At 45.2% G+C, this 144,179-nt stretch overlaps 2 protein-coding genes across 6 annotated transcripts; one reads left to right on the forward strand and one right to left on the reverse strand.

Annotated features, from left to right (window-relative positions):
* Positions 1 to 6,407: 6,407 nt before the first annotated feature.
* RGMA (repulsive guidance molecule BMP co-receptor a) lies at positions 6,408 to 38,713 on the forward strand. 2 transcript variants are annotated; one of them, XM_053364419.1, is made up of 4 exons: positions 6,408 to 6,608; positions 16,339 to 16,454; positions 35,950 to 36,461; positions 37,519 to 38,713. In XM_053364419.1, the coding sequence occupies exons 1-4, from the start codon at positions 6,595 to 6,597 to the stop codon at positions 38,227 to 38,229; spliced, it is 1,353 nt and encodes a 450-aa protein (XP_053220394.1). In that variant the 5' UTR covers positions 6,408 to 6,594; the 3' UTR covers positions 38,230 to 38,713. The 2 variants fall into 2 exon arrangements, with proteins under 2 accessions (XP_053220394.1, XP_053220395.1); XM_053364420.1 differs by lacking the exon at positions 16,339 to 16,454.
* A 7,883-nt stretch (positions 38,714 to 46,596) lies between these two features.
* CHD2 (chromodomain helicase DNA binding protein 2) lies at positions 46,597 to 111,885 on the reverse strand. Of its 4 annotated transcripts, XM_053365710.1 has the most exons (39): positions 111,130 to 111,885; positions 110,647 to 110,785; positions 94,256 to 94,475; positions 92,987 to 93,073; positions 86,540 to 86,601; positions 84,076 to 84,201; positions 83,302 to 83,451; positions 81,474 to 81,607; positions 80,541 to 80,766; positions 78,968 to 79,068; positions 78,659 to 78,703; positions 78,345 to 78,520; positions 77,566 to 77,690; positions 76,098 to 76,314; positions 74,979 to 75,068; positions 73,581 to 73,771; positions 72,547 to 72,735; positions 71,305 to 71,467; positions 70,062 to 70,214; positions 68,844 to 68,915; positions 67,933 to 68,082; positions 66,586 to 66,734; positions 66,343 to 66,439; positions 62,790 to 62,882; positions 62,090 to 62,263; positions 60,356 to 60,531; positions 59,917 to 59,958; positions 58,742 to 58,881; positions 58,466 to 58,604; positions 57,463 to 57,613; positions 56,362 to 56,484; positions 55,741 to 55,869; positions 54,226 to 54,366; positions 53,877 to 54,011; positions 53,191 to 53,369; positions 51,736 to 51,835; positions 50,045 to 50,258; positions 48,748 to 48,997; positions 46,597 to 47,511 (listed from the first exon to the last, which is right to left on the reverse strand). In XM_053365710.1, exons 2-39 carry the CDS (start codon positions 110,706 to 110,708, stop codon positions 47,178 to 47,180), a joined length of 5,505 nt encoding a protein of 1,834 aa, XP_053221685.1. In that variant the 5' UTR covers positions 110,709 to 110,785; positions 111,130 to 111,885; the 3' UTR covers positions 46,597 to 47,177. The 4 variants fall into 4 exon arrangements, with proteins under 4 accessions (XP_053221685.1, XP_053221688.1, XP_053221686.1 ...); XM_053365713.1 differs by lacking the exon at positions 92,987 to 93,073; XM_053365711.1 differs by lacking the exon at positions 78,659 to 78,703.
* Positions 111,886 to 144,179: the final 32,294 nt, after the last annotated feature.

The raw sequence follows: 144,179 nt of genomic DNA on the forward strand, positions 1-144,179 counted from the left end.
AGTCTGCCATGCCCTCTGGGGTGTTTAGATTTGCACTATTAATTCACATCTGTTTTCCAATTGGCACCTAACACATACTTGGTATTATGTTTTATTCGAAGCCTAGCTGCAGAGATAGGGGTGGGTGGGTGGGTAGGTGTAACACTTCCTCTTTCCACAATTATTATATTTAAAAAAAATCCAAACACAATCTAAGCTGTTACCACCCAAGTCTCCTTTTGGAGAAGCAGCTGCATCATTAGAGTATATGACAAGATCTAGGAATGTTGCAGTTAATTAGCGGCTGGCCACACAAATCTGCCAAGTGTTGCCATTACTATTTAGCTCTCTTAAAACAGCACCATGTTGATAATAGGATCTGAGGTTTTTCTTCATTAATCCGCTGGTTTCTAGGGCTGAAACATTCCCAGTCTTTCATCAGTACAGTTCATTAACAGCCAAAACAAAACAAAAGGATGGGGAGAGGGATCATTAAGAACTGACCTATGGTGATGAAAGTTGCCTAATGCAGGATTGGTCAGGGTTATTGATCAAAGGAAGATGGTTGGTTGCTGAAGTTGGTTGCCAGTTCCCAATTCCATATTTGCTTCAAACCAAACATTCGGTTGGATGTGTTTCAGTGCTGTCTATGAGACAATATTCTTCTGGCAATGTGGATGTAGAGATGGATCTTCATCCTTCATTCCCAATGAGCTTAGGCAATGTTCAGGGATGACGGAGTTGTATTCCAAAAACATGTAGGGACCCAAAGTTGAATAATATGGCTCGAGATGCTGGTTATGTGGGCAATAGCCATGGGGTGAGCACCACTCAATGTGTTCTGGGACCTTTAAACATCACACCTGCACAGCTGGACAAACATAGGAAGATCCCTCCTGTTGCAGTGATTTAATAATTAAAGGGTACCTCGTCTGCTAAGTGAAGAGGTATAGGATTGAACTCTTGATAACCTTGTCCACACTAAATGGTCTGATGCATCTTCGTGGGGCTAGGCTCCACATTCAGTTCATATTAACTTGATTTAATACATAGGACATTTACTCACCTGAGAATGGGAGGAGGCAGATTGCCAGAGAACCTGCTAGGAGAATATTAAATCTGTCTTTCTTATTCATTTTAACTTATCACTTAGGTTGCATTCTCCTTTGCCTTTTGAGAGGTTGCAAAATGGGTCCTCCAGACATTCTCTTTGGTTGTGAATTCATGATCATTTGTGCTCATGATGGTACTGGGGTGGTTAACATAAAAGCATAAGATAAGCCCTGCTGGACCAGTGGTTCATCAAGTCCAATGTCCTGTTCTTACTGTGGTCAACCAGATGTGAATGGGAAGCCCAAAAGAAGAACCTGTGATTTTCTACAAGTGATTCAGAGGTACAAGGGTCACTCATTAAAGATTTTCTCCTGACCCACTTCCGGTTATCGTAGGAGGATGAAATTGCACATGTATAATGATACATCTCTCCATAGGTAATGTGGTAATTTGTAGCCCTGAACTCCTAACAGTTTCTCTGCTACAGGTGCTAACATGGAGTAACATCAGATAATGGAACCAGTTGATTGCAGGTTCCTGTACTTGAAAGGGCACACACAACGGGAGATATTCAGTGAAATGAAAGGGACTTATGGGGGGGTGCCCCATTGTATGACATAGTCAAACACTGGCATCGTCAGTTCAAGTGTGGTTGAATTACTAATTACTCAGGATGAAACATGGGTCCATCATTATGACCTAGAGACTAAATCCCAGTCCAAACAATGGGAGCACTTTGCCTCACCACCTTCAAAGTAGGCATGTACCAGCAGACAAGGTCATGCTCACAGTCTTTTGGGACCAGCACAGAGTAGTGATGATGGATTTCTTGGCAAAGGGTACCACAATTACTGGGACATACTATGCTTCACTGTTGCAGAAATTGCAGAAGGCCATCAAAATCGAGAGGTGTGGTATGCTGACCAAAGGTGTCCACCTCCTGCAGGATAATGCCCCGGTTCACAACTCGCATGTTGCTCAGAGGGAAGCATGGTCCTGTGGCTATGAAATCCTTCCTCACCCCCCTTATTCTCCCAACCTCGTACCATCAGACTTCTGCCTCTTTCCAACCATGAAGTTATTTTTGAAAGGCAAGCTTTTTCCAGACGATGAAATGCTGATTTCTGAGGTCAAGTTGTGGCTTCTGACGCAACCTGCCGACTTTTACAGAGGAGGTCTCCACAGCTGTATAAAGTGATGGGAGAAGTGTTTGACTCTTGCTGGTAGTTATGTGGAGAAGGACTAATAACTGTGCCCAGTTTTGTTTGTCTCAGTCCACGGGAAGTACATCAGGGGAAATCTTTAATGAACGCCCATCATATACCGGCCATACATGATCCCGCTTTCAATACCCTTTGTGCCTGCAAAAGTTTCAGAGTTGACATTGTGTTTCATTTCCAATCAGTGCTTGTCCTGTAACTTCCTGCCGAAACCCCGAAACATTTTATGCCACAAATGTGTTGCTTTATTATTATTTTTATCCCACTTTTGTTGCACTATAAAAGTAAACAGAGTGAGCTCCCATTGCTCTGTCCCAGCTCCTGCCAACCTAGTAATTCGAAAGCATGCCAGTATTGCACTATAGCACAAGAGTGCCCCTCCATATCATGTTGATACGCAATCATGTTGGGGAAGCACTACTAATCAAGTGGAATGATGGTTGGGAATAAACCCATGACTAATGTACAATGACATGTGAGAGGCTTCATAGATGCAGCAGTTTATCCCATTTCCTGTTAATTTCTGCATTATATTTGAGCTTTCATGTGACGTAAAAGCCAGTTTGGCATTCTAGCCGAGTATCAGAGAAACTTAGTGCTCATATCCATGTGAATCAGTTCCATATATAATCCACTTGCAACCCATTAACCCAGAAAATCACGGGAGTAAAGTAATGAAATCTGGGGTGGCATACCAGCACACGGTGCTTCCCTGCCTTTTTGATGCCTGACTCATGAGGAAACAGAAGCATGCATTTGCAGAAAAGGTGGGGGAACAGGGGAGTTTGTTGTTGAGTCACACCTTGCCCCACTGGTGTGAATGAAATTTAGCATAACCTGATGGTATCTCAGTCAAAAAGCTGTTCAGAACAGGTACTGCAGTGTGAAAAGAACATTGGAAAATGTGACAAAAGCACTAGCATTATAATCAGGAAAACTAATCAAGATTTGCCACATCTGAATACACCCAGAGAAAACACCAGTCTGGAGAGGCCAGAAAGCTCTCTCTCTCTTTTCTCTTTTAAGGATTGAATCAACTGGGGGGGGGGAATCTTATGTGAGAAAACAGGCGCTCCCAGTATCTTCTCCCTCCCACCCCGCCTCCCCCAAAATAATTCAGTTGTGTGGCTTGGCTTGCTTAAGGTTTTAGTTTCCTGCACTGAGAAAGACAGAAAAACGACATGTCTGAACACGTTCAATCTATGTGCTTTAACTAGTGAGTTGTTTGCAATATGTGCATACCTAATCACAATGAGAGCATGTGGGATCATTCATAGCGCTTGCCAAAAAGAACCCTTGTTGGGTGTCTATAGATAAGGGTGTGTACTGACTGCCTTTATGTGGCCCTGCCTGGGGGAAAGGCAAGATATAAATAAATATAGCAATAGCAATCAAGTGTGTTTGCCTCCACGCTTTCAGAATATTAGCACAGGTTAAGTAAACTATCTGTTGTTAGAAACAGATTGGCTTTTATTGACTTGAAAGTGAAGGAAACCCCTTACAATCTTGGTCTCTCTCTCTCTGGGCATGTCCCATTGGGGTCTTACAATTGTAAATGGGTTGTTAAGATATCAAAAACAGGTCGCTGGCAGCAGGACTTTTGTTTTCCTTCGTGGAATTCCCCCCCCCAAAAAAACCCCAGTAAATTAAGATTAAATTTGGGGAAGGTGGTTGATGCCAACAATGCTAAATGGCTTGGGTCCAAGTTATCTGAAAGATACTATCTCTCTAGATGAATCTGCCCAGGTGCTAGAATCCTCTGATGAGCACCTTTTCTCATTCCCATCAACATCAGAAGCAAGGCAAGAAGGAGCCTCTTCTGTGGCTGCTCCCATGTGGTTGAATTCCCCCCCAAAAAAAAAAAAAAAAAAACAAGGTCAAACTGCCTCCCTCTCTGTTATCCTTCTGCTGGCAGGTTAAGACCTTCCTCTTCAGAAAGGCCTTTGAAAACTAAGGTGCAGATGATGCTGATCACTGGATTACTGTCAGGGCCAGGGCCAGCCCACCCATGCGGCAAAGTGGTAGATCTTTATAAGGGCCAGCCCACGCATGAGGCAAAGTGAGGCAGCAGATCTCAGTGGTGAACTTTCTCCACCACCACCACCCCTTGTTCCTGATTTAGATCTCCCCTCACCCCTTCTTCCTGGCAGGGAGGGGGACACTATTTTGGGGTCTACCTCAGGTGCCAAAATGTTTTGGGCAGGGCAGACTATATTTTAATTGCTGGCACTAAATGTGTTCTGATGTTTTTAAAATTATCGTTGTTAACCAGTTTGCTCTTATTCCTTTGTATCTTATAATGCTGTTTTTCAATGTTGTAAATTGCCTTGAACCCCAATGTGAGAGAAAAGTGGGATATAAATAAGCAGGCCAATAGGGCAGAGTCCTCCATGGGAGGTATGGGAGCTTAGGCGGGCATAGGGGGCCAACCAGGTGGCACTTTGAGCTCTGTCCTCCAACGTCTTGCTGCTACTCCCTGCCTGGCAAGAGCGCTTAGATCCATAGCTAGAACGCATAGACAAAACTGCTTGGACCTGAGCTTTCTAGATGCGGGACAAGAAGAATTGTGCACAAGACTTGAGTGGGGAGAGCTTGCAGTCAAAGGAGCCAACTCCTAGGGGCCGAGGTCCCTTCAGCCCCCCCATAAAATATTTGAGGGGGCTGGGACCCCCCCAAGTTGATGGGTAAAGGGACCCCTGACCATTAGGTCCAGTTGTGACCGACTCTGGGGTTGCGGCGCTCATCTCGCTTTATTGGCCGAGGGAGCCAGTGTACAGCTTCTGGGTCATGTGGGCAGCATGACTAAGCCGCTTCTGGCGAACCAGAGCAGCACACGGAAATGCTGTTTACCTTCCCGCCGGAGCGGTACCTATTTATCTACTTGCACTTTGACATGCTTTCGAACTGCTAGGTTGGCAGGAGCAGGGACCGAACAACGGGAGCTCACCCCGTCGCAAGGATTCGAACTGCCGACCTTCTGATCGGCAAGTCCTAGGCTCTGTGGTTTAACCCACAGTGCAACCCGCATCCCTTTTTGTTGATGTGTATTGCCATTCAAATGGTGTGCATGCACTGCATCCTGTGACTGATTATGCAGGGTGGGGCTTACCTGCCCCTGCCCCAATATTTTATTCCTGTTGGCACCTCAGCTTGCCGGCTTCCTAGCAGGGCATTTGGTCAGCCGGGATGCTCGTCGAAATGGACCATTGGCCAGATCTTTCCTATCTCCTTATGTATGCACGGGTGAGAGGGATCTCCATTTTCAACCTGTGAAATGTGGAGGTTGGGCGCTCTCTCCTCAGAGAGCAATAAAGACCCCCTGCATCTGGATCAGGCCAGGGGCCTGACGAGTTCAGCCAACTAGGCACCCCAACTGGAAATAGGGACCTGAGCGCAACAACAGCACTCTGCAATTCCCAGCATCCTGATCCTACATACATTTGTGGGTGTGGAACACAGCCGTAGTGACTAGTACAGTGGTACCTCGGGTTAAGTACTTAATTCATTCCGGAGGCCCGTTCTCAACCTGAAGCACCACTTTAGCTAATGGGGCCTCCTGCTGCTGCCACGCCGCTGGAGCACAATTTCTGTTCTCATCCTGAAGCAAAGTTCTTAACCCGTGGTACTATTTCTGGGTTAGCGGAGTCTGTAACCTGAAGCGTCTGTAACCCGAGATACCACTGTATTTCTGGGTTAGCAGAGTCTGTAACCTGAAGCGTATGTAACCCGAGGTACCACTGTACTAGCCACTGTTAGCCTTATCCCCCAATGGAGTCACCACATCCTCTTCTAAAGCCATCTAAGTTGGTGGCCGTGGCCCCACTCCCCACCTTTCTCTCCCTTGCCCTGCCTGCAGCCCCCCTGCCCTCCCCAACCTCCCCTCTGCTGCCTGTTCTGCAAATAGCTCGCCTCCTCACCCTAACCCACGGAGAGCCACAAGAGAGGCGCATCTTCCTCGCTTGCTTGCTTGCTTGCTTGCCTGCCTGCCTACCTAATCTGGGCTCCCAGCCTCAGCGAGTGATCTGCATTGAGAATCGCTCTGCGATTCCCTCTCTCCTCTCTCTCTTTTTTTGCAGAGAGATGCAGCTGGTGCAACAACAGAAGATGCCAGACCTCCTTGCTGGCTCCTGCGGTTGCTAAAGGGGTGGGGTGGGGTGAAGAGGGGCACCGCGTAGCAATCTCTACAGGAAAGAGAGGGGCGCAGCAGGTTCTGCAGAGGAGGAGGGGCTCGCTCTCGCGTGGACCATCCTGCACATCTGCCCCCTCCCTCTCCAGGTCTCGTGCATCCGAGGGGCGTTTGCAGCTGGCTCCAGCCCTCTCCTCCCTTCCAGGTGCAAGGCTCATGCAGCGGCTAAGGTAAGCGGCGGTGGGTGGGTGAGAATGATGGGCGTGCGGGAGGGGGGACTGGGGAATTTCCGGCATGCAAGGTCTAATGGGGGGTATGAAGGGAAAACAAAACAAAAAAAGAGGTAATGTCCTCTTTGCACCTTTCCTATTTGCGTCTCTCTCTACACCCCAAGGAAAATTCCCCTTTCCGTTGCTTCCTGCTTCTCATGCTGAATTGCATACTTTCCGTTTTTCCAACTCCCTTTTCGACACTTGATCTCTCCGATGCAAAGCCTCCTCCCTCTCCCCTAATCCGATTTGCACGCGGAACCTGTTGAGGATCACTCTGGTGTTTGCATTCCGCTGGAATTGAGTTTCACTCTCTTTTTTTAATATAGTCAGTTTTTTGCAGTGATATGAACAGATGTGTCTGGGACTAGGTCCCGTTGCATGCAATAGGACCTGCTTCTGAGTAGACGTAGGATTGCGCAGTTAGCTGGGCATCTTCCTTGTTGGAGCTGATCCACACTTACCTTTTGCCTCGCTCTCTCCGGGCACAGATCCGCGATTTAAAACTCCGTATCCCATCCCTCCCCCTTTTTTTGCTCCCATTCCTTGCTCCTAAGGAAATGTCAGCACAGCGATTCGAATTGAAGCGTAATTCCTGTTCAAAATACCTTTTTCCCTATTTCCCCCTGCCCTCTGCCATTTCCAAATTTAGTCATGCTGGAGCCTGCATGCAAACTATGCAACTCTCTTTTCCTAAGAAAAGAGAAGAAAAAGACAGGTATTCCTCCCTTTCCCCCACCAGCTCAGATATCTTCCTTGATCTTCCACTCTCTATTCCCGCCACCTAAATTGACGCTGCCTGTGTTCCTATACTAAATGCATCTCTCTCACATACCTCTCAAATCTTCCATCCTACTCCTATTTCCAAACAAATCTGCCCCATTGACACTGATGACATTTTACTGCAGGCATGTGTTTTAGGGCACGCTAGACATGCATTGCTCCACTGCCATTTTCCATGCGCCGGGTACCAAATGAGTCCTGAGTGACTGTGCAATCACCGATTTAGAATTTTAAATAGATTCCCCTCTGGATTTGCCCTTTGGGGGTGGGAAGGTGGATCTCACAAGTGGTGTTTAAAAACAACAACATGTTGCCATTGATTCATCTGCAATAATACCTATTTGTACAATATTAAGTCCACCTCCCAAAGTATTATTCCCCTTTCCCTCTTTAATACTCGCTTGCTACGCTGAAAGTGTGAGATTTAGGGGAGCAATAGGGGAGAATTGCTCTCTGCTTCCAAACCAGAGGTATTCCAGAGGTTGTTGAAGTCCCATTCTCTCCAGCCAGCATGGCCATGGTCAGGGCTGATGGGAGTTGTAGTCCAACCACATCTGGAGGGCCCCAAATTGGGGACGGCGGACATTCTAAAACTTGCAGGCCTGTGCAACTTACTCATCAAACTCAATAGTATAAAGGTAAAGGGACCCCTGACCATTAGGTCCAGTCGTGGCCGACTCTGGGGTTGCGGCACTCATCTCGCTTTACTAGCCGAGGGAGCCAGCGTACAGCTTCCGGGTCATGTGGCCAGCATGACTAAGCCACTTCTGGCGAACCAGAGCAGCGCACGGAAACGCCATTTACCTTCCCACTGGAGTGGTACCTATTTATCTACTTGCACCTTGACGTGCTTTCGAACTGCTAGGTTGGCAGGAGCAGGGACCGAGCAACGGGGGTTTGAACCACCGACCTTCTGATCAGGAAGTCCTAGGCTCTGTGGTTTAACCCACAGCGCCACCCACGTCCCTTCTCAATAGTATAGGGCAGTACAGTATATAAATTCAATTAATAATAATAATAATAATAGGATTGTCTTGCAATTCAACATGCACATGGCTGCAGTTGCAAAGATTGGTCCATAGGAGTCAACTCCTAGGGGTCTTCAGCCCCTCAAATAAAATATTTGAGGGGGCCGCCCCCTCAAAGTTGATGGCCATTGCCGTTCAAATGGTGTGTGCGCACCACATCATGTGATTGATTATGTGGGACTGGGCTTACCTCCCCCCAAAATATTTTATTCAAGTTGGCACCCCTTCACCCCTTGAGTGGAACAGCTGCCCCTGCAGGAAAGACTTGCCCCCCCTCACAAATTCACAGTGGGCTGCCCTTATAGCAGGGATAGGGTATCTTCTGGTATTGTGGGACTCCAACTCCCATCCACTCCACCAAGCATAGCCACAGGTCAAGGATGATGTTGTAGTCCAGCAACATCTGGTGAGCCACCCCTGCTCCATTGGGACAAACCACAATGTCACAGCCGTGGGGCAAGCATTTGAATTCTCTGGGTCTCTTAACCAGACAAGATGTTGCGCAAAGCAGGGGGAGATTGGGATGAAACAGAGGGGGGCAAATCCAGAAATTAGGTTGGTGTTGTAGCCATGAGGTTAGTTTGGAGCCTTGGGGGGGGGGTTGCAGGCTGGAAAAGGCTTTCCCAGGTGCAACAGAATTGTAGAGTTGGAAGGGACCCCAAGGGTCATCTAGTCCAACCCTCTGCAATGCCAGAATCTCAACTGAAGTATCCATGATAGACTGTTATCTAATGCCTGCTTAAAAACTTCCAAGGAAGGACTGTCCACAACCTCACAAGGAAGACCTTTCCACTGTTCAACGGCTCTTACTGTCAGAAAGTTTTTCTGTATGCTTAGTCAGAAACTCCTTTCTTGTAACTTGAAGCCATTTGTTTGAGTCCTACCCTCCAGAGCAGGAAAAAACAAGTTTGTTTCCTCTTCCATGTGACCACTTTCCCCAAACTAGTGGCAGAGAGGGGGAAAGATATATTGAGGGATCAGGTTAAATGTCCACCTAGCCTAGCCATCTGCTTCCAACAAAGGACAGCTGTGTGCCTCTGATGCAGCCTAGGATGGCATTAGCCTGTTTTGCTGTTGCATCACACTGTTGACTTATGTTAAGCTTGCGGTGCACTGTGACCCAAAAATCCTTTTACATGTGCTGCTAGTAAGCCAGATGTCCCCCATCTTATATTGTGCATCTGGTTAGTCTGGCTTAAGTGCAGAACCTTACATTTGTCCCTATTGAAATTCATTTTGTTAGCTTAGGCCCAGTTCTCCAATCTGTTAAAGTCATTTTGAATTATGATTCTGTCTTCTGCAGCATTAGTTACCCTTCTCAGTTTGGTGTCATCTGCAAATCTGATGAGCATCCCCTCAACTCCTTCATCCAAATCATTCATAAAGACGTTGAACAACAATGGGCCCAGGAGAGAACCCTGAGGCACCCCACTGGTCACTTTTTCCCAGGATAACAAGGAACCATTAATGAATACTCTTTGGGGCACCTGGTGTCATCCAGATGTTTTCTGACTGAGCCTCAGCCAATTAGGCCAATGGTCGGGGATGATGGGAACTGTAGTCCAGGGTTTCCCAAACTTGGGACTACCACTCCCATCATCCCTCACTAGCAGGACCAGTGGTCAGGGATGATGGGAATTGTAGTCCAAAACAGCCAGCAACCCAAGTTTTGGAAATCCCGACTGCAGTCTTAACAACATTTGGAGAGCCACAGGTTACCTGCCCCTGCAGGAAAGACTTGCCCCCCCAAATATGGTTGTGCTTTCACATTAAAAGAAGCAGCAACATATCAAAATATATAGAAATATGTACATTTACAAATGGCACTGGGCAGGAGGCAGAATATAGTTACTGTCAGGTTCATTGTTCCTGATTTATATGACTAATTGTAAGGGGGGGTGTTAAATGCAGTGCAAAGTTAAACAGCATGATGGACAGTCCCAGGTGACGGACGGGTGGAAATCAGATGAGTAAAGCTCAATTTCCCTGACAGTTATTAACTGATAAATGCATGCTAGCTGCCCGCTGGTTGCAGGAAGTCCAGATGTCAAATAGGGTTGCCAACTTATGGAGGGCAGGCAGCCTGATGTGCTTTTCTGCCATTAATGGCAACCTGATGAGCAGAAGCTAGCAGCTCTTTACAAATATGTGCAGATCAAGCATTAAGGATAGTATAAGATGGATAGCTCAGTTGGTTAGAGCATGGTGCTGATAATGCCAAGGTTGTAGGTTTGATCCCTGTATGGGACAACTGCATATTCCTGCATTGCAAGGGGGTTGGACTAGATGATCGTTAGGGTCCCTTCCAACTCTACAATTGTATAATTCTATGGGCCACAACCAAAGATCCACCTAGAGTAGCTTTCCAATCTGTTGTCCTCCATTCAAAACATCTGGAGGGCACCTGGTTGGTGAACATTATGGTTCCAACAATGATCTGCTGAAGCTCACAAACAGTACATGGAGGTGAAGAATGAACACATTGACTACCTCCTGCACCTGGTACTTAAAAGATATAGTGCACCTATCTATGGAGGTTCAGTGTAGCTGTCACAGGTAATTGGAGCTGATATAACCATCACACACTCTATCGTTAGTGGTATTTAATAAGAATTCACAGGGAGACATTTAATAAGAAGTCACAAAGGCAGTGATCTCCCCTCTCCTTTTATAGCAATATTTATTAGTTTCTTAAATAAATCTGCATTATTTTGTGCTTGCAAAGGTTTGTGTCTGGGAGAGTATGACGTTCTTGCTTGTGTTACTCAGGCAAGAGATGAAAGTTTGGTGTTGTTTAGATGTGATTCTTGATTGCTGCCTGTAGGAGTAATTGCATTGCAATTGCTTCGAGGTGGAATCAATTTCCCCAAATTGAGATTTTAATGGGAAGCTCACAAACGGCTGTTATGTCATGTGGTTTAAGGAGGCTTAGGGTTGCATTTATTCAAGGCGCAGGTCTTTTTCTTGCCCCCAACCCCCACCCCCACAAGCAGACCAGGGAGAGCAGTGCCATCTACTGGGAACCAATGAACCTCAAACTGTATTTAAGCTTAGGAAGAAAGCAACCACTTGTAATTTTAAAACAGTGAACAAGCCACATAATTGATTTGACTTCTCTTCAAATGTAGTCAACATGCTGGTGCTTTTTTTGTGGGGTGAGGACTGTGTTTGACCAGAAGTCACATCAACTCTTTGTTCAGAAAAAAAATACAAACCAGACAAACCAGTGTCTGATGGGGACCTGGGAAGCCCGGGTTCAAATCTCCAGCCAGCCATGAAACTCACTGGGTGACCTTTGGCCAATCACTGTTTCTTAGCCTAACCTACCTCACAGGGTGGTTGTGAGGATAAAATTGAAGACCATGTATATTTCCTTAAGCTCCTTGGAAGGGACATGGGGTATCAATGTAATGATGAATACAACCAGCTTTTTGTTAGACCGTGGCTAACTCGATAATCTTTGGCATTCATTTAAAGAAGGGATGGCGAACTGTGGCCTTCCAGATGTTGTTCTGCTCTAAATTTCCTCAGCCACAACCAGCATGGCCAATGGTGAGGGATGGAAGCAGCTGGAGTCCAAGAACTTAGGGAATGAGGCAGGTTCTCCACCTCTGAGTTAAAGCAACTTTGCATTAGATTGCCAGCTTCTTACTGGACCTGGGTTCCTGTGCTGTTACCAGCAGCTAAGCATGAATGAATTAGCCAGTGGCGGTGCTTATCTCTACGTCGTGAAAAAGTTCGCTGGTTGATTTCAGCAAATCAAAGCTGACGCTAAAGGCACGGGAGCAGGCCAGGCTGCATTTTTTCTAGTCAGTTGAGAACCATAAATTTTATTTTGTGAACCGCCCTGAGATCTTCTGATGCAGATCAAATAAATAAATAAGAATTCTGAATGAGAGTTCCAACTTCCAGACCTCGTTGCCTCAACACCCAGATCCTAAATACACTTTGGTTATAGTGTCAAGCTCTGCGTGTCTTAATGGAGCATGCAGGCCTTTGAGTTGCCGTTTAAAATCTTTGGAGAAGAAGAAGAAGAGTTTGGATTTGACATCCCGCTTTATCACTACCCTAAGGAGTCTCAAAGCACACTGAATGTTTGTCCCATGAAATTATCCTGCCTTTCCTCTTTGTGAGAGAGCCTTTGCCATTTTTCTGGGGGAGTTTTGGGAAACCCCGAAACTGGAATCTGACCATTTGGCCCTGGAGAGCAGCGTTCATTTCTCATCATTACACTCATATGATTGATTCTGTAAGAAGAGGCTTTTTCAACTGCCACATTTTAAATCTTTGGGTTTTCTGGGTTGTTTTACAGCTGAAAAATCCTCTAGGTTTGTAACACAGTGGGATACATTTTCTTCATAGCCTCCCCTTCCGGTTCCACGCACCAATGATGCCCAGTTGTTTATTAGAGGTTTGCTGAGATGTGAAATGTGTAAAAATGGGAGGGTATTGTTTAGGACTGGCTCTGAGGGGGGAATGGTAGAGAGGGGGGTGCACGGCAGACTGCTCCCTACAGAGAACAAAATATACAGAGGGAGAGTCCCAGCCAACCCTCTGATGAACGGTTTAGAATAAAGCCTGCGATGTGTGAAGTTTATATCTCGTTTTGTAACGGCGGGTCTCCCGCAGGAGGCAAGTGCAGTGCCCGCCGCCAAGCTGTGTTGACAAGGAAGGCTTTGTTCTGTTGCAAATATCTCTCTGCCCTGTCAGGGAGGAGGTTGGTGAAGGGGCCACTGTCCCTCGGCTACTGGCCAGGACGGCATGCTCTGCCTCTACAATCAGCATAACATTATTTGCCTGGGAGTAGCAGGAGGGGAGAGTCGCTGTTGCTTGCTGCTTGCTGTTGTTCTGCTTGCTGCCTTCCCAAAGGCATTGCTGGACTAGATGGGCCTAGATCCAGCAGGCTCTCCTCCTGCCCTTTTATGTGTGGTTGGGTCTTGCTGAGGAGGTGTGGGCAAGGAAAGGCTTAAGATCATAAAAGGAGCCTGTTATGTACTGAGTTGAATAGGATCCAAATTGTAGCAGTCTGATTGGTCATAGAACAATAGGATTCAGAATGCAGCAGTCTGATTGGTCCGCAGGAGTCACCCAATCCAACTCCAAGTGGAAATGAATCCGCAACCTGATTGGCCTACAGGAGAAACCCGGAATTAGCCAATCACGTATTGTGTAAATAATGTATATAAAGCAGACAGTTAGGGGAAACATCCCCATTCCTCATTACTATGAGCTGAATAAAGAGCATGAAATCCACACTCGACTCCGAGTATATTTCAGAGCCCTAATGGATCAGGCCAATGGTCCATCTAACCCAAAGTTGGGTTTCCAGCTGATTTTCGACTACAGTTCCCATCATCCCTGACCACTGGTCCTGCTAGCTAGGGATGATGGGAGTTGTAGTCTGACAACAGCTGGAGACCCAAGTTTGATGTAGCCAGACGTGGTGTCCTTGCAGTGGCCAGTCAGGTAGAAGCCTATGGGAAGCCTCCAAGCAGAACCTGAGAGCAACAGCAAGTCTCCCCCTGGTGATTCCCACCAACTGATATTCAGAGGCATACTGCCTTCAAACACACAGGGTTATGGCCTAGCCATTGTGGCTAGTAGCCACTGGCAGCCTTATCCTCCATGAGCTTGTCTAACCCTCTTTGTAAAGGCATTGTTGCCCCAAGAGTTGCCGGTCTGTATCTTGTGCCACATTAAAAGGTAAAGGTAAAGGGACCCCTGACCATTAAGTCCAGTCACAGATGACTCTGAGGTTGCTGCGCTCATCGCGCTCTAGTGGCTGAGGGAGCCGGTGTTTTGTCCACAAACAGCTTCCGGGTCATGTGGCCAGCATGACTAGCTGCTTCTGGCGAACCAGAGCAGCGCACGGAAACGCCATTTACCTTCCCACCGGAGTGGTACCTATTTATCTACTTGCACTTTGACGTGCTTTCGAACTGCTAGGTGGGCAGGAGCAGGGACCAAACAACGGGAGCTCACCCTGTCACGGTGATTCCAACTGCCGACCTTCTGATTGGCAAACCCTAGGCTCTGTGGTTTAGACCACAGTGCCACCCACATCTGTGCCACATTAATAACACTCAATTACTGTGATTTTAAAAAGCATGGCAATACTTGGCATGGCAATCCATGGCAAAACAGTAGGGAAGGCTATGGTTGGGTGACCTGGATCCGCCAGCTTGGCTTGCTATCCAGGCACAGGCTGTTGATGGACAACTGCACAGCCCCCTTCACTCTTCATTATTCCTTATCTATAAACGGGCCTTGGGCAGACAACGCCTTCAGATAGAAGACTCCTCTGACAGCCTTTCAAACAGAGGACTGCCCTCTGTAAAACAGGCCACATGGCCCCCCGGCTGTTAATGACACCTTGACCCTTGCATTTGTTTTCCAACACAAGGATGATAAAAGTAAGGTGTCGGTGCCAAAACTTTCTTCTGCCCCATTTTTAATGGCATTAGGCTGTTATGATCCACCCAGTTGAGGCAATGCACCCTCCCGAATATCCAGTGCTGAGAATAAACTCCTAGAGATGACTGACACTTCCGTGCCCTGCCTTAAGAGTTTCTCAGAGGCACACAGCTGTCCTCTGTTGGAAGCAGAGGGCTGGGTGGACATTCAGTCTGATCCCCCAATATCTCTTTTCTCCATGTTGACATATTAACATGTCCCCTCTCAGCAAGTAGTTTGACTGAAGCAGACTTCTGGGGAAAGCAGACTTCTGGCAAATCTTGCAGCCAGCTCTTCCCTCTTGGTCCTGGGTGTGTGTGCTGGCGATGCTGATGAAACCAAACAGCCAGGGCCAGATTTGGCTCGGAGGCCTCTGCACAGGAACCTAGGAAGCTGCCTTCTACTCAGCCCAGCTCTGGGGGAAACCTTTGACCCTCCAGATGTCATCAAACTACAACTCCCCATCACCCCTGACCATTAGCCATGCTTGCTAGAGCTGATGGGAGTTGTAGTTTAGCAATACCAAAGGTTTCCCCACTGGTGACTTAGTCCAGCTAGGTCAATGCCATCTACACTGACTGGCAGCTGCTCTCCAGGGCTTCAGGCTGGGGGCATTCCTAGGTCTACCTGGAGATGCCAGGGATGGAATCTGGGACCTTCTGCATGCAAAGCAGATGCTCTCCCTATCTGCTGCAACCCCATGCCAATTAATCTGCCTTGGCCTGAATCAGGCCATTGGTCTATCTAGCTCAGTACTGGCAGCACAGACTGGCAGCAGATCTCCAGCCAGGGGCCACTCGCAGCCCTACCCAGATAGACGCTGGGGATCCAACCTGAGACCTTCTGCATGCAAAGCAGATGCTCTACCCCTGCTGCGCCACAGCCCTTCCCCAGAGCTGCCCTCCTTCTCCTCTTGCTTCCTTTGGAAGGGGTGTTGGAGAGAGAGGCGGGGGGGGGGAGCCTTCTCTGTCTCTAGATGGAGTGCTGGAATCCAGCTGTAACACATCTCTCCTCTCTCCCAACCCCCCTTCTTCACGTTGGCTCTGTAACCGGATACGTGCCTTGACTACGCGGGCGGGACCAGGCCTCTGAGTGGCCAGGCCCTGCCAGCAAGGAGCAAGACTTTACGCATTGGAAGGGAGCGCGCGGTGATTGATGGCTGGGGCTGTTTTCCAGGGAGAACGAGGCGGGTGGAATTCGGTGCGCGCTGCTCACTTCTTGCCCGGGCGCTTGGAGTTCCCCGCTCAGAGCCAGGCTCCGGTTTCCCCCTCCTCTCTGTGTCCTGCTGGTGCTGGTGTTTTATTTTTTATTTTCCCCTCCATGCCTCCTCTCCTGTTCAGTTGAGTTCTTTCCCCGCTCCTCCCTCCTTCTTACCTTTCTCTTTCTTTTTCCCTCTCTCCTTTTGCAAACCAAAACTCTTCTTCTAGGGAGAGGCTAGTGGTTAGAGCTGAAGCTGGATGGATGGGTATGGGGAAAGGGGCAAGCGGCCAAGCCCTTGGACTGATCCAGACCCTCTTTCTCTCTCTCTGCGTCTTCCCAACAGGTAAGGAGCACCGGCTCCCCCGCTTTTTTCTGTTTTGCTTTAAAAAAAAAATCTTTGTGGGGGGGGGAACCAGCTTTCCAAGAACTGCCTTTTGGGTTTCTCTCCCACCCTCCCTCAAGCCCCCAATCTGTGGGCCTCCCATTTGCTCTCATTTCACAGCACTTAGCCACATGTTGGAAAACCTGGTGGTGTTCAGGCACCCAGCCTGAATCGATCAGAGGCACACCAGACCCACCTCTTTGCAAATTTCTTTTGCTTCGCATCGGTTAGCCTAGAGACTTTCATCCGCCTCATCAAGATGCCTTTTTTGCTCAGCATAACTGAGAAGGCAGATGGATCGGGGGGAGGGTTGTAGCTGGGCTTCAGAGCTAACAAAAGGCACCGAGAAAGTTTCCCCGTCCCATAGGTTCTCCGTCCCCAGAGTATTTTACTTGAGTGCCCATGTGAGAATTGCGCGTCTCTGCGACAGAGAAGCAGAAGGGGATCCCTGACTACTACCTTACTCTTCCGTTAAAGGCTTTAGCGATGGCTGTGAGATCGAGAGAAAGCATTTGTACTCCTCATGAGTGAAAGATAAAAAAACACACCATTTGGCACCTTGTTTCTTATGTTTGTTTGTTTTGCAAATGTTGACTTATAGACTTTTAAAAGCCAGAGGGATGGTGAGAAGGATATTTTCAGGTGATTTTGGTTGGGAAAGTTCTTGAACCAAATGTTTACATGTGCATGTCTGGAATATATGTGTGTACCTAAATCTGATGGTGTTGTTCAGCTGTGTTATACCTGTGATGTAGAATAAACCAGATCCAAGACTGGGGTCCCAGATAGGCAAGGAATGAACCTCTTGACACATTTTTCTTCCTCTCTTTCTTTCTGGGACATGTTGGCAGATGCATTGATCTTGCTCAAACCTGCCACTTGTTGCTAAGTTGGAAACCTTTGCTGAATGCAAATATCTACTCAATATTTCAAAGCAAGAAAAAAAGAGGGGGGGCTGCCCGCTTTGAGGGGGATACACTGGCAGGTTTTTTATCGCCTCTTTATTATTATTGACCTGTAGCCTGACTTATTTGCTGTTGCAAATTTGCTTGTTTTCTCTAGTAGCCAGAGTTAAGCTTTTCTCTGCTAACATTTGGGTCTACCTCCTTCGCTCCCCTCCTCTCCATCGTCCCCCCCTTTTTTTAATCCCATGGTTTGTTTTTACGGTGTCAGAAAAAGGAGCGGGTTTTCAGAATCACAGCTGAAAACGCCATCTGTTTCCAATGAATCCCCCTATTGGCTTTTCCACCGTGTTTCTGCCGGATTCTTGCTTGCAAATTCCTTCAAGCTATGAAAGCTTGTTTTTGTTGGGGGAGGGGAAAGTAACTTCACACAGGGAGAGTTGTTCCCTTCCAAAAACTCTCCAGTTTCTTTACCTCGAAGGTTCTCCCCCCCCCTTTTCGTTGAGGCAAGTGGTGGGGGGCGCAGAGAGCAGAAGGAATTATTAATTGCTCTAGGGCTTGGAGCTCCTGATATAACTGCCATTTGTGCGTATATTGATTTATTGCAAAACTCTTCTTTGCAAAGTGTGAAGTGATTGGATGGGGGGGAGGGAAGTATCCTTTAAAACACACACACACAAGCAACACCCTGACTATTTGGTGTTTGTCTTGGTTGACCATGTAGCAAAAAAATCTCTCCTCTTTCTCCCCCCACCCCACTTCAAATCCATTCCAAGCCTTCACACACTGAAGCAATTCCGATGAAATGCTTTGGAAAAACTGGAGAGAGCTGGGTTCCGCAGCCTTGGAATTGCCTTTCCAAGTGTGTGCACAAGCCAGCCCTCCCCTTCATGCAGATTTGCTGGGAAGGTGCTATCTGATCTGAGATATTATTGAATTCTTTCCCTGAGAAACGTGCTGGAGCCGGAGATCACCTTGCAAGAAGGAACTTGATCTTCGATCTGGGATGTGCAGCAGATTGTGTGCGATTCGTTATTATTCACCCCTGCGGCAATTAAGCTGTATTAATCACGATTGGCTCTGGGGCCTCCCTTTGTCAGTAGTCTGTGTTGGTTGGGAGTTGGGGTGGGAATGACGACTAGGGGGTTTGTGTTACCCTACAAGGATGGTGTAGGATTCAGTTGTCTTGCTCCTAGTGACTGACACATAGACACAGCTTCTTAATACAGTAGTTCTGAAATAGTACATTGCAAAATTGCACTGGTTTCAGAAGAGAATTAGCCAAATTCATGGGGGGAAAGGCTTCTAGCCGTCATGGCTATGTTCTAACCATGTAATTGGGACCGTTGCTGTTGCAAACTGAGTCCTTCTTGCAGTCTTCTCTTTGGGGTGTCTGGCTGGCCACTGTAAGAACAGGACTAGATGGGCTGCCCGCCTGACCCAGCAGCCAGACTCTCCTTATATTCCTAGCTGACAGAGTGTTGTGCTCGGCAGTGGCTGGTCTGGGTTCAAATCCTGATCAGTTAGAAGTTCACTTAAGTAGCCAGGCTCCACTCCTAGCTTGGGAACAGCTGTTTAGTGGGGGAAGTTTTATGCAGGCCTTCCTTTTGGTGAAAACGGCCTCTGCTGTGCTTCCCTTCTCAGAAGATATAAAAGGAGAAAGGAAAGTGGGGAGTGTTGTTGGCCCAGTTCTGTCACATCTCTGAAAGGTTGAGAGTGGAGAACTGGCCCTGTTCTGCTCCTGCTTTGAGAGCACATCAGAAAGAAGAAAGCTTTTAAACACACACACACACAGAGAGAGAGAGAGAGAGAGAGAGAGAGAGAGAGAGAGAGAGACAGAGAGATTTTCTTGGTGACTCTAAAATCATTTCTCAAAGGAGTCTGTTGGGCACAACAAAGAATTGTAAAGCACTTTTGTGAGGCATTCATGCCATATATTTAAAGAACTATGATAACACTTAATGGTTTCCAACACACCTCAAAGAATTATGGGAGTTGGAGTTTGCTAAGGGTGCTAAGAGTTGTTAGAAAGTTGCTATTCCTCTCATAGAGCTACAATTTTTAGAGCAGTTTTTACAGGAATGGTAGTTCTTTGAGGGGGAATAGGGACCTCCTGACAACTCTCTGCACTCTTAAGCTACAGCTCCCAGAATTCTTTGAGGGAAGCCATGGTTGTTTAAAGTAGCACCACAATGTTTATAATGCATGTTGTGAATATGGGCATAGTTTTCTTTAAAAAATTGTAAATTATAGCAAAAAAGGAAAACTTTTGCATAAAAGAAATAACAAGAAAACAAAGTGCCAAAATCATATGTAATATAAGATCCGGCAGAAGACAAAACAATTACAATGTTTTCTGTGCAACCTGGCACTTCCTTAAACTAAGGAGTTCACATACAGACTTGCCAAATGGAAAAAAAATGAAGGAACGAAGAGTTAACAACATTATTTCCCTTCGTTCCCAATTAGTAGTTCAACAGAAACGTACCTGAACATATTTTCACAAAATTCACCCCTTGCAATAAGCAGGCGAGGCCATATGGCTGCAGACTTCTTTATTGGTAGATAAAAGAAAAAGTCATGTCCTATGACCAAAAAAAAACTCACAAACCAAACACCAGTCTCTTACAGCTCTGGCTACTTTCAACTTTGGGGTAGAAGTTTTCTAGAAGAGCAGTTTGCCAGACTTTTGAATAGTGGTAATCTAAGTTATCTGAATCAAATTTCTTCCAGGGTTTTGCCACAGTTCCTCTTGCTGACGTTAACAGGTGTGAAATGGGTTCTTTATTCTTTAGGTCCCTGTCCACATCTATATGTGTGGTGTGAATGTGGCCATACTGAGCCCTTCTGCTTCCAAGTACTCTCCTGATGATTTGAGACTGCTGGGCTGAGGATGATGGGAGGACAGCAGGTTGGGGGAGGCTGGTCCATAGAGTGTCAGCGGTGGCCTTGATGGATCTGCAATCTGACTTGGCCAGCGCATGACGCACAGCCCTTATTTGTTGATTGATTTTTGTTGATTGATTTAAACATTTACAAATCATACTTTCCTGTACAATACCACAAGGCAGTTATGCAGACACAGTATTTCAATAAAAATGTCAGACGTTTCTGTGAGACCTGACTGGCGCACACTCTCCAATTCTCCAAGGCCTGTTTGAATAATACACATGACTCACAGATTGCATGGGGGTTATATTCTGGGTACTGTGCATAAAAGCTGAAATCACTTATAGCCAGAACAACACCAGAACTTCTATCCCGTCCCCCGCCCCGGCGCAACCATCCCTAGCTTTCCCATGCAAAGTGAACAGCTTTTAAGCTTTCTGCTGTGTGTGTGTGTGTTGAATTTGTGTGATTTCAGCTGGCCGCCCACCAAATGCGTAAACCTGAAATTGTGCTTGTTAAATGCATGTAAGTTGCGAGTTACCTGTCTTTAGAAGATGTCTAAAAGCGAGCAGGGATGGCTCCTTCCAAACTTGTATTGGTAAGGAGTTCCACAAGGCAGTACAGTGGTGCCTCGCAAGACGAAATTAATTCGTTCCGCGAGTTGTGTCGTCTAGCGATTTTTTCGTCTTGCGGAGTGCGGATTCGCTGGGTATTAACGGCTTTAAGAAAAAGGAAGCAAACTCGCAAGACGTTTTCGTCTTGCAAAGCAAGCCCATAGGGAAAATCGTCTTGCGAAGCAACGCAAAAAACGAAAAACCCTTTCGTCTTGCGCGTTTTTCGTCTTGCGAGGCATTCGTCTTGCGAGGTACCACTGTACTTGCCACACTATAAACTTCGGGTGAACTACTGGGCCCAGTTCAAGGTGTTAGTGGTGTCATAGAAAGCCCTATATAGTTTGGGATCCAAGTACCTAAAAGAGCACCTTCTTCAATATCAGCCCTGTGACTGGCAGGTCATGTTGGTGATGCCACCACTAGGGGCTGTAAAGTTGGCGCTGACCTGTGGCAGGGCCTTTTTGGTGGTGGTTCCCTGGTTGCGGAATGCCCTCCCTTCTAAGTTGCACCTGTCTCCATCATTAGTTACTTTCAGAAGGAATTTGAAAATGTTCCTGTTTACCCAGGTGGCTGAAGAATACCGTTCTTGGCAACCCTAAGATTGGATGAAATAATGTTTTTAACTGGCTTCAGAATGTTTCGAATCGTAACTGCTCTTAGATGTCATTGTTTTTGGAAGGTTTAAGCTGTTTTTGAAGGGTTTTGTTTATAAATCGTGTATCCGTTTGCCGTCCGGGGCTCCTTTGGGAGGAAGGGCAAGATATATATCCAAGGAATAAGAAATAAAGAATTTACCACTGGAAGTGCCCCATCAGAAGACCTCAGCGGTGGAGGTGAAGGATAAGAAACCAGGCAATCATTAGGGTGCTTTGAGCCTGTGCTGTTTAGAGCTTTGTGAATTAACAAAAGAATATTGAGCCTGGCCTGGCAGCAAAACTGCAACACCCATGCAGCGTAAACCTTTTCGCAGTGACGTGATCCTGGGGAGGTCTTCATCCTTGAGTATGGGGGGGGGGTGTGCATAAATATGTCACTGAGACTGGAATTACTGGCCTGGAGGACGGACAGGTTGTGGAGGAGAGGTGGCATTAACCGGGAGAGCATCTGTTGCCTTGGATGAGCTGCGTGGGCAGGGTTTTGGGAAGGGAGACGTAGGAGCCAAAAACCACAGGAGGGTGCTGCAAAATTGGGGTTGTGGTACATGAAGGCGAGAGGCTGGAAGCGGGACTGAGGCCCTGGCGCAGCTCGCTTGGCTTGGAGGAGCTGGATTTGCTCTCACTCGTCAGCTTAATGAGCGCCGGGCCCCGGCTCCTTTCACTGGGACTCAGATTTGCTCGTAAAATAGTTTTAAAGGCTCTGCAACCTGCAATTGTCAAATATCGTAATTAAGAATGGAAATCCCGTAACAGTGCCATTTTAAAAAAAAAAATGATAATAAAAAAGAACAACCCAGCCTAGAGTAAATGTTAGCACAGCTTTGCATCCATTTTGAACAGAAAAGGACAGAAGAGAACTATAGACCATGGGTAGGCAAACTAAGGCCCGGGGGCCGGATGCGGCCCAATCGCCTTCTAAATCTGGCCCACGGACAGTCCAGGAATCAGCATGTTTTTACATGAGTAGAATGTGCCCTTTTATTTAAAATGCATCTCTGGGTTATTTTGTGGGGCCTGCCTGGTGTTTTTACATGAGTAGAATGTGTGCTTTTAATTAAAAAGTATCTCTGGGTTATTTGGGGGACATAGGAATTAGTTCATTTCCCCCCCAAAAATATAGTCTGCCCCCCACAAAGGTCTGAGGGACAGTGGATCTGCCCTCTGCTGAAAAAGTTTGCTGACCCCTGCTAGACGGTCCTTGGCATCTCCGTGTCGGACTGGAAGAGACCCCTTGCATGAATCCTTGGCATGCTGCTGCCAGTCAGTGTAGACAGTACTGAGCTAGATGGACCAACGATCTGACTCGGTAGAAGCCAGCTTCCTATGATCACATTCGGGAAGGTACTGTCCGTTTAACCAGGGCTTCCACAGGGCGTGTTGGTGTCATTGCGGTGGAATTGAATTCCAAGGCAGATGTGTTTTCTTGGGTGACGTCACAGGGTTGTTAGCACAGAAAGTGCTAGTTGGCTACTCTTATAGAGCAGTGGCAAGCAACTTTTATGTCCCCGAGGGCCAAATGCAGTAGTGGTTGGGAAGTCAGGGGCCGCTTGCCAGAGGGCTACGTAACTACAAAGGCTCATTCGCATGTATGCATCCACATGTACACACACGTGTGATTGCGATGGGGAGGAAGTTGTGTGTGGGACTGACTCTCTCCTCACAACCACAAGCATGGGAGCTATACAGTGGTACCTCGGGTTACAGGCGCTTCAGGTTACAGACTCCACTAACCCAGAAATAGTACCTTGGGTTAAGAACCTTGCTTCAGGATGAGAACAGAAATCGTGCTCTGGTGGCAGTGGGAGGCCCCATTAGCTAAAGTTAGCTTTCAGGTTAAGAAAGTTTCAATTTAAGAACGGACCTCCAGAACGAATTAAGTTCTTAACCCGAGGTACTACTGTATAGGGATGTAGGGAGTCGGACAATTGGTTCAGCAGCTCTCCAGGGTTTCAAGCAAGGTTCTCTCCCAGCCCTCCCTGGAGATGGTGGGGATTGAACCTGAGACCTTCTGCTTGCAAGGCAGATGCTCTACCACTGAGCTATGGCCCTTCTGTACTGCCAGGCAGTAAAATTTGATGGGGGTAATTTGGCAGTGGGAAGTGAACCTCAGGATTGCACAGGTGGAATATGCCAAAGGACCTCCCTACCTGATCTGTCTCCTACTGTTTCTAGCCTTTTTGAAAGCTTGCAAGCCAGAGCAGATAGCCGAGGGCTAGTGCCTCGAGTAACAGAGCTTCTATTTAACAATCGCTGCTAGTAATAATAGCGATAAGGGCTGCCATGCTGAATGAGATCAAAGGAAAAGTGACAGCTTTATATTCTTGCCTTGCAGGGGGTTGGACTGGATGATCCTCAGGGTCCCTTCCAACTCTACAATTCTATGATCCTATCATACCTGATGCCCACTGTGGTTTCCAACAAAAAAGCCAGGTAGATGACAGCGACAAAGTTGTGCATAAAGACATCCATAATAGCCTTCCTTGTCCCTTGTCCCTTGTTAACCGCTAGTTCACACTTATTTGATGTGTTTACTTATCATTTACAGTTGTACCTCGGGTTAAGAACTTAATTCGTTCTGGAGGTCCGTTCTTAACCTGAAACTGTTCTTAACCTGAAGCACCACTTTAGCTAATGGGGCCTCCTGCTGCCGCTGCGCGGCCGGAGCATGATTTCTGTTCTCATCCTGAAGCAAAGTTCTTAACCCGAGATACTATTTCTGGGTTAGCGGAGTCTGTAACCTGAAGCGTATGTAACCTGAAGCGTATGTAACCTGAAGCGTATGTAACCCGAGGTACCACTGTATACCCCAACCTTCAAATTACAGTTATGCTCCCAGAGCAGCTAACAGAGCAGTATGAAATAACAATAATAATTTATTGTTATTTAACAACAACAACAAAAACCAAACAAAAACAAACAAACAAATAACGTACAATGATGATGGTGATTTATTCACTTTGTTACCCACCCTTTGCCGTAAGGTCCCAATGTGGGTTACGGCAATTTAAGATGCAATACTGAAGCAGTCTAAAACAAAGGTCTAAAGCAAGTTGTGGTTCACAATTAGTTCTTTATTCATGTGGTCCACAGTGTGTGTGTGTGTGTGTGTGTGTGTGTCTGTAAAAACCAGAATTAAAAAGCATACAGTATCTAACACAGCACATAACAGTTGCTACAACAGGCATGCAAATTATTAAGTGGTCCACCAAGAACCTCCGTGATTTTCGAGTGGTCCGTAGTTTGAAAGCCGCTGAGCTAAAACCAACCACAGTCCCAGGAACAGGGTGCATCGAAACTAACACTGCAATACAGCAATCCTGGTACAGTTGGATGCATTCTGACTTAACACAGCCAACAAAGAAAACTAAACTAAACTAAAGCAACAACAGCCCATTCAAATGGATGACAAAATCAAATTGCTCTTAAGAGTTAAAAAATAATTAAATGCTTACGTTAGCTGTTCTTATAAGCCTGGGAAAACGGAAGTGTTTTTTGCCTGGCTCCTCAGTTAGGTGTGGAGGAGCTTACATTTCTCCGCCTGAGGGCTGTATTGTCCTCTGGGGCAATCTTGGGAGGGGGGGGCACGTGCCAGCGGTGGGTGGGGCCACAAATATGAATCTTACCTTTGTACAGTAGGGCTATTTTCCGCACATGCTCACACACCCCTCATCTGGGCAAGCGTGGGGCATTATCAGGGTTCAAGGGCGCATTCCAGTTCCTCACCACTAACCTAAAGTGATAGCAAGGAAGTCTTCTTGGGGAGAGCACTTCCAAGGCATGGAGTCACCACGAAAAATGTTCTGCTTCTGTCCCAGAGAAATGGCTCCTTCTGGGCAGTGTGCTCTCTGATGTGGCGTAAGGGTGGGTGCAAAGATATAGTGTAAGAAACCCAGGGCTGCCAGCAAAACGGGGGTCCTGGGTCAAGGTCCTCCACCCCAACAGATTATGCATGGTGAGGGCAGGGGGAAGTGTATACCGTATTTTTTGCTCTATAAGACTCACTTTTTCCCTCCTAAAAAGTAAGGGGAAATGTGTGTGCATCTTATGGAGCGAATGCAGGCTGCACAGCTATCCCAGAAGCCAAAACAGCAAGAAGGATTGCTGCTTTCACTGTGTAGTGATCCCTCTTGCTGTTCTGGCTTCTGAGATTCAGAATTTTTTTTTTCATGTTTTCCTCCTCCAAAAACTTGTGGTCTGGTGCGTCTTATAGAGCGAAAAATACGGTAAATAAATTCAGGGTGGAGAAAAGGAAGGACTTCATTATATTACTTATGGAAGTGACTGCCAGGAGTTTTGATGATGGCCACTGGCTGAGATGACTTTGGTAGGGGATTCTCAAATGCAGGGAAAAGACTTGACCTATCAGTGACTATTAGGCAAACCTCCAGTTTCAGATGCAGTATACCCCTGGAAACCACATGGAAGAGGATCTTTGTCTTCATCTGTTTTTAGGCTTCATAGAAGCACCCAAGCCCTCTTCAATGCGTGTTGCTTGTGTGTGTTTATATCCCACATTTTCATAAAGGCACAGCAAGGTGGTAAGCAACATGCAGGATTATAATAAAATCAGTTAAACATCAATAAAACACCAGTGAACACTGTTTAGTTGAAAAGAAAGGAAACAAAGCACTGTGAAGGCCTGTCTAAATAATAAAGTTTTCAGAAGACATCTAAAAGAAGGCAGGGAGAAGCTGCTGAGGGTCTGCACAGGGCAGTGCTTGCCACAATAAAAACTCACTCCCAAGGTCAACCAAACCTCAGGGGCCTCATGGGTATCTCCAGAAGTTATCCTAGATATCCTACAATCATAGAGTTCGAAGTGACCCTGAGGATCAAGTCCAATGTCCTGCAAGGCAGGAATATGCAGTTGTCCCATATGGGGATCAAACCTGCAACCTTGGCGTTATCAGCACCACAGTCTATCCAAGTGAGCTATCCAGTGCCCCATTGGAGAGTCTCAGTGATCAAGGTGGAGCTTGAAGGATCAGATGGTCTTTAAGGTACTTTGGGCCCAAGTTGTCAAGGCCTTTGTGAATGAACCCAAGAACTGGCCTGGTAGCAAATAGGCAAGCAGTGCAGCAGAGGAGTTACGTGACTGCCAGTATCCTGCTCCTGTGAGCGGCCTGGTCACTTTCATTCTGTCCTAGCTGCAGCTTCATCCCCAGACAATGTGGGTTACAGCCATCAAGTCTTGAGGTTACCAGTGCATGGAGCACTGTGGTCTGGCTTGTTGTGGTCCAGTGTGTTAAGCCAGCCTGCAAGGGGTGACTGGGTGGAGAAGCTCACTTGCTCTGCCTCAGCAACCCCAGTTGCCATTCTCACTGTTCTCCGCCAATTGGAGAGCGGCAGTCTGAAGGATGGAGCCTTCTCTGCCAGGGGAACATGAACCTCCGCAGGTACAGGAGGCAAGCAGGCAGAGCTAGTGCGCTTGTTCCCAGAACTACAACTCTGCACACCAACAGAATGCCTCAGGAGTGAGGATGGCCCTGGGTGGCTGGGTAGATAGGTTCAACTGCCAAATCAAAACCCCAGTCCACATAAAACTGAAACGCAGCTATCCTTGGAAATTTCTGCTTCTCTAAATGTTGCAATGCCACTTTCAAGCGAAAAAAGGAGGTACAAAAAAGCACATGTTGTGGGAAGGTGTGCATGGGAGAATATGCATGTTTGTGAAAATACCATGCATTATATTAGAGAATCGTAGAGTCTTAAAATCACAGAATCATAGAGTTGGAAGGGATCGCATCGAGTCCAACTCCCTGCAATGCAGGAATCTTTGCCCAACGAATGCACTATAAAAATGCACGATATTAGGTGCGAAAAAATGTGTGCATTGGGAATGCAGAGGGAAACATATGCCTTTTCATTCGGAAAAAAATATGTTACAAACTGATGAAGAAGAGGTGAACGGGAAAAATGAGAAAGTGAGAGAAACCAACATGGACAGATTTTCCCCTCCCTATTGAGAAGGGCTTTGTGTGAGAACAGGACTCTGGGCGATGCTGGATGATCTGATCTGATGTAGTAACAGCTGCCTGGCTTGCTGTCCTCCTACTCACAGCTTCCCTGTCAGTGATAGCCACAGATAAGAAGACGAGACAAGCCTTGCAGGATCAGGCCAATGACCCATCTAGCTCAGCATCCTGTTCTCCCGCTGGCTGACCTGATACCTGTGGTTAAGCCCACGGACAACCGCCCTCTGCCCACCTGAGATTCCAAGCAACCAGCATTCGGAGGCAATAACGCCTCCAACTGTGGAGGTAGAACGTAGCCATCTTGACTAATAGGTGGTGTCAGGAGAGGAGGAGAAGGGAAGGGCTATGAGAGGAACAGGGGGACAGAGAGGGGACCCAGACATGGTCCTAGACGCAAGCTTTGGATGTGCACTTGAAAGGAAAACCATCTTCAAATCAAGGTTGTAAATCGCCAGTTGCTGTGGCTATTTAAGAATCAGCTCTGAAGGGATCCAGTTCTCCTTCTTTCTTGGTCACAGCATCTGGGCAGGTGTGACGATCGGCTAAAAACTGCGGCCTAGTAACTTGCGTAGGTTATTGGCATGGATATTTGGCTGATGAATGCTGCTGACACATTCTCTTAACACATGAAGCCCTCCTTAAAAGTGCACTTTTTCCCACACCAACCTCTCCGCTTCCAGATGAGCTCTTGCTTAGACAACTAGATCTTGCAATAATACTTCAGCACTTCTGAAAGATGTTCCAGTGAGTTTCTAAGGGAGTGGGGACAGGAAGGCAGTTTTGCAGAGCGGGGACATCAGCAGAAACCCATTTCCTGCAAACGATTTGCCTCTCGATTTTGCTGAGAAGCCCAAGTTGTTGTGCTGTGCCAGACACCCATTTTTATTCTTCTTTTTTAATCTTCAGCTCTTGATCCTTTATACCCCACCCTTCACTGGAATCAACACCTCCGCCTGAGAATGCTGCAATGTTTTGGCAGTGATCTGTTGTATGCATTTGTTTTTGTTGAGAGTTATGTGCCTGGGGCTCTTTTCCTGTACTCCTTTGGGATTGCATGTGTGCAAGGCAGAGCAAACGTGTGTGTGTGTGTGTGTGCGCGCGCGCGCATTGAGTTGAGCTGAACAATCCAAAAGCATGAGTTCCCACAATGAAGCATCTTCCTGCCAATAATTTCATGGTGGAGGCAAGCTGAAGCCTCTTGAAGACCCTGGAGCTGGAGTGAAATATGCAGGTGTTATTTATATGCAAAATCTCCGCCATAATGCAATATTGTTTACTGCAAGAATCCAATAGAGTCTGCACCGTTTGTCTACACATGGAGGCGCCCAGAGTAGAGAACAGTTTTTTTATTTAAAAAAATCGTTTTATTTTAACTTGCATCCCACCTGATTTTCAGAAGAAACTCGAGGCGTCTAACAAATCCAGACATCATAACAAAATTAAAATATATATTGCAATCCCTGCTTCCAAACCCTGTCATAACATCAAAGAATCAACTTTAAAAAACAAAGCCAAAACTATAGTAGCAATTCTATAAAGGGCAATCAGGATTAAAACATAGGAACAGAAAATGAAAAACCTTTACCTTTATTAGTTGCCTAAAATACTATATTGGTGGGTCCTCCTGATATACCTGAGTTGGCACAGGGTAGGCACTACTGTGAGAAAAAAGGGGTCTTACTGTGAAAGGTTTTGCCATCACAGCAGCTGTTTCTCCTGGTTTTGCCAACCTGGTGCCCTCCAGATGTTTTGGACTAGAGCTCCGATCAGCCCCAGGCAGCACATAAACCAATCTTTGCCAGGCCTGGGGCATTTCCAAGTGGCCTTTTTATCTGCTCTGATTTGTTTTTGGTGGAGAATAGAAAACAATGGCTGTATAGCAAGCACGCATCCTGATTTGTTTGCACAGAGATTAGATGACATTGCATCAGTAAAGGTGTTGCCCCACACTTTCTGGTAACTTTCCTTATCGCAAAAAAAATCCAGTCTTTGGAGGGAAGCAAATTCATTGTGCAAGACCTCCCATTCAGCTGTAATTGTGCAACCTGACGTTGCTGGTATGTGATTGAATCTTGCCTGAAAATTGGGACTGTCTTGAAGTGCCCCTTGTTGCTTTCTAGCTGCTAAGGGAAGATTGTGGGGGGGGGGACCCTCTTTTAAAATGTTTTACTATATCAGCCATGGGCATGGTGGTGCCATTCAGGCCTGTAATGTAAAAAAGGGAAAAATCATTTTTTCAAGCTCAGGTTTATGATTTCACTTCCTATAAACACTCCTTTTCCAAAGGCTTTGAAGTTTATCTTTTGCAGTTTTTTGGGGGGGGAGGTATTCCTCCCTGCCTATGAGGGTGCCTTGCTTTGATTGTTGGCTCTCTGTTTATGCCAGGGTTTCGCAAACTTGAATCTTCAAGCTTTGGACTCCAGCTTCAAACTTTGGACTGCAACTCCCATCATCCCTAGCAAGCAGGAACAGTGGTCAGGGATGATAGGAATTGTAGTCCCAAAACAGAGTGAGGAAAAGTTGGAAGTGAGATGCTGTGTTCTAGAGGAACCATGTTCTGGTCCTTAGGAACCAAATCCCAGGGGCCATGGGGGCTTCGGCCCCCACAATAAAGTATTTGAGGGGGCTGGGCCTTTGGGGGTGAAGTCAGACTGTTTGAAGGTTACAGCGCCTGCTGCGGTTGTGGAGACCGATGCAGGAGAGACATGTTTAGTTTCAGCTGGGGCAGACGAAGGCGTCCAGTTGTGCTGCTACAGATGCACTACGGTGTTTCTTCTCTCTGCACTCCTCCCCACCATCATTCCTTCTCTGGTCATTGCTGTGGATACACAACCTGACTATCTCTCTTGTCTGCAACCACAGGGTGAGGTTGATGTTGCCAACCTTCTTCTCAAATTTGCATACTGTTTAACGGGCCTGATCCCTGAAGCTGGCTCCCCGTAGAGCACATCCTTGCAGAACATCTCTTTAGTTTTTAAAGGAATTAAAAAAAATCTAACTAACTTGGGTTTAAGTGAGGAAGGATATTCAGCTCCTTAGAGCGCAGGTGAGGCACTCTCTGTAGCCAGGTCTTGAGACTTTCCTCAGACTATATTCCTTACCAGCCCTCTGCCCACTTTCGCTTCTGGTCCATGATGCCCAGTTGTCCACATGGGAATGTGTCACTCAGGCTGGGAAAACCAGCCCCGCTGTAAGAGGAAAGGCAGGAAGGATGCAAATGGCAAGAACATTGTGGAATCCCAGCCCTAAAATCTTCCAGGTGCCCCCCTGCCTCCGAAAAAGATTCTTTCCTCTCTGCACCCTGCAACCTCTGCTCCATTACACAATAAAAATTGCCATGTAAGGAATGTTGGCTCTCTTTTCACCCCCTCCGCTACTTTCACGCCTCTCCCTCTGCTCTTGAAATCTGACCCGATTCCTTTGCACGTGGTGGTAACTTTATTGGCCTGTATTGGAGTCCTCCTTTTCTTTTTCACCCAAAAGATTTCGCAGATTTCATTGTCTCTCTTCCTTCAGCCAACCCCTTAGCTAGGGTCTCTGGGGGTCTTCCCACCCTTCCCCCAGTCTCTTTCCCCCCTTCAAATCAGTTTTATGGGACCCTTTCCCCCTGCTCCCTGATTTTTTGTCATGCAAACAAGCCTGTGATAATCGCCCTATTCTTTGGCAAAGGTCTTCAGCTCAATGATTAGCAGTTCAAAGGCTCAGAAGCTTAATGGCCTGTCAGGGCCAGCCCACAAACCCCATTCATTCCTGCTCTGGTCATTGGCAGGACCGACCTGCCTCCTGTGGGTCCCTTTCAGCCCTTCCATGCCTATGGAGGGGCGCTGTTCAAAGCAGGCATCAATCACGCCTCCACCAGGACAGGAGGGCTGGGGCAAGGGAGGCTCCGGGCAACAGTGGATAAAGTGCCTAGAGAAGAGGTTGTCTCCCTCTCATATAATACGCAGCAGTTGGAACAGCTCAGTTGGTAGAGCATGAGGCTCTTAACCACAGGGTTGTGAGTTTGAGCCCCATCTTGGGCAAAAGGTTCCTGCACTGCAGGGAGTTGGACTAGATCAGGCACCCCCAACCTTTGGCCCTCCAGATGTTTTGGACTACAATTCCCATCATCCCTGACCACTGGTCCTATTAGCTGGGGATCATGGGAGTTGTAGGCCAAAACATCTGGAGGGCCACAGGTTGGGAATGCCTGGACTAGATGACTCTTGGGCTCCCTTTCAATTCTATGAATTCTTTAGGGGAAGCCATGGCTGCTTAAAAGGGGTAGTGCTTTAAATGTATGGTGTGGATGGCCTGATGTTCTCTGCCTTTTGTATGCCTTGCATCCTGTTCTCACAGCCTCTGGCATAACCTGGGTGCAACAGCCCATCTCCCCACTTGTGATTCTCAGCAACTGGTATTCACACCCCCAAACTTGGAAAAATATATGCCAGCCTTGGAGCTGATGTATGTATTTTGGACCAATTACAGTGGTACCTTGGGTTAAGTACTTAATTCGTTCCGGAGGTCTGTACTTAACCTAAAACTGTTCTTAACCTGAAGCACCACTTTAGCTAATGGGGCCTCCGGCTGTCGCTGCGCCGCCGGAGCCCGATTTCTGTTCTTATCCTGAAGCAAAGTTCTTAACCTGAAGCACTATTTCTGGGTTAGCGGAGTATGTAACCTGAAGCGTATGTAACCTGAAGCGTATGTAACCTGAAGCGTATGTAACCCGAGCTACCACTGTAATGCATTACGGCAGATACTGTCATAGACTAAAGTTCACTTCATTGGCAGATTAGCACATGGGTTTATCTTGCACAGGGCAAGCAGTGAGGTTAGAGCAGTGATGGCCAAACTTGGCCCTCCAGCTGTTTTGGGACTACAACTCCCATCATCCTGTTAGCAAGGGATGATGGGAGTTGTAGTCCCAAAACAGCTGGTGGGCCAAGTTTGGCAATCACTGGGTTAGAAGGCAATGAAATGCAAGAGAAATATGCAGGCTACCATGCTAAAGCTTAGAGCTGCCTTCCCCAGCCTGCTGCACGTCAGATGTTTTGGACTACAACTCCCCCAAGCATCAGGCAGCATAGTTCCATCGGCAGAGCATGAGACCCTTAATCTCAGGGTTGTGGGTTCAAGCGGGTTTTTGCATTGCGGGGGGTTGGAGTAGATGATCCTTACGGTCCCTTCCAACTCTACAATTATGTGATTCTATCTGTGGGGCACCAGCTTGGGGAAGCCTATCTTCGATGTGTGTAATGGTTACGTGGCCATTTGAAAAGCAAACACAAACATCCCGGGATTAAAGCCTGCAGCAACATCCTGCATTTATTTATCCTCTGTGCCCGTGCGGACTCAGACCGTGCACACAGCCAGATAATACTGGATTTGCTTTTGCTCAGACTGTGGCACAGGGCAGCCTCTCGTTTGGCTCACCCACCGCCTGCCCCCCACTGCACCCCCAAGTCCTGTGGTTCAGTTTTTCCTTCTCCCTGAGCCTTTGGAGCCAGCGAGGCCTGCTCCTGTGCTAAGTCATCCGCGGCCGAAACGCAGATGTATTGTGAGTCGATGGAAAATGGATTATGTGAAATTGAACAAACAGGGTTTTCTTGGCCTCGGATCAAATCCGTTTGTCCAGAGCTGCGCCAAAGCTGCTGGCTGTACGGAGCGTGTTGCCCTGAGGGTGGGTGGAGAGGAGGGGAGGAGATGGAGTTACAGCTAGCAGGCATTAGCCCTGCCCAGATTCCAGATGGGAGACTGGGGGAGCGGTGGGAAGACAAGGAAGACAGGATCCCCACAATCTAGACTGCACCGATTCACTAGCCAGAGATGGCTGTGCTCTGCCTTCACAGCCAGAGACAGTACAGTGGTACCTCGGGTTACAGATGCTTCAGGTTACAGACTCTGCTAACCCAGAAATAGTACCTCTGGTTAAGAACTTTGCTTCAGGATGAGAACAGAAATCGCACGGCGGCAGTGGGAGGCCCCATTAGCTAAAGTGGTACCTCAGGTTAAGAACACTTTCAGGTTAAGAACGGACCCCCGGGACTAAGTTCCTAACCCGAGGTACCACTGTAAATGCTTCTGAATATCAGTTGCTGGAAGCCACAGGCAGGGAGAGTCCTCTGGTCCTGCTTGTGCGGTTCCCACAGGCATCTGATTGGCCACAGTGAGAACAGGATGCTACACTAGATGGGCCATTGGCCTGATCCAGCAGGTTCTTGACTCAGAGCAATTGGGGGCAGCTGCAGTGGCCAGTGTTAGAAACTCAGATATTTAAGCCAGGCACCAAATAGCTCCTTCAACCAAGGTTACAGTCACCCAAACTGAACGTCTAGTTGCCATTTTGGGGCAAGGCTGCCCCAAAGTCTTGTTTTTCAATCACGACTGTGATTGATTCTGTTCAGATGGCAGCGTTGAGCTAGGTTAAGAAAGTTGAGAATGTAAAAGAAGAAAAGTCACTTGATCCAGGGACAGTCCACATCTATATAGGCCTATTCCTACCTCTTTCTTAATGGTGACGTGGACCATTCATAAAATGTAATAATATTTTTCACAACTGTGAACAGGGCAGTAGGCTGGGTTACGTGAAGGCATGTGACAACAGTTCACTATAATGTTGTTCACTGATCCTACTCAGGCTGCACAGAAAAAGCATTTGGGTTCCTGAAATTCATTCTGACTGTGCAGATAAAATACAACTGATAGAATTCCACAGGATGTGGTTTTCATGATCCCCAGGCATTCATCTCTAGATGGTGGAGATGTCAGGCATCAAGAGGATAAGGGAATGGTTTGTGTAGACTCCCAAGGGTCAGCCTGGGAGGAGGTAGTTACGTCACAAGGCTGAGGTTCCTGACTCCTACAGTAATCCTTACAACTGTAAGCTGATTGGGGCAGGGACCTCCCCTCTTATACTATGTATGTCCTACACAGGTCCTTAAATTCTGCTGCAAGGATGATTGAGATAATGTGAGCTGTGTGCTTTGTACACCTACAATCCTGCCCAGCTGGGGATTTCAGAGCAGAGAATTCTGGATTTGCACGTCAGGCTCTCGGCTAAGATGAATATCGCCACCTCTCACACCACTATCCAGCCTGGATTTCCCTTGTGGTATTGTGGGGTGTCAGCATAGTTGCTGTAATAGATTTCTCCTCTGCTATTTTGTGCTACTCGTTCCACATGTCTCCCTCACACACACACACACACACACACAGAGCAAATTGAGGGATCTTGACTTCTCTGCACTAGCGGGCCAAGGGGGTTGAGTCATGCTGGTGTTTTGCAATCTGAAGGCATTGGCACTGAGCAGAGGTGCTGAAGGCGGCCCTTTGTCAACCAATTAGGGTGGCCAACCAGCTGCAGCAGAGGTTGAGTGGCCCAGCGATGCTCAACTCTCAGTAAAAGCCTTTATCTCCTTCAAGCAGGAGAGAGGAGATGAGTGAGGAGGGGCTGCTTCCAGCTCTCAGATCAGGTGCATTAATGAGAGTTCGTTCAGGGGGGGGCAGGGGGGGTTTGATGACACAGACCCGTGCAATATCCTGGAGAACCACTGCTGGTCAATGTAGACACAGAACTGAACTAGCTGGACCAATGACCTGATTCAGTATTTTAGACAGCTCCTGACGCTCCAGGGAGAAGGTTCTCTTGTTGAGGAAAGAGCACACAGGACTGACTCCTGGAATTTATACCAGGCTTGGCCAATCAGGCAGCTTCATGCTGCCTGTCAGTCACAGGAGAAGATGCCGCTATTCCCTTCTACAGCTGAAGGGGCTGCTTCTAAGATGACCGGCTTATTGAGTCTTCATCCTGGTTCGTAGGGAGATTAGATGACATTGGCTGTTCAGTGAGCACACATTCTGATCTGCTTGTGGAGAGGTTAGACAACTTTGCATCAAAGCAAGGGTCACCCCACACTTTTCCAATGCATTGTCCCATTGCTTTTCGGAGCATTCCCTTGTCACTGTCCAATAAGCAAAAAGTGTGTGTGGTGTGTGTGTGTGTGTGTGTGTGTTTAAAGTGGATTTGTTGTGTTAGGTTGATGCAAGTGCTTCAATTCACTTTAAAAGCACGAACCTAAAGTTCTAGTCTGCGTTTGATTCTGTCCTGCAAAATAGTGACAGTCTGAGAGGTTGGGGGAAAGTATGGCTTTTGCATTTGTTCTTTTTCCTCTCTCTCTCTCTCTCTAATACACACACGTCTTATTGAAAGTTTATGTATGACACCTGGCTTTGGAAATTTGGCCTTATATGGAGTCGTGTATGTGAAACAACACATCAAGCTGTTTTCCCCAGAATTTAAAACTACATAAAACCTTTAGGAAAACATCTCCCCCTACCGGCCTCGAACAGTTTCTTCTCTCTCTTTCCCCTGCCTAAAACTTCTCAAAATCTCTCTGTATTTTAAAGGTTTCTGCCTTGTTTCCTTTCCCCCACAGTGACGTCTCAGTGCAAAATCATGAAGTGCAATTCTGAGTTCTTGGCGGCCACGTCGGGGCCCCACCACGTGGGGGCAGAGGACACCCCCGAGTTCTGCACGGCCCTCCGAGCCTACGCTCACTGCACTCACCGCACCGCCCGCACCTGCCGCGGAGACCTGGCTTACCACTCCGCCGTCCACGGCATCGACGACCTGATGGCCCAGCACAACTGCTCCAAAGACGGCCCCACTTCCCAGCCGCGGGTCCGCCCTCTGCCGCGAGGCGACAGCCAGGAGCGCTCAGACAGCCCGGAAATCTGCCATTATGAGAAGAGCTTCCACAAACACTCTCCTCCTCCCAACTATACGCACTGTGGGCTGTTTGGAGACCCCCACCTGAGGACTTTTTCTGACAGTTTCCAGACTTGCATAGTCCAAGGGGCATGGCCGCTCATAAACAACAACTACCTGAATGTGCAGGTCACCAACACACCTGTCTTACCTGGTTCCACGGCGACAGCTACTAGCAAGGTAAAGGCATGACCTATTCAGTGCCTGTTATTTCAAGATGACGATGCCTCACAGCAGCTTTGCTGAGAATTCCCACTTCTGTGTCTCACATAGCTGAATAAAGTAGGCACATCTCTAGGTCCACATTCACGCCGTATGTTTGAAATTTCCCCAGGTGCATTTTGCAATTGGCATGGTCCAAAAGAGCTTATTTCTTGCATTGATATCCCACCTTTTTCTCCAAGGAGTACATGGTTTACCCCCTCCCCAATTAATACCTACAACAGCCCTATGAGATAGGTTAAAAGGCTGTGACTGACCCAAGGTCACCCAGTGAGTGGGGGTTTGAACCCTGATCTCCCAGGTCCTAGTCAGACACTCTAACCACTACACTACACTGCCTTCCTAGAGTATTTCTGCTATGCGGCAGCTCTATAAATTAAGTAGGTAAAAAATACAGGGAAAGCAAAATGACACTTAGAGAAGGATCCAAAATATTTCCCTTGAATTTGATTTATTCTAGATTGTTGTATTCAATGTTTTAATATATTGTAAACCACTTGGAGATTATTTTTTTCAAACATAAAGCAGATTAGAAATGAAATGAATAATAATAGTAATTTTTTTAAAATTCCACAGGGGAAAAAATGCTTCCATTGTTCAACCTAGATTTAAGGTGCCATTTGGCGATTAGGTTATGTATCTGAGTTTCTAACGCTGGTCACACCATGTATTTAAAGCACTGGGATATCACGTTATCCCTGCAAGGGATTCTGGGAGCTGTGGTTTGTTAAGGGTGCTGAGAGCTGTTCTCTCCCCTCCCCTGCCGAGCTACAATTCCTAGAGAGGATTAACAATCAATCCCCTTTCCCTAGGGAGTTCTGGGACTACAGGTCCCATCATCCCCAGCCATTGGCCATGCTGGCTGGGACTGGGGGGCAAGTTAGCCACCCCTCCACTGAAGGGACAGAAGTGTATGAGTGGCTATGGTTGGATCAATGAGCTCTTACCAATCTCTGTAACTCTCCCTTTTCATACCATCTCTCTCCCCACCCTCCAACCTTTCTTCCCTATTTAGCTCACCATAATTTTCAAGAGCTTCCAAGAATGCGTGGAGCAGAAAGTCTACCAGGCCGAAACGGATGAACTCCCGGCGGCCTTTGCCGATGGCTCCAAGAACGGTGGCGACAAGCATGGCGCCAACAGCCTGAAGATCACTGAGAAGGTGTCCGGCCAACACATTGAGATCCAGGCCAAGTATATTGGCACTACCATTGTGGTGAGGCAGGTGGGCCGCTACCTCACCTTTGCTGTGAGGATGCCCGAAGAGGTGGTGAAAGCGGTTGAAGACGGAGACAACCAGGGCCTCTACCTCTGTCTCTGGGGTTGCCCGCTTAACCAGCAGATAGACTTCCAGGCCTTCCGTTCGACCGCGCAGACCACAGAGAACCGGGCTCGCCAGAAAGGGGCAAGCTCTCCGTCTCCGCCAGAGCATTTCACCTATGAGACAGCCACAGCAAAGTGCCGGGAGAAGCTTCCGGTGGAGGACTTATACTTCCAGTCCTGTGTCTTCGACCTCTTGACGACGGGCGACGTCAACTTTACCCTTGCTGCTTACTATGCCTTTGAAGACGTCAAAATGCTGCACTCCAACAAAGACAAATTGCACCTCTACGAACGGACACGAGACTTGGAGACAGGCAATACGGCCCCCTTGGAGCCTCCCACACTTCTCCTTTTTCTGGGGGTGTTGGCATGCTTGAGCCAGTGGACAGCTGTTTTCCTATAGGCCGTCATCTGTGGCAGACCTCCTGAGTCGGGGAAAACAAGAGAACAATTGTACTGGGTAACTAAGAGGCTGAGCCAGCTGAGAGCGAACAGTTTTAGTGACTGCTTTTTCTCCAGGGGGAAAAACCCCCAGAAAAAGCAATTGATCGAATAGGTTTGAACCTTCTTTCCAAGTGAAGGCCTCCTTTTATGTTAAAGAGTTCTGAACTTGTGGTTGACCCCTGCTCTTGTTACCTTCCTCCTCTGATAGGAAAGGATAATGGGAGGCTTCTCACTGTCCCCCCACCCCGATCCCTCCATGTTTGCTGTACTACAAATGGTTGTGGTGATTGTGACATTGGCGTTTGTGTAAAAGTCAAAGTAGGCTGCTGCTTTTTTTTAGACAGGCAGTGGCAAGTTGCCAGTTCCAGAAATGAACTGCAGGATCATGACTGAACAGAGGTGAAAGAAAGAAAGAAAGAAAGAAAGAAAGAAAGAAAGAAAGATCCGTTCAAAGGGTTATGTGCGAGCAGAGCTTAGTCAGGCATGGGCAGCAGAAGAGTCGTGTTCTCTCCCCCACAGCTGGCTTCTAGTTCAATGCACCTGCTTTTCCCGGGGTGTGCCGAACGCTCTTGGCAAACTGGCTCTCGCGTGCTCACACCCTCACACATGTGAGACTTGCCATTGCACGTGCAAACAGCTGTGGGTGCACACCCAGTTTCTGTGATCTTGTTTGTGTGCAGCTGCTGGCAGCTGCCTTTGCACAGGTGGGTGGGGAAAAGGATGAGCATTAAGCCTTCACCTCCTCTGGCCCCAGAAGGATGGTGTACAGGAGACCCAGTCTCTAAGAACGTGCTTCTTCCCACCTTCTCAGCATCCAGCAATGGGGGAACCTTAAGGGGATGATAGTCCCTTTTAACGGAAAGAACTGAATTCCAATAGGGAAGGCATTGTGGGACGATGCTGTGCTTTTTGACGTGGATCCAGCGTTACCTTTCTAGAAGGCCTTCCCTACAGCTCAGATCTTTGTTTTTCTTCAAGGATTGCTGTCTATTTGCTAATTCCTCTTTCCACCTATCCTCCTCTGGTGCTTTCAGAGGGGTAAAACAAGGCCAGTATTTTGGTGGCCCAAAGTGCCACTTCCTTTTTGGTACAACCAAGGCTACCGTGGTGTCCAAGAAATGGGCATCAAGAACTTGCTTCCTTTCAAAGTCCTTTGCTTAGGTGACCCAAAATCCTCCTTCGGGTTTTTGTGCTGTAGAGAACAAATCACACCAAGCCATCGGGAGCCGGGGCGAGAACCTTCAGAGTTCCAAAAAGGCGTGCTTGTTTTCCCTACACTCCAGTTTGATTCCCAAGCCTATGTTTGAAGATTGCAGTTGCTCCCTGAAATCCTCCTTTATGCATGAGCCACAGGTGTGGTGATCAGATGATCCATAATTCCTGCTGAAGAGAAGCCCTCTGAGGAGGCTACCTGCTGGATCTCTGCATTCCTGGGTTTGGAGAAATTCAGGAAGTAGATTCCTTAGAAAATGGGTAAAGTCTCGCCGTTGATCACTTTAAACTAGTGCTGTGCTGATATCAGTCCTCCAGTTTGCTTTCTTTGTTTTCTTCCCCTGCTAAAGATGCTTCAGTTTTTATACCTCATTCTCAGGGTGCTTCAGTAGTCCGTGTGTGCAAGATTTGGGACTTATGGTTGCAAAGTGGCCAAGAGTAGTCTTTGTTTTATTTCCAGTAATATTCTCCAGCCTTTCTGCAGCCTCCCCGGCTGCCTGGGCATCCTGATCTGAAAAAAACCCAAGGGAGGAGTTGCCTTGTGATGTCTTCCCCTGGGCTTTGATTGACAATGCAGGCACCCAGGAAGGCTGCAGAGCACAGACCACCGGTGAGATGATTTGTGGAATGAAAGAAAGGTCACTCACAAGCACCCTTAACCACCTCCAAAGTAAGGGAAGCCCAACAAAAACCCCTGCACTCAACTCATGAGAATTTAATCAGAAGTATTTCTTCTCTGTGATAATTTTTGATTCCCCCCCCCCTTTCTCATTAATTGGTAGAAAAGGGTCAAATAAAATGCAGGAATGTTTTTTTTTCCTGCACAGCACTATTCAAAATATTGACCTTTTCAGGTTTGAGAGCAAACCATACCTCTATTTTAATTTGGGTTTTTTGGGGGGCAGGGAAAGTAAGCCTCAGTATTTTGGAAAAGTCTTAAACAGTTTGGCATGCCTGTTCTCCTTCGTGTCTGATCACCTTGTGTTCCTGCATAGAAGTTTCCAAGCCAGGGAGTGTCTAGGAAAACTCTTACTGACCCTGGATAGAGATTCCAGGCAAATGGCATCTTCAGCTTGGATCCCCTGCCCCCTGACTCTCTTTGGCAGCTCACAGTGTGACATTTCAAGCCTCTTCCACTTTTCCCATCCTCACTTAGGGCCACATTGTACATGTCAAATGCAATCTGTGCACCAGCCGTGCCAGTTTTGTGGTGGAAGTTCCCAGATGTGTCCAGCCAGCAGGTCAACCACGGAAGACAAGCTTGAGGTGCTCCTTGGACCATCCCAAAGCCCAGAAGATGCACACCCATAAAACACAGCTATCGACATTGTTCCACAGTGACTGCACACCTGTGTATTTCATTATTTGTACACGCAGTGACTTGCATATATGCAAAATGTCACATGTGGCAACCTTCGTGTGGGTGTTGTGCTGTTTCCTATACAGAAGCTCTTTCTCTGTGGGAAAGAGATGGAGCTCATAACCCCAAATTCTTTCATTTGTTTGCTACAGCATCTCCTCTGCCCCAAGGAGACCCCTGTAGTGGACCAGAGGATTAAGCTATCAAAGAGCAGCATCTTTGAGGAACCAGCTCACATGGAAGGTGCTACCCCCATAATACTTGGTGATCGATTGAAATTTGCCCAGCAGTCGAACTTCCACCCACCAGCATCTCTGCTGCCCACACTGAAAAAGCAGCAGAGGAACACAATTTAGTAGCCATTTGATGTATAGGATTGTGTCTTCTAATATATAGAGTGCCCTCACATTGGTGACTGTACAGGGGTGTAGTTTTCTTTTCCTTCCCTTCCTGAACGGTTTAAAGAAAAATACATGTTGACTGTTTCATTCTATGGTTTGTTCACCGATGGCCCTTTCCTCCTCCTTTCATCATTGATCTTGAAATTGGGAGCTCTCAACTTGAGCTGTGAAGTGTGCAAACTTGGGAGTCATGTGGAAGGAACGAGGAGATTGGGAGATGCTAAGGCTGAAAAGTGGGACTTGGCCTTCATGTACTCTAGAAGCGCTCACTGTAGCCAGAGGGGCTACAAAGTATTGCCCCTCCAGATGTTGCTGGACTTCAAGTCCCATCAGCCTGCAAGCCGTTATGGTCAACTGTCAGGGCTGATGGAAGTTGGAGTCCCAACAATCTCTGGAGGGCCATAGCTTCTCTGTCCTTGGTGTGCAAGTTGAGCTCACCACCTTGGTGGTTCATTCTAATCCACTGGCAACTCGCAACAGCTAATGCTGCTTGTGTTTCAAAATTGTGGGTGCTACTCAGAGTAGACTCAATGAAATTCATAGACCCAAGTTGGCCATGTCCATTAATTTCAACAGGCATACTCTGAGTAGGAGCAATATTGGAGACGAGGCTCATAAGCTTCATTTCACCATATTTAGTTCAAAATTGTCTTCCTTGGAAAAATGGAGGCCATGTTCACACCATACATTTAAAGCACTGTGATGACCATGTTAAAACAGTTGTGGCTTCCCCCAAAGAATCCCAGAAGCCATATTTTGTTAAGGGTTCTCAGAGTTGTTAGGAGACCTCAACACACATTCCCTCACAGAGCTACAATTCCCAGAGTTCCCTGGGAAGAGGGATTGATTGTTAAACCAATCTGAGAATGGTAGCTCTGGTAGGGAGTTAGGGTGTCTCCTCATACCTCTCAACAGACCACAGCTCCCCAAATTCTTGGGGTTAAGCCATGACTGACCAAAGTGGTACCATAGTGCTTTAAATGTATATGGCCTTTGTAAGGTCTTCAAATTAGGTAGCGATGACCCTTCTTCATTGCCATTGCAGTTCCTCCTCCTCCTCTCCAGTTGACCTCACAGTCCAAAAAGTTCAACAAGGTTTTCCAACTATAGGAATATCTCTAATGTTAAAAAATATTTTTTTTAAGCACTTTATTTTGGTTTACATTATAGGGCTCATTCTGGCTTGCAGGTGAAGTGAAGCCGATAAAAACCCAATGGATTTTTTAAAAAACAAAAACACAAGGGTGGGGGGGGACACAATTCCAGCCCCACTGACCCTTTTCCTTCCCAGCTTCTTTTGTGTTTGTGTGTAGAATTTTGTCTGTAAATACTGTAAATTATTTATTGATGAAAAGTGCAAGTAAAACATTTTCTTCCCAACCATATGGACAGTGAATTCCTTTCTTGTGATGCAGTTTTTTGTAGGAGTGAGAAAAGTCGCAAACCGTGTGCCTTCCTTTCCTTTTCATTAACTGCTTAGCCTAACTTCCCCCAACCCAGTGGTCTTTGGATGTTCTATGCTATTGCTCCCATCAGCCCCAGGCAGTGTGAGGTCTCTTAAAGAACTGAAATGTCTTCCCAATCTGTCCTAACCCTAGAGATGCTCACATGTGTACAGTTTGGGTACCTGTGTACTTACTAGCTGGTCTGTGCAGATCAACAAACATACACTTTTTCCCACAAGCGTGTATATGTAGAGGCAGCTTGTACCTGTGTTCTGTGTGAATCAGCTTACTGAAACTTCCAGCTAAATTATTAAGGAACTAACATTGATTCCTCCCCGCCACCCCTTCGTACGAAACAAAACCACCCCATAGCTCTTCCTTTTGAGTGAGTTTTTAGAGTTGCGGCCGTCAAATTTCTAGAACTTTTGCCAAGTATGTTTCAGCTGAAGTGTGATCTAGGAACTGTAAAAATACAAGGGCCGCTGTTGGCTCAAGCCAGCAGCCCCTTCAGTCCATCGTCTTCGTACAGTGATCAGCCCCAGATGCCTCTGGGAATCCCTGAAGGAAGACATGAACACAACAGTGCTCTGCCCACTTACAATTCCTGGCATCTGGTGTGCAGAGGCCTGCCACCTCCGATAAACATCCACAAACTTCAGAATTCCAGAAAACTTAACGGGCTTTCCTTATGTATGTTCTGGGTTTCTAGAGAAATGTGTCCATTGTATACCTTTGGAGATCTATCACAAGACGACCAAACTTCTAGATAGAGCATTTATGGAACTAAAAGGGTGCGATCCACACTCATAATAACTACGCAGGGGTTTGATACCTCCCACAGACCCAACAGGTTTCAGATGAACTCTCCCTCCTTGAATACCCCCCTTCTCTTCCAGTTCTGGGCCTCCGTGCGAAACCAGACTGCTCGCCCTTGCCAAGACTCTTGGAATAAATGGCTGAGTCAGTGTTTCCATTATAAAATCTGTCTCTATGGGGAACACGTCTCAGCTGTGAAATTTCACTCCTGGTTCCAGTGCTTACAGGTGTGGAAAATCCTTTGTTAGGCTCTCTCCTCCTGTCCTCTCGCCATGAATGACCTGCTGCATGGAAATGCATTTATTTCTGCTCTTACTCAACTCTGAGGAATCCCAGGGTGTAAGGCAGAGCCCCAGTGGAGGAAGCTTCACAGAAGGCGGGAAGCAGCCAGGCAAGTTAAGCACCTGTGAGAGTTGAGCAACAGGGCAAGGCCAGTAAATCCCTTTTGGTCTCAACAAAGCCAGGTTTCCAAGAAAACAAGCCCAACCAACAACCAAACAAAACTGTTTCTGAAGGCAGAAAGCCAGCTAGCTGGGGGTGGACTTCCCCCATCTGTTGTGCTATGTACAACTGCCCAAGGGACAGAAGTCAGAGGTGTGTGTTCCGTAAAATGCACTGGGCTGGAGACCAGGGCTGACAGGATGTACTCAAGGCATCCTATCCCGCTGAGCGCTGCTCCACTGTCACTTAACAGGAGTCCTGTTGGAGCAGGCCAAAGACCCATCTTGTCCAACATCCTGTCACTAAACCTTAAAGTCTCTGTTACAAAAAGTGATGTGCCAAAAAGTGACAGCTCTAGCCAGAAAGAGCCAACTCCTAAGGCATTCCCTTCCCCTCCAAGCTGCTAATGTCTGCCCCTTTCTAAACCTACATATACTTGTCAATGCAGGGTGACATTTCATGTTATCTGAAGAAATGATTGATGCATGAAAGCATAGAATCACAGAATTGTAGAGTTGGAAATGACCTCAAAGGTCATTGAGTCCAACCCCTTGCAAAGAAGGAATCACAGCTCAAGGATCCCTGACAGAAGGCTATCCAACCTCTGCTTGAAAACCTTCAGTGAAAGAGTTTAATGGAAGCCTGGTAGCCAATGCCCACAAATATGGAAACTAAAACTCAAGATTCTAAAATATTGCCATAAGTATACGTACAACATGCCATCATGTTATAGCTGTTGTCTTCTACGTCAATGGATTCATTTATCGCATTTTTGGCTGACCCCATGAAGTCATCCAAGCGGTTTTTCAGTCTGAGGGCCACAATTCTCTAGCCTCAATCCAGGCAGGCAAAAAGTTGTGTGAGAATTCAAGCACACAGGCCAGCCAGGCCAAAAAAAAAAAAAAATTAAACCAGGAAAGTGCAAAGCAAGGTGAATTTGTGTGTGTGTGTGTGTGCGCGCGTGCTTCAGAGAATCCTGAGGGCCATATATAGACTTGGAGGCCAAACTTGGGGCCTAAAGTTGCCCATTCAGACGAGGTTCTCCATCCTGATCTAATGAATTGCAGTGTATTTATGTACAGGCCTCTTCAGCACCTGGGAACTGAGCCACTTTGCTCAGGTACTAGCCAGGAGACAACACCCATGCAAGGTCATTTGTCAGGCAAGCTTTATACAGATGTAGTGCTTGCAACACAGATGGTGAGTTGGTGCAGGATCTGATGAAAAGGTCAGATTCAAGAATATTCTGCAGCTTGGAGCTTGAGCATCTGACAAACGATTTAAGGAGCATTTTTTTAAGATTCTGGAAGGCAGGATACCCTTCGCTCATCATCCCGCTGTTACATGTGCACATAAAATGAGGTTTTCAATGAAGTGGTGAGCCTCATTTTGGAAAACGTGTGCCTACTTGGTGGGTTCATCCAGAAAAATGTCCTGCATTTTCTGCACAGGAAGTAGCAGGGAAGACCAAGATTTATATCCTGCCTTTCATCCAAGGAACTCGAGGAAACAGAGCATTCTCCCCCTCGCCAAGTGCTTCATGGGTGAGAGAAAGTATGTGTGTGAGAACGTGTGCCTGCACATGCAGGACTGCATGTGAGAGTGTGTTTGGACATGTCTGCTGTAGCCTGGAATCAGTCCAGATAAGCCAAACCTCAAAACCATCCAACAAACCGACACAAGGAAGTCATCGCGCGGCGGTAGCAAACAGAAAACAAGCAGTCAGTCCGATTTCTGAAAATGTCCATGTCACATTTTAATATACAAGAATCCAAAGTACAGCCTACAATGTAGGAAAAATTTTTTAATACATACTCTATAAACAAACATATTTACATCAGAAATCACTAGGACAGTGGCAATTCTTTTTGTCACAAATATAAATTAATTATCAATAACTGGTTGTGGCTGTTGTTGTTTTTCTTTTAGCCGGTGGGGTAATGTTCTGTTTCTCCCTCCCCCTCAGAAATCCACAGCTTAGTCCTTCCAGCCTGTAGATATTGGAGAAAATGGGTGGGGGACAATACTGCCATGCAGATGTTGGGAATGGACCCCAAAAATAATATTCCTCCCCCATTCCCAAATCCATCAAGAATTCATCCAAACTGGGATCCAAACCCAGCGCTACTTCCTCAATCCTGGCACACAGCAGACAATACAGATTCTAACATGTGCAGTTAATGTTCTTTCCTGGGAAAACGAGAAATGAGAATCAACCTACAGTGGGGGAGTGCATTTCCCCCCCCCCCAAGCCCTGGTGTTTCAGTAACAGGACCTGAACATCTCCAACTGTAGGTGCCTGAGACTATATGCAAGTCTCGGGCACCTACAGTTGGAGATGTTAAAGTCCTGCAAGGCTTGGGCACCTGTGGGTTTGCTCCTGTTGAATGGTGGAGGTTTGGCATAGGGGTGAGGGAGGAGTGGGGAGGAGCAAGTCCTGAGATGAATGGTGTAGCCTTTCAGTAACAGGACCTGAACATCTCCAACTGTAGGAGCCAGAGACTTGCATATATATATATATATGTGCAAGACTTGCATGTGTGTGTGTGTGTGTGTGTGTGTGTGTGTGTGTGTGTGTCTGTGTGCAAGACTTGCATATAATCTATATATATGTGCAAGACTTGCATATATATATATATGTGCAAGTCTCGGGCACCTACAGTTGGAGATGTTCAGGTCCTGTTACTGAAAGGCTGCGCCAGCCACCTCAGGACTTGTTCCCCCCCAACCCATCCCTCACCCCTATGCCAAACCTCCACCGTTCAAGAGGGGCAAACCCACACAGGCCAGCACCTCCATTCCCATTCTCCATCCCAGCCAATGACTTGGATCTCCATAGCGAGGCCATACAGGTCTCCTTCCTCCGTCTGTGCCTCAGGCAGCCATCGATTCAAGTTCCATGAAATGTCCATGGGATACCAGTTAGGCCGCGAGACACAGAAAACAAAACAAAAACCCAGGCTGGGCCTGGCCTTTTCCCCGCAACAGGTCACTCGAGTGAAGGGAAGTCAACTCCCCAAACATTTGGCCAGCAGGATTATGTGAGGAGAGATTGGGGCAGAAATCCAGGCAACCCCCCCACGATTGGTCCAGCTCTTATGATCCTTCTGCAAATGTAGGACCCAACAGCAGCAGGTTCAGAGTCTCTGGTTACAAACCACAGCAGCTGCCATTTTACCTCAGGCCAAATTACCTCAGATGAGGTTCTCGCCTGATCTCCCAACCATGAAATCTAAGTTTTCCGGCTGCTCCAGTTATAATCTGGATTGTTCTTTTGTTCTAATGACCTGTCTAGGGGTGACCGGTGATCTAGAGGGGACTTGGTGTCATGTGGGGATTTCTGTGAGGGTGGGGAGCGAGGGTCCGAGACTTGGGAGTGAGGAGGGGGGAGAAGCTGTTTGTAATCCGGCGATTTGTCCAGGTGGAAAGGCCGGTAATGGTCTGAGGGACCCTGGCCATGGTAGCCCATGGAAGGCCTATGGTCAGGCATCCTCCTGAAGTCCTGCTGGTGGTAATTCTGAGACCGGAACTCGTCTGATCTCCGTCTCTTCGAATCATGGTGATGCCTAGGCAGAAGCAAACACAGAGAGCAGTCGGCTCAGAAGTGGGGACTGAGGAAACATCCCATTCCCAGATGGCCGGGGCTGGTGGGAGCCATAGGCCATCAGGGCACCAGGTTGGTTTCTCAACATGGTTTGTTTGGAGAGAAGCAAATCACAGGCCCATGTCTGCATGCAATGACCCACCTGCAGACCATAGTGACCTGGGGCAGTTTGTATGGGAGAAAGCAGTCCCCTAGTCCCCAACTAGCTCTTCCCTCGCCTCTTTTTGGGAAGTGCAGGGCTCCATGTCTACCGAAACAAGACTATGTCCAACCCATTCAAATAATCAAGAGAACATTTAGAGTTCCAGCCAGTCTTAAGGGAAAGTTGCCTTCCCCCGACCTCTGTTGGCCTCACTCTGTAATGGTGTTCTGACTGGCTCCCCCCATCCCGAGTTCCTCAAGACACAGTAATTGACAGGAGGAAGCTGAGAGCAGGAGATCATCCTATTGCTGGTCTACATGCGGCACTGCTTCCAGTCCACTGCAAGTCGTCTTCTGCCCAGAACCATGTCATTTGTCTGACTGTGGTGAAATCACACGACTAACATAATTAATTATGCAAATGCATTCCATCGTCATGACGTTATTCCACCCTGCTCGTTTCAATGCAAAGGAAATGCAGTGCATAAAGGGGGGGGGAGTAATCTAATGTTTGTCTTTAGCAACCGGGGTGGGCGTGTTGTTCCACCAAGTGAGTGCATGTGCTTTTTGCAGACGGACAAGGAAAACAATGTTACCTTGTATGTTTCTCTACTGCACTGGCTGACAGGAAATTAAGAGCCAAGCTTGTGGCTCAAATCTGTCTTTTTTCTCTGTTTTGGCTTACAGCTAAACAAAACTGTTCCTACTACTACTAATCAACTGCGTATGGTTTGTGAACTGAAAACAAAAACAACAGTGAATACAGATTGCATTTACTGGATTGATTTCAGTCCTGAACGTGGGATGAATAAGCCAACATTGGCCATCTCCACTCCCGCTTCTCCCATTTTTGTTGGAATACTTTGACGTCGCTGCTCGATGCTGGGGCCTGGCTAGAAATTAAGTTGTCACCTCATTCAACAAAGCCAGGCCTCCACCTAGTGGCGAGTCCTGGGGGCGAGGAGGACATGAAACAGCTCAGGGCAGAGCTGGAGAGGCCTGGTTGCTGAGTGCAGGGAATCGGCTACCCGACCAAGTTCTGCTGCTGGTGGCTCACCTGTCGTAATAGTCCCTGTGGCCCCGGTGATCTCGGTCACTGTTGTACTGCTCATACGGCCGCTTGCGGCTTGGGTTGTTCAGCCGGTAGTTGCGAGGTTCACCACGAGGCTCACCACGCGGCCGGCGGTCTCCGTAGTGGTGCTCTTTGTACCAATGCGGTTCATACTGATGATGCCGTTCTCCGCCCCACACTTGGTTGCTGTTGCCGCCATAGCTGAATTTGCGGTCTCTCTGCCAGTCACCTCGGTCTGCACAAACGGAAGGGAGGGGAAGGCTCAACTCAGTTTCACGAAACGTCCTTGAATGGGAAGGACAGGATCCCTAGGGGTCCCTGGAAGCTGATGCGCGCGGAGGGGGTCCTCCACGAACAGATCAGTCCTGGGCATTGTCACAATGGACTGTACAAAGCCTGCCTGTCCCTCCGTACAAACCCTTAAGCCAAAATGTATAATAGGGTTTAATACTTTGTGAAGCACTTATAAGCCTTGTTTTTCATTGAGTGGTATAAGGTTACAGGTAAAGGACCCCTGGATGGTTAAGTCCAGTCAAAGGCGACTATGGGGTTGCGGTGCTCATCTCACTTTCAGGCCGAGGGAGCTGGCATTTGTCCACAGACACCTTTCCAGGTCACGTGGCCAGCATGGCTAAACTGCATCTGGTGCAACGGAACACCATGACGGAAACCAGAGCGCATGGAAATGCTGTTTACTTTCTCACCACAGCGGTACCTATTTATCTACTTGCTCTGGCGTGCTTTTGAACTGCTTGGATGGCAGGAGCTGGGACAGAGCAACGGGAGCTCACCCCTTTACACAGATTAGAACTGCCGACCTTCTGATCGGCAAGCCCAAGAGGCTCAGGGGTTTATACCACAGCACCACCCGCTCCCTTAAGCGATATACAGCTAAATAAACACAATTTCTGAAATGCCATTTTTTTACAATAAAAGATTCCTGAAGGCATCTTGAGGCAAAAAAATTTAAAAGGACAATGATAAGCTCAGAGCCTCCTGCCCCTACCAGCATTCTTGCCACGGTATTTTGCACTAGTTGCAATTTCCAGACTGCCTTCAAGGGCTGACCCACATAGAGTGCATTCTAGTAGTCCAGCCTGGAGGTTGATGGATCCTCCCTGTTAACTGGCCATACTGGCTGGGGCTGACAGGACTTGAGCAACATCTGGAAGAAGCCAGGTTGGGGAGCAATGGCCATCCATTCAATCTGGAGGGAGGGAGAAGTTCTACCTAGAGGAATAAGGAGAGGAGGCTCTTTGTGGGCTCCTGCTTGGTCTCTGACCTGCACTGCTGAAATGCCTCTTGTTTGGGTTGTTGTAGTTCTCCCTCTGGTGCCCGTGCATTTGGGAAGGATGCGATGTCGGAGGCTGGTGGAGCTTCTGAGCATGAGGTCCATGAGGTATCTGAGACATCACGGAATCTCGGCCGGACCCGGATGCCTCCGACCGAAACGGTTTCTTGCCTCCCAGGGCCTCCTCCCTTTTCCTCTGTTCCTGCTGAGGGTGACAAGGGGAGGGGGGCAGTTAATTCACAATAAAAGGCTCCTGGCACTGACTGAGTCACCTGAGGACAGCGCGAATGGGCCCTTCCCACACAAATCTTGTTGTGAGAACACAGGAAGAGCCTGAACTGGATCAGGCCAGGGGCCCTTCTAGCACAGCATCCAGTTCTCACAGCAGCCAACCAGAGGCCTCCACAGGAAGCCTCAAAGCTGGACTTCAGTGCAATAGTAGATCTCCCCTCCTGTGAGCCCGAGACTAGTATTGAGGCATAAGGCCTGACTGCGGAGGCAGAGCATAGCCATCGTTGCTAGTAGCCATTGATAACCCACACATTTGCCCAATCCGTCCAAGTTGGTGGCTAATCTGCCTCCTGTAGGAGTGAGTTCCACAGTTTAACTATGCTGCTGAATGAGGAAGTCCTTTCTTCTGTCTGTCCTGAAACTCCCAACATTCAGCTTCAATGGAGCTCTAGTATTACGAGAAAAGGTGAAAAACATTCCTCTGCTCACTGTCCCTCCACACCAGAGGATCCCAACCTTTTTTTAGTACGGTGAGCTGCTGGTCCAAATTTACTCAGAATGGCGACCCATTGATTCGATTGTCACGTGAATGTTGAACTTTGCATCTTCGGCATCCATCAATCTGGTGCATTTTAACTGCTGGTTTGCCTATTTTTGCCATTACTTGAGGCCTCCAAGCAAAAAGTTTACTTAACGTCCCTATCAATCTGGACTTCATTGAAATTGTTATAGTACTTAACAAAGTTATTCAGAGTTTTTATTCATGGGCAGGTAAGCACGCCATCTGTGTTCGCTGATGAATCCAACACGGCCTGGTGACTCACTTGTGGACCCACTGCTCTAAACCACGCATAGCTTTATATACCTCTTATCCATCATATCTCCCCTTATTTATCAAAGCAAACAAACGACCTCCCCAAAACTGCAACTTTTCCTTGCAGGACCATTGCTCCAGCCCTCTTCTGGCTCTATAGTCTCCTTACTGAGCCTTCTGACTCCCAGCTAGCCCATGCAAAAGATGCAGAGTGTGTCTGGAAGCAAAAGAGAATACTGTACATCTGCAGACCAAATCAAGAAAGCTTTGCCCAGGCTCCTTCTGGTTTCTAAGGGTGCATCACAGAATCACAGAACTACAGAGGTGGAAGGGATCTCAAGGGCACCGCCTATTTTCTACAGCAGCCTTCACCAACCTGGTGTCCCCTCCAGATGTTTTAGACCACAACTCCCATCAGCCCCAGCATCACAGAGGTAGCTGTCCAGAGTTGTACTTCAAAACGTCTTGAAAACACCAGCTTGGCAAAGCCTGTTCTACAGGACAAATCTCCTTTGCTTATTTTTTTAAAAAATTAGATTTGTATCCTGCCTTTCAGTGACAAGAGCCTAGCGTGCTCTCTCTCTCTCTCTCTCCCACCCACCCCCCACTCCTACTCCTCTCTGCTTTTCAGACTCACCTCCTCATCCTGCGACCGCTTCTTGTGAGCCATCTTGTACAACTTGTGCAACTTTCTCGCGTCAAATTCTGTGAACTTGGACACAAATATCCACAGGTTCCTGGAAGGAGGCGAATGGATTTCATTTTTTTCATTTCCCCCCCTTTAGCGAACTGACAGAACAGCAATTTGCTTACCCTTTTCCTCTATCAGTCTAGCCCGGATGAGACCCCATCCCTTGATTCCACCTGAATGCAGTCTATCTGGAGATCACCCAGCTGAGACTGAAGAGGCACACTCTGCATATGCTCAGGAGGCATCTCTTCTCTTTGGGATTACTTTCTACATTCAAGGCCTGAGCCATGCAGAACGTCAAATCAAATATAACCCAAGAAATCCAGCCTGCCGTGCTGTGTGTGGCAGTAATGTTATAGTTTTTATTCTTATAAAACTAAATCTAAATTCTTCCCGCCCCCAATCATTTTTATTAAAGCTCCAAAAATATTCCAGAACGTTAAACATTTTTAAACCTATTTCTTCTTGATTTCCTACCCTGCCTTTCCCTGATGTTTGTTTTTTTACTCCATTTTATTAGCTGTTTTACAACACATGCTTTTACTGTCTAAACTCTGGTATCATTAACTCTTTCATTTAAAAAAACCCCTAAATCTAAATTCTAAGCCAAAGCAACCGTTATTTTGCAACATATTTTGCAATGTAAAAGCTCAGTGGGAGAGCATCTGTTTTGCATGCAGACGGTCCCCGATTCAATGCCCAGCATCTCTACGTAGGGACACGATGCCCCCTGCCTGAAACCCTGGAGAGCTGCTGCCAATCAGAGAAAATGATGCTGAGCTAGATGGACCAATGGTCTTACTCGGTATAAGGTAACTTCCTACATTTTGCACTCCCTATATTACATTTCTGCCAGGGTAGCTTACAGCACAGGGTGCGTTGTATATCTTGTCCTTGCTGTTAAGTTGCTTGGAGGCCTTCAGGTGACGAGCAACTAATAAGTCTAATAAATGAAATGAACAGGAAGCTTCTTTATAAAAGAAGCAGACCACTGATCCTTCTACCTGAATATGGTCTACAATGACCGGCAGCAGCTCTCCAGGGTTTTAGAGAGGCAGCCTTTCCAAGCCCTACCAGGAATAGCTGGGGATTGTACCTGGGGATTTCTGCACACAAATTGGATGCTCTTTCCCCCAAAGGTATAGGGACCGAAGAAGCTACCTCATACCAGGTCAGATCTATGGTCCATACGGACCGGCAGATCTCCAAGGGATCAAACCTGAGACCTTCTGCATGAGGAGCAGGGGTTCCTTGAAGACCCGCTGCCAGTCAGGGTAGACAATATACAGCTAGGTGGACCAAGCCAGCTTCCTTAAACCATACCTCAGTAGCTAACCAGTGTGAGAGCGCAGTGGAAGGCCTGACAGGCAGGAAGGCAGGCGGGTAGGTGGAGCTAGTTACCTTCTCCAGAGCTTGATGAGCTCCTGGTCTGAGTAGGCTTTCAGGCACTCTGAGATGCGGTCTCCGATCTTCAGCAGGCAGCTGCGCGTGTGCTCCAGCTGCTCCTGCACCGTCAGGCCCTTGTCTGGCTTGTCCAGCTGCTTCAAAGCCTTTTTGACAGGCCTCATCCGCTCTTTGCACTGGGAGGGGAGCAGCAGAGAGAGCAAAGCTACACGTTATTGAGGATTATTTACCGCCTTCCTACAGGGGGCGGCCCCAGCCATCTTTTGAAAATTGTGAATTCGGGATTATTTGTGCTCATGCCACCACATATGGGACAGAACTTCCAGCATTCATTCTGCCTTTTCAACATTTTCCACAGCTGGTGCTCTCCAGATGTTTTGAACTACAGCTCCCATCAGCCCTGACCAATGCATGCTGGGAGTTGTAGTCCAAACCACCCGCCATAAACCCAACCTGCTCATACCACTGCCTACTGTGCCCTGCTTAAGGGTTTCTTGAAATACAAAGCCGTATATAAAATGCTTCTAAATGAATGAATGAAAAGGTACATGCTGCTGACTTGAATAAAGTAGCTGCAAAAATTCTGAAGCCCAAAGATGCAAGAGATCAACTAGTCTAAACCTCATGGGGCTGGAATGACGAATGGGACCCCTTCCCCTCTGACCCCATGAGGAAATGCTTACTATGCTGAAGGTTTCCTGGTCCAAGTCATCCTCTTCCTCTTCTCCGATGGGGATGGGCTCACTCCCAGCTGTAATGTGGACGGGGCCCTGAGATCTCTTCCCTTTGCCTGCAGATTTGGCATCGCTGCCTTTGGCCTGTAAAAAGACAAAACGAGGCATGGCAAACATAAAAACAAAACACGGAATTTGCAGCAATTTCGCACAGGAGAGAGATGAGGCCAGGCTGAAGCCACAGAAGGCAGTTCCTGATACAGTTCTGCGTGAGAAATTATTACTCAGTATCTCTCCCAGGGTTGCTAAACTGATTCCTATGTGACTTTTCCTTGTGCGGCAAGACAATCTCCGTTACCTTTTCTCTTTTGCCCTTTGTCTTCCTCCTCTCTTTCTCCTCTTCCTTTTCTTTCTTGCTTGCCGTCTGTTTTATCTTGTTTTCTTTGTCCTCTTTCTTCTTCTGCTTCTTTCTCACAGGGCTGCCATCTAAGCCATCCTCCTGTAGGAAAGGGGGAAAGCAGGAAGGGGAGGGGAAAAAAATCAAACCTATTTCATTTATTTCAGGGCTGAGGGATTGCAGGTTAGGTGGTGGTGAATTTCGTCCCCTGCGCCTCTGTATCGGGCCCTAGTGACTCTATCCAGGCCCCTCCTCTATCCTACCAGAGCCAGTATGGTGTAGTGGTTAAGAACGGTGGACTCGTAATCTGGGGAACTGGGTTCGCGTCTCCGCTCCTCCACATGCAGTTGCTGGGTGACCTTGGGCCAGTCACACTTCTTTGAAGTCTCTCAGCCCCACTCACCTCACAGAGTGTTTGTTGTGGGGGAGGAAGGGAAAGGAGAATGTTAGCCGCTTTGAGACTCCTTAAAGGGAGTGAAAGGCAGGATATCAAATCCAAACTCTTCTTCTTCTTCTTCTTCTACCTTCTCTTCCTCACCAGCCCTTAAGTGCTTTTACCTAGCTGGAATGAATCCTTAACACCTCTGCCTATGGATGATGGAAGTTGTAGTCCAAAACATCTGAAGGGCCAATTTATAGTCTATACAAGCCATAATGTGAACAGAACAGCAATGGCATGGATCATCCACATGAGGCTAATGTTATGCCACATGAGGCTATTATGGGTTTGTTTGTTGTTGTTTTTAAAAAAAACTGGTTTTCAAAGCTGTCTTTGTGGGGAGCGGAGAAAGACTACAGAAGCTGAACAGGGGAAGGGGCTCTGCGGACTGTGCCTGAGGTGAGGCATCTGGGAAACAAAATCTTAGCCACCAGCTCCTGGTGGAATTTTTTTTTTTGGGGGGAGGGATAAATTTTAAAAGGAATACAAAAATATCAAATACTTGTTTTATCAAAGCTAAAAAGCTTATCTAAATAAAAACACAGGCCAGAAAAGGAGAGAGAGAGAGAGAGAGAGAGAGAGAGAGAGAGAGAGAGAGAAAGAAAGAAAGAAGAAGAAGAAGAAGAAGGGGAGGAGGAGGAGGAGTTTGGATTTGAAGGAGTCTCAAAGCGGCTAACATTCTCCTTTCCCTTCCTCCCCCACAACAAACACTCTATGAGGTGAGTGAGGCTGAGAGACTTCAGAGAAGTGTGACTAGCCCAAGGTCACCCAGCAGCTGCATGTGGAGGAGCGGAGACATGAACCCGGTTCCCCAGATTACGAATCTACCGCTCTTAACCACTACACCACACTGACTCCCTACACACTACACCACAGAGAGGGAAAAAAGAAAATGGGGGGGCGGGACGGACAAAAAAAAGAATTTCCAATTCTTCATCTGCCAGCTGTATATATTATTCAACACAATAGAATCTGCACATCAGATATTACACAGGTGGGCATGTGAAATCACAGGAGACCTGCCAAACTGGGCTTACCTTGACCTCTCCTTCTTCTGAGGGGTTGTCTGAGTGTCGAGGAGAGGAGACCTCATTCCCATGCTCATCTCTCCCTTTGAGAGACTTGTTTTCCTTCTTTGTGCGGGGCTTCCTCTTTTTCGCCTTGGTCTAAGGCGAGAGGAGAAGAAGTCAGTCAAGAGCAGGAGAACTGCAACTTCCCAAGGAAAGCCTCCCTCCCAGATGACACACAGACCGAGATGCAGAGCCTCGTAGCGCACGGCGCATTCTGCTAACCTGGTGCCCCCTCTTCGTGAGTTCTGGACCGGCTACGACTCACATCAGCCCTAGGCGGCATGATGCTGATGTTAACAGAAGCACAGTTGTGCTGGCTGGGGCTGATGACCTGTGGTCCAAACTGGAAGGCACCAGGCTTGGCGTATGATGCTTTAAAAGACCTGGGGGTCCTATTCAGCCCTCACTCTGGTTTGAGAGATTTTGCAAAGCCCCATCCATATGTTTCCAAAGCATGCATTTGCCTCCACAGGGACTAGAAAGCTGACCTGTGCACTACTGAAGTGCCAAGTCAGATGTGTGAAATGCACAAGGCCTGGTCTAGTGACTCTGCCTTTTCTGCTGCAATTCATCCATGGTGGAACTGACCTCTTCCACCTCTTTCGTTCCGTCCTTTTTCTCCATGTCTTTCTTGAGTAGTTTCAGCAAGTAGTCGACTCGTGCCTGGAGCTGCTTCCCCTGAGGCTTCTTGTCTGTCTCAACAGGAAGGATCTTGGGGGGAGGGGCGGGAGAGAAATGTTTTTAAGGACATGGGCATCAACGAAAGCAAAGGTCTGACAGCAAGAGCCCCCCCCCCCATATACTTTCCAACTATAAGATACAGAAAGCTACAACTAAGAAAATGGGGAAGTGGACTAAGAATTCAAAGTGGGGGGGAATTGGACACCCATCAGTAATCCAAACACTAGAGGAGTGTTTTCTGCTCTAGGAGGCAGCATTCTTTAAGAGTATAAATAAATGGCCAGGTCTGCACAGAAGCTCATGCCATGTCAGGATCAAAGCAATCAGAAACCCTCCCTCCGCTTCCTATTTCCTCGTTTCTTTTCTTCTGCCCAGATTTCCGTGAGCTTTGCGGGGTGTAGTCAACAGCAAAATACATTGCCAGTTGAACCACAGAATTTATACCCAGTTTCCCTGAGTACAACAGAGTTCCAGACATGTTGTTTTACACCATTATTGCTATTACTTGTTTTGATTTAAGCCTGGTTGCTCAGTGGAGGGTTGGAATTGTCTTTGGAGGAAGCCAAACACTTGTCTGCAGACACACACGCACTGCCTGCGTTTACACATGACAGTGTGCCATGGTTTGTTGTAGCTATGGCTTGTTCAACAAACCATGTTCACAGACCTGAAAACAAGGCGCATCTTGTTTCTCCAAAGCTTTTGTTTTCCAGCTAGCTTTGCCTCCACAGCTTAGTGAGCGTCTAGGGGGGAGTGGCCTAACAAACCATGGTTAAGCAAGGCTATGGTTTCAAACATAACACTAAACCATAGCCATAACATGTCACAGTTTGTAAGCCAACAGCAAATTGTGGCTTCACGTTGTGGTTTGGCTGGGAGGAAACAAACCTCAGTTAGTCTGTTGGCTGAGTTTGCACAGCCAAACAAACCACTCTTTGGCTAAACTAACCGTGGCTTAGTGCTATACATGCAAACCAGGCCTCCCTCTGCAGGTGAGGTTTCTTGTACCTTGTTGGTCAATTTCAGCTCTGGGTCTGATTTGATGAGCTCCCAGTTCCCGTAGCCATGTTCATATACTCCCACCAACAAGTGAGAGTCATCTTCCACACTCCAATCCACATCAAAATGGGCAGCTTTCACACGGCAAGTCAGGCAGAACCTGCAATTTAATGGGAGAGCAGAAAAACAGGTAAGAGGTTTTGTTGTTTGGCTCAAGATGGTATATATGGTTTTCCTCCTTCCCCATTTTATCTTCACAACAACCCTGTGAGGTAAGCTAGGCTAAGGGTGGCTGGCCTATGGTCACCCATGGCTGAGTAGGGATTTGAACACAGGCCTGCCAGGTCTAAGTCCAACACTATAACCACTGAACGACACTGTCTCTCTTCACTTTTCACATCAGAGTTATTTATCTATGCCTCTAAAGGTCTGCAACAGAAGGGGGACAGGGAGAGAGAGACAAGGCACAAATTTGTGTCTTTCTCACTTAAACTTTCCAGTGTTTTAGGCTTCTTCACCCATTACACTGAGGTGCAAGCTTCCTCTACACATGTACAAGTGTTGGTGTGTGAAAAGAGTGTACACTTGTTGAGCACAGCTCCACTGTGGTGTGTACACAGCTAGATACATTGAGTGTTACATACAAATAACCACGAGTCCACAGCACAACTGTTTGTGCACCCCAACTAGATATGTCCAGAGATGGTACACTGGTTTGAATGTAACATACGATGAACACCCCTTCTGAGAGGCAGGACTCCATTCTGGACCCGCTGAGGGCCCCCTTGTGAATATTCTCTTCTGCCTAACTCATTCAAGAAAGGAAAGTAAGCTGGGAGTCTGAAGATGAAGGAGTGAGCCTGAAGCTCAATGAGTCCCATTAATTTACAGGTTAACCAAAGCTGCAATCTGGAAAGCAGCTGAAAGTCAGGCCACTGTTGCCCCTGCTCTACGCCAACTGTCGCCTCCTTGCGCTCTTCTTCCCTGCGTACCCAGGAACCTTCAGACTCACCTTGCCCTCTCCTCCGGGTCCGTTGGGATGGTCTTGTGCATCATTGCAAACTCCTCTTCGTGCTGAATGATGGCTTTCACGTTCACCTGGACGCCAGAAATCTTAATGGTGGGGCCTCTTCTCTTCCCTGGTCCTTTGTCTGGAAAAAAAGGGCCACAGATGCTTCAGCTACAAGCGACAGGGGGGGAAGGGGTGAGTTGCTTATCTGAAAAGCATGAGGATCCATGTGCTTTGACCAATCCTTTTTTCCTGGATGCAAGACTCTTTTCCACTTACTTTCTGCAGGGTTCTCTTTCAGGTGTTCTTCGTACTCCTGCATGGCCGAAACGCAGCTGTTGTGAAGAAGCTCCCCGAGGCGTTTGAGGTCGGCCACCGATTTGTCTACCAGCTCCGCATCTCGGGCAATGCATTCCAGCCTGGAAGAGGGAGAAGAGGACAATGAAGTGAATGGAAACAGCTCCCTCGTGGCGGCAGACTGTTCATAGCCCAGTGCCACACTGGAACTCATCAGAAGTTCCAGAGGCATCATTTATCAATGTATGGGATGTGATTTTATCTGAACATCTGGTCAGACATAGACGTGTAATCTGGGGCAGAGCCAAATCAGACATTTTTGATGCAGACAGGTCTCCACTTTTTTTTTAATTATATAAATAGGGAGACCCATAGATGTACTCCTCCTATGACCCACTCCTGGGCTACGTAGACGCATCTTAAGAAACTGGCTATATTAAATTGCATCTCTTTAATTTGACTTATATACTGAATATGCTCCGTGTATCATTCTGTTATGGTTTGTATCATGTGTTAGTCTGTACCACATGTCTATTGATAAATCAATAAAAATGAAATAATAAAATGAAATGCCACATCCTACAGCCTTCCCCCAAAGAATCCTGGGGGCTGTAGTTTGTTAAGGGTGCGGAGGGTTGTGAGGAGACCCCCATTCTCATCACAGTGTGATAATTCCCAGAGTGGTTTAAAGAATCAATCCTTCTTCCCAGGGAACTCTGGGAATTACCCTCCTTAGTGTGGTATGTCTGCCTCAATCATTATCAACTTTCAGGCAGAATTTGAAAACTATCCAGTCTATCCAAAAATTGGTGGCCCACAAATGTTGTGGCAACCTCAAGATCATTGGATGGAAGACTGTTTTTAAATTGCAATTGCTGCTGTTTATAATTTTTTTATAAAAATATGCTATATCGTAAAAAAAGGTGACGTATAAGAAAATAAAAAATGAATGTTTCTAATTGTTTTTAACAAGTTTTTTAATTGTTTTTAGAATATTTTAATCTGTTTTGTAATGTTTTTGCTTTAAAAATGTATTGTTTGCTGCCCTGGGCTTCGCCGGGAGGAAAGCCATGATGAAAAATCCAGTAAAATAAAAAATAGTAACAGTACCCTCAGTGTAATCCCTGGCACCCCCAACTAAATAGATCAGCACTTACCGTTCCAGGGGAACGCCAAACTTTTTGTAGGCCTTGATAAACCTGCGGGATTCAAACAAAAGAATAGGGCAACAGCTGTCAGAAGAGTTCCAGCAAGTGCATTCCTACTTGAATAAACTTGTTCTGTGGAGCTGGTCACCTAACTATTGCAAAAGGCACTCAGGGATCCTGCTAACTCCAGCTCCCAAATCATGATTGGGCCACCATCCCAAGAGTACCACAATCTCCCTGGAATTCCAAGGATTATCACAAAACTTTGCTGGGCTGCGTGTGGGGAAAATAGCTGCCAGGTATATAAAGTTATTCTGGATTGTAAAAAAGGGGGAGGGCTTTTTCGCTTAAATGAAAATGAGCTTAAGACGTATCGGAGCCTGCTCAAGACTCCTGGGCAGGGGGAGGAATAAATGCAGATGAAACCCCATCAGGCATCAGTGCTGACCTCCTGATTTCCGTGTCTGTGAAGCCTTCCACCATGTCCTTCCGGACACTGCGGGGCCGCCCTCTTCGTTTGGGTCTTTTATCATCGTCCGAGTCTTCCGTCTCGCTCTCCGAGCCGGACGACCCCTGCAGCTTTTTCTTCATCTCAACATCCGAGTCGCTGTCATTGGCCTGAGCCTATGGGGGCAGAAAGGACAACAGATCAGCCAGGCTGCTTGCTTGCTTGCAGCAGGAGGTATCTTAGCCCCTGAGCTCTCATCACTTCAGGATGCCCCAGATATTTTGGCAGAGGAGGAGGGTGAAAGGCTTCTAGTGTCCTGCTGGAGCTTTAATGTGCTGGCTATTGCCTATAAAAGCAGACCCACTTATTCAGGAAGGGCCATTGTTCAGTGGTAAGCATCTGCTTGCATGCGGAAGGGTTAGGGTTTGAGACCAGCTAGGGCTGAGACTGCCCCCTGCCTGAAACCCTGGAGAGCTTGGACCAGTGTAGAAAATACTGAGCCAGTGGTCTGACTCGGTTTAAGGCAGCTTCCTTTGCTGCTATTCAAATCAGCCCTTTATTCCAAACCATGAGGAGTGGAAACTTAATCCTTAAAGGGACGGGACCACAGCTCAGTGGTCAAGCATCTGCTTTGCAGGCAGAAGGTCCCGGGTTCAATCCCCAGCATCTCAAGGCAAGGCTCCGAGAGATCAGTCTGAACTTGGAGAGCAGCTACCAGCCAGAGTAGGTGATACTGAGCTCGATGGTCTGGCTCAATGTAAGTCAGCCTCCTATGTTTCTTCCCAATGAGGGGCCCTGCTTTCCATTTCAAAAAGCAGAGTTTGCAAGAGGGGAAACTGAAATCTGCAAGTCTCCACTCTGCAGTCTCCCACTCTGCAGTCTCCAATCCTGCACTGCCCTCTCTCACACCTCCTAAGCTCAGCCTCCGATGTCCCCAACTTCCTAAATTTACCATATTTTTCGCTCTATAGGATGCACTTTTTCCCCTCCAAAAATTAAGGGGAAATGTGTGTGCGTCCTATGGAGCGAGTGCAGGCTCCTTGGCTTCGCATTGCTTTCGCTGAAGCCTGGAGAGCAAGACTCTCCTGGCTTCAGCAAAAGGAACCTGAAGCCTTCGGAGCACAGCGCAAGTTCCCGCTGCGTTCCGGAGGCTTCAGGTTCCTTTTGCTGAAGCCGGGAGAGCAAGACTCTCCTGGCTTCAGCAGAGAGGGAGAGCTGCGCAGCGCCCCTTCAGTGAAGCGGGAGGAGAAATGGAAGGGGCTCCTTTTCTCCTGCCGCTTCGCTGAAGGGGCGCTGAGCAGAGAGGGGGAATTTTTTTTTTCTTGTTCTCCCCCTCTAAAACAAGGTGCGTCCTATGGTCGGGTGTGTCCTATGGAGTGAAAAATACGCTATAATGTAAACCCTTTGGGGGCAAGCACCTGCCTTTGGTTACATCTCCCTATCAAGCGCCCCACATTGTGAAGAGGGCACAAAGGAAATAATAAATGCCGTATGTCCCTCACTGAAGCAGCAGGCTCTGTGTGAATGCCTTAAATGTAGAAAAGAAGAGCGTTGCTGCACTCAGCTCCTGCATGCGGGCTTCCCAAAGGCAACCAAGTGGCCGCAGGGGGACTAGATGGACTTCTGGCCTGAATGAGTTGGGCTCTTCTTACATTCTTAGCTGACAAGAGCTGTTGGGACATGGCAGTGGTTGGTCTGGGTTCAAATTGAGGACACACCCTGCTCTGGCCATACCTTTTTAGCCGAGCTGCGGATTCTGGGAAGCATGTAGATCTCCTCTAGTTCCTTCTGCCGCTCCTCCTCCTCCACCTTCTTCCTCTGCTCCTCCGGGATGATATCGTCCCAGTCCTTCTGGGACCTCTCCTCCAGCTCGGCTTCCTCCTCCTCCATCGTTGCAAAGTTGGCCACCTGCAAAGGATAAAACACCCACCAGGTTTCATTCCTCATCACCAGGTTAAAAAATATTTCGAACCGATCCCATGGCCTCTATGTGTGTGTGACTCTCCTCACAATGACACCGTGTGAGAAGGAACCCGCTAAGACGAAGGGAAACTGAGGCTGTGAGTGCATGACTTCTCCAAGGCCACCGGGACCGTGAAGGAATTTGAACCCGGGTCACAATCATGAGTGTCTGCAGGAATTTTTCCGGAGTGAGGTGGGGACAAAGTTTGGACACAATTGCTCTACAGCCACCGGCAAAATTATCTGCCGTCTGTGCTGGTACTTCTTGTAAGATCTGAAACCATCACATCTTCACAGGGTTGGTCATATTCCACCCCTGGGCTCCTATTTGAGAATGCTTTCATTTCATTTTTAAATTGTCTTATCCTCTGCCCCTGGGTTCCTTGGGGAGGAAGGCTGCGATATAAATTCAATAAAAAATAACTGAAAGCATGCTAACGTTGCTTTATGCTCCACCCACACAGGTCCATACCTTGAACTGAGACAGAAGTTCGTCTGTGGCGCTCGTGGATGCTTCGTTCTCTCGGGTTTCGGCCAAGCGCAAAATTTCCTCGATGTCCATTTCCTGGAAGGGGTGGGGAAGACAGGAGGGAATCAGAATCTGCAATAACCGAATAGTGAGTAAGAATGAACTCAGTGGGGTGGGATGTGGGAGAAGTGTGCTCAGTGCTTTAGAGAAATGGAAGGAGACGGGATAGCGTTGTCCAGCATTTCCCAAACTTTCTAAAAGCAAAGACACCCGGGTTTTTTGCTTCTTTCAAAAGTACAGTCGTACCTTGGTTCTCGAACAGAATGTGTTCCGGGAGTCCGTTCGACTCCCGGAACTGTTCGAAAACCAAGGCACGGCTTCCGGTTGGCTGCAGCCAATTGGAAGCTACACCGGACATTCGGTTTCTGAAAACTGTTCGAAAACCAGAACACTCACTTCCGGTTTTCGATCATTCAGGAGCCGAAACGTACGAATCCCACGGCGTTCGGCAACCAAGTTACGACTGTAGAGGAATGTCCCCCTTTCAACACCGCATTAAGATTCACAACAAATAATTTTCTGCATTGCTCACACAGCAACTACTACTAAGGCCCCAAATATCTGAAAAGTTGTCTCCATCCCTGCCTACAGGCCCTCCCAGGCTACCGGCAGAGGAGTACCTAAGTGTCGCTCCGTCACCTTCAGAAGTGTTGGCAGCTGGAGGCCAGGAGAGGGATTTCTCTGTGATGGCCCTTCAGTTCTAGAACTCCCTCCCCACAATGCCTGACATCATCGTTCCACAGCTTCCACCCAGTGCTGAAGACACGCCTCTTTTGCCCTGCCTCTTGGAAATTAAGGTATTTTGTTTTGGGGGATCCACTTCCTTTTGTTGAATTTAAAGTCCCCCGTTCCATTTAGAATGGTCTTGCTAGTTTTATGATCATAAACTGATTTATTTGATTTTATAACTGTATTATAATATCGTCGTAACCTGTCCTGGGACCTTGCGGTGAAAGGGGTAGGTAAGGAATCCTATAAATGAAAGAATAAAGAATGCAATCAATTTATTCCTTGTGGGACACCAGCTTGGGAACTGGTATGGGGTTGTTCACCTCTGTTGATATCATAGAAACATACAAGCTTGTATCAAAAATTAATCCTGCTCAGAGTGTTGTTGTTGTTGTTGTTTAGTCGTTTAGTCGTGTCCGACTCTTCGTGACCCTATGGACCAGAGCACGCCAGGCACTTCTGTCTTCCACTGCCTCCCGCAGTTTAGTCAAACACATGCTGGTAGCTTTGAGAACACTATCCAACCATCTCGTCCTCCGTTGTCCCCTTCTCCTTGTGCCCTCCATCTTTCCCAACATCAGGGTCTTTTCCAGGGAGTCTTCTCTTCTCATGAGGTGGCCAAAGTACTGGAGCCTCAGCTTCACGATCTGTCCTTCCAGTGAGCACTCAGGGCTGATTTCCTTAAGCATGGATAGGTTTGATCTTCTTGCAGTCCATGGGACTCTCAAGAGTCACCTCCAGCACCAGAATTCAAAATCATCAATTCTTCAGTGATCAGCCTTCATTATGGTCCAGCTTTCACTTCCATATATCACTACTGGGAAAACCATAGCTTTAACTATACGGACCTTTGTTGGCAAGGTGATGTCTCTACTTTTTAAGATGCTGTCTAGGTTTGTCATTGCTTTTCTCCCAAGAAGCAGGCATCTTTTAATTTTGTGGCTGCTGTCACCATCTGCAGTGATCATGGAGCCCAAGAAAATAATATCTCTCACAGCCTCCATCTCTTCCCCTTCTATTTGCCAGGAGGTGATGGGACCAGTGGCCATGATCTTCGTTTTTTTGATGTTGAGTTTCAGACCATATTTTGCACTCTCCTCTTTCACCCTCAATAAAAGGTTCTTTAATTCCTCCTCACTTTCTGCCATCAAGGTTGTATCATCTGCATATCTGAGGTTGTTGATATTTCTTCCGGCGATCTTAATTCCGGCTAGGGATTCATCGAGCCCAGCCTTTCACATGATGAATTTTGCATATAAGTTGAATAAGCAGGGAGATGATATACAGCCTTGTCGTACTCCTTTCCCAATTTTGAACCAATCAATTGTTCCATATCCAGTTCTAACTGTAGCTTCTTGTCCCACATAGAGATTTCTCAGGAGACAGATGAGGTGATCAGGCACTCCCATTTCTTTAAGAACTTGCCATAGTTTGCTGTGGTCGACACAGTCAAAGGCTTTTGCGTAGTCAATGAAGCAGAAGTAGATGTCTTTCTGGAACTCTCTAGCTTTCTCCATAATCCAGCGCATGTTTGCAATTTGGTCTCTGGTTCCTCTGCCTCTTCGAAATCCAGCTTGCACTTCTGGGAGTTCTCGGTCCACATACTGCTTGAGCCTTCCTTGTAGAATTTTAAGCATAACCTTGCTAGCATGTGAAATGAGCGCAAATGTGCGGTAGTTGGAGCATTCTTTGGCACTGCCCTTCTTTGGGATTGGGATGTAGACTGATCTTCTCCAATCCTCTGGCCACTGCTGAGTTTTCCAAACTTGCTAGCATATTGAGTGTAGCACCTTAACAGCATCATCTTTTAAAATTTTAAATAGTTCAGCTGGAATACCATCACTTCCACTGGCCTTGTTATTTGCAGTGCTTTCTAAGGCTCATTTGACTTCACTCTCCAGGATGTCTGGCTCAAGGTCAGCAACCACACTACCTGGGGTGTACGAGACATCCATATCTTTCTGGTATAATTCCTCTGTGTACTCTTGCCACCTCGTCTTGATGTCTTCTGCTTCTGTTAGGTCCTTACCACTTTTGTCCTTTATCATGGTAATCTTTGTACGAAATGTTCCTTTCATATCTCCAATTTTCTTGAACAGATCTCTAGTTCTTCCCATTCTGTTGTTTTCCTCTATTTCTTTGCATTGCTCGTTTAAGAAGGCCTTCTTGTATCTCCTTGCTATTTTTTGGAAATCTGCATTCAATTTCCTGTATCTTTCACTATCTCCCTCGCATTTTGCTTGCCTTCTCTCCCCCGCTATTTGTAAGGCCTCGTTGGGACAGCCACTTTGCTTTCTTGCATTTCCTTTTCATTGGGATGGTCCTGCTCAGAGTAAACCCACTGAAATTAATTAACGCAACTATCTTAGCTCTAATAACTTTCATGGGTCTACTAAATACTGGTCATTGACTGTAACAATAAAGATTTGATTTGATTTGTGGGCCTGGTCTGGGTAGGACTGCAGTGGCACCTCAGTTTTTGAACGTAATGCGTTCCAGAAGACCATTCGAGTTCCAAAACCGAAACTCAGTATGGAAGCCTCAAAACGGAAAACTCAATACGGAAGCAGCATTTCCAGTTCAACTTCTGAGGCGCGTCTGAAAATTAAAGCATTTACTTCTGGGTTTACGGTGTTCGAAAACCGAAATGTTCGTCGCTGAAGACGTTTGAAAACCAAGGTACCACTGTAGCTTTGAATACAACCTTCAGAGGGGGAACCATCTCTAACAAAGTGTGCCAACCAAAAACCCTTCTGGCTGGGCTCACCTGTGGCTCAGACTCTTCCCCTTCCAGCTCTTTGAATAGGTCTTCCGCACCGAACTTCAAGATGGCCGTCAGCTCCTCTTTGTTGAAAGGGTTTGTGCTGCAAGGGAACAAGAAGGAAGTGGACGTTGGACCTACTGGAGGGCAGCATCTCAAGGAAGGCTGATATACACCCAAGAGAGACTAGTTAGTTTGGATCTGTAGTCCTCAAGAGAACCTGTCCCCATCCTCTCTCATCCTCCTTACTTGGATCTGCCAGAGTTGTTGTCCAGAACAGTTCGACCAGTGGTGTCCATGCGCTGTATCACCAGATGGTCTAATACCATCTTCTTCTTGGCTCTTTCGATAATCTCTTCTTCCACCGTCCCCTTCGTAACCAATCGATAAATATTCACCTACAGGAGGGGAAAGGATACAGATAAAAGCTCCATTTTCCAGAGAGTCAAATCACGGTTCCTCTCTTACCCCAAAGCATGAAAGCCAGAAGCTTTTCTTTCTCCCGTAAACGCAACATCTTTTTAACTGAAGATGACAAAGACTGAACCTGAGGGATCCTTCTGCTTGATGAGCTACTACTTTGCCCCTGACTCCTGCCCTGCAAGCCAGAGGAGCTCGAAGGAGGTGCCACACGTAAACAGCTTAGAGGTTTTGTTTCCCCTTAATGCCTTAGAGCTCTATACGACTGTGGCTGCTTCTAAAGTAGAGGTCTGAACCAACTGTGGAATTACCTCTCTACAAAGGCTCCCGTCTGCACCATACATTTAAACCACTATGATACCACTTTAAATGGTCATGGCTTCCCTCAAAGTACTTGGTAAGGGTGCTGAGAGTAGTTGGGAGACCCCCTATTCCAGGCATGGCCAAACTTGGCCCTCCAGCTGTTTTGGACTACAACTCCCATCATCCCTACCTAACAGGACCAGTGGTCAGGGATGATGGGAATTGTAGTTCCAAAACAGCTGGAGGGCCAAGCTTGGCCATGCCTGCCCTATTCCGTTTACAGAGCTACAATTCCAGGGAGGTTTAACCATCAAGCCCTCTTCGCAGAAAACTCTGGGAATATAGCTCTGGGAGAGAAATAGGGGGGTCTCCCAACAAACTAATTCTTTGGGGAGAGCCACGACTGTTATTAGATGATTTTCAACTGGTTTTTTTTTTAATTGGTCTTCATATTGTTTTTAAAATACCAATAAAAAACTTCTCCATGAATCTGTCCGATCCTCTTTTAATCTTTTAGATGTTTGCCGCCCTGGGCACCATTGGGAGAAAGGACGGGATAGAAATTAAATAATAACAACGATTAACAACATCTTATTAAGCCTCTAAGAAAAATAGCAAATAGGATGCCATGACTGAAACAGGGCAGAAAATATCCCTTTCTCCTGGTGTTACCTCAAATCCTATCTTTCCGTCTCCCACTCCACCTACGGAATGAAGAAAGCAACTGGCACAGAACTAAGAGGTAACTGTCATGTCCGAAGAAAAACAACCCAGGAAAACGGCCTGCAGGAACTTTGTGGGTGTTCCAGAATCTTAGGGACTGCAGCCACCAATCCATGGCTGCAACATGAGAGCTTCGGCTCTTTCTCTGACCTGCTTCTTCTGCCCTATCCGGTGAGCCCGGGCCTGAGCCTGCAAGTCATTCTGAGGGTTCCAGTCCGAGTCGAAAATGACCACCGTGTCGGCAGAGGCCAAGTTAATCCCCAGGCCACCAGCTCGCGTGGACAGGAGGAAACAGAAGTCCTGAAAAGTAGAAGAAAAGGCCTCAGTGCTAAGCACATGAATTGCTTCCCTGAGGCATTCCAAAGAAGTGATTTGCAATGCAATAACTACACACATATTCCTTTGGATTGAAAACCTTTGGGGAACTAGAGGGCAGATTTCTGCACAGGGATGTTTCTGATAAGAGGCTGAAAAAGAGATCTGGCGGGCTAGCCAAGGACAAAGCTTGGATAGAAAGGAAAAGTTTCAATCTCCCAAAAAACTCTTTGCAAAATGTTTGCAACAATATCCCCTTTTTTTTTTCTTCCTTTTAATTTTTTTTATTCAGTTTTACAATATACATTTGAATTTAAACATTAATCATACACATATAGGATTCCCTGAATCCTTAGACTTCCCTCCACGCCTCCATGGTTTCCATTGTCAAACTTTTTTTATTGCATCTTATAGTTTCTCCATTTATCTTAAAAATCCACTTTTACCTCAGTTTTTCATACATTACAAGTGTTACTATAATCCTGCCAAAGTTTTTAGTTGTTTACAGTGTTCTCTTTGATAGCTTATAAATTGTCCCCATTCCTTAAAGTTTCTATCTTCCTGGTTTCTGATATTCCCGGTCATTTTCACCATTTCGGTGTAATCCACCATTTTTATCAGCGACGAATGGCTGATAAAGATGATAAACACGACATGCCCTTTCTTGTGGTACTCGCTGCCTCCCCTCAGAAGACCTCGCCAGCTGCTGCCCTCCCTCTGAATGGGCAGGTCACAATGATCATTACCTCTGAGCCGTCAGCATTGAAGTGATCCAGCGCCTGCTTTCGGATCTCGCCTTTGATTGAGCCGTCCAGGCGCTGCAAAGAACAACAGTGATTGAATCAAAGGACACTGGTGGAATCACTGCTTTTACACACTTACACACACTCACACAAAAATAAACAATACCCTGGGTACTGCTGCAGTGGATGGTTCAGAAACTCAAATCCCTGTCCAGCTTCTACCAGCTTGGAGCAAGGCAACACTTTAAAAATAACAGTGATTAAAAATAACCTTGTTGCCACAGGGGACGGTGCCCGGGAAGCCTCAACAGGCACCAGGTGACTCTGCAGCTCCCATTACAAGCCCTCAGCCAGGAACTGCTTGTGGAAGCGCTTATTTAAAAAAAAATACATGAGGAGGCATAAGACACAAGAGGCCACGTGGAAAGGGGAAAGCTCAGTGGCAGATTTCAGTGCAGAGGGTCCCATAAGGATGTAAGAAGAGCCCTTCTGGATCAGGCCAATGGCCCATCTAGTCCAGCATCCTGTTCTTACAGAGGCCAACCAGATGGCTGTGGGAAGCAGGACCCAAGGCCAAGAGAACTCTCCGCCCTGTGGCTTCTGGTATTCAGAAGCATTACTGCCTCTCACCATGGAAGCAGAGAACAGCTCTTGCAATTAGTAGTCATTGATAGCCTTCTCCTCCATGCATTTGTCCAATCCTCTTTTAAAGCCACCTGATCACTGCCTCCAGTGGGAGTGAGTTCCATAGTTCAATGATGCGCTGCATGAAGAATGACTTTCTTTTATCCACCCTGAATATTTCATCATTCAGCTTCACTGGATGAAGTCCCATGCCAAACCAGCAAATCTCTCCAGTTAAAAAGTACTTTTGCTGGGCTGAGATGTGCCCCCTGAACACTATAAGGACTAGAAACTAGCTCGCTTTAAAATAAAAGCCGAGATTCTCAGGAAACCGAACTACACTGTCTCTGTATGCCCACACTATCTTAACATCAGAGGAAAGTCCTCTGCAGACCTAGGTATGATGCATAAGGAGTACATGGGTTCTTTGGGGGGGAAGGGTGGGGTATAAATTCAATAATAAAAATACAAAATGCACCATCCCTTCCTTTTCTTCCCATGCACTTTTAGTTTCAACATCTGAAGCTTATCTGAGACCGTCCCCTTTGGACCAACCAAGCCAGCAGCTTGTGCCTGTTTCACCCATGGCAGCCTCACCTGGAAAGGGTAGTGCTTGATGGCCAGATACTCTGCCAAGATGTCCAGCATTCTCACCATCTGGGAGAAGATGAGGACTCGGTTGCCCCTCTCGCGCAGCCTGCTCAGCAGTTTGTCCAGGAGGATGAGCTTCCCGCTGCTCCTGATTAAAGACTGAAGGGGACATGGTGGTCATTTGCAAATGGCGCTTCCAAACCTGGACTGAGCCCTACAAATCAGGAAGATCCCTCATTTGAATCTCGCCTTGTCAGCCATGAACTGACAAGGGGGGATTCAGGCAAGCCGATCTGTCTTAGCCTTAGTGTCTCCATCTGTAATATGGATGACAATGCTGCTGGCTTAACTTACAGCAGGGGTGGAGAACTTAAGAGTCAAGAGCCAAGTATGACCCTCTAAGAAAATCTATCCGGCCCTTAGGACTTGCCCCAGGCCACAGACCTCACATATCCTGCTCAAGTACTTCTGCATGACTGGAAAGCATTCTTGCATTGTGATTCTGCTTGCCTGGATGAAGAAATTAGGTGTGAGGAAACTTTTGGGTCGTGTGGGGCTACTGAAATGTAGCCTAACAGAGCCTTACGGAGCTCTCCTGTGGATTACAGCTAGACAATGCATGTGAAGGATTTCAAACATTTAAAACTGCCATACAAATGTTACACATCTGTACACATTTAACACAGCAGATGTCCAGAAGCAGCGTCCAACGGGGAACATAAGAAGGGCCTACTGGATCAGGCCAATGGGACATTTAGTCCAGCACCCTGTTCTCAGATTGCCTGTGGGAAACAGTCAACAAGGATTCAAGCGCAAGAGCACTCTCCTCCCTTGTGGTAAGAAGCATGACTGTCGAGCATAGCTGTTATGGCTAGTACCTCCATGGATTTGCCCAGTCCTCTTTTAAAGCCATCCAAGTTGGTGACCATCCTGTGGGAGGGAGTTCCACAGTTTAACTATATGCTGCATATTGTATAAACGCCTATCATGTTGCCTCTTACTTGTCTTTAAGCTAAAAGAAAAAAGTCCCAAATGCGGCAACCTTTCCTCATAGTGGAAAGTTGCTCCATGGCCTTGACTGTTTGGTTTGTCCTTTTCTGACCCTTCCCCAACTCTGCAAGACCTTGCTGAAGTGAAGCAGCTGCGCAGCAGCATTCTGAATGCAGCCGCACCACAGGCTTATGTAACCAGCACATGGGCCAATGTGCTCCCTCCTTGCTGTCCCCCTCCCTCCCTCCACATTACCCACCAGCAGCAGCTCCTGCCTGTTCTCCCTCTCGTTCTCCTCGGGGGCCTTGATCAGATAGCAATGGTTGCAACACTTCTTCAGCTCCATCACGATGTTCAGGAAGCCGGACGTGCTCCCACGAGTGCCTTTAGAGAGCGCTTTGTAGTTGCGTGTTAAAATCCACCTGCAGAGCAAGCCGGGAACAGGGCATCAGGAGACATGAACTCCCAACTGTGTTACTTCCAAGGCTGGCTAGCAAGGGGAGTTGTGGAGACGATCCTAACCAAGTAGGCGTGCTGCGAGTTTACAGAGACTGAGCACAAGGGAAGTAAGGAATTCATATGTGAGCATGGGTCCTGAATCCAGCCACAATTGTAGCAATCATGCTCAAAGCAAAGGTATCACCAGGAGGTTTGCAAAAGTACAAAAGATAATATTTAGGAGGAAAACCCTCAAGGCATTTGAGGTGGGGGGAGGGCCCTCCAAATGAGAACTATGAAAACAGACAAAGTGCCAGGAGCACAGAAATTTGATGGGCTGTTGGGAGGATAAAAAGGAGGCAGGGGAGAATGGAATGGAGTATCCTGGAAGAGGGTGTGGCTGACTGGGCACACTCCATATTGCAACATTTCACTGCAGATTTCACTTATAACTATGAAAGGCATTCCCTGCTTCCTAATGGTCCTGGAATTTAAGGACATCCACAATGCAGCTTTTGCCACTTGCAATTTAAACAGCCTGGTGTTACGCAAACCCCGTGTCTTCTAGAAAACGGAGGCCACTTGTAAAGCTGAAAGGTTTTTGTGCTTCTGTCAACCGGCTGCCCTTCAGACAGTTTGGACCACAGGTGGCTGAAGCTGATGGAACTTGAGGCCCAAACAGGCTGGCAAAGAGGATGCCAGGAACAAAAACTACTACTATTGAAGGAACCTGGCTCCTGTGCTCTTACACTAGTCACTGGCCCGGATAGGACTCTGGCAGTTACTCATGCAGAGATGCAACAGAGAACCTCCTGTGGGTAGCTAATGCTACTCTATCTTTGCATCAGGAGGGAAACAAATGCTCCAAATCACATGCAGAGATGGAGAAAGGATAAATCACACAGAGATACATCAGGCAACCTCTTCGGGTTGTGGGGTGATATTGGGGTTCACAGGGGCCTTTATCTAATAACCTTATTCCCCATGGTGCATTGAGGCGTACTGAGAATCTTTCTTGCAGCACAGCCTCTGGGAAGTCCTGGCCGTGACACCAGGCACCTACTTGTAATACTGTTTCTGCAAGGCAGACATCTCCACCCGCAGGATCTGTTCCACTTTGGCAGGGAGGGACTTCTCCACGTCCTTCTTCACTCTGCGCAGGAGGAATGGCTCCAAGACTTTGTGGAGGCTCTGGTAGCCGTTCTCGCGCCCTTTCCCATGGTCGTCTTCAAAATCTTCCCACAACTCAAACCTGACAGTGAGAACAGGGCACAAAAAAGGGACGGTGAAGATGAGCTGCCAGGACTACCTCTTCCTCCTCTTTCTGACCCACTCACCCTCAAAAAATATCAAAGGCTACCTAAATTCTGCACTAGTTTGCAGGTTCAGAACAGAATTGCTTTCAAAACCATCTGCAGCAGATTCTCACTTTGTGTTGGCAAGGAAGGAAAGAGGCTGCAGGGTGAAGATGAAGGGGGCAGGTGCTGGGCATCCTCCCCGAGTCTGCACACTCACATATATGCACGCTCGTACTCACAGGCACACACACTTGGATCCACACTCACCTGGGCACATGCTCGCACACACACACCCATGTCCATGCATGCACGCACACTCAGCCACAAACCCCTATGCCATTTTCTGTGCTTGGAAGAACTGGAGCTCTGTTGAGTACATTTGCATCTCTCTTTTTTTTTATCTTATTCTGCTGCTAATCACGGGGGGCAGGGGGCAAGGAACTCTATACAGAGCCCCCTGCCCGGTACGGAGCTCTCTGCCCAGCCATGTTAAAAGCTGCCACTGGCAATGTCCTTTCAAGCCAACTCTTGCTGCATTAAGGATTAGAAGCATGCAAGTTCACTTTTGACCTTAGGGTCTAGGAGCCCTTTCCAAAAAAGGAACAAAGGAAGGAAGGCTTAAGAGACTGCTCAGAAAACCCATCCCTGCACTTTTGGTGGCTCCCTCTGCAGTATCTCATAACACACACATACCCCCACAGCTTCTTCCAAACTCTCATGCTCCCACCGCTCTGCGCCCTTTGTGCTCCATTTGCCCTGGAGGCAGGTGTAACTTCTGATGTATAGTAAGGAGGCTTACTTCTCCGGCATGATAAAATGCAGCAGGGACCAGAGTTCTTTGAGAGAATTCTGAAGGGGTGTCCCAGTGATGAGCAGCCGGTGGTTCGACTTGAAGTCGATCAACGTCTTGTACAGCAAGGAGTCGTCGTTCTTCAAGCGATGCGCTTCGTCCACACCCAAGAAGGCCCAGTTAATGCTCCCCAGAACGGTCTAGAGCAACACATCAACAAGGTCTTTTTCAAACCTACTAGCTCTTCCGGCAAGCTCTTTTCCACATCTGCCAAAGGAACTCTGCACACTGGCCCCCCAGAAAATCGCAGGCCCCGTCTCCATTTAAAGCACTATGATACCACTTTAAACAGCCACGGCTTCTCCCAAAGAATCATGGGAGCTGTAGTTTGTGCTGAGAATTGTTAGGCAGCCCCTACTATCCTCACAGAGCTACAATTCCCAGAACGGTTTAACCATCCGTCACTCTTCCCAGGGAACTCTTGAGAACTGTAGCTCTGTGAGGGGACCAGGGGTTTCCTAACAACTCTCAGCACCCTTAACAGACTACAGTTCCCAGGGTGCTTTAGGGGGAAGTCCTGACTGTTTAAAGGGATAGGATACTGCTTTATAATGCAGGTGGGGCCACAGTGTGTTGCAGAGGATTCTGGGGGAAGTTCTAGGCTACACACTCTGCCCACATACCAACAGCAGTTCTATCCTGCTCTGAATTGTCTACTCTGACTGGTAGCAGCTCCTCGTGGTCTTGGGCAGAAGGAGAACTTTCCCATCCTCTGAAACCAGCTTGTATTTTTAACTGGAAATACCAGGAATTGAGCTGGGGATTTTCTGCACCCAACTCATCTGCTCTGCCGCTGAGACCTGGCCCCCTTCCCATTTCAGGGAAGCTGGATACCCTCAAGCACATGAGCACTCTCTCCCCTTCCAGCATATTCAGAACTGTACTGCCTCTGACGGTAGCAGCAGAGCAGAGCCATCATGGCTAGCTGCCTTATCCTCCATGTCTGAATGGCAACTTCAGAGCAGGGCAAAACTTAAGTGCTGTGTCTCTGGGAGCAAGGAGGAGATCTATGGTGCCTTGAAGGACACAAAGCAAGCAAGCCGCTTTTTACAGAGGCTACTCGGCCCCCCAAGTATTGCAACCCAGGAAGGAGCTGCATGGAGAGAAGGAAGCTGCGTTAACAAGTCATGAGTCCCTTGTGGCCCAGAAGACCCAGGTTAAAATCCTTGCTCCGCAATTCATTTAACATGCCCTGTTTTTAAGCTGAAGATGTACCATCGAACACAGACGTTTTGCAAGAGGAGAGCCAATGAAAACAAGGAGGAGGTTCTTGTCACCAGTGGTATACGAAGGAGTGCCCGTTTCCAAGGAGAAAGACAACAGTCCTGCCCTCGCCTACGCAATCACCTTGTCCTTCAGGAGAATCTCATATGTTGTGATGAGCACGTTGAACTTCAACCGCTTGGTCTGCGCGTGGATCCACTCATACTCACGGATCTGAGGAGGAGGCAAAAGTTCAGGCATGAGCTTCATCTGCAAGGCACGTTCTTAGATGGGGGTCTTTCCTAGCTCTGCCCAGAGAGGCCAAGGATTGGACATGGGACCTTCGGCACGCAAAGCAGCTGCTCCATCAGTGTGAAAGGAAAGCAGCACTAGCATGATACCGAATTGGCCCGAATATAAGCCGCGCTTTTTTTCTTCCAAATTCCAACCGTGAAGTTAAAGTGCAGCTTAAATTTGTGACCTTACAAAAATGGGCTTTTATGATATCACTGCTGAAACAGACATACAGGTAAAACGGAACAAAAAAAATGCTTTATTGCCGGTTTGTGAGCTTGAGACTGTTGTGAAATTAACCCGTAGGGTTTTCTTCTTCATTTGCCATTTACGGGTGTGAGTGCCTGCGGAATTGTAGCAATTGAATAGCGATTTGCGATTTTAGAGATTGTACGATAACTTTTGCGGGCTTGCAAGATCAAAGGCTTAAAATTGGCTCGGAGTTACAATTCTACCAACCACAGCAATTTTCAGTCTGTAACCCAATTTTATGGGAGCGGCTTATATTCAGGTTGTTGTCTTTTTTTTCTTTTCTTTGAATTTTAAAGGCGCAGCTTATTTGCGGGTGTGGCTTATATTCAGGCCAATATGGTAGTGAGGAAAACTAATGCAATATTCCCCACATTTGAATGTATGCCAAGATTTCTAGTGGGGCTTCAGCACTTTCTTACAAATAAGAAGAATACAAATAAGGAGAAAAGAGAAATAATGATTGCACAGTCAATATAGGCTTCGCCTGGGGAGGACAATTCAACATTCACTTTGCATTACTACTTCTTTAGAAAAGCCAAACACATTGACGTGAAACAGTTTGTAGTTTTTACAAAAGTAATTATCTGTTCAATGCACTGCCAGCCCAGTCCTTCAGGAATGCTGAGTTTTTTTGACCCTGTGTTTGCAAAACCCACCCCGAGATATGCTCCCATTTGCACGTTCTGTGTTAACCCAGCTTCTTGGGCTGTAGCTTACAGCGTTCCTGCTCATCTGATCTCCGATATAGACGACCACATTGATCTCCGGGGCCCAGATCTCAAACTCCCTCTGCCACGAGGTCAGTGTTGACAAGGGCACCACGATCACGAAGGGGCCGTACAGCTGGTGCTGATGGAAGAGGTAGGAGAGGAAAGAGATGGTCTGGATGGTCTTCCCTAAGCCCATCTCATCTGCCAGGATGACGCTGTTGCTCCTGAAAGGACACAGGAGAAGAGAGGAAGAAACGATCAATGATTCACTGGTCAGCTCACATTTCCAACACCTTTCTGGTATAAGCCAGAAGGTTTATACTGCTTCTTCATGCATGCCATCCTAATCAAAACATTGTCCTACTTATTTTCCTCTTTTAATTCGGATTTACCATTTTCGTGGAAAATACAGAAAGGGTTTTTTGTTTTAACCCAACTCTGCAGAAACATTTTGATGAGGACAACATCGTGTGGATACCACAAGAATCTTGCACACATGAGTAGCAGCGTAAAAGAATCCGAAATAAATCCACCAACTGATTCCTATTGACGAAGCCAATAGCCAGAGGAGCCATTTCTTGCTTTCCAGGAAAGGGAAAGTGGGAGGGAAGAGATTTTAGCAGGGTCATGGTGAGGCTTCCAAGACCTCCACAAAGTTATATTAAAGATTGCATTGCAAAAATGCAAAGTACCTTAAGAACATTCTTTTGGGAATAGCCTGCGTTTCTCATCAGATGAAACAGTATATTAGTATTACAGATTTGGGGGAAGAGGGCATCTCCCTTTAAGAGCATGTCTCATGCTTACTTTAAAAAAAAACCTTTTAACAACTATATAATGTTCTCAGCAAAGGTCAAAGTCTCCTTTTCTTTTCTTTTTTAAGAAAACAGATTTGCACATTTGGCAGGTAATTCTAGTTTGTTTATTAATTGCTTTTTTATCCAAACCATCCTGCAAAGAGCTCAGGAAACGGCAGACACTTCCCATCCACCTCCAACAAATATATCCAAAAAAACCCAACTCTGCTCAGTGGGCAACTATTAAAAAAAATTAAATGGGCCCCAGTCACTGAATATACAGAAGCAGTAGATTTTTCAGAAATGTACATGCTTCAGAAGGGTAATCGCAAAGGAAGCTGACTATCTAGCTCAGCATTTGTCTACATCAGGGATGGGGGATCTTTTTCAGCTGGAGGGCCACACTCCTTCATAGCTAACCTCCCAGGTCCGCATGCCAGGGGCACAACAAAAGGTGAAGTTAAGTGGACCATAGGCATGGATAGGAACACATCCCAAATCTGGGCTTTGGGCTGTAACTCTGTGACAAAGCATTTGCTCTGCATGCAGAAGGTCCCAAGTTAAATCCATGCCATTTTCAGATACGGCTGGGAAAGACACACACTGTTCTGAAACCCCCAGAGAGATGCTCTCAAGTTCAAACCCGATCATCCCTCCAGCCAACTTCCTTTCACCTACTTGCACCACGAGTGAGCCAGCCAATTGAGGCCTTCCAGCTGGTAGTCTCGGAGCTCCAGGTTCTCACCACCAATGTAAGCTGGCTGTTTCTTCAAGGCAACGAATCGAGGCCTCTGCTTCAGCACCTGGGAAGGCAAGATAATCGACTCTTGGTCAACTGAATAAAACTGAAGGGTTGGAAAGTTGGAAAGGGCAATCAGGTTCTCCATGCAGGTTCTCCAAGGCTTGGTGCTGACCTTTAAAGCCCTAAACGGCCTCGGTCCAGTATACCTGAAGGAGCATCTCCACCCAGACTGAGATCCAACACCGAGGGCCTTCTGGCGGTTCCCTCACTGCAAGAAGTGAAGCTACAGGGAACCAGGCAGAGGGCCTTCTTGTTAGTGGCGCCCCCCTGTGGAACACCCTCCCATTAGTTGTCAAAGAAATTAACAACTATATGACTTTTAGAAGAAATCTGAAGGCAGCCCTGTTTAGGGAAGCTTTTAATATTCGATGAATTATTGTATTTTAATATTTTGTTGGAAGCCGCCCAGAGTGGATGGAAAAACCCAGCCAGATGGGTGGGGTATAAATAATAATAAATATTATTGTTGTTATTGTTGTTGTTATTACAAAGAGTGCACCACATAGTTGAAAGGTTCACCAACATTTACGAAGGAAAGCATATGGTTTTTCCAGCTGGTAACTATCCACTGGAGAGAAATCAAATCTATTGTGTGTGTGTGTGTGTGTGTGTGGACAAAACAAAGTCCAGAGAGGTAAAGGAAAAGCAGACAAACCTTGCAATCCCGGGTGGGCATCGTTTTGGAGTTGTTCCTACTGCTGAAGCTGTCAATGCAGTGCTGGAATTTTTTGCTTATCAAGGCCTCATCCTCCCAGCTGCAATCTGCGTACGAAAGCCCCATCCACTTGCAAAGGTATTCGGGATCAGTGGAGGAGGATTTGCGGTTGTGAGCTACAGGTGTTGAAACAAAGCAACAAAACAGGAAAGGCCTGGTGTCATCTTTGACAGGTGCTACCCTACACGAGGCCCCTTCTGAAAAAAACTGACGCCGTTTGTTTCAGTGAAGCCATTAAAAGCGTTAAAAGTTACCTGGAAATTCAGACCCGGGGATTGCCGATTTGCTCGTCTTCACAGCTGCGTATCAAGAACAGAACAGCACCAATAAATACAGCGATGTAGAACTGTGAAGACCATCAAAAGAATGTAAGAAGGGCCCTGAAGATGGATGAGGCCAAAGGGGGCCCATCTGGTCCAGCACCCTGCCCTCACAGTGGCTAAAGGCATCCACTGGATGCTCAGAAGCAGGACTCTAGTGCAAGAGCACTCTCTCCCCACCTGCGACTCTGGTAACTAGCATTCAGTGGCATACTTGGGGCGAACACAGAGCTCTGGACTCACCAATCACTCTCTCCACTATCTGGTACTGTTTGTTCAACTCGGAAGCCAGCTCTTGCTGGCAGTTATAGTATTCCACATCTTCGGGAGTCACCTTTGCCAGCCTGTGCAGGAAAGAGACAGATAAAGGCCCTTTGCAGAGTGAGTGCAGGTAAAAGCTAGAACAGGAGGCTGCCAATGTGCTGCCCTGAGGTGCCCACAAAAGGTCTCCAAACCTAACTCCTCAAAAATCCACAATGTGAAAGAGACTGTTTGCTCTTCCTGCTCAGTTCCTGTTTGCACTGGCTCAAGTCTCTCTCACATTGAACACACACTCTTAAACGTGACCATGTTTCTACTGGGTGCCAAAACTGAACGTCCACCCTCTCTTCTATTCTAAACAGAGAAGAGGAGCTTCTTTCTGTAAGAGCAGTGGCTGACAATAGGTGCCTTTGCTCCTCACCAATGAGTGTGTTTGATTTGGTAGTCTTGCACCATTTTGTATCCTTCTCTCTTTTTCTGCTCTTTCAGATGTGGCAGCCATCTTGTGTTATGCCACGGCCCCAGAGGAGCCATGTTGCATTATGCCACACCCCTACAGAAGCCACCTTGCATTGTGCCATGCCCCCAACGACAGCCATTTTGTGTTATGCCACACACCCCGTGGCTGCCATCTTGTGACTGGCACCCATGGCACTCCCTTAAAACTCCAAATGTGGACATTGGCCCCCAAAGGTTGGCGACCCTTGAGAGCCAGAGCATCCGAGCGCTATCCTGCCCAAACTATTCCATGAAGATTTTAAAGCCACTTGAAAAGCTGAAGCAGGTTTCAATCAAGAGCAGCGTTCAGAGCCCGAATTTCATATCTGGAAGCGGGGGGGGATATTACACCCACTTCAGGCGTGACACTGAGAGCTGATCCCACAATTCCTCCAAGGGAGCTCACAGTGACATGCAGGCTCCCTGCCCTCCATTTTATCCTCATGTAACACCCCTGTGAGAAGGGACACGGATGGAGCTGTGGGTTAAACCACAGAGCCTAGGACTTGCCGATCAGAAGGTCGGCAGCTCGAATCCCCGCAACGGGGTGAGCTCCCGTTGCTCGGTCCCTCCTCCTCCCAACCTAGCAGTTCGAAAGCATGTCAAAGTGCAAGTAGATAAATAAGTACCACTCCAGCAGGAAGGTAAACAGCGTTTCCGTGCGCTGCTCTGGTTCGCCAGAAGTGGCTTAGTCATGCTGGCCACATGACCCGGAAGCTGTACGCCGGCTCCCTCGGCCAATAAAGCGAGATGAGCGCCGCAACCCCAGAGTCAGTCACGACTGGACCTAATGGTCAGGGGTCCCTTTACTTTACCTTTAACACCCCTGTGAAGCTAAACTAAACTAAGGGATCGTGACTGGGCCAAGGTCACTCAGAGAGCTTCACAGCCAAGTGGGGATTTGAACCCTGGTTTCCCAGGTCCTAGTCAAACATTCTAACCACTACACCAACTTGGAAGTGGTGTGGGAGCTAGCTCCGTGTAGCTAGACCTACATCCTGCTTCGTTCAAGTGTCCTTCCTAGGGAAGATGACCCCTTTATACAGAGGAGACGTACCACTGCTTGATCTCATCCTCTTTCTTCTTGAAGTTCTCCAGCTTCTTCAGCCCTTTGACCTTCTGCTGCTGCAGGGAATCTTCGCTCTCCCACGTGCTGTGGATGTACGACCAGCCTTTCCACTTAATCAGGTACTGGAGCTCCCCTTCCTCCTTCTCAGGATCAAAGTCGGCACAAGGGTCCCCATTCGCTTCTGTCGCGTAGACAGTGGTGGAAGCACCAGTGGCTGTCAAAGAGACAGCAGAAGTTAATCGACGTTAGGAAGAGCCCGCCGGGTCAGGGCAATGGCCCATCTTTGTCCTGCATCCTGTTTTCTCAGGAGTCAACTCAGATCCCTGTGGGGAACCAGCAAGTAGGATGCAGCACAAAAGCACTCTTCCCCCACCAACCCCTTTGGTTTGCAGCATCTGGCTCCAACCAGAGCGTAGCCGTTGGCTAGTAGCCACAGAAAGCCTTGTCCTCTGTGCATTTGCCCAATCCACTTTCAAAGCCGTCCAAGTTGGTGGCCATCACAGCCTCCTGCGGAAGCGAGTTTTGCAGTGAGAAAACTTCAAACCTGCAAAAATGCTTGGGAACTCCCTCCCATTAAATACCAGATGGGCGCCTTCTCTGTTGTCTGTTTGGCCCCTTCTAAAATCATCCCAATTTGGTATCTGCCTTTTTCGCAGCCAACTGAAGCCTCTGTTTTTTTGGCCAGACATTCCAGCATATTGAACAGCTGGTTTTAAGTTTTTTGTTTTATAATTCAGTTGGTTACATGGCACTGCTGTTTTTTGTGTTTATGTTGTTTTATTGCTGAACGCTATTGCATGGGGGGCTTTTTTTTCTATCTGTACCTGTGCATCACCCTGTCGGGAGTTGACCAAGCTTAGCTAAAAATACCAAGTGAGACCACTGGCACAAGGCAGGTGCCCCCTGCTTAAAGACACTCACCTCCTTTCTTGCCCACCCTGCTGTCTATCACTTTCTCGATGGTCTCGCTGTTATCCTGCTGTTCCTCAGTCCCTTCTCCTGTCATTTCAATCAGGTCGTCCGAGTCCGTCTCAAAGTCATCGTCTTCCTTGTAACTTCGGGCAGGACCAAAAAGGCAACAGCATAAGTCTCTTTCTTTATATATATATATAAACAAATGTGCTTATATTCTGCTGTGCTGTGGGGCTCCAATCCCTCTTGGAGTGGCGAGGTCACAAGGCAGTGCTGGGTTCAACCCCCATGGCTGCTGACATGTTGGGTCCCCTGTCCCACTTAGCATGAGAGCACGGCACCCCAAAACGTGCAAGACGCACGACTCACATGAGACTGCGGCACCCAAAAACACTCATTTTTGGGGTGTCACGCTCTTGCATGGGAGTCCGCCCCAGGTTTGTGCTGAGATGTGTTGGAGGTTATGGTGGCACCATTCACATAACAAAAACTGCCAAAGAAGTACAGTCATACCTCGGGTTGAAGTAGCTTCAGTTTAAGCATTTTCGGGTTGCACACCGCGGCGACCCGGAAGTAATGGGCCGCGTTACTTCCAGGTTTCACCGCTCGCACATGCGCAGATGCTCAAAATGACATCACGTGCATGCGCGGAAGTGGCAAAACACAACCCATGCCGTCGTGTGTTACGTTCTACTCAGGATGCGAACGGGGCTCCGGAATAGATCCCGTTCGCATCCAGAGGTACCACTGTATAAACATCTTCAAAAGCAGGGGGGCCATGGCTTGGCTTTTGAAAAACAGGGGTCTGCAGTACTTAGCTAACTGGGAACTACTGATGTAGACAGTACTGAGCTACATGGACCAGTGATCTGACTCAGTGTAAAGTACCTTCCGACTTGATACACAAAACATTCCCTCAAGAGGCCACTTTTTTTTTCTTTTTAAAAAAATTCATTATGCTTTATTATAGTTATTTACAACTGTACAACATAAACTTGAGTTCATTGTTACCAATAAACTGATACAAAAAGGGGGGGAAACTAACATTTTAACAATAAATTTTCTTCCAAAGCATCAGACTTCCCGTCTTTTCCATATTTTGTTCTCTTGAAACCTATTGAATAGATTTGTCCATTTGTTTAGTAATAAAGTACAAATAATTGTATCGTTCTCTTTTTGTACAAATTATTTACAGAGGTTATTCAAAGGCTATTACAGAATTTAAGTCACAGCAGCTGTTCTCAAGATATTTCTTGAGAACTTCCCAATTTGAGATGAACTCCTGCTTTGGCTTATCTTTGATCCTTCCAGAAAGGTTATCTAGCTCAGCATATTCTACAACTTTCAATAGCCACTCTGATTTGGAGGGGACTTTATCACTTTTCCAGTGTGTAGCAATAAATATTCCTGCAGCTACTGTAGCATATAGGGAAACCTTTCTTACATTCTGAGGAATGTCAACGCCTGTTATACCGAGTAGAAACGATTCTGGGTTTTTTAAGAAGGGATACCTTTAACTTTTTTTTTTAGTTCCGAATAAGTATCACTCCAAAATATTTTAATCTTTTTACACACCCACCACATATGGAACATATTGATACCTGGTTCCCCACATCTCCAACAATTATTTGGGACATTTTTGTACATTTTTTAATACTTTCCAAGGCATCAAATACCATCAATATAACATTTTTTTGGGAATTTTCTCAAGAGGACACTCTTAGTAGAGGACTGAAGACAACACAGGGGTTCACATGCAGACACTGGTCTGCTTCTGCCCATATACAAAGCTAGAAATGGTCGCTCTCCGTGCACCAGGGCTCCTGCCCGCCATTACCTGACGTTTTTGGCTGCTCTTCGCCGCGTCTGCCTTTTGGGTGCCTCATCATCTTCATCATCATCTTCGTCCTCAGACGACTCTGTTTTCCTCCGCCTCTTCCCACGCTGGGGCTTGTGGACCTTTTTCGCAATGGCTTTGCTAGCTGCTCTAAAAAATGAGCATGAAAACAGACCACGGTGTGTATTATACAGAAGCTGAGCAAGGACAGCCATTCCCATCCTTGGTGCCCTCTAGATAAGGCACAGGCAAACTCCGGCCCTCCAGATGTTTGGGACTACAACTCCCATCATCCCTAGCTAACAGGACCAGTGGTCAGGGATGATGGGAATTGTAGTCCCAAATATATGGAGGACCAGAGTTTGCCAATGTTTACTCTAGATGTTGTTGGGACTACATCACTCATCATCCCTGGCTATTAACTGTGCTGTCTGGAGCTAATGGGAGTCCAACAATTGTTTCAACCATTTTATATTTGTGTGGGGTTGTTGTTGTTGTCGGTGGTGGTTTCTATTGAGGGGAGGTGTGTCAGGGAGGAGAGGAGCTGGGGAGAGCAAGGGGACCCAACTGCAGCAGTTGAGGATAGGGGGAGGTAAGCCCAGTCTCCTCTGGGAGCCTCAAGCCCAGCCAGGGAAGGGCAGGAAAATTTTCATTTCCTGAACATATATGTAGGTCAGGCTGCTTGTTAAAAGAGCCCAGAAGCAGAGTCTATGGGTGGGTGAGGGAAGCATGGAAAACCCAAGGAAGGCAGCACCCCCCCCAACCCCTTCTTACCTCCTCAGGACAGGTCTCCGAGCTTTTATTTTCTTCTGCTCTGGTTCGCTTTCTGCGCTGGTGCCTTGTTCCTGTCCGTCTTCCTCCTCACCATCGTCCTCAGAGCCCTCCCTCTTCCATCGTTCCCTAGATTTATAAGCAAAACGCCAACAAGGGTTATCATTATAATGTCCGGTTCTGGAGGGAACACACAACATGCCAGGAGCACAAGCACCCCTGCAGCTCTAGAGAAGTTGAGTTGGTGACCCAAGGTCCTCCTTGTTTTCTCCTTTTTACTGAGATGTGGAACAAAACATTTGCAGAGCCCCTCTTGTCAAATCTGCCAGGATGATCGGATGCGTTTTATGTCCTTTCGCTCCTCTCAGATCAAAAGGCATCTATCATGCTCGGTGTGGCCAAGTACTAAGCTGCAAGCAAGGGAAAACCCACCAGGAACTGACCCCAGACATTTTGCCACTTTTCCTCTTTGGAGTTTGTGATGTGAACACAGCAAAATGTTGACACTCATTTTATTTCATTCTATGGCGTTTTTATGTACAGTGGTATCTCCAGTTGCGGAAGGGATCCATTCCAGAGCTCCAGGTTTTTGCAACCGGAGGGACCGCTTCTGCATGTGCACGGCAAAAACCCAGAAATATACATCCGGTTTGCTGCTTACATATCCTGAAGTTTACATAACCGGAAGGATACATAACCGGAGGTACGACTGTACTTGATTTTTCTCTTTTTACTCTATTATACACATTAGGATAATGTGCTCTATGTGCCTCTTGACCATTACACTAAGAAATACCACTGATATAGAGTTCCTGGTCTTCAGCCAGGGGCTCAGCACTCCAAAGCGGGTCACAGCTTGGCCTGGGTGGAAGACTGCACTGAAAAACATTACCACCACTCCTTTGGCTAGAACTTTCCCCCTGCCTTTTTTCCTTTTTAAAAACAAAACAACAACAAGAAGGAGGGCTCTTGGCTTTTAGAGTGAGGAAAAAGTTGCATCATCCAAAATTCTCTCTTCTGTGCAACTGTTACACAGAAGATGTCCCCTTTTGCATCTAGAGCATGAATGGAGACCTGTAGCCTTCCAGATATTGTTAGACTTTAGCATGGCCAATGGATCAAAGGATAGTGGGAGCTGTAGCTTGAAAACATCTGGAGGGCTATATGATCCCCCTGCCCTAGAGAAGGAGAGAAAGGCATATGAGGTCGAAACATTAAAAACAATATAGCCCATGTTATAGGCTATCACACCTAAAAATGCTTGACTGGCTTCCCTGCAGAACAGGGGTGACTAACCTGTGGTTTTTCAGATATTTCTGAACCCTAATTCACATCAGCCACAGTCAGCACATTCAATGGCCAGGGATGATAGGAGCTGGAGTCTAACATCTGGAACAGGGTTTCCAAACTGGGGTTTCCAGCTGTTTTTGGACTATGATTCCCATCATCCCTGACCACTGGTCCTGCTAGCTTGGGATGATGGGAGTTGTAGTCCCACAACAGCTGGAGAGGAGACCTAAGTTTGGGAAACCCTGATCTGGAAGATCATAGGCTAGCCACCTGTGCTCTAGAGCAGGCATAGCCAAAGTGGTGCCCCCCCGTTGTTGATGGGGTACAACTCCTGCCAGCCTCAGCCTGCATTGCCATTAGTCAGGGATGATGGTAGCTGTAGTCTGCAACATCTGAAGGACCTGGCATTGGCTACCTCTGCTCTAGAATGTCCCAAATGGTGCTCTGAGTAGACACACAATTCATATGTGGGCTGCACAGAGGACATAAAGAATACGGCCATGGCACTGCATCAACATTCCCCCAACCCAGTGCCCTCTGGATGTTGCTGGACTACAATGTCCATCATCCCTGACCACTGGCCATGTTGGTTGGGGCTCATGGGAGTTGGAGTCCAGCAATATCTGGTGAGTACCAGTTTGAGGGTGGCTGTATTAATCTCACGGTTGTGGGTTCGAGCCCCATGTTGGGCAAAAGATTCCTGCATTGCAAGGGGTTGGACTAGATGACGCTTGTGGTCCCTCCCAACTCTACAATTCTATGATTCTACTATGTTCAAGAGGGATTAACATTTCAAGCATAAAAGGTTGGTAAGAACCCTCCTGAAAAAGGAACTCAGCGAGCACGGTGTTTAGTGTGACTGCCCATGTTTTTTGGAACAGCATTCCTGTTGAGATTATGACAGCCCACTCTCCGCCTAGCTGTACTTTCTGGAATCAATGGATGACATTTTTGTTCCAACAGGTTTTCTCAGCTGGACAAATGGGCCTTTGCAATGAGGATCAATTTGTTAGGGTTTTAGTCTTGTTATAAATGCATTTGTTGTTTTTTGTGTTCTTAGCTGTTTTTAATATTCTTATGTGTAAGTTGCCTTGAGGTGGTGGTTTAGAATGTGATTAATCAATCAATCAATCATAGTAATAAGGATGCAGAGTTTTACAGGGCCCTCAAAACTTACGTTCTCTTCATTTGCTTTTGGCCTCTTCTTTTGGGGCTTTCGCTCTCAGACTCGCTATTTCCCTTAAACGAAAAAGGAGAGAGGAAGGGGAACCATGAACGAGGCTGGTCGCAGGAGGCCAACCTTGCTGCTGCAGCAGCTGAATGCTCACCGTCAGCTTACGGTGGTCAGACATGGAAGTCGTTCACACCCAAACTGCAAAAGCAGCAACACCAAACTACTCGGGACAAAACAATAGTAAGATGGCTCTCCTTGCCTAAGCAAAAAAATAAAAAAGCTGCCATTTGGGCAAGCACCTGAACGCCTGCAGCCCTGACCCAAAAAGAAGGTCTATTCTGCTACAGGTGCACAAATGGGTGAAGAAGGAGGTACACAGCAAGGAATAAAACCCACAAAAGATAAGGAGACTAAAATGAGTAACAGAACAGAACCAAGTGCACAAGGCAATCTATCAATAACCTTTACGCTGTCTTGTACAGAGTCAGACCCTTGGTCCATCTCATTCAGTATTGTCTGCACTGACTGGCAGCAGCTCTCCATGGTTTGAGGCAGGAAGCATTTCCAGCCCTATCTGGAGATACTGGGGATTGAACCTTGGACCTTCTGCATACCAAGCAAATGATCTACCACTGAGCTACGGCCTTTCCCCACGTGACTCTGACAACCTCTCTAAGGGGCATGGGCTTCCATGTCTAAAGAAGTTTGTGACGGGCTAGGCTCTAGATCAGAGCTGGCCCAATTCAGCCTCCCAAACAATTTGTTTCCATTGCCTCTCCTCACTTCTCCAGTTTGTCAGTGGCAGCAAAAATAAAAATAAATGCATAAAGAGTACTAGGGTAGGCAGAAATATCTCCACCCAGTGGAGCACCCTGATTATGCCCCCTCCCCCTTCATGAGATGAATCATTTGATGAGCAAGAGCGAAAAGGAAAAACCCTCCTCAGCTGATCCACAAAGATGAGGAGGGCAGCTGGGTTTCTTGTGTGTGAGGACACATCCATCACTAGCATGTAGCCCCCAAAGGCTTTTCCAAGGCTGAATTTTGTCCCTTGGGAAGAAGAGGGTCAGCCACCCCTCTCCAGAAAGTTCAAACCGTTGTTCTGCAGGACCCCAAAGAAGGAGGCATGTGTTACATACAAGTGCAATTTGCAATTAAAAGGCAAAGAGAAGTAGCTTCTCAACAATGGACAAACACACAGCGCCTTAGCAAGAAAAAACCCCTAGTTGTCCCAGTACTGGCAAGATCCTTGAGAAAGCAATCAACAACCATGGGGGGAGGAATTGAAGAGGGGCAGAAGCAAGAGTCATATGACAGGGGATAGGGAGATGGCCGAGAAGGGGGTGTGAAAGCTCAGTGTTGTCTCCACGGGTAGGCAGCAGCTCTCCGGGGTTTGAGGCAGGCACATTGGGGGCAAAAAAACCCAAAACAGAATGAAAAAGGGCTTTGCAGAGTTCAAAGGCGAGGGAACATGCTTATTCGCCATCACTTACATCCTTGATTTGGGCGTTGAACTGCTGGACCCTTGGAGTCCTTTCCAACCTTACAGTTCTATGGCTCTGTGATGTGAACCATTTGCTTACTTTAAGCAACCTTCACCTAACAAGAACCCCTAATGCTTGACATGTCAGCCAAACCTAAGCAAGCCCCCTTTTGCAAGCACCAACATGCACCAACATACAGGCCCAGGCTTGTCAACTTCAATGCTCCCTGCCCCAAAACACGAGGCAGTCCCACCTGCCAGCTACCGATCACCACAAAGCTTCTGTGCTGTGCTGGTGGGCATGTCTCACCCTTCGTTGGCACTCACTGCTGCAGATAAGAGCCTCGCCAACAAAAGCCGGTCTCAGGCCAAGGTTTGCTTCAGGTCCTGGCTGTCTAAGGCCACTCCTATCAGGGAGCTGTCATCCAAAATACAGTATCTGGAGGCCAGAGGCTGAACTCAGAGCTTTGTCAACAGGCAAGAAGCCTAGTAGGGCATCTCGTGCCCGGCCCGTCCTAAGATGGCACTTGCAGAATCCTCCCAACCGCCAACACCCACACAAAAGTGGAGGGTCATGTCACTATGGGTGGGGCAGGAGAGGAGATGAGAAGAAAGTGGCCGATGTGGACCTGAAAACCTTAGAGGTCCTGAGGTCTAATCCAAAACATACCAGCAAAATTAAACCACTGCTAGTGGACATGGAAGAGCTTAGTTTCATTCTGTGGCTTATTTTGGAGAGGGGTCCTGCCCCACCTTCCCTAACCTTCGCCTACACACCCGTTGTGTCTATTTCAGACTTTTTCAGGCCAAAACAAGAGGTCTCGTTTCCACCCATACGACTCCTCACATGCTTGTAGGTGTTGTCTCCTTCATTTTTATTTTGTGTACATTATAATGAAGAAAAGAGCACCTTTTTTAAATGCAAGACAAATGAGGTAAGACAGCAAGGGATCTTCTAGGATTACATGGGCAAAACAGCAGCGGGAAATGGACTGGGAGGGGGCAATTTCAATTAGAAAGTTGCCCGGGGGGGGGGGGAGTTTAAGTGCCCCTTTTTGTCCTGTTCCAATCAGATAAGGAGACTATCCTGATACCGAACTTGGGGGTGGGAGACAGCTAAGAGAAGACTGAATATGTATTCCCAGCATCTCATCTATGTTCCAGTTAGAAACATGTTTCATGTCTTCTGGGATTTTGTGCAAATTCACACAGGTGAAGGTGTTCCTTCGCTGAATGGTGTTGGTTTAAAAAACATAAAGTGAGACAGAATTCCCAGAACAGCCTAAATGCCTCTTGTTTAGCAACCACAGTGTCTACATGCAGAAATTTTGCATCAGCTCGGTTTAACTGATTTGAACTCCATCCATGGCTGAAGGAGGCTGGTGTTAACATACTGGCCTGGTTCCCACAAAGTGCTGGGGCAAACTATGGCTTAAGGCAAGCGAGCAAGCATGCTGGCGCACAGTGACAAAACTGCAGCCGCTTCGCTACTTGCACAGGTTGGGCTTAGCACTATGTCCCAACCCGGCGCTGGGCTTTGTGTCGCTCCAAACAAACCACAAGCTGCAACCGAGATTTGTTCTCGGCTTACTGCTTGCGATTCCTTTGAAGTGAGACCAATCCCGAACCCAGGTTGGGACACAAAACCAAGCCAAACCATCGCTTGGTGGCAGGAGCGAGGGAGCAGTAAATCTCCCACAACTTCCTACCTGTGCGTCAGCACAACTTCCCCATTCCTTGTTCCATGGAAGGAAGCCTCTGTTCCATGTGGTGAACTATGGGCCTACTCTGCGTTTCCACCTCCATTTCAGAAGGGAAGAGGAGCGTTCTTTTTTGGGTTTTACAATATTGTGTGGTATAAGCAAAAGTTTCCTACTGAATGACACATATGTGTGTATTTTTTTGTTTTTGTTTTCAACTCTTTGTCTTACAGCATAGCCAATGGCAATGGAGGAAATGGGCCCAATAGTTACGAGACCACATAATATTGTAAAACAAAAAAAGGACAGGACTTACCTGAGCCCCTAGAGGGCGCTGCTTTCGTCTGCAGCGGAGATCTGAGGTGGGTGTGACATCACCAGCACAGTGCATGCTGGGCCATCGTTACAGAGAGAGCCTAGTATTGGCAGAACTTGGGAAAAAGGAAAACAAAAGCTGGCATAAATGGCATGCTAACAGCCCACTGGATCTGACCTTTCTTGGGGGACGGGGAGGGAGGATCTGTGGATTTCTGTCAATAATGGGGAACCTGGCACCCTCCAGACTTTCTTGGAATCTGCCTCCCAGTAGCCCCCACCAATGTGGATGATGATCAGTGTTGATAAGAGTTAAGAAGATAAGAAGAACCCTGGTGAATAGGCCAAAGGCCCATCTAGACCAGCATGCTGTTCTTACAGTGACCTATCAGATGCCTTTGAGAAGCACACAAGCACGACCTGGATGGAACAGCCCTCTCCACACTTGAAATTCTCAGTGACTGGTATTCAGAGGCATAATGTGGCATCCTGGCCAGTAGCCACTGATAGCCATTTCTTCAATTAATCCTCTTTTGAAGCCATCCAGGTTGGTGGCCCTCACTATCTCTTGTGTGGCCCTCACTATCTCATTGTTCACTTATGTCCTGTGTGCATGGCTGGAAGTCTGGCAGCCTCTGAAGGGCCACAGGCAACCTGATCACCCCTAAAGCAAACAACTACAATGGTCTGCAAAGCGTCTCCTGGCTTTCTCATTTCCCATCTCATAATGAAAACTAGGAAGTTTGGGAGGTGGAGAAGTTGAAATGGAGGGGGGCACCATCTATGATAGTAGGATCACTAAGTATCATAGGACAGGAAGGGAGCAACAATCTGGCCACAGAGTACTGCAGAAAAATGGGTGCCATGGTTGATTAGTATGGAAACGGGGTGCATCTCTTTGCCAGCATCTTGAGACCCGGCTCAGTGTGATGGTTGGGAGACCGAGAGTCAAATTCTGCCTCCACCATTAACTCACTCAGTGAGCAAGTCTGTTTTCCCTCATCTGTAATATGGGGAATGAGAATACGGGCTTACCATTATTGTGAAAGTTATAAAACAAAACACGGAGGCAGCTCTAAGGCTTTGGCACTCGGCAGGCAGCACCATTGTAAAGGACGCTTGGTTGCTTAATTACTGTTGTGAGGCAATAAGAGGAAGGGATGTTGGACCACCCGCATCTGGGACTTGGGAGGGGGGGTCTCCCCAGAGCAGCAGAAAAAGGAGGGGAAGTTGGGTGGACAATAGCGGGGAGCATTTGCTTAAGCACTTTCCTTGCGTCCACACACAAACACCCCATGCATACTGCTTTTACAGAGTAAAACACAACTGGTATTTGTGGAAAGTGTTGGGCAGTCAAGCGGGAGAAACACTGCAGAATGCAGATATATATACTGTAGGGATAGAGAACCTGTGGCCCTCAAGATGCTGATACACAGGTAAAGGCTATTTTGTGTGAATCCGATTGACACGCAACCGCCAACACGAACCATGACCTGGAACGCAACTCCCACACAAACAGGGAATTGCCTGTACTCCAACACCCATCAGCCCCAATTTGCATGGCCAATAGTCAGGGTTTCTGGGAGTTGTAGTCCAGGAGTATATGGAGAGCCACAGGCTCCCTATCCCTAACCTGAATAGACAAGTGTGTGTTTGACCTTATGTGTTAGTATGTGAGTTTGTCCTGATGGTCAGATCTTAAATCCAGAAGTGCTTATTATAAAAATGTAAACTGCCTCGAGGGTTTTAGCAGGTAGACTGTATAAAAAGGTAGGAAACAAGACAATCTCTGGCACCACCTTTTTTATGAATGTAAGAACAGCCTGGCAGCTGGATCAGACCAGCAGGCTATCTAGTCCTGCAACATGCTCTCAGATGCATCTGAGAAGCCTGCAAGCAGGATATGAATGCCACAGCACTTTCCCTCGCTTGTGCATCCCAGCAACTGGTCCTTAGATGCATGCCAGCTTTGACCCTGGAGATGCAACACAAGTCAGTGTGCTATCAAGTTGCACACTGAGGAAAACCAAATCTAATCAAAACTCAGCTCCGAGTTGGCCGCAAGTGGCCAAGAACAATAATTTGCATTTTGAGACAAATTCTCAACCGTGGGTGCCTGATGCTAGGCACCTAAATCCATATATAGGCACCCAAGCATAAATGGACCCATTTTCAGAGGACTCCCGAATGGGAGATGCGGGTGCCGCTTATATTTTCAGGTGCTTGAATATAAATTTAGGTGCCTACCTTTGGGTTTCCAACTTGGACATTTTCAGTGTGACTCTGAACTTTCCTGAGCCTCATTTTCTCCATCTGTAAAAAACAGAAGGCGAAACCACTGCTTACCCTCCTTACAAATTGGTAGGCTGTGGGGGAATATTGAAGGGAGGGGGGAGGAAAAAGCAACTCACAAAATGGACAGCAAATAAAAGGTCGCAAGTTCCAGAACCACATTGTTCTTAGCAGAATTTGATGGAAGGCAGGGAAGGAGAGAAATGTCTCAGCCAACAGATGATTAAAACCCCAAACTGAATTCAAGAGATGACTAATTATCTACAGGTGCGAAAGGGAGGTAAATGGTTTAGTGAAGTGAAACATCATGCAAACACACACCCCTACATACACACAAAATGAATTCATCTCAATGGTGCCCCTCTGAGGTTCCAAGCACAGCCGTTCCTGCAATCATTTCCCCAGCATTTACATCACAACCACATCAGACTTCCAATTCTGATTGTGCAACTGAAACTTTTTAACCATAACATTGAAAGTTCAGGGGCATTCCACGGGCGCTGCTTGCTCAGGTCAGACTGCAGGAATGGCGCATGGTACGACCAATGGGAAAATGCAGCTGCCATGGCGCCACCTCTGTTTCAAAGGCAACACTGAACAGAATGGCTTGGCCATTCCCATTAATGTCTTTCCCCTCCTCTTTATCCTCCCTCCCCTTACCTCTTCATTTATATTAAAGCGCGAGGGCTCCTGCCTGCTTCGGTTCGACCTCCTCACCCCATAAACATCTGGATATTCTTCCCACATCTGCAAAATAAATAATAATCATGTTTGTACTGCATCCTTCATCCATGGATTCAGGGCAGTCGACAGATGTTCCCTCTTTCTTATGCTCCCAAGAACTCTGCAAGGCTAGAAGCGAGAATGGTGAGACACCAATGGCTTCCTCTTGTCACTTACAACCAGGGATCAGTACTCAAAAGAACTTCATTATTATTATTATTATTATTATTATTATTAATTGAATTTATATACCGGCCTCTACCCACAGGTCTCAGGGCGGTTCACAGGATAAAATCAGAATATAAAATCGCAAAAGTACATAATCAAAATAAAAACAACAACATGGAGGTTCAACTCCACCATCACGGCCAGCAACAGCTAACATACCAAGGCTTTGTGATTTTGCCCAATCTGCTTTTAAAGGCATGTTGTTGTCACCTGCCATCACTCATATGCTAAATAAATAATGAGTAAACAAAATTATCTTGTGGCAGTGAGTTCCACAGACTGATTACAAGCTCCTTGCCTCTGCCCCTATATTGGTACCATCTGATGCAATGCCGGCACTCAAGGATGGCTTGTGGCTTCCAATAGTGGCAAATGCTTGACTGCTGTCAGAAGAGGATGCTGGATTAGATAGGCCTTTAGCCTGATCCAGCAAAGAAACCCTTAAATTCTTATCTAACAAAAGTAGGAATAGCATGGAGTGTGTGGATTTTGCAAGCCCACCTCTTCTTCAAGACAGAATTTCCTGCAAATTCTTTCAAATTCTGCAGACCTTTAATACATTCCTCGTTCTATGTCTTTTCCCTGCCACTTTTTTTATTTTATTTTAACGCATCATGACTAGCTCCTTGCAAACCTTCCAATCAAACTGTCCCTTCTTTTCAGAATTTCCTTCAGCGGTTCAAAGTACCGAAGAGGCAACTCAGCCAAATTCCAACGACACACAAAAGAATCCAGAAGGGTACACAATTCAGGCTTTGCCAAGTCATTGCCCTCCAGATCTTTTGGACTACAACTCCCATCAGCCACAGCCAGCAGGTTGGCAAAGGCAGATGAGTATCAGGATATCAAACCAAAACTTGAAACCCCAGAAACAGAAGACCTTGTAGTAGATGGCAAGAGACCAGGCTGTGCTTTGCCACCTCCACCAAATGCCACTCAACTGAGTGAGGCATACCCACCAGCAAGAGAACAACATACTTTTTTGACATCGGCGAGCCTTTCTTTCTTGGATGTTGGTTTCTCCTTGGCTTCCAGAGGCGTCTGCTGAGATTTTGAGCCCGTCGAGCCGCTTTCGGATTCAGACTGGCTTTCGGAAGTCTCCGAGCTGCTGTTGGATTCGCTCCCATGCTCGCTTCCTTGCTCGCTGTCAGACTGGCTGGCCGAGTCAGACCCCGAGGCCTCTTCTGATGCTGAGTGACTTGTGGAGGAAGAAGAGAGGGTTTCATCATTGTCAACCATCTTGCAAGTTCACACACTTAAGACCTGTTGAAGCTGCCCAGAGTGGTTGGGGCAACCCGGTCAGATGGGCAGGGTATAAATAATAAAGTTATTGTTGTTACAGTGGTACCTCGGGTTACATATGCTTCAGGTTACATACGCTTCAGGTTACATACGCTTCAGGTTACAGACTCCGCTAACCCAGAAATAGTACATCAGGTTAAGAACTTTGCTTCAGGATGAGAACAGAAATCGGGCTGCGGCGGCGCGGTGGCAGGAGGCCCCATTAGCTAAAGTGGTACCTCAGGTTAAGAACAGTTTCAGGTTAAGAACAGACCTCTGGAATGAATTAAGTACTTAACCCGAGGTACCACTGTATTATTCTTAAGCAGGTGTTAGTCACCTAGTGTGCTTCAGGTGCTGTTGGACTACCATAAAATATCAATAACTTCCCTTCTTCTCTTTCCATGGTTCATTTTGCATAACATAAATCCCTGCATATTTTATATAAACTAAACCATTCAGTATTCCATTATTACATCCATCAAAACTTATTTACACTGTTGAATTTATCTTAATGTTGCCAACGTTTTCGAATGTACACAATTTCCCCCCATATATTCAATAAACATTTTCCAATCTGCTTTAAACATATGTTCTTCTTGTTCTCTTATTCTATGAGTTAGGTTCGCAAGCTGCGCATATTGCATCAATTTAAGTTGCCATTCTTCTTTGGTTGGGACCTCGCTCGTTTTCCATGGGAAAGGCGGTTTTAGATTGTAAGCCTGAACTGCTCTAAGTGGCCTTGTTTTGTTTTTGTTTTGCTAAAGTGGGTACGTGATAGTATAGCATCAAAATATAGTTTTTATTTGCAGGAAACAGACAGATATCTTTTCAAAATCCAACACTGCTATGAGTTGTTTCTTTCCAATGTATTTCTCATCAAAAAAAATTTGTTGTGGTACAAGCAATTTTTTTCTCCTGAAAGTGTGGCCCAAAGAGAAAGAAAGTTCAAGAACCACTGCCAACTGCATTTTTTGTGATTTTTTTAAGAAAGGGGGAGGGGGAGGTTATAAACTAAGAAATACTTCAAATCCAAAGATTTGTGGCTAAAATACAAAATGACTTTAAACTGATATCTGGCACAGAGGTTGGAATGTTATTCCAGCAAGATTTAATACAATATTTAAAAAATAAAATACAAGTTGAATTCTTTTAATATGAGAGGGAAAAGGTCAAAAACACAAAATGCATTTCTTTGGGAAGCTGGCAGAGGGCAATATAGAGGTACTCAGGCAGAGAGGTGCCGGGGAGAACAGAAACAAACAGCTCCAGAGGCAGAGAGCCAGAAGCCATTTTAAAATATTCTCTGCTCCTCTCTCCACCATCTTATAGATCTCCCTGCGTTGTTTTCTTCACTGATAACCCAAAGGGAAGAAGTGTGTTGTGAAAAGCACAATTAAACAGAAGGGCCTTTGAAAAACACTTGAGAGGACAGAAGGCAAATTTAAGAAGAGGATGGTCTCCAGAAAAATGTGCAGAGGATTCGGACAGCTGCCTGCATCACACTAGCTGCTGAACTGGACAGCAGCTATGTATTCACTGCCTGTTTCGGAGCATGGAACAAGGAAGCTGCCTCATACTTTGTCCATCTAGCTCAGGGTTGTCTACACTGACCAACAGAGGCTCTTCAAAGTGCCAGGAGTTCTGACTCCAGCTGTTTAAACAGAGGGTGGGTGTTTTTCCTAGTCTACCTGGAGATGCTGAGAATTGCACCTGCAACTTTCTGCACTCAGAGCAAACGCCCCACCAGTGAACTGCAGCCCTTTCCTAGACAGAGGAAGCTGCCTTGTACCAAGTCAGATCATTGGTCCATCAACTCAATATTGCCCACACAGACTGGCAGCAGTTCTCCAGGGTTTCAGACAAGAGGGTGTTCTAGGCACCGAGCCTGGGCTTTGGCATGCAGATCAGTTGCTCTACCAATGAACTATGGCACTTCCCTCCGTTATCTCTTTGGGGGAACTAGAGAAGGGGATATTCAAACTGCAACAAATATATGTTCCTAAGCCCTCCTGTTAGAATATTCCATTCCACCTTAAGTACAGGCATGATTGTAGTGTGTCACATGCCTGTTTACACTCCAGCAGAGCTTGCTGGGAACTTCCGCCTATGCTGCTTGCTTTGGACATGAAGGGGAGAAGACATGTTTTTCCTTTTGTCCTGATGTATGCTGAATAAACTGTGTATAAATACGCTCAACACAGCCTCTCCCTGCCACTTCTGTTGCGCAGCGTTATTTACTCTGCTGAGTGTGCGTGCCCAGCTTCTGAAGGCTTCTGAAGCTAGCAGTTTCATACTGATCCAAGGACTGGAATCGCCCAACACACCGGCCGGTGGGCTGGGGCCTGCCAATTGCCCTTGATTCCTTTATTGTGATCATCAAGTGTTCTGAACTAACCAGGGGAGTCGCCCCCATGTTTAGTTGCTTAATCCTCAGTGTCTTGACTGATTCAGTTGAGACACAGAATCATAGAATTGTAGAGTTGGAAGCGACCATGGGGGTCATCTAGACCAACCCTCTGTAATGCAGGAATCTTTTGCCCAAGGTGGGGCTTGCACCCATGACCCTGTGAGTAAAAGTCTCGTGCTCTTTCCACTGAGCTACCCCAGGTCCCCCAAACTCTCCATATGTAAGGCTGCTGAGTTTGACATGAAGTCTTGGGGTCTTTGGAGGGAAAGAGTAAAAGAAGCAATGTGGTTGAGCAGTTGAGTGTTGGAACAAGAAGCAAAGCGAGCCGTGTTCAAACTCTCCATAAATATCCCTGGGTAACACGTACATCTAACCTACTTCACAGGGTTGCTGTGAGGGTGAAACAGGAGCGGGAGTCATGGACGCAGGCAGCAAGGCTAAAGGATGTTACATATCAAAACTGGCAGTAAATAAAACTAGGTCAGGGGCAGCCCATGCAGTGAGCGCCAGAATGTTAGCACTTAAATAGAGAAGAAAACCTGATAACTGAGGAAAATGAACAAAACAGTACAATCCGAGGAGAAAGGAATAAGAGATTTTCTTTCTTAGTTCAGGTATTTTACATAGAAGGAAGGTACTCAACCAAATGTACAGAGGTAAAACTCCCTCAGAACTATACAACCAATCAGGGCACATGCTACTACAGTGAAGATCATGCAACTCTACCTGGTTGCTAAGCAACACCTCTGCTGCCACCCCTTGGCTAGTTGACAAATTAACAGAAGTAACCCTTTAAGGTGCACACTGAATGATCCTGGCCTGCTATTGGACTTCCATGTCCAGATACTATAGGACTCCATCTTCCACCAACCCTGGGCAGCATGGCCAGTTGCCAGGGATGATGGACATTGAAGTCCTGCAGCATCTGAAGGTCACCACATTAGCTATGCCACACCTTAAAAGCCTATCAAAACACAACTGTTCCGTTTCACAAGGGAGAAGAAGCTAGCATGTGCCCAGCCATTGTTTGTTTACCTACAACAGGAGTGGGACAACTGTTTTCAGCCCAAGGGCCATATTACCTTCTGGGCAATCTTTCATTGGCCACACACCAGTGGTGGGTTGGGCAGAGGCTGGTTTCTACACAAAGACATCCCTCTTGTGTCTTCCATCCAGACAAGAAAGAGGCATTATCAGAGTTCAAACACATTTTCCAACCAGACAGAAGCAGTCACCAAGAGTGTGGGGAAAAACGGGCCAGTGCTGGGTGCCACCTGGTGAAAGTTCTGAGAGCCACATAGAGCACCCTGGGGCTTGAATTTCACCCTCAGGCCTTTCTTCCTAATCCTAGCTGCAATGCAGGAAGCTGTGGTTGCTCATGTGCGAGGGGAAAGCACTCTGCATGTGCCTAGAGGCACTTTTCTAGTGATTATTCTTCTTCAGCACATTTGTGACGTTCCAAATTGGGACAGGTGAGAGCACGCCAGAATCCCAGTGTCCAAACCACATTCCGCACAAGCGCCCTGCAGGCCCGCGACGCTTTTTCGAGCAGCGAAAAGGCAGGCAGACGTAAGCCCCACACCACCCAAGCCACTGCATTACTCCCAGGAGAAACGTGCAGCTCAGGCATGCTGCAGGCCCCACGGTAAGTGCCACCCTCCACGGTGTGGCACCCAGTGCCCCCTGCCTCCCCTAGCTATGCCTCTGCTGAAGAGGGTCTGGGAATGCTAGCTTAGAGATCAGTTGGTGCTACCAAGCAAAAAGTAGAGTAACCAAAGTTTCAGCTGGCACCCTCCTAGCTGTGAACTGATCTGTAAGAATTACCAGGAGTTTTTCATGGCACAGAGATTAATATCTCCATTTTCCAATTTATACAAATCAATCTGATACTAAAGGCATAAGAGCAGACCAAAGTGTGTGCTTTCTGGGTCAGTGGCAACCCATGTTAGGGAGAAGTGGGGTAAACGTAATTAGAATATACATGGGCTACTTTGTGGTAGATCAGTATCTCAATGGGCTACCTAAAATAAATGATCTAGGGCTGGATAGGTCCGGATTTTCCCGCATATTACCAGGATTTCAAAGGCGGAATTGACGTCCGGAGGGGGATTTCTGAAAGGTGGTACTACAAAATTTTGGGGGGTTTCCAAATTTTGGGGGGGGTTTAACAACTTTCAGGATGCCCTGGTGTTTACTTTTTGAAATAGGGCAACGCTAAATAAGCCAAAATAGTTATTAGGGCAATACCTTTATTAGACCAACCAAAAATGTCCCAAAAATAGTGTGCAAATATTTTGAGTATTTTGTGATCATTTGGTTGATCTAATAAAGATATTGCACTAATAAATGTTTTAGAATTTTTCTTAAGGACCAACAAGTTTTTAAAGTAAATACAGGAAAATAGACAGCATTTGAAAAGGCTCAGCCTCTGCCAAACACAAGAGCCACAGGCAAGATTTAAATGGGACAATGAAGCTACTTTTCCTCCCCAGAGAAATCTAAAGGGTTTTCAGCTTCCTAACACAAACCACATACCGAGCAGTCAAAGGACCTGCAAAATTAGCCACACACCCAGTTCTGTGGTGCATCTTTTGGTAGAAAAGGGGGTTTCCCCTTCAACTGCAGGAAGCTGCTATTAACAAACTTAAAAGTGGTGGTGCACATGCCTGATCTCTGAGTGCATTTCATAAACACGTCTCTCGAGCAATTTCATCCACAATAAAGTTGCTCTGTTTATGTATACTCATCTGAAAATGTAGTAAAGTACTAAACTCAAACTTTGGTTGGTAGGGGTAGCCAAAGTGGTGCCCTCCAGATTTTGTTTGACTCCAACACTCATCGGCCTCAGCCAGCTTGAACGATGAGGATTATGATTTATGATTATCATCATCATCATTATTATTATGATTAAGGAGGCCAGGGCTGCAGATCCATAACTGACGAAACAAAAACATAAAACGTACTAATGACAATTCCAAAGCAGATATAGGCTGGGATAAACATCTCCACTTAAAACAGACTTAGGCATCCTAAGGCCCGTGGGCAGGATGCGGTCCAATCGCCTTTTCAATCCGGCCCGCGGACAGTCCGGGAATCAGTGTGTTTTTACATGAGTAGAATGTGTGATTTTATTTAAAATGCACCTCTGGGTTATTTGTGGGGTCTGCCTGGTGTTTTTATATGAGTAGAATGTGTGCTTTTATCTAAAATGCATCTCTGGGTTATTTGTGGGGCATAGGATTTTGTTCATATTTTTTTTCAAAATATAGTTTGGTCTGAGGGACGGTGGACCGGCCCACGGCTGAAAAAGGTTCATGACCCCTGACTTAAAAGGCTTGTCTTCAGAAGGTACAGAAAAGGTAACAGATACAGCTTCTGTCTGATAATTAACCTGAGGAAAAAAAAATTCTTTCCAGTAGCACCTTAAAGACCAACTGAGTTAGTTCTTGGTATGAGCTTTCGTGTGCATGCACACTTCTAAAGCTCATACCAAGAACTAACTTAGTTGGTCTTTAAGGTGCTACTGGAAAGAAAAAAAATTTTTTGTTTTGACTATGGCAGACCAACACGGCTACCTATCTGTAATTAACCTGAGGGAATTTCCAAGGGTCAGATGCCACAAAGCTCAAGGCCTGGTTCCTGTATTGTGTGAATCGACCTCCTGCTAAGCTGATATCTGCAGAGGACAGTGATGATGGCCCTTCTCTCCTCCAAGGACACCTGAAGGCTCTCTCAAAATGGCCATCTTATTCCACAGATTATCCCTTACAGCGAGATGTGCTTCCAAAGAGTTGAAGCCTGGCTTCTTCAAAAGACCCTTCCTTTGCCATATTGCCCCCATCTAGTCCAGTCCTATCAGCAGAGCAAGGGCACATTCACTCCATACATTTAAAGCATCGGGATGCAACTTTAAACAGCCATGGGTTCCCCTAAAGAATTCTGGAAACTGTGCATCATGAAGGGTGTAGATCAGAGAGCTATGATTCTCAAGAGTACCCCAGTAAAAGCAACTGGCTGTTCAAAGCGGTATCACGGTGCTTTAAATGTATGAATGTAGCCTTAGTGTCATGCAGCAAAAACAAGAGATTTCTTGCGGAACCTTGAAGACTATAGCATAACCTTTCAGGAAGTTCCTTTTCTTTCCCCATGCAACACACTATCACAGCACTCTTTTTCTCATGGTTTGCATTGCTTTTAGGAAACTTTCTCATAACTGTTTTCCTTTGTGCCCGCCCACCCCCAAAAAACCCTCTAGGATCCTCATATTCACCCTCTTTTTCAGTTTCCTAATACATCACACAGGCCCGTTCCCAGACAGCCACTGAATGCAAACTGGAGGGGCCTGACTCCCGAGCATACGCCCCCACAGGCTGCTTTTGCTGCAAGGCCACAAGATTTCCATTGTTCTGTGACATCTGGAGTTTCAACATCCAGAGGGGGAGTTGCTTGGATTTAACCCTGTGAATGTGGCCTCCATCAGGGAATAATAGGTTGCCAGGGATACGGATGTTTTACTGAGTGAACAAAAAGTGCAGCAAAGAAAGAGATCAAGCATAATGGCCCATCACCCCCCCCCCATGATTAAAGAGCATCTCTGACAATGTCAATAGGAAGACTCTTCCCAGTTCACACTCAGGAAAGAGAGAGGGGAAACCAAAGGCTACTTTAGACTCAAAAGATGAAGTAATTCTCCCAGCAATGTGATGGGGGGGGTGGGGAGCATCCCAACAGATGAGAGCTTACTTTCAAGTTACACAATACTTTTTTCAGGCATAAGCATGGGGAGGGGTAGATGGGGAGGGGTTGCATCCAATTGAAATTAACGGCCATTATTAACTTAGGCCCATTTATTTCAGTGGGCCTACTTTTGAGTATAACGTAACTGAATGCAACCAATTTCTGGGTGTGACATAAATTGGGTACACATGACATTTTAAAAACACACTCTTTTCCTCAAAGAATTCTGGACACCGTGGTTTGTTTAAGGGCTGCTAGGAATCGTAACTCTGTGAGGGGTGAACTACATTGCCCAGAATTCTTTGAGGGTGAAAATTTGCTTTGAACGCACGTTGAAGGTGGATAAAACCCAGGCTCAAAGTTACACACACAAAAATTCATGGAAAATGTTAACTTGGTAGAACTTTGTGTTCTTCGAACCCAAACCAAGGAAATTCAGCTTTTAAAATAAATAAATAATAATAATCATCTTGCTTTCAATGACTGCAGAAACTCACAGCCAGAATCTTGAGCAACTATAATCCTAATTAAAGAAGTTGTATCACTTCTTCAAGTTTTTGGTCTGTGGCATCACTGGCCCTGTTAAGAATCTGACCTACCCACAAACCACAACTCTTCACAAGAATCTTGCAAACTCTTGTCTTCTTGAATAGGAAGGGAAACTACGTAAATTGAGTAGGGTTAAGCATAATTTCTGAAATGTGAGCCATCTCTACACACACACACACAAAAAACAAAAACCACACCTCTCACCACCTTTAGGAACAGAAAGGTAGCCGTGTTGGTCTGCCATAGTCAAAACAAAAAAAATTTTTCCTTCCAGTAGCACCTCAGTTGGTCTTTAAGGTGCTACTGGAAGGGGAAAAAATTTTTGTTTTTACCTTTAGGAAGCAACACTGGTGTGGGTCACAGCCCACAATCAAGCACTTCTACTGGAAGCTGGGTCATATAGTATGGAATGGGTGGGGGGGGGGTCATTTCACAATTAGTGACAAAAAAAGGCAAATCAATCTCAAAGAAGCTGAAAGGTAACACTTTTTATGAATGTCCACTAATAAAAAGCACTGCTATTCAGCATCCTTGAGACAGATCTGCCTTTTTTGCCATTTTCATTGGTTGCTTCCTGTTTTCATGCATGTGGTGCAAGTATTTTTTTAGGAACAATAAATGCACAGTGATTGCAAATACAACATTAAATAAACTTGGAAGTTTTGCCAAACACAAATAAACCTGCTAAATTGGATCACTTTCTGAAGCATCAAAAATGTTACTAATATAAGCTGGAAAATTCCCGACGCAACGTTGCCTAGGACAATTTTCCAATTCATAATTTTCCATTAAACCCACATCACCAGGTTTGCTGTAGAATTAAGCCTAACCCTGAACACCTGCTCTGAATGCAGAAGATGAATTCCCAGCATTGCCAGGAGACCGCAGCCCGGAAAGTTAGAGAGCTGCTACCAGTCATTCTATGCTCTATGATCAGAGTGAACAATACTGAACTAGAGGAACCAAAATCAGCCTAGAGTAGCTCCCTATGTTCCCAGGATGCCCGCTTTGCAGATGCCACAAGGGTCTCCCTGAAGTGAAAACAGGTGAAAACAAGCTAGCTCACTACCTATTCCCAATGTATTGTTGCATGCCAACCCAATCTCTGAGTAGTGGGCGATTTCAGGTGCCTACCCAGGGTTCAGTTTCCTGAGAATGAGGATCAGAGGAGACTGTGGTGTATTTAGGACAAGCATAGGCCAACTCGGCCCTCCAGATGTTTTGAGACTACAATTCCCATCACCCCTGACCACTGGTCCTGTTAGCTAGGGATGATGGGAGTTGTAGTCCCAAAACATCTGGAGGGCCGAGTTGCCCTATGCCTGATTTAGGATATATGGCTTATTTACACACATATACAACCTAAACCTATGCTGGAGGTGCTGAAAGCATTAACACCCCAAGGTGGTCTTGCTTCTTCCATAGCCAGAGAGTTGGATTCAAGCAGAAATCACGCATGTCTCTCAGGCTTCCGCCTGCCTCCTGCTTCTAGCTTCTACTCTGGCCTTTGTATTTCTAATTACCAGCCAGTTTGGGGGGGGCACCTATTTCTCCTCTGGCACAGAGCCACTTCCTTTGTTACCTTAATGACCCATACTTAGGGAGCCATTACAAAGAAGCTGGCCTGGCTATTCCAACAAATTAATCCTTGCTTAGATTTTAACCCTTGCTGGATCCAGGGATTAGATGGGATTTGGGCATACAGCCTATCTTCCCTCCAAATTGACAATATCTTACCTGCATTCAGACTGAACTCTTCTGTGCTCCCCTGGAGTTCAGCAAGACCAGGACTGGAATTGGGAGTTTGGTTAGCTAGTCTTTTTGTTTTCACTGCAGTTTTTGATCTTGCTTTTGCACTTCATTTGAACCTTAAAAGTGGCATCTTAAAGGCTTAACATATTTATTGTGGCACAAGCTTTCACAACTAGAGTCCATCAGATGCAAATTCCCTTTGAAATTTGCATTTTTTTCTCTAATCACTGTACTGTTGAACCTGACTTTTTGACTCTGTCCTATTTGAAACTGTCAGCATGCCTGGTGCTTAATTGTTGATTCTTAAAAAAATATTTAATGTGAGCCACTGTGGGCATGGTCTGCTAAAAATAATTAAACCTCAAAAAGATGGAAACAACCCAGGTGCCTAGGCAAATGTGCCTGGAAAGCAATGAATCATTTGTAGACGAGCAGCCTACCAGATTTAAGGTGCACATGTACCAATAGATCAAAATAGTCCTGATAAGAGTAGACAAACCTACTGAATATCACCCACTGGCGTTTACAGTGGTGCCTCGCAAGACGAAAATAATCCGTTCCGCGAGTCTCTTCGTCTAGCGGTTTTCTCGTCTTGCGAAGCAACCCTATTAGCGGCTTAGCGGCTAAAAGGCTATTAGCGGCTTAGAAAAAGGGGGGGGGGAGCGAAAAAAATCGCAAGACGTTTTTGTCTTGCAAAACAAGCCCATAGGGAAATTCGTCTTGCGAAGCGCATCGAAAAACGGAAAACCCTTTCGTCTAGCGAGGCATTCGTCTTGCGGGGCACCACTGTACCATTTCATGTATGAAGTGCCCACAAGACGGATGAAAATTCACAGAGCAATTAAAAACTCGGATCCATATTTTGCCATTTTGGGGTGGTAACAGTTTTGATGACCGAACAATTACAAATTGAGGCAGGGTTACAGGGCACACAAGTTGAAAACCTGCCAGTCTGCAATCAGGTTATTTGTGTACACAGAGCAAGGGCTTTTTTGTTTTCCTGTACTTGTGTTCATTGGCATAAGAGACAATGGCACTTTAAAGTTATGCAGAATGAGGCCATTCCTTTTCTCTTCATTAAACCAGATCCAGTTACTTGGGCTGCTTCTACATTAATTAGCAGCAATTGCTAGCTTGCAAACAGCAAGAATGAGGCCATCTGTGACTCACATCTCAAACAATGGGGAAGTCAGAGGAAGGCGGAAGACAAACACTAGTCTTGTGACATTCCAGATCTCTTACATCTTTAACTGCATTAAATATGTTCTTCACAGGCACTCTTCTGACCTATACTCTTCACAAGGTAAACCTCTGGTGTAAAGGAGAGATCAGGGTGAGTTTTGCAATGATTCAGAAAGTTCAATGGAGCACCAGACAGGATCCAAAACAAAAAAGTTGGGGATTAAGTAGCAAGAGTTCACAGTACAGGAAACACAAACTTTTCAGTTCAAAGGTTGCCAAAGCGCTACCAGCTGGCTTGAATTGTTAAGGGAACATCACCTATTTTGAGGAAATATGTGTAAAATATATAGAATGCATTTCCCTAAACACCTGAGGGAACACCTCCAAAATTATGAGCTTTCCAGGATAGGCAATGTGGCTTTTCAGCAGCTGTGAATGCATACACCTATGTCATTATTAAATCTCAATTTGAAACATTTCAGCAAATGTTTGTAAAAGTGATTCACCTGAATTATTCCACACCTGGCCAGGTGCCGGGGATTATAGGGTATTAACATAACCTTCCTGTTGTGAAATCCCTGTTTAAATTTGATCTAATGTGTGAGGCTGCCCCAAATAGCAGTCTTCTTCCAGTATAAAGGACTGTGTTCTCCTTTGTTAAACTGCAGCCAGATCAGACATAGTTAAACATACACACGTTCTGTACCCATTAAAGCAAAATAGCTTAGGGAGAAATGGTTGGGTTCTCCCCAATATCTGACGAGACTGCCGACGAAGTGTGCTCTAGCCTGAAAAAAAGGTCGTTCCTCAAAAAGTATGTTGCCTGAAAAGCCATTCTCTTGCTATTCTTCCAAAAATGGTTTGAGCATAAGGGGAAGTAGATTACTCAAGGGGAAACCCAGCGTTTTTTAGCGGCGTATTCTGGTTTATTGGTCATGTTGCCACTGGCTATGAAGACGCACATCCTTTTTTTATTTTGCCACCACACAGTTTTTGTTTCGTTTTTTAAAAAAGCTTCATGCTTTTTAAGCGCTGCATTGCTCTCAGCCTCTTGCTTTCCAGCACCGCGGAAGTGAGCACGCTGCATGCAAAAGGCTTCTTTCTAATCCGCCCTGGTTGGCTGGAGCAGGCAGAAAGCTGTCTGGCTGTGAGATATGAGAGTACTGTGATGTCACCAGGAAGGCAGGGCTCCGGCTGACACAGAGCTCTGCCATTGTTGACCCTCCTGTTTCCAAGTGAGCCGGCAGCCAACCAGAGCTCTCGTCCAGCCCAAGATGGCCTTTGAACTATCCACCAGCAACTTCCTGCTGTGCTAAAAAAAAAAAGAGTACACAGTGCAATGCAGTATGTCTGTCAGCTATGCGGCACAAAGGAACAGCCATTTTGTGACAAAGCAGACCTGCAGTAAAATGCTTAGCATTTTCTTATTTTGATCTGACCCACCTAGCCCATTTATTCTCCCCCAAAATAAATGCTTTGTGCCTCACACCGCAAAAGATATTAAGGCCCCCCCTCCCCCGCCAGTAATTCTCTCCCTCTCTCCCCTCCACCCTCATTGCTCATTGTCCCCAGCTAAAAATCCTCATTTTAAATAGGAGTGGTGCTTCATAAAATGGCCGCCACTAGCTGAATGTGCTTGTTAACAGAAATCTGCAAGATGCAGCTTACAGTTACTGCTTACAGCTTTAATGAGAAATTAATTCCTCTGGAAATAAAAGCCCCCAGCCTGCAGGGAGAGCGTTAGCGGGCATAACAAAAATGCTATATTAACTCTGTGTAGTCTTAACTAGTTTATAGATTGTGGTGCATGGAGGAAAACATAAATGTTGCCATACCGAAGGATTTGCGATGTGAGCATGCATTTCGAACAGCACAAAGGACAAGTCTCAAACAGCTATTTGTAAGAAATCGTAACGTTATGCAGACTCTTCTCATGTGTTATTGAATACCCCAATCCTGTGTACTGTTTACCAGGACTCCAGCAGAGCTTACTTCCAAGTAACAACCCAATCCCAACTATGTTTACTTGGAAGCAAGTTTTCTTTAACTTATACTTAGGGTCAGGTTGTGCAGCCTCATGGAACTTCTTATGTATAGGTAGTATTTGTTGCAGGTGCCCCCATCTTAAATATGGTGTAGCTAAGGATCTTGCAGAAGGTGCAACTAACCTGTGACCATCCAGAAACTGTTGGGACTCCCAACTCAAGCAGCCCCGGTAGCATGACCAAGGATCAAAGATGATGGAAAGTACAGAACAGCAACAGCTGGAGAGGCACTGGTGGCCCATCCTAATCAACAGCCTACTTGGGGGTGGCACCCCAGTTAGCAAATTCCCTTGCCAGGAAGATTAACCTGGTATCTTCCTTCCCTAGCTTTCAGGCAGCAACAGGAAACATTTTCATCGCTGAAAGGTGCTTTTCATTAACACAAGACGCCCAACTGTGTTCAACAGGACTTAGTTCCGCATAACATGCATCGGACTGTGACTTAAGCCAGGTTTTAAGAGGGAGTGTGTTTCTCTATTCTTTTTAAAATATTGCATTGTGTTTTGATTTTCTGTTTTTATTGTAAGCATTGCAGAACATTTTGACATGCAGTGGTATGGGAATTTAAAATTAATTGGTTCATGAGCATATTGGGAATAATATGGTTCCATGACAAACCTTGTGTGAAGTTCTTAATAGCTTGGGCTTTGAACGAAATCTTTTTTCCAAACGACTGGAAGTGTTCCAAGCTATTTATAACCTAAACCAAAAGTGGGCAACCTGTGGTCCTCCAGATGTTGGACTAAAAAATCCCTTTGGCCCAGTCAGTGTGGCCCATTGTCAGGGATGATGAAAATTGTAGGTCAACAGCATGTGGAAAGTCACAGGTTCTCCACCCAACTTAAACCATAACAGGTTTTGTTGCAGAATATGCCACCACAGCTTTTACATTCAACATACTTGCCCATAACCACATGAGAATATTCACTGTTCACTCACAGCATCCACTTGTTAGGCTAAGAAGTGTGTAACATTATAATTATGAATAGGATTAAAGGTTATAAAACCAGAGAAACTATAGTAGGCAACCATTGTGCAATGACAAGCTGCATCAGAACATGGACTTGAGTTGTATATTATTTGGGAGTTTATCCCATCCAATATAACGGCATATTGAAGAAGAGAACAAGAAGTGACCCTAAATATCATGAGCCACATAGAATCCCTATTCCAAAACTGTGGAGCAAGTATTAAAAAGCAAAACTTCCTGCAAGAACAAAATGTGTTCTCAAAATATTTCCCAGTAGGAATTGTGTTCTCTGCACAATGTATTCTTGTGGACCAAAGCATAGGAAACACTTAGGGAAAAGAAATCTTGAGCCAATTTTTGCAGGGTGGGGGAAGCAAAGGAAGGTAAGTTACTTCTTTCTCCTAAAAACAATATAAGGAGCATGGGACTAGTCCCATCTCTCTGTCTCATATACACATTTACCCACCCTTCAACCAGCACCCCAATCTTATCACTTAACTCCCAATCAAGAGAGGCCTTGATGTAAACCATCTATGACACGTTTCTCCACCCCAATCAGATACAGAAAGGAAGTTGCAAGTAGGATGTGTGAGTACAATTTTGAGGTGGCCTTCCTAAAAGTACTTTCCCCACAGATACACCTTCTACAACATTGAGACAACCAACAGCTCAGAAAATGAACTCCAAGGAGGAATTGTTTACAGTAAATATTGTTTTTTCCATTGGTCCCCGTGATAAAGTATTGCTAGTAGTAAATATCTTCCTTTGAAGAACTGCAAGGGGAGGGGGGAGAATAGGGATCTTTATTTCAATACAAAAGGTGTTAACATAATGCTTACCAGGAAAGCAAAAGTTCATGTGTGGAGGTTATGCAAATAATATACCCATGGGGAAGAAAGGGGGGGGAATGTCAAAGGGGTGGTTAATCTAATTTTCTAATTCAATTCACATTTCAAAGCTTTTTAAAGGTTTAGTTTGCTGCCCCTCACGATACTAAACCCCTTTGTTCAGTTTATCACATTTATTTATTACTAAAATGCAGTGGGTTTCTATCAACGTGGATAAACCGATTAACCAGCTAATTTCAAAAACAATGTTGTTACCAAGTCAGCAATTTGACTTTCACAACTGCATGTCTGAATTGTGAGTTTCATAGAGTTGAAAATTATGGATTCCTAAAAAGAGATCCATGCTTTCTTGTACCTAAGTGTGGGAATCAAATGGCTTTTTCACCCCCATCAAAAATTGCAGCTGCCTTCAGTTTTAATCATCAATTAAATATATCCACATCCACTGTAATATTTTACATTGCTTAAACTTTGAATTTCTTTAGTGCATAACATACTGTAGGAAAACACCCACAACCCCTAGGGTTTTTCTACCACATGGTATTAATTCAAATTCTAATAATCTATTGAATTAAAATCTAAACATCACAATATATAATTCATACACTTACAAGGAACAGGTTGGTACACAAATTATTTTCAGGATTATAAACCCAAAAAAGCTGAAAATGGGATTTTAAGTAACAAAACAAGCTAGGGTCAGTAAATATGTTGCAGAAAATTATTATCAGAATTATCAGGGACACACAGCTAGAATTCCCTTGCTACAGGGTTAAGCAAAAAAGTGACAGATCCAAATTAAAAATATTTTTATTAGACTTGCCATCCCAACACCTGCAAAAAAAAAATACACAAAAAATCCCAAACATTAAAATTTACTCCAAGTTAAAAAGAAAATAGACAAGATTCCAAGGTGTCCCACTTAGTTCATTTCTCTTTTAAATGGAAGAATCTACTATCAATGGGGAAATCTGGTTAAAGTGTATCAAAATATATTAAAATACCTAAAACAGTATCAAAGTTCTGTAAAGCCAAATTGAATATGAAGCAAAGGGTGTCAACCACACACACACGTTCTGGTTTTTATTATAAAATGATTTTTTTTTTCATTCAGAAAACTCTGTGTAGTTTCTTATTTACAATACTATCAGGCTTCTGTCTGGCCTTCAACTAAAGTTTAGACTTCACAAATTCTTCAAAGGAAAAAAAATCCCTTATATGTAAAATGGTGCAATGCAGCAGTGGCTATATAGGCAAGGTCATTTTTCACAGCACAAAACCCCTCAAAAACACAAAATTCAGAAGCTAAAACTTGCATAATATACAGGAAAAGGTTCCATCTGTAGAAAGGTGCTTTACCTTTTAACTATGGCATGGGGCCTTTCAATCACACCACAACTTCCAGAAATTGCAACCCAAAAAAAAAGAAAATCAGGGTGTGGCATATTAGCAAGCTCAAGGTCACTCCATAGGAAAAAAAAATCAAAAGCATTGAAATATATATTTTGTTTCTCTCCTGGTGGTAACCCAAGGGTGTCAAACGGTAAACAATGAAATCAGGTTAATAAAAAAATAATAAAGTTGAGAGATCATACCTCGAAGCATTGCTGTGGACTGAACCCTCCTCTCCTTGGCTTTTATCCGTATCTCTCATCATCTTTTTATTCTTAAATATTTAAGGGAAAGGTAGAGAGGTGGCTGTGTTTGCTTTGAAGTCCTGTGCCCAGGTATTTACTGTCAAAAGTTGAAAGAAAGGTAAGGTCCCAGTTTGTGCCTATGGCTTTCAATACCAAGAACAAAGTCCTGACGCTGCAATGGTATTTGTTACAATAATGCAGGACGCTGATCAACACGGGAAAAACGGAGAATATTATACATTTTTTAAAAAAAATACCACGAGGGTACACAGCCCTGGGGAGCATCCTGCAAACTTTCCTAAAGTAACCCTGGAAGCAAGTATTCTCGGTATTTTATTGCGTCATTCCAGGGTCGTTGAAACCGGTCGAGGGGAAAAAAATCAAAAGTATTCAAAAAGGACAAAAAACCTTCAAAATGGTAATTAATAATCGCCCACCTACCTGATTCAGGCACCGGCGCCAGGTCCAACCCGATATTAGTTTCGGGTCGTGGGAAAACATTAGCTCCAAAATATCTCAACGGCAACACGGAGAACGAAAGAAAAAAGCCGGATTTCTTTTGAAAAACAATAAAATAAGGCGTTTAATCCCAAACGATCTGCATTCGTTCAATTGCCAGAGGCGATAATTAGAGCCAAAAGATGGGGTAAAAAAGATCCGGAGGAAAAAAAGCTCATTAAGAGAGCGCACAAAAATGGAGGTACGCCATGGCTTCCAAGCTAGGAAAAACAACGACCTGGGCTGCCTCCACGGCTGCTTCTTTCCAACAAGGCGAAGGGAGAGCGCCCCAAAAAGCTGCTTTTCTGCCCGAAAAACGCTCGATGCCCCCTACAACAGTCCCCGCGAGAGGCTAGGGGCCGCAGGAGCCCCCTGAGGCAGCCAAAAAGTTGGGCAAAGTTGCGCAAAAGTGGCGGAGGAGGGAAAAAGCAGGGAGGCTCAATGCGCTCTCCAAGGCACAGCCGCCATCTAGAGCTTTCTTCCCAGCTCTGAGCTCTGCCTTTGATTGACACTCTCTACATTTACCCCACAACTCAGGTGATGTACCATAGACCCACCCCTTCATTTCCACCCAAAAAGAGAGGGGGAGCCTCCACCTCAAGGGTGCATACCCCCCATCACTGGCATCTTCATACCCAACTCCAATCTGTGGAGGAGGCAACTTAACCCCATCTGGTTCTGACACCCTTTCCAAGCCAAAAGAGATATTATTGGTTGCTTTTGTTGGAGAGGATTGCCTTAGATCACTGTCCTTGGGCTAAAATTACTTCCTCTTTGGACAGGAAGTTGTGGTGTAGCAAGCCATTTTGAAGGAATGGGAGGAAGACTGGTATCCAGTGGGTTGGCACCAGTGGTTCACATGGGAAGGCTAATACCCCCAAAGGGTAATTTTTAAAGCAATTCTTCAAGTAGCTTATTTCTGATAGGCACTGAGACACAAATAGCCCAAAGCCATTAATTGTATAAAAGTAATTCCAATGGGCACAAAAAGAGTTATCTATTAGCCCTTTTGACTCAATAGCGCCACCCTAGTGGTTCTATTTGGAAAGGACAAAATTGTTGTGCTGGAATTCCAATTTGCTGGTTACCAAGAGGGTGTAAAATAATTCTAACATGGTTATGGTATTATGACCCATTTCCTGAGCTCTTCATTTCAGCCACACTCCAATGACAAAAACTTACGTCTCAAACATCAACAATTAACAAAACTATTTGGAACTCCTATGGAAAAGGTGGCACAAGAGTTGTTTGTCCAGTGACCATTCCCTTCCTGATTGGGATATGGGTATTTCTCATAACCCCAAACATATGGAAAGCATGTTATACCATTGAAAAGTACCATGGATGGACAAATGTCTATCCTCCAGTGACAGAGCAGAAGGTCCAAGCAAATGACAAGTTCCATCACTAGAAACAATCTGTTGCCAATTCCCCACATTATTTCAGCCCAACAAAGCTAGTACACAATACATAATTTCAAGTGAGAAATTTGAAGAATTTAGTTGAGAATTCTCTACAATGGAAGAAGGCTAATCTTGAAGGTAGGTTCCAAGTCTTCAACTTGATGAACACCTTTGGGTCAAAGTTAGTGGCCACCTGAGATTCTGAGTAGTACCTCAAGCAGAATTAAATATCCAAGGAATCACACTAGTCAGAATCTCAGGTGTCTTGCCTAAACCCAAACCACCACTAGGCAAGCCATACAGAATACACATTAAGAATGGGTAATTGCGCAACTGCCATCTTTACAACATTAATATCAGAAACATGAACATCATACCCATCAATAAAAATCTTCAACAGCAATCTGGCAGTTTAGATCAAGTTTCCCCTTAATGATTATTCACAGCAGTATGTCAGAAAGAAAATGGACCTTCTAACCCCAAAATTATGTATCAAGTTACTAAGCTACCAGATCTGAGTTACTTGGTAGACATGAAGTGGCAATAGGTATTCAGTAATACAATAAAATGCATAAGGTTAACTTTAATGGTGTGCATAGGCAATTATTCAACCTAACTTCTTTATCTAGCTAGGGTTGATTAACCAACATGGTAGAATCAAAACATTACAGATTTGTACAAACAGCAATTCATTTAAAACACTGTTAAGTATGATCAAGAAAATCAGACCCACATACCACACCATAAGGAAATAAAACTATAATTAAATGTTTAGAAAAAGAGTCAGTTTTTCAATATGTGTATATTATCCAACGCTAGAGCTGTCATAGGAGACTCTAGGTCATAGTGTGATGGTGAGATGACTCCACATATTTGTACCATTCTAAGATAGTGGCATTGTTCTGAAAATGTCTTGCTGACATCTACCACCATTTATCCTAGATTAGGCAGACATGAAACCCTTAGGAGGACACAACCTTTTGCACCTAGCCAGAAAACACAGAATATAAAGCCCCAACCAAGAATAAGATCCTACTAAAAACAGACAGCAATCTGAAAAGTTAGCAAGTATTTGAAATATCATTTCACAAAATATTAAATTCTTTCGGTAATCAAACAGTTCTTGTCAACACAACCAGTGACAGGAAAGATCAATACATTAAGAACCTTTAAGCCTGAAAGACGACAAACAAGATAAAAATGTAAAAAAAACCACTTTTATTTAAGCCATTTAAAGTAGCACAGCACTTCTGCCAACAGGGGAGAAAAGTATGCATACATTCCTGGTTTGAAAATTCAGTCAGCCCATTCCATCCCCAATATCAAATAAGCTATATTGGAAGGGTCAGAAATCATTTGATTTTTTTAAAAATCCATTTATCAGATGATCATTAGCCCAAATCTTCTCTGGTTTAGATTACACTGAAGTTCATCCTAAAGTGCCCCTCTTGGTTGGACATAATCAGCAATCATGCAATAGTTCATTCCTCAACCTCTCAATCTGTGGAACTGCCATCTTGATTTGGAACTCGTTGTCTCCCTTTGAGATTCTTCCTTTGTCTGGACTCTTTATAAAAAAAATTAAAAGAAAAATTCTGTTGGAATACAGGTAATTTTATCCTTAAACTAAACAACCAACATTGAATTATCATATCTGAACACATTTTAATGTATTTTCAAATAACAAAAAATGTGAAAATTAGTGATGTCAGAGGAGCATTTAAAAGGTATTGAGAAAATTACCAGCCATTTTTCAAGATTGCTATAGGGAAGGACATAAACACTTTAAACCACTAAAACAAGAAAGGAAATGTACTGGTTCTAGACACAGTCTTTATGATCATGAGATTCACAACAAAAATACTATAGGGAATTTTTTTTAAAAAAATCTATAAAAGAAACATTTTGTTTTGAATTCATAAAGTTTTCTTCAATTTCATACAATTCTGTGTGGTTACACATTTAATTCATAAGGTGCACAGCTGGCGAATACATCACTTCCCAAACTTTTAAGACTATGGGTTATGCTACATGCCAGTCAGAAGAAAACTTGGGTAGACCCATGGCTACCTTATTTTTTATCCATTTCAATGTGCCTGCTCTGAGAAGAACTAGCATGGGACACAGCCCTAAATATTATTTAACTTGTTGAATCTGTGTGCTGCCCTTCATCTGAAGATCACAGAGCAGTTCACAACATAAAAATACAAATTTAGAACACAAAATACATAATATTCTCCCACGAACACATTTAAAACGCCATAAAATCAGCCAAGGGCCTGGTTATATGTAGTTCAGTTTAGTGAACTCCCACACCAATGGGCACTACACCTGGATGTTATATAGGCTGTAATAGATGCAACAAAATGAAGATTTCAAATAGCGTAAAACATAAGCAATACAGTACTACTAGGGGACTAAACAAGTTCTGCTGTCCTTACAAATTTAATAAGGACTGAAGAAGTCATGGGAAGGTGTGGGCAGAGAACATTACTAGAAGGTAGGACTGGCTAGATACTAATTTATCTCAGCTTGGTCTTTGGTTATATGACTGGCCCCAAGATCCAAATGAAAAATGGATTTGTTTCATTTTGATCCCTATGAATAGAATAAACAGAACAGCAAAAATTTATAATCCTGCTACAAATTCCAAGAGGAGTAAGTATTCCCTTCAAATTAATTCTCCTGATTTAAGAATGATTATTCACTAGGTTCAATTCTATATTGACACCCAAGGGCAACCGGGTGTTCTGGATGGTCTGGTTTTGTAGCCCTTTCACATTTGCCACCTCCTTCCTGTGCAGTTCTTAACTGTACCCATCTGTTACACTGGGTGTGACTGTAGTCTCAAGGAATAGCATTTAATGAATGAGACAGCACCAATTATGGTGGAGAGATCTTCAGGGTTTAAACCGCTTTGAAGTATGTGGGGTTTTTACCATCAAGCAGTGTATAAATTTTATGAAATAAAATAAAAAAGGTTGATTTTAAACTTGCAGCAGATTTGTCAATACAACAGAATGTTGTAATAATATTTTGGCTCTCGGGCAACACATTTTCTTGAAATTACAAATTCAATTTTGAAGAAAACTTCAAATTTAAGCTAATTCGTTAAATCATGTTGGCACTTCTCACAAAATCATTGTCCAAATATTAATGTACAAACGGTAAGATTATCAATATCAAGACCAGAGATTTCCTTGCTTCAGGTTATAGCATAGAAACCCTGCTGCAGCCAAACCTGAAACACGGAACTATTCAAAATTTAACGAGCAAAAAGTCTAATAATATAAGTGAGTAGTGAAGCTAGGACTCACAGAACACTTAACTGGTTCGCCCAGATATAAAAACATTTCAAGTGTTTTTTCAGCCCCAGAAAAAATATTTTGATCTACCATTACCACAATGTTCTGTAGATGCATCAGCATAGTAGAAGACCATAGCCAGACTTATGGTACATCCACAAAAACTCAGGGCAGCACTTGTCTCAAAGTAGGTTATAGGAAACCTATCTCCATTTCTAGACACTACTATCTGCTTTCTTCATTTAGTGATCCTATCCTCCAATATACTCTACAATTATGGCATACAGAGCAGCTTACCACTCCTTTGTATCCACTTTTCATTGGGTCATTCCAACAAAAAACTGGTCAAATATAAATTCAGCCAAGTCATAACCAAGTATTTAGTGATTACTGACCTGCACTAGGAGAGCAGAGATGAAGAACCTATGGCCTTCCAGATGTTGTGGACTACCAACTCCTATCAGCCCTAAACAGCATGGCCAATGGTCAGGGATGATGCGAGCTGCAAGTCCCAACAAGAGCAGGGCCATAGGTTCCCTGTCTTAAGAGAAAACTAAAAAAAGTGTTTTGGATCAAGGTACACTAATATTGCAGTATTGACCTTCTTCCACATTTTATTATTTAGTACTTTCAGAAGGATATACCTCTACAAAGGTTCTTTTAAAATCAGCAACATTGTAAACTGAAGTAAAGGATGCAAAATAAGCTCAGTAGCATTTTAAGTGTGTGCACAGATATTTTAGGAAGCTATGCAGCATATTCAATACTTTGCTTCCTATAAGAAGACTGACGGTTGAAAGTAGCATGTAGAGGTCAAGAGAACTAATTAGCAGTGTTTAACAAACATTTACATTTTTGTCTAAATATAATGTTAAGCTTCAGGTTTAACTCGCATGTTGATACTTTGCAAAGTGCCAAGATAAACACACATTTGGGTTATTACTAATTGCTACTGGCAATCCATGGTAGATACAGAACATGGAAAAGGAGAAGAGTAAAGAGACCGATGGTGAACAGAAATCTCTAAGAAACACTTTTGAACTTGTTAGCAACAGGAAGACTCGTAGGGTGAATAATGTAAAGAACAGTCAGCAGGAGATCACAAATTAAAGGCTGACTTAGAGCAATGTTCCAAGGAATCCTGTGTTTCCTCAGAAGCATAACAAGATCCAAAATGGTGGGCAAGCTAATTGAAAGGAGGACTGCTAGGTGAAGAAAGATAGCAAATTATGGATATCATATACCAATATTTTTATGGGGGGGGACACCTCTGGATTTTCTAAGACACCAAAATGTCTTGGACTGCCTCACTCTGGATGCCAATACCAAACTCCCTCCAATGCAACAGGCATAGAGGAATGTTGGGCAGGTTCTAATACATAGATCTCTGTGTCATTCAGGCTTCATCGTTGTCCATGTTTGGTGTTTGTCTACCCTAGAACATGCTCAGAATCCCATGCAACTTATTGGTTGCTCAGCAGGCATGATGTGGAAAGCCTCCCCTGAAGACAGAAGGTTTGAAGGCACTGGTCTTGACAGAAGTTTATTGATATATGGCACTCAATTCAAAGCAACCAATTCCGGATAAATGTCATAGTTTTGGAGTTAAGAATAGCTTGATAGCATAAAAAATGCTGAATAATAGCACTTTAGTACAGGAAGCACTTTCACTCAATGACTTATAGTTACCAATTATGAATCTAAAATCTACTGCTAAAGTGGAATTTCAAATATACCTGTTTGAAGCATACTGCAGTATGCTTAAGAATATGGCAATATGCTGAGAGTTATGCTTAGGAATTAGGAACCTAATAGATGCAAGAGTCAACACAAGAGAGTACCAAACGAACTTGAACGTCCTAAAAAGTGCCTAAGTGGCATGAGGTGGTTGAGCAAATGAAACTTAAGTTCTGGTGGGGTGGCTAATCTGCAGCCCTCCAAAAGCTGTTGGAATACAGCTCCCATAGTTCCTGACCATTGGTATAGTGATAAGAGTTGAAGTCCAACATCATCTGGAGAGTCACAGGTTCCCAATCTCTGCTCTGAGCCAAGCCACACAACACCTCACACCTTAACAGCTATTTTAAATCACACCACGTAAGTGGCGTCTGTGAAGCAACCCACTCCATGGCGGAGCTACCATATACTGATCTAACACTAGCCTTCTCTATATATAGTGGGTCACTTTAGAAGAATGGCTATCCATATGAAGGCAACGTCCACTGCATGCTATTTAAAGTGGCTCTCCCACACAAGTGCTACTTGTGTTCAGTATGAGAGCATTTTTTTTCTTTTAAGCAAAATCAATTTTTCTTCTCCAAAGACTGAAAGGTTTCCCACCACTCTCAAATTAATTTAACAAGTTGGTACCCTGGGACAGTAGTATACATTTTTGATCACCAACATTTGTGACTAGAGGAACAATAAGGGAAATAAAGCCTGGACTTCCTAAACTTAAAGGAGTGTCTAGCATACCCTTCTTTCTGCTTACTGCACAAAAAGATGACTGAAAAAAATCTTAAGACGTATACAAGCCAGTATGCACATTCAAAAGGTTCAATTTAACAGACAGAAAGTGACAGAAAGTATTCTAGAATGCTTACAGGATTGCAAATATCATAGCATACTTGAAAATTAAGAAATTTATGTACTATATCTCTCACTAAGACTCACTTTCAGTCCCATAAGGTAGAGTGGCTAACTGATTTAACCACACAATCCAGAGTAGTCTGGAACAGGCAACAATTTTAGTACTCTACATGCACAACGGATTTGAACTTGCATATCAACACACATGTTAATCATATAAACCAGCCCACAAAACTGAACATTGACAGAATTAAGAAGAGTAAAGCTTTTCCTGGAGTAAACTAATTTGGGCTGCAAGTAGGGGAATCTTGCATTTGAACATCTCCCATGTAAAAAACACCAGCACATATTACAGACTAGCCCAGAGTGCTAGGTTGTCCTTAGTAATTTCTATATAAGTATACAAATGTGTAATTTCTCTCCCTGCAGCCTACAGTGGTTCACCCCAGAACAGGAATAGCCTATGTAGTACCCTCCAGATGTTGCTGGACTACAGAATCTGTCAGTCCCAGCCAGCATAGCTGATGGGAAGGGATGATGGAAGTTTTAGTTCAAGAACAGTTCAACACATGGGAGGTGTGCTGTCTTCCAGGTACAAAGATTCACAATGTGACAGAAAAGTTGCTGAGTCTTATAAAGCCCACTGACCACAACCCCTTCCTTCTGATTCATGTGGGTACAAACATTACTGCCAAACACAGCCTTTGATGTATAACAAGGGACTATGAGACTCTGGGCAGTAACTGAAAGGTGAGCAAAGGTGTTTTTTTCATCACTCCTTCCATTTGAAGAGAGGAAAATACTGGAAGTAAACCAATGGCTGCGTAGGTGGTGTCATCAGGAAAAGTTTGGCTCTAGGACCATAGTCTCTGCTTCCTTGAGGAAGGACCTCTGGCAAGAGATAAATTGCACCTCACAGTGGTTGGCAAGACTGTGTTTGCTAAGAATCTCGCAAACCTGATCAGGAGAGCTTTAAACTAAATCCTGAAGGGGTGGGAAACAATATTACATATGTCAGGGGAAGACCTGGTACTGGGGATAATAGTGTCATTGATGCACAGGAACCTGAGGTGGTACTACAGAAACCTGCTAAAGAGAATGAAACAACAAGAAGGAAGCAGCTGGAGGGAATCGTTTCAGTTGTCTGTATACTAATGCACAGAGGATGGGAAACAAGGAAGATGATTTTGAGCTCTATACAGAATGGCAAATATGACTCAAGAGGCATTACTGAAGCCCAGTGGATGAGACTCATGACTGGAATGTAGAAATTGAGGGGTGTAACTAGTTTAAAAGGAACAGGTTAAACAGGAAGGGTGAATAGCATTATATATAAATAATGTGTACACCAGTGAAGAAATCCACAACCTGGAGCATGGAAGACAGATTGAGAGTAAATGGACAAAGACTCTAGGAGAGGGAAACAATAGTGACCTTACTGTGGGTGTCTGCCACCTCCAAGGTAGCCTGAAGACTTGGATGTCTTTCTAAAGCAGATTACCAAACATTCAAAAAGGAGAGCTATATAGTAGTAATGGGAGACTTCAACTACCCTAATATCTGTTGGAACTCGAACTCTACCAAGAATTTAAGGTCTCACTGACAAATTCCCTTCCCAGATGGTGGAAGAAGCAACAAGCGGCTCATCTATCTTGGACCTGATCCTCAATAACTGCTCAATGAGGTGGAAATAGTGGAAACCTTGGGGGGAAAGTGACCATGTCCTTGTGGGTCTCATGATGAAGAGACAAGGGAAAGTTGAGTGTAGTCCAACATGTACTGTGGGCTTCTAAGAAGGCTTATTTCAGAAAGCTTAAGGAACTACTGGATGAGATATAGTCAACTACTCAACGAGAAGTCCAAGATGGACTTGAGTTTCTAAAAGGTGAAATACTGAGGGCACAAGTGCAGAAAATTCCAACAAGAAACAAAAATGGGAGGTATCAAAAGAAGCCAGTGTGGTTGCATAAGGAGCTAACAGATGAGCTGAGATTTAAGGAGGACATGTATAATAAAGGGAAGGATAAATATCAAAGGAAGAGTATAAATGAACAGCCAACAGTTGCAAGGAGAAGGTCAGGTGGACTAAAGCTCAGGCTTGCAAGAGGGGTTAAAAATAATAACTAAGTTTTCTTTGGCTATGTTTGAAGAGGAAAAACAGGTGGTAGGTCCTTTGCGTGGAAAAGACGGGGAAATGCTATTAGGTAACAGAAAGGCGGAACCACTCGGCAACTATTTTGCCTCAGTTTTCACCAAAAAGGAAAGCAGTGCTCAACCTGGTGATAACAGAATAAATGATGCAAGGAGTTTCAGCCCAAGATAGGAATAGGTAGTAAGGGAACACCTAGCTACTTTAATGAATTCAAATCTCCAGGGCCTGATAAACTGCATCCAAGGGTACTAAAGGATCTTGTAGATGTAATCTCAGAGCCTCTGTCTATACTATTTGAGAATCCTTGGAGAACAGGTAAGATCCCTTCAGATTGGAGGCAGACAAATGTTGTCCCCATCTTCAAAAAGAGGAAAAAAGAAGACCCAGATAACTACTGACCAGTCAGCTTGACGTAGATACCAGGAAAGATCCTAGAACAGATAATTCAACATTTGGTCTGCGAGCAATTGGAAAAAGATGCTGTGATTACCAAGACCCAGCACAAGTATCTCAAAAACTAGTTATGCCAGATGAATCTTTTTTTAATAGGAGTTACAAGCTTGGTGGATCAGGAGAATGCTGTGGATGTAGTGAATCTTGATTTTAGTAAGGCTTTTGACAAAGTCCTCCCCGATATTCTTGCGAGAAAGCTGGTAAAATGTGGGTTGAATGAGGAAACTTAGGTAGAATCGTAGCTGGTTGACTGACAAACCCAGAGTACTAACTAATGATTCCTCTTCATCCTGGAAAAAAAAGTAACAAGTGGGGTGCCACAGAGTTCTGTCCTGGGCCTGCTGTTCAACATCTTTATAAACGACTTGGATGAAGGAATTGAAGGGATGCTCATCAAGTTTGCAGATAAAATCAAATTACAAAAGATAGCTAGTGCCACAGAATATAGAATTGGGAGAACTGGGCCAAAACTAGCAAAATAAATTTCAATAGGAACAAATGTAAGGTTCTACACTTAAGCAGTAATAACCAGCTACACAAATATAAGATGGGCAACATCTGGCTTACCAGTAGCACATATGAAAAGGATTGAGGGGTCCTAGCTTTGCATGAATCCACAAGGATATCATGAGTTAAAATGTGATGCAGCAGCAAAAAGAGCTAATGCTCTTCTAGGCTGCATTAACAGAAGTATAGTCTCCAGATCAAAGGAAGCAATAATACCACTCTATCCTGTCTCCAGTTCTGGATGCCACTGTTTAAAAACGGTGTTGGCAGGCTGCAACATGTGCAGAGGAGGGCAATCAAGATGATCAAGAGTCTGGAAACTAAGCTTTATGAGAAACGGTTGAGGAAGTTGGGTATGATGTTTAGCCTGGTAGAGAGAAGACTTGAGAAGAAATGACAGCCATCTTCAAATATCTATAGGGCTGTTACATGGAAGATGGAGCAACCTCATTTCTCCTGCTCTGGAGGATAGGACCTGAACCAATGGATTCAAGTTACAAGAAAAAAAGGAGATTCCAGCGAAACAACAGAAAGAACTTTCTGACATTAAGAACTGTCCAACAGTGGAACTGACTCCCTCAGGCGGTTGACTCTCCTTCCTTGGAGGTTTTTAAGCAGAAGTGGGATGGCCATCTGTCATGGATGCTTTAGTTGAGATTCCTGCATTGAAGGGAGTTGAACAAATAACCATCTGGGTCCCTTCCAACTCCACAATTCTATGATTCTGTGAACATCTGAAGAGCACCATGTTGGTTGCTGTAGCTCTATAAGTTTTACCAGTTGATTCTACTAATTATCATTGTTGAATGGCTATTTTAATCAAGATTAAAATTATAGATCCAGAGATCCATAATTTAAGACATTTCCATAAAACTATCCAACATATATGATTAAAAAAACTTTTTAAATCACAAGAAAGCGACTTACCAGTGCTTCAATCAGCATCAGATAGTTTACACATCCAGATCTTCAACATACCTGGAAAGACATGTTTTAACACACTAGATTCATTGAATGGATTTTAAATACATCAGCAACATGATTCTGTCAACATCTACAAAGAAGTCAAGCTATTTGTTTAGTGAGTGTTCTTTCCCTTTAAATGAAGTTCAAAACTGCACCCCAAGCTAAATCCTATCATCTGTCCCCCAAAGTTGTACACCCCAGTATGTATCAGGTTTCGAATAGAGGCCTACAATTTTCACATCATGATAAGCTTCCTCTGTCAAAAATTATCATCAAATTGACACCACCACAATATAGAATTTATCCTGCAAGCTTATTTCCCTGTCCTATTGTTCCACAGCCAAACCTGAAGCATAATACAACAAAATGAAGCTGAAGAATTTCTGGAAGCAAAACAGAGGAACCACCTCTGTACTATTATGACGAGCAGCAGCACTGGAGTTAGGGTGATGCGGACAGTTCCCTTGCACAGGACACTGAGCCAAAGGGCATAATAATACTAATAATAATAATAATAATAATAATAATAATAATACCACCTCCATTAAAAACAGCTGTACCAAAAAGAATTGTTGTAAAAATAAGAAATATTTTGTGGGGCAGCAAGTTTTGCCCTAGCTCAGGGTACATTACCAGAATTTGCCCTGTGTGCAGAACTGCTTAAGATACAAAGTGACCTTGTGATTGCATTGCCTTTACAGCCAGTCTCCCCCCCCCTTTTTTTTAGGAGGAAGAGATGAAGCAATTTCAAGTTGCAAATTTGCCCTCTAGAAGTTGCTGGGACTCCAGCTTCTATCACTCCTGACCATTGACCATGCTAGCTCGAGCTGAGGGGATTTGGAAGCCAACAATATTTGGAGGGCCAAGAGGTTCCCTATCACTCTTAAAACCTCATTTCAAAGGTGAAATATACTATAGTTTGTCATCCGTTTTCTAAACAGTCAAAGTTGTTGGTAATTAAAATATTCAGCACTTGACTCACGTTCTTCCTTCATGGGATCTCATTCCACAATCTATTCTGGCTATATTATACACACACACACACACTCACTCACTCACTCACTCACTCACTCACTCACAAACACATTCAGCCAAGATTTGGGCCAGATGAACTGTTTCCAACATGCAATACTGTTAAAACATCTTTACCCAAATGTAAATCTGAAAATAGTATGGGAATTAGCACAGGTTTTGTAAGTATGTTGCCAATTTGTAGCTAAAATATAATACAGCAGAATCCATTTGTTTTGCTGTGTGCCAAAGAAAACACCAGGCTTCTTAGCGAGTTGAGTTCAGTTAGAAATCAACCTCAAGTATGAGTGTCTGGTCCCAGAGTACTTTTTCAACGCAAGTCCCACAAATTCACAGAACTCATTTTCAGACAGCTGTGCTTAAAAAACAGTTTTGGCATATACATTATTAAGTCACTTGACAATTTAGGTTTTTCTCTTATCTGCCATTGTTGAAAGGGCTTTAGTTTTAGAGATTGGAACAGAAATAAGATGAATGAGCAAGAATTTCAAGACATCATAAAAAATTAATAGTATGATCTCACCATGTAGCAGACCACAATGAGATCCCCTGGCAAACCTTAATTTCAATATATAAAAGTAGAACATTTCCAAAAATATAGATTAGAGGTTTGGCTGCACTGGGAATTTTTAATTTCTGGAGAAGTTATTGTATTCAGACCAAACAAGCTACTAAGATTATTTCATTCACAAATTCGGGAATAAAGTGTGGTATAAAACACATGACACTAAATACATTCGAAGGACAAGATAACTTAAGGTAACATAATTTTAAAAAATTCAGATGTTAATAACTTGCTACTTCATTCAGAACTATTTAATTACCAGAGTCAGGTAATCTCCAACAAGAAAAACTATAAAAGTTAGAAATGGGGGGGGGGCTGCTTTGGACCAGGTATTTAAATATCCAAATAGCTCCTCAACTCAATCTCTGAATTACATATACAAACACTTATCTTCCAATTGCACCACAGCTAGACCCTCAAGAGAGCACAGGTGTTTTTCAATGTCCTGTCACATGCCATGGGAATTAATCTAGAATACTAAAGGGATTTATGTAAGGTTTTTGCAGTTGAATCCAGAGCACAGACTGAATGTAATAAACTTTGTGCATTTCCCTCTGAACTTTCAACACTAAAATATCATGGTCTGTGTTCTATGATATTCACCAGAGTGGCACAGGAAGTATAAATTTATCTTTCAATTAAAAGCAGATTTGTGAGTGAGTTTTACATCAAAGAATGTTTTTAGGTATTCTGTAAGCCACCCTGAGTGGCTGAGGAAACCCAGTCAGATGGGCAGGGTATAAATAATAAAATTATTATTGTTGTTTTTAAAAAGGTGGAATTCCTGTATTACTATTAAAACTACTATTTAGTGTACAGTGTATCATTCCAGCCAGGTGTACTGGACATAGTACAGTACCGACTTAAAAACCTTGGAGACCTGGGTCACAAAGCTTACTAGGTCACCTTGGGGCAGTTACCATTTTGCTTTAAAGGGCAACTATGAGGATAAGAAGTGGACATTGACACCAAATTAAGCTCTGCGGAGGAAATTAGAAGAAAAAATGAAGTAAATAATGTTTATGATCAAGCTGTTCAGTTGGATGTAAAGTCACATATGTACCGGGAAGAACTCTTCTACAAAAGATGTGACAGTTTTCAGTTAAGTGTTCCCAATTTAAGTCCATTTTATTTAATTACGATTGCAATCCTATGCACATTCAAGAGTCCAAGTCACAACTGAACTCAGTAGAAATTACTTACGTGCAAACATGCATCAGATTCCATTGTGTGTTTTACATTAGCATTATATGTTTATTTAATCCAATCTGGTGCCCTTCAGATGTTTTGACCCTAACTCCCATCAGTCTCTGGCAACACAGGCAATGGTAAGTAAGAGATGAGAACTATACTCTAGCAACATCTGTAAGGCACCACGTTGGGGAAGACTGCATTACGGGTTTAAATTGCACTAAAGATGTTGGTGCATTTTAATAAGAAATATTTTTGAATATTAAATAATTATTTCTAAACAAAGCAGCACTGACTTTTGCTATTGTTCAGTCAAAACATGAAAAGACTTTAAACAAATAAATTTAGTTTGAAAATTGTGTCAACCATCAGACTTGGGATTCCAAATTTGTATTGCATTTGCTTTATAGCGTTTTACTGTGCTCTTCAGTTGAAAAGGCTCCACAGCAGCTTACAAATATGTACATTTACTTAATATATTATGCACTATAACTACCTTAAAACAACACATTCAAAAATCAATGACTGAGCGTAGTTGAGATTACCAAAGTGCAGATATCCAAAAGTAAAGTAACAGGATGTACTTTACCGTGGTGGTCTTTAGTTCTGTATATGACACAATGCATTAAGAAATGGGATTACTGGAAATCAGAAAATGGGATCATGTCATGGCTTAAAAAGTATAGGCTGGGGTGTCTGGTTAAAATCTCTGCTCAACCTTAACGCGTTACGGGTGGCATTAGGCCCCATAATCTGTCCTATAACTTGTTGAATGATTGAGCTAATATATGCAAGCCATTTTGAGCACTTAAGTGCTATATAAAGCTACGCATTTATTCCAAGCTACTTTCATTTGTAATGCTAAAACAATATTTGTATTTTCTAGTGCCTCAGTTGTTTAAAAAGACATATGTATGGTTGATGCCTTGTTTAGAAGATGACATGGGCAATACTACCCAGGGCCTTTGAAGTTATAAGTATTTAATTTAAACAGAAGCAAGAACTCTGTAAAAAAAAACTTGCAAGCTGCAAACCACAGAAGATACAAAATAGCTATTATTAGAAGTTGGGTAAACTAACATACCTGAAGGGCATAACATGTTTTCTTCTGATGCCATCTGAATCTTCCCTGTTACCAGAATCCTGATGCGATCTTTAAGGAAACATACAAATTTGTGTTAAAATAGGAACACACAACACAGCCAACTGGGCTGTTGAGCATGAGTGTTTTGTTCCAAAGAATCACAAAATTTTAAAACTTTTTAAACAGTTACAGATAGGTCCTACATTCCAATAACATTCTACTGAGGTGTTTATTGGAATATACTTTAAGTAAATATATGTTGTCTTCTCTAAAGTTACATTGGGTATTCAAGGTCGCCCATCCTTTTCTTCTCAATGTTGAGATTCATTTTCTTGCCCACTGCGTATTCACTTCCTAAAGTTGCAATCTAATTCTAAATATGTCTAAATTTAGAAGTAAATGCCACTAATTTTTCACTGGCTTCCTGAAGCATATCCTATTGCTACCTTCGATGGCGACCATAAGCCACTTACTTAGAAAAAGTCCTGTTGATTTTCAATTGAAAATATTTCCAATTAGGTATTCTCACTATTCGTTTTATTAGTCAGAAAGCTTAGATTTATTCTTTATTCAATTAAAAATTAAGAAGATAAATAGAAACAACCACACTGCATTCAATTTTAACAGAATTCATTATTTCATTCTTATTAGGGGAAATTATATACAACTAATCAGCATACTGAAAACAGTGTAAAATGAAGTTAAAAACCATTCTTACCTTAACAAACAGTAAGTCTGTACAGGTCATCTGAAACACAGTTGTTACAGAAGTAGTAAACATTCACGAATACCTAAACAAGGAAAAGCATGTTTAGGTTTATCTAAAAGTGTTTCATATTTGTCGTAGCAGCATATTATGTTTTGGAAGGGTTGTCTGTGCTAGCTGCATTTCTAAAGCTAAGCAATTTTCTAACTTAGCATAACATAACTAATAAAGGCATAACAGGCTTTTTGTTCAATTTGCACTTTCATATACAAAATAGTAACAGCGTCATTATGGATGTTTATCCCTAAACGACTGTTCAAGCTAGTGTGAGTATATCTGAAGGTAAAAGTATTAGTCAAAAGTGCTTACCCTTTGCATTTACTCTCAAAAGTGTTTACCCTGTATACAGTATTTAATCTCAAAATTCTGAGTAGTTACATCAAACAGCAACACACTTAATATTTTACCACCACTTTGAAACTCCAAAGTAGACAACCTAAACTGATATTCTTCTAAGTGTTGTTTTTGAGTCTCTGTGAAGTTTTCATCTTTATCAGTCCCGTGAAGTATCTAAATTCTACAACCTTCATGTTTGCACTTGAATTCATCTGTTTTCTTGCATTGATGTAGAAGTCTTTATGTAACTTGGTCACACTTAACTTTATTCATAAGAGCACACTATAAATTTCCTCTTTTTTAGAAGATCACAATTTCAGAAGATACATTAAATTAACCACTGATATTCTTTAATATATATACATACCTAAAAAATAAAACTGAGTCATCTGCATGGTAAATAGTGGTTCTATCATCAGTTTAAACTAATAAGCCTCAAAAATATAAAATAAATTTGCTAACATGCTAAAGATATACCAACTACTCGTTTCATTGGTAGAACTTTATCTCTGATAAATTTCTTATGTCACACAGTGTCCAAGCCACCTAAATGGTAAGCCTGAAACAGGAAGATTCTAGAACAAGGACAAAGTAGTTAACACAACACCTGAACAAAATATAATTGCAATTCTTCTACAAACAGAAACCCCAAATTTTAAGGCATAGCATCCAAGTATTAAAAGACTCCAGGAAGCCAAGGGAAAGCAATTGCTCAATATTCCATTTTTAGGATTTACTATTAATTCAGGTAAAAGGTAATAGATTTTAAAATTAAATTTACTCCATTAAGAACAACAGAAAATTTAATGCTTCTGAGACATATTGACATACTTAAAATAAAAAATCCCCTCTATGACTTTTAAACTCCTAATTTCTTATTTTTATCCTACTGCATCCCATTTTACTAAGCTGCACTTTCCACTTATGTTTTCCAGTTCTAATTTAGAAGTTCACTCAACTGTACAATTGGCACATACCAAAAATCCTTATGCATTTAAATAAGCTCACTAAATATTTCATCTTAAGCCCAAAGCATAAAAAGGCATCACTGGCACTTTCAGGTTAAAACACATGCACAAATAAATTGTCTGTGTATATATATTTTCAACATATCATTTCAAAGTAAAGTTTTTTCCACAGCCTGTTTTTCTACTGGTAGTTTAGAAAGAGTTAAAAGCCAACACCCTACATACAGAAAAACAAGTTTTATATTTGAGAGAAAGAACAGACATGGCGTCTTTTGTTCTTACCAAAATAGAAATGGATTGTTTCCCCTTTTCAGAAGCAATGGTGAACAACAGCTCCCTTTCAAAGTACTTAGGAGTTTGCAGAAGACATATAAGGCACCTTTGATTTCCCTCCTCCAAATACTGTAAAGGGGTGCAGTCTACATTTGCTGCAGACCCCCACCCTATGATGCCCTACACAAATGCTGCATTGGGGCAACAACAAGCTGCATTACAAAATATCTGCCCTTCAGGATTAATTATAGCAAGAAAATAGTTTGCAAAAAAAAAAACCCACACAGACCTTTTTCAATCAATATTAAGGGGAAAGTGCATCAAGTGCTTAATGCTGCGGATTAATTAGCCCCCCCCCGCAAAAAAAAAGAAATGGTGCATAAGATGGGGGGAGGCAAGAGAGAAGAGAGAAGAAAAACTCTGGCTCAAATGGCGGCTCTGGTTTGACACAAACATCCTTGAAGATCAGGTTCTGCGCCTAGATCGGGAGTCTATAGAGACAGAACCCCTAATTCAATTTAGTAACTCCTTCAAGATGGAGAAGGGGTACTTTAACACCCCTTTAAATTACAAACAAGAACATGCTCAGTAAATAAAGCGAGAAAGAAGCCAGGGTGTTGGCTTCTTTCCACCCCAGCCTTGATTATCAGGTTTTGCCCTTGCCCCCAGAAGCCCCTCATGGGCACCTCTAATTCCGATTAAGAAGCCACACATCAAAGTGTGAGTTTTAATACATACCCAAGACTTGACAGGTAAACGGCGAGGAACCGGGTCTTTTTCCTTCCTCTGCCGCTCTTTTTACGTTGACCCCCCTCGCCCAACTCCAGCTGCCAAGATGCCCCGAAATGGGGAAAATTAGGAGGGGGGGTCAGGTCTTGCCCCTTTCCTTCCCATATCATAAAAAATTCCAGGCGAAATAGTGAATTGTGTCTTTCCTCCCTCGGTTCTCACGTCCTGTCCCAGGAAGCCTTAACACTCAGCACCTTTCCCCCCCCCACCGATTTTAATTGAGAGGTGGGGAGACAGGACCCCCAACTGGAAGGCGAGGACCCTAAATACGCCTTTGCCCCGAGTGAAAAAAGGCGTCGAGGGACGGCTAAAAGTGATGGCCGGCGGTTCTTTTCCGACAAACCACCACCTACCTCTCCCAGGCGGCTCTCCTTTCTCAAGGACAAAGAGACAATGGCGGAGAAGGAGGATATGGAGGGCTGAAAGGGCGGACGATACTTACCACCCAAAGCGGGAGAGACGAGGCGGGCATACCGAAAGGGGCTCGCCGGGCGCAGCCGCCGCCGCTCTCGCCGCCGCCCCGAGGACGAGCCGAGCCAGCCCTGCCGCATAGGCGCCTCTCTTTGCGGTTGTTTTTCCTGAGGGGTTGGGGGTCGGACAGGCCACCCCCCATTTCAGGAGCCTGGGCCCAGTCGGAGAGCCGACCCACTCCTCAAGCGAGCGGCCGCCTCGGGCCAGGGGGGTGGCCGGAGGAACAGGCGCCCGGGACAGGGAGAGAAACGGCAGCAGCGACCAGCGGAGGCTCCTGTCTCCCCGGCCATCTTGTGCTGTATGTGCGTGTGTGTGAGGGAGCGAGGGAAGTGAAGTCTGTGCCCGTCTTCATTGCCTCTCAGCGAAGCCTTCCTCTCCTCCCCCTCCCCCACCCGCGCCCCTACCCAGCATCACAAAATGGCCGCCCTCCGCTCCCTCAGCAACGGCTCTGCGGCAGGGGGAGGGGGGGAGAAGGGAGGGAGGCGGGGCCCGCGCACGACGCAGCTCTCCACCCGCCTCCCCTCCATCCAGCTGCGCATGCGGACAAGCCGCTTTTCTATTGGCCTTCCTTCCTCCTCACGCCCATTGGTCGTTCTGCTTTGGCATTCGCCTGTCACGGGGCTGTGGGGTCCCTATTGCTTAGTTTCCTCGCCACCGCCTTGTTGTCATCTGCTCTCCGACAGCTGCTGCTCCCGCCTCCTCCTCACCACCCTCCACGAACTATAACTGGCTGAGATGCGAGTCCCTCAGCTGCCTCTTCTTCTTGATTGGCGAGTTTAGGTTTGCTCCTGCGCCGCCCCCCTGCCCTTCACTCTCTCCCTGCTTCTTTGCAACGGTTTTCTCTGTACCCTTCGCCCGGCCCCTTCGATGGCGAAACACCTCACCGTCCCCCCCCCGCCCTCTCACGCTTCTTGCGGAGCTACAGAAAATACGCGAAGGGAGGGAAAGCTGCCGAAGCTGCTGATGGGGGGGGGGAGGGGTTGGCGCGGTTATTGCGCGTGGGCGCAGGGTCATCACTCGCCCTTCCCCCACGCTCGCTCCATCTGTCAAGTGCGATGTGTGTCGCTCCCACAGAGGCCGCATCACAATGTAAATTCGACTAAATAAACAATTTATGCATTGCTTCGCCTGAAATTTTGTGTGTTTGGTGGGACAATAAAATCCCTGTTCAATCAAAGTTAATATCAGAAAATAGGAATCAATGGAATGTATTCTGAATAGAGAGTTTTATTTATCTGTAGCATTTATATGCCGCTTTTCAGGTGGACCTCATAAAGCGGTTTACATGAGATTGTTACAATGAACGGAGATTTATAATTTTAAAAAGTGAGAAAAGAATGGAAAAGACAAGTTGTTTAGAAAAGCACTCCCCCCTCAGGGCAAGGTCGTCCCAATGGTGGCAGCTGAGGGGAGGCCCACTATGGGCACTGGATGGTAACAATCCCTCAAGCTCCTTTCTTCAGTCCGGTCAGGGGAAGATGAGGTGCAAAGTGAAACTATTGGTGTCTGTGCTATTTTACTTGTTCACAAATAAGCTAGAGTTAGTTTGGAGCCAGTGACCAGGTGGCCAACTTTGCTTATGATGCTTTGGTTGATTAGAACAACATCCTATGTGGGGTTTTTCGGGGGGGGGGGTTATTTTGATTATATATTTTGTGGTTTTATATTTTGATTCTTTTCCGTGAACCTCCCTGAGACCTCTGGGTACAAGGCGGTATATAAATTCAATAAAATAATTAAAAACAAAACGGGATCGTGAAGAGCTCCAAAAATAACCTCTCAAACGGAGTGAATGGGCAGTAAAATGGCAAATGATATTCAGTGTAAACAAGTGTAAAGTGATGCATCTTCGCCCAAGCCTCCCCCCTCCACATTAATTTCACATATATGATCATCGGTTCTGAAATGGTGGTGTCCAAATGCCTTGGGGATATAGATGTCAAATGACAATGCCAACTTGCCAGTGAGGGCATTGCACAATTGGGGAGGGGGCAAGGGAGAACCAGAGACTGTGATTTTATAAATCATTACTATTCTTCACAGAAAGTCGCTACTTAACCAAGGTTTCTTCAGCGCTTTAACTTAGCTGCTGCAAAGCCTCATGAACTCCTGATGATCTTGCCTTAAGCCTTTGCAACAAAGATGGTGAACCCACAGTAGACAGCAGCACGATCATCTTGTTGACGTTTCACGCCCAGCCAGCTGAAAAAGTTTATTCACTCTAATAGTGGGGCTGCCCTGTGACCCAAGGAGGATGTTAAGAACACCAGAGGATAATGAGGAAACCAAATGTGAAAGTTCAGCTTCTCTGATTCTAAATATTAGTTTGCCAGTAAAATTTTGATTAGTTTGTCCATTGAACCAATACCTGACAGTAGATCACTTAGAAGCCCACAGACTGGGTGCTTTCTGAATTTGGACTTTGATAAATACAGTATCTGCAAGTTTAGACACATAGGAAAAGCTTCAAGAAAATGACATGGTCTGCGGTAACTGCCTCAACCAAAGAACCTAAGGCACTAACTACATCAGAGTTATTGAATCCTCCTTCCATCGAGCACTGGTGGGCGGTAAGGAAATTTTACCATCAAGAAAGAAGCATTAGTGGGCAGTAGGCTGACTACCCCTGCTTTAGACAAAGAAGGATGGTCACATAGGACTCCTCCAGATAACCTGTTTATTTATCCTGATTTGCATACATAAAGCTTACAACATAGTTAGGCTATGTCTGGTCTTTATTGAGCATTTACTTATGGTGAGGTTATATGACAATGAGCATTCATTTGATTTTCTTGTGAAGTGTTTACATGTCTTCCTCGTAATCATTCATTCACCCCACACTTTTCAATGCATTTTACATTTACTTTCCAAACTAAAAAAAGTCTGTTATTTTAAAAAGTGGATTTGTTGTGCTAGGATTACAGAGTGCAATCCCAAAGTTTGGGTATGCACTTGAATCCCTCTCAGAAGATGCTGATGGTCTGGAGGCACCCACAGTACTGTAGAAAACTGGCTATTATACTTTCTCCTCAACATTTTCTTTGTAATGTATTGGTAGACGAATCTATGGAGTTTTTACATTCACATTGTTTCTCTGGAGTTCTTCCCTTGTCATTCTAGTCCCCTGATTCTTTCAGGTGTAACTAATTTGCTTCTGTTTTCTCTATAAGCTACAATTACCCAAAGTGTAATTATGCACGATTTACACTGATTCTTCTTTGTTATTCTGACTAGGCTCTGATCCTCTTCTGACAACAACTCTGATAATAACCCCAAACCAGGATCATCTGCCCATGAGGTCTCACACCCATAGAATGTACTGAACTGAGCGCATAATGGAAAACCTATTAGGAAAGGCCATAGATCAGTGGTAGAGCATTTGCTTTGCATGCAGAAGCTCCCAGCTTAAATCCCCAGCATTTATAGATGGGCCTGGGAAAGTTCCTTGCCTGAATCTCTGGAAAGCCACTGCCAGTAGTTGTAGACATGAGGTGGGGAAATATCCTCTGTCCTCTTTATCCTCCATCCAGGCAAGCAAGAGGCATTATCAGCATTCAAGGGTGCAGTCCAGCCAGGCAAAAACAGTAAAGGAGAGTGCAAAGCAGGGCAGGGATGCAGTCTGGGAAAGGTGTGTGGTCTGAGGATAGTCCCAAGCCCTAGACAAACAGACCTGAAGGGGCACATTTAGCACCCAGGCCTGAGCTTTCCCCTCCCTGTTGTGGAAAATACTGAGCTAGGTGTACCAATTCCTCATACCTCACATCTCACATAAAAATTTGCACATGCATTACCCATACCGCCCTTCAAAACCTCTCCAGATTATTGTTCATTTGCATGGTCAATGTGGTGTTTCTGCAGCTTTCAGTCTTAAAAGCACAACAAAAGTAGTACAGTGGTACCTCGGGTTAAGTACTTAATGCGTTATGGAGGTCCGTACTTAACCTGAAACTGTTCTTAACCTGAAGCACCAATTTAGCTAATGGGACCTCCCACCGCCGCCCCACCGCCGGAACACGATTTCTGTCCTCATCCTGAAGCAAAGTTCTTAACCCAAGGTACTATTTCTGGGTTAGCGGAGTCTGTAACCTGAAGCGTATGTAACCTGAAGCACATGTAACCTGAAGTATACCACTGTATTCTTATTTGCACTGACTTCACTGTCCTTATTTTCATATTGAAATTGAAACAGGAAGCCCCCGAACTACAGCGTGCTGAATAGAGAACTGAAAAAATTATGTGCTGCTGAGTGCTGTCTACATTATTAGCCGCCTGGCCTTTCCCACATCACTCATACTGTACTGGGTGTCAGCTGTCAACAGCAGACTTCCACACCCACTAGTTTTTCACATAATTTAATCAAGGGCATGCATGGGACTGTTGTGCAATTCACAGGGATGTTAAAAAAAAATAATCTTATCCTCTAGTTCTGAGATATAAAAGGACCTGCATGTGCGCTAAATATTGTGCCATGATGCTACTGAAATGTTCTAGCTGCACTGCGTCACAAAGTATTCAGTTTCTCAACAGAGGATATGTATTTGCAAGGGTGGGGGATGGGAAAGGAAGTGGCTCTTGTGTCAATAATCTGTCTCAGAAGACTGGAGCTCTGCAGGGACAAGTTCGTATTTGATTTAACTATTCAGCTTCTGGAAAGCTTGGATTTTGAACATGGAATCAAAGAAAACAGTAATAAATAAAGACACAATAAAGACACTTACTGAGATCTGAAATAAGATGGACGAAGCACTGGAAAACCAAAGGAAGAGAACAACTTGATAAAGATGTACTGTATATCCTCATATAAAGTGAATTAACAAAGCATGGCTATCTCACAATAAACAAGTAGGGTGCTACCAGCCAACCTCATTATTGAGGATTCATTCTGATTTGCTTGTAGGTTACATTATGTTGCATCAAAGCACATGTTGATCTACACTTTCTAGTCCATTTTCCCTATTGCGAAAAGTCTGATATTTGGGGGGAAGCAGGTTCATCGTGCAAGATGTCCCAATCAACTAAATGTGAAAACTTAATTAGCAAGTATGTGATAGCAACAGCCTGGAAGCATCCCTAGAATGCTTCCAGACAAGGGCTTAATATTGTAAAATGGGTCACTGAGGTATCATAAATGGGTTGTTGACAACAGGGTGTTGTTGTTTTTTAACTTATTGGATTTCAGCCTTGTAAAGGATAAATCTGGATTAAACTTGGGGGTGGGCAAAGAGTAGCACCCATCACACAACTGTCAGAAAGCACTCCTAGTGTGGAAGCACCCCACATCATGAAGATGCCTTGTAAAAACTGAGTGAACAAACCATGCTGATATTATGAAACCAAATACAGAAGCCAGTTTCTCTGCATTATTCCACACTCTTACCCGATTGCCATAAACCAGTCAAACCGGGATGTCACACCCAGAATGGGGAAAAACCAAGTCATAGCTGGCTCCTTTGGCAAAACAAAAAAATTTTTCCCTTCCAGTAGCACCTTAAAGACCAACTAAGTTAGTTCTTGGTATGAGCTTTCGTGTGCATGCACACTTCTTCAGATAGCATGCACACTTTCGTGCATGCACACGAAAGCTCATACCAAGAACTAACTTAGTTGGTCTTTAAGGTGCTACTGGAAGGAAAAAAAATTTTTTTTTTGACTATGGCAGACCAACACAGCTACCTTTCTGTAACTGGTCCTTTGGCAAAGCTTAGGTTAGCAGCTAGACTAGCCTTCTGCAACAATCATCTTTAAGAGCATCTTTGGTTGCCTCTTGAGCCCAGGATGTTTTGCTGCTTCATGCAGAAAATGCCACCCTGCCTCCTTTGCACCTGCTTCCTTGCCACTGCCACATCTACACCACATCCATCTGTAGCCCCTCACCGCCACTGCCCCCAAATAAATGCCTTGGTTGGGCCCAATTAATCACCTTGCCCTATTTCATCTGTGCACCCCATCCATGCCTATTTAGGATCACTGCTGGAGCATCTTTTCAGCAAACATGTATCCGTACAAGTTTTTAGTTCCATGCAACAGGGGTCAACAATGTGGTGTTGTGGGCATAATTGTGCCCTTGGGTTCTTCTCCCAGTGCCCACAAAGTTTCTGAAGGCCCCCTTCACCTCACTGCCCCATTGGCCATGAAATGGTAGCTACTGTTTTCTTCCTTGAAAATTATAGAGATAGAGGAAGAAGTTGGAAGTGTAGAACTCTTTCCCATCTCTTCATGATGGGCTTTTCAAGGCTCTGTTTAACTTTACTGGAACTGACTTTTACCCAGTGAAATCTGTAAAAAAAGGGGGGGATTGTGGGTGCACATGCTCTCTCTCTTTCTGCCTCTCCAGATGTTGCTGGACCCCCAACTTCCATTGTCTTGGCTATGGCTGCTGCGATTGGGAGTAGAACAATATCTGGAAGGTTCCCCATTCCTCGTCTAAAGAGAGTTAATGGGACAGAGTGACTGGTTAATATTCCTTAATGGGCAAGTGATGTCTCTCTATGGGATCTTTATGAAAACGGTTTCTTGATCCAGAAATCATAGGAAGCTGCCTTAAACCAAGTCGGAATGTTTAGTTCAGTATTATCTGCATTGGCTGGCAGAAGTTCTGCAGGGCTGGGGATTGAAACTGGGACCTTCTGCATGCAAAGCAGATGCTCTACTACTTTGCTAGGGACCTGCTCCATGAAAGAGAAAGAAGTCTGAGCTTTGAGGAGGAGGCATCCTGGGTTGCCAATACCTCTATAAATCTAATTTAGGACAGTGAATCTACCACCTTCAAGGAATGCAACACTGTGTGCCACCATGTGCATTTTACTTGTATCCAGTGCTTTTTTCCTGGGCGGATGCAGGGGTACACATAAACATTTTGTGAATCTTTGTACTTTTGTCCATTTACTGTATTTATTTTTCCAGATTTGAACTATAAAATGGTGATTTTTCTGGAGTCAAAATGAGAATACCCCAGTGCCGGATTTATGTAAGCTAAACAAGCTATAGCTTAGGGGGGCCCAAAAAAATAAAGAAAGAAACCTCTGGATGTACATTTCCAAAATATGATAAAAAAAACAAATAAAATAAAAACCTACATACAACAACAGTGTTTTGTGTTGCGTAGACTTCTATGATGTAAGTCATGGGCCCCGCCTGCTAGTCTGTTCCCTAAAATATCACTGGTTTGCTCATTTCTATATATAGGGTGCCTACATTCTGCATGTGCAAATGGCTTTAGATACCTATTAGGTCCATAAATTACCATATAGCATATATTCAACACAAAAAACAGCGACAATTTGTTGTTGACAAAGGACAGCTGGACATATAAAAGGCCCCATTACCTTCAGTAGCTTAGGGCCTCATCAAACCTAAATCCAGCCCTGAGTACCCCTAAACATTTTTAAAGAAAAAAAGCACTGCTTGTATCTTTCTTAAAGATAAAAAAATACAAGACCACCACAAATCTTCCAAGAGAGTACTGTCCCTGGAATGCCTCGCTTAAGGATGTGAGGACCTCCTAACAATAAATTTCTGAGAGCCATCAGAAGTTCCACTAGTATCAAGCTGCAACTTTAAATTCACCCACCTCCACGCACCCAAATAATGGGGGAGCGTGCGCTAGGGCAGACAACCCAGTATTACAGGAAGAAACTGAACCACTCCCTTTAGGAGCAATAGAAAGCTCTACAGACCAAATAACAAGCACCTTCTTGTTTCCGCTGTTGCTGCCTTCACTAAATATAGCCTGTGTAAAAGAGCCACGAGTTTCTCTCTGCCCTTTTCCCTAGCCAATAAAGTCTTTGCAAACAGCGTCCTCCCTCCACCCACTCTCTAAGGAGAGAACTGCTACCGTGCCCTAGTTACAGAGGCGAAAAGCGGACAGCCTCCTCTTAACAAACATGGATCCATCAGAACCAAGTGAAAATGTATTCTGCATAGATTCCATGCACAGCACAAGGGGGAATGCTCCTTTGTGCCACGCATTCAGCAGCAGCACAAATTGGGACGTGGTTATTAATTGTTATTTATTAGATTTTTTTTTATTTTGAAAATTTATCTATATTCAATTACTACTGTCTCTAAGACTGGTACAAGGAGCGCGATACAATTTATTGAACAGCTTCTACAAATAATTATGATGATTATTGAAATTTTATTCTGCCCTTCCTCCCTGAGGAACCCAGGGTGGCAAACAGATACACAATTTAAAAGCAGAAACAGTATAAACCAGGTCAAAGCATTCTAGAAACAATTACAATTTAAAACAACATTTAAAAGCAGCTACAGTTTAAAACATCCACCCAAGAATCTTGGGATTGCCAGGCGTAGTCTTGGCTGAGACTACAAAGCGGTTTCAAAGCATTGTACAAGTGATATAAAACAAAGAATCTAAAAACATCACAAAAACAAACAACAATTTCAAGCATACAAAAAAAGCACACCACTCCATTAAAATACCAAACAGCACAAGCCTAACCATGGCTACTCAGAAGGAAGCCTTATAGTATTCAATGGAGCTAGGTAAATGGGGTTAGGATTACAGCATAAATCAGTGGTTCCCAGTTACAGGTCCGCGGTTCCCCTGGGGGTTCACAGCCCCACCCCCTGCCTCCCACCCCCAACTAATTTTTTGTCATTTTTGCTTGATAATACCTCAAATTTTTTGGCCCGTTTTAGCACTGTGTTAAATATATTGGCCAAAATCAGTTTTGAAATCACACCGCGATAATGATTTTGACCTGACAATAAGCAGCAATATACTGCTCCTCACACGAGGGAGAACAGAGAGGACGATTTCAAGGCACCCCCTAGATCGCAAGATGATCTCAGCCAATACCACTGCTTCACCCCACCCATGCGATCTCCATGACTGTTCCTTCCCTCATCCCTACACCTGATCTCCAATTTCAGACATTGTGATATATCGGAATATTGCAGTGTTTAGTTCCTGATATAGCATGATGTTGAAAACCAGATATCGCCCAGCCCTTGTCTGTTTCTTTAGTATACCTAAAATCCTTTGCTTATTAGGGGCTACCCCACATTTTGTTCAAAAAAATTGCTTTGCAGAGGTAACCAACGTAGAGTTATCAAAATTGTCAAACCTAGGGGGTACCTGGCTTGGCTTTTGACAAATAGGGGGTCCTCATTAATTAGCTAATTGAGAACCACTGGCCTAAATTAATACCAGCCCAGCTGTCAATTAATAGAAGGTGATCAGTAGTTCACAGCTCATCAGATACAAAGGAATGCTTGAGCATAAAGGAAACACATAAGCTGGAGCTAAATAAATAGCATAAGTTGGTGGTGACAAGCAGGACTCATTGGGAATGACCCCCCAGAAATTCTCCTTTTGTCACCATCCAAACATCTCTTGCAGAAGGGCCTTGGATGAAGACCTCAAAGTCTAGGTAGCTTCGTGTTAGAAGAAGCGTTCCATCAAGTCTTGGGGTTCTGAGCCACGTAAGGCTTTAAGAAAACAAGACAAGCCTGCTGGATCAGGCCAATGATCCATTTAGTCCAGCATCCTGTTCTCACAGTGGCCAACCAGATGCCTGTGGAAAACCCAACAAACAGGACCTGAGCACAAGAGCCCTCTTCCCTCCTGTTGCTTCCAGCCACTGGTATTCAGAAGCATCACTGTCTCTAAGAGGGGAGGATCAACATAGCTATCAGTGTTAGTAGCTATTGACAGCCTTCCCCATGAACCTGCCCCTGGAATCATATTTCAAAGACATCCAAGTTGGTTGCCATCGCTGTTTCTTTCTCTTTTTTTTCCATGATAAATTTTTTATTAATATTATACATATAAAAGGTAAAGGTACCCCTGCCCATACGGGCCAGTCTTGACAGACTCTGGGGTTGTGCGGCCATCTCACTCAAGAGGCCGGGGGCCAGCGCTGTCTGCAGACACTTCCGGGCCACGTGGCCAGCGTGACAAGCTGCATCTGGCGAGCCAGCGCAGCACACGGAACGCCGTTTACCTTCCCGCTGGTAAGCGGTCCCTATTTATCTACTTGCACCCGGGGGTGCTTTCGAACTGCTAGGTTGGCAGGCGTTGGGACCGAGCAGCGGGAGCGCACCCCGCCGCGGGGATTCGAACCGCTGACCTTTCGATCGGCAAGTCCTAGGCGCTGAGGCTTTTACCCACAGCGCCACCCGCGTCCATTATACATATAGACATATACAAAATCCATTACATAGCTTACACATAATATATCCACTCCATAGATCATAAGTATAATACACAGTTATTTTAGGCTCTGCCGAGCCTTGGACTTCCCTCCACTCCTTTGGTAAGTATCAAATAGGTTCTATAGTCACGTATTTTATCTCTTTTACATAGTAGCCCCTTACTGTTAGCGTTATTCCAACCCCGCCAGTGTCATCGCTGTTTGTTGTGACGCTGAGCTCCATAGTTTAACTACGAACTGTATAAAGAAGTACTTGTTTTTATCTGACCTGAATCTTAATCTGAAGAGGTTCTCTTGATTCTAAGGTATGTGATTTCAGTGATTTGAGAAGTTGGAACAGTCTGGGTCTCACCACTAGCTACCAGCCGTAGAGCTAAATGGCAAGGCATTTTTAAATAACAGGGGTGGAGGTTGTATAGTTACTCTTCTTGGCTCGAGGGCGGCATAACTCCAAACCCTCCATCATTTATCTCAGGCTTCCTCAACCTCGGCCCTGCAGATGTTTTTGGCCTACAACTCCCATGATCCCTAGCTAGCACGACCAGTGGTCAGGGATGATGGGAATTGTAGTGTCAAAACATCTGGAGGGCTGAGGTTGAGGAAGCCTGATTTATCTGATGAAAATAGAGACATCCTAAGGTAGGGGTCAGCAAACTTTTTCAGCAGGGGGCCGGTCTACTGTCTCTCAGACCTTGTGAGGGGCCGGACTATATTGGGGGGGTGCGTGAACGAATTCCTATGCCCCACAAATAACCCAGATGCATTTTAAATAAAAGGACACATTCTACTCATGTAAAAACACGCTGATTCCCGGACCATCTGTGGGCCGGATTTAGAAGGCGATTGGGCTGGATCCAGCCCCTGGGCCTTAGTTTGCCTACCCATGTCCTAAGGAAAAGTGGGGCATTCCGGGATCAAATCAGAAACCGGGATGGCTTCTGTAAATCTGGGACTGTCTTTGGAAAATAGGGACACTTGGAGCTTCTGTCACATGGGCACCTGATTTTGATGTAATAGGGAAGGGCTGTAGCAATCCTAAGACACCATAAAAGTGTAATAGAGAAGAAAAACTTAATTCAGGTTGGTTTTTGCTTTTGGAAGGAAAGCTGTTGGACTTCTGTTCCTCTTGTCCTTCTGTCTGCTTCGCTCAATGAACTGGTTTGGCTGCTGCATAGCAAAATGATCCTGCTTCTTCAAGACTACTATGTCCTGCATTTGACTGCAGCTGTTACTGTTGAACTAAATAAAGCGTGCTCATATCTTCTACGCAGCCCTATTCAATGCTTCCTTAACTGGGAGCATGGAAGTGCTATCATGAAACTTGCATGATCTGCAGAGGACAAATGTGCAGCAATCAATGGCTGGCCTAGCTGGGCAGGAAAAGAGCTGCTTTTTTTCTTGTTGAAAAAATACTGCCAGCTGAGCACTAAGAAAGTACAGCTTCCCAGCAATAAAGACTGATGAACTTGTTTCTGGGCTGCAGGAGAGGTTAATGCTAATGCTTCACACCAAAATAAAATAAAAACCTTCCAATTAGAAATTGAGTGTTTCAGGGGAAAGGCTGCCCTGATAACTAATTTTCTATGTGCAGGGAATTATCCATGCACTAAATCATATCTGAAGTAATCCAGCTAAGAGCCAAACTCCACAAAATTGGTCTCAGAACGTGTTCCCTGATCCGAATCACACAAATCTGCTCTGTCGAGAAGAGATTATATATACTGTTGACGAACCTAGACAGCATCTTAAAAAGCAGAGACATCACCTTGCCAACAAAGGTCCTTATAGTTAAAGCTATGGTTTTCCCAGTAGTGATGTATGGAAGTGAGAGCTGGACCATAAAGAAGGCTGATCGCCGAAGAATTAATGCTTTTGAATTACGGTGCTGGAGGAGACTCTTGAGAGTCCCATGGACTGCAAGAAGATCAAACCTATCCATTCTTAAGGAAATCAGCCCTGAATGCTCACTGGAAGGATAGATCGTGAAGCTGAGGTTCTAATACTTTGGCCACTTCATGAGAAGAGAAGACTCCCTGGAAAAGAGCCTGATGTTGGGAAAGATGGAGGGCACAAGGAGAAGGGGACGACAAAGGACGAGATGGTTGGACAGTGTTCTCGAAGCTACAAACATGAGTTTGACCAAACTGCGGGAGGCAGTGGAAGACAGGAGTGCCTGGCGTGCTCTGGTCCATGGGGTCACAAAGAGTCGGACACGACTAAATGACTAAACAACAACAACAACGTCTTGTATTCATGCATTTTGCAAACAGAACAAATATTAGCATGGGGGGGATCTTGATTGAGGAAAAATACATTTGCATGTCCCCCTGGTAGTGAAAAGTGTGGTGGGCTGCAGAGATGCTCCCATGCAGGCTGTGAGAGCGTCTACCGCCCCCATTATAGAGCCCACATGTTTCAGAGACACAACGGCTCTCTTGCCTTCAGAAACTACCTAGTGAGCCTTTGCCCTTCTGAGATCTGTTTACTTAAGCAGCCTTGCTCCCCCATTAATCCCTCTACCATCCCATAAATCGCTCCCTTCCTCCAGTTAATCCTTTCTCTCCCTGATTTACCACTGGGGTAGCTAGCTTCAGGCTTTCCTTCCTCCTACATTGAATTCTAAAACATGGAGGCAAGTATTGGTGTGTAGTACCGTAACTATTTCTGCAGCAGGGTCCCTGTCTCCAGTGTCCTATAGCTGCCTGAAAAGGCAGCTTTTTACCCACATTAAGCCCTGAAGTAAAGCATCTAGGAGAACTGAAAACACAAGGGGCTTCAGTTTCAAGAGAACAGTGTGCAAGTTCTGCTATGTGCAAAGGAGCTTCATTTAAATCAATCTGAAAAAGGATGCCAGATTACTCCAAATCATTTGCCCATGTGTGTGCACAGAAAACAGTAGCATGGCTAAAAGGCAACACATGGAGATCTGCATTTTGCAAGATATCCCTATTTATTATTATTGCATAATTATAAGATCATTTATAAACTCAGAAGGGGCATGGCTGTCACATCCATGAAGGGACATCTGAATTTGCCACTACACTACTGTCTTAGCCTAAGCTCTTTACTCTTTTCTTTTTCTGTTACTGCTTCTCCATCCTTGCTCCCTCCCTCCTCAGAACCCCCTATATATAATGTTATAAGAAGTCTAAGGCCTTCTTATAAAATAAGCGTTCATAAATGTACAAGGCAAACACATACGTAAGTATATAAACCACGTATATAATACAGGAGAGCAATCCTGAAGCCATATTGACTCTCCTAAATTGACCTCAAATATTTCTCTGCAGAGAGGAAGGAAATGGGAAAGCCTTTCCACAGCAGCGGAGGAAGCCGATCGGGCGCCTGGAGCGGTGCATGTGCCCTGCGCCCAGGGGTGCGGCCAGCCAAGGCAGGACGCTCTGCAGGGCCTCCAAGGAGTCTGCCTGCCTCCTCCCACTAAGCCGCCCTGCAGCTGAGGGGGAGGCAGTGGGCGGACCGTTTGGGGCAGCATGATGGAGCCTGCAGGCGCCCAAGCCACCGCGTCACTCCCAGGAGAGAAGCATGGCTCAGGCGCGCTGCAGGCCCCGTGGTGAATGCCGCCCAACATTTTGTCACCCCTCTCCGTAGTGAAACCCGGGATGAACCGCCCCCACCACACACCCCTTCCTCCGCCTCTGCCTCTCCATTGTCTTTTGCTTACCTGTCTTAAGGGCATACTTGAGTATGAATAGGGTGAGCCTGTGACCTGGATTCAGGAATTAAAGTATTTACCATCACAAAAGAATGGCCAGGCTGCCCAGGTAAAGCAATCAGTGACCATTATTATGTGTCCTGGTAGACAGGATTTCTGCTGTAGACTGCCTCCTTCTGTGATATATGTATGAAGTCTATATAAGGGCTTGTGCACCATTGTTCTGGGTTCCTCCTCTCTCCTGCATGTGGTGAGTGAGGACCCTGTTGCAACAGTTCATGTAATAAAGATC

Source organism: Podarcis raffonei, chromosome 14, assembly GCF_027172205.1.
Source record: "Podarcis raffonei isolate rPodRaf1 chromosome 14, rPodRaf1.pri, whole genome shotgun sequence".
Taxonomy (NCBI): domain Eukaryota; kingdom Metazoa; phylum Chordata; class Lepidosauria; order Squamata; family Lacertidae; genus Podarcis; species Podarcis raffonei.

Coding starts and splice junctions, on each gene's coding strand:
- RGMA (XM_053364419.1), top strand. Junction 16,455..35,949: donor TCTCTGCGTCTTCCCAACAG/GTAAGGAGCACC, acceptor TTTCCCCCACAG/TGACGTCTCAGTGCAAAATC. Junction 36,462..37,518: donor CGGCGACAGCTACTAGCAAG/GTAAAGGCATGA, acceptor TTCCCTATTTAG/CTCACCATAATTTTCAAGAG.
- CHD2 (XM_053365710.1), bottom strand. CDS start 110,708: ATGATGAGAGATACGGATAAAAGCCAAGGAGAGGAGGGTTCAGTCCAC. Junction 75,069..76,097: donor ATCAGATGAGCAGGAACGCT/GTAAGCTACAGC, acceptor CCTCCTCCTCAG/ATCCGTGAGTATGAGTGGAT. Junction 48,998..50,044: donor GAGGCATTTCAGCAGTGCAG/GTCAGAGACCAA, acceptor CCGTTTGTGCAG/ACCGAGGTGACTGGCAGAGA.